Raw genomic sequence first — 126,962 nt, forward strand, 5'->3', positions numbered from 1 at the left:
GAATAGGGGCTATCACCAGTGCCGTAGCCAGCCGGAGGGCAGTTGCTCCCCTGGATTTTTTATAGAAAGCATTTTTCCTTGTGAAAGTTAACTTGAATAAGAAATGAATAATCTTATTTGCCCCCCTGTCCAAAAAAGTCAACTACGGCCTTGATCACTCAATATGAATAATGTTTGAATTTATCTTCTCGCACACTATGGATCTCTCTTTCTTCTTCGATCCTAAATGGAAAATGTACTAATACAAAGGTTTCCAGTTTCTACATAAAAACAATTCGCCTGAACACCCCTTGCATCACTTCCCAACAATCTGGGTCACGTATATTCTGCATACTCTGTAAGCATGTTGACCTATACAAGCTAGCCACATGATTTCCCAAGCCAACTCATTCTCTTTCTTATCACCACGGTGTGATGACTTACAGAGTTGAGACTTATATATTCTTTACCTGAGGATAATTTTTAAGCCCTTGATTGTTTTCTCTCATGGTCTAGTCAAGGATGATCAAGAAGTGCGACTTCCCACTTGCAGGAGTTTTTTCACCCTCAGATCCCCACCCTCAGATCTGATTTTAATGAGATTGGAAAACATGCATTGTGTAGTCTTTTTAACTTGAATTCTTTCAACACGGTATTGCCTTTTAGACAGTTTAAAGTGATGGTTTTGGCATTATCTGCCCTCAAATTGTCTTGATTACAGTTTCTGAGGGAACATTTTCATCAAATGTTTGCTTTATTTTCTTTCAGGTCTCTCCAAGTCCTTGTTATCATACATCTGATTGGCTGCTGTTGGCTGTGTATAAAACATATCATGTGAGAGAGATGGTTAGCCAGATAGTGAACATTCTCAGCTGGAGCTCTGTTCAAAGGGAGATAACTCACACCACCACTCATACCACCACCTGATGTCCACTGACACAAGAGACATCAAGTTATATCTTCATATCCTCACACTGACTTACAGATATTTTAATTACACATTTCCAATATGTATTCCTTAGTACTGGAAACATTCCGTCTGAATTGAAATATATATGTTAAATGGCAGTTTGAAATCATTACGGAACCAACTTTGTAAATGATGAATATTTATTGACAGCTTTGGTGTTCAATCCCTTCAAACATTGTCATTATATGTTTGTTTTTTTAGATTTGTCTTTTCACTAAATATTGTTTACAAACTGTTATTCATTGACTTTGTTTATCATCAGGAACATTTGTTGAATATCTTGGTACATATTTCGATACTAAACATATCTCCACATTAAATTTAAACCACTTCGCTGTGCATTTTGATCAACTGAATGCATCTTAAAAGTATATCTATGTCAGTTTTGTAAGAACTTGTATCTTTACAATATAAATATATTTGGAAAATGCTTGGCACATTATTGAATATTATCTTGATTACCTTTAGGAGATAGTTCTTAAGTTGTGGCTTGTTAAAATATGTTAATATGCAACAGTTGACTTTTGAGTTCTCAGTCTTTTGGGTATTATGTTTGATGTAGATAAATGGTGAATAAATGCATATCGTTACTAATTTCTTCTTGTTTGATTGTTTCTTCACATCAACAAGTAGATTGTCCTGGAGATGCCCAAACAATACCTACAACATATCTCTTTCTTGTGTTTTCATGGGGTTTAACGTTGCGTTCAAAATTATTGCGTTGTGCATGCATGTGTGTGTGGCTGCTTGTCCAGACTGATGCCGATTTTTATAGTGGTAGCCCACCGAGATACCAGTTTAACATGAATACCCCACTCAGACACAGTTTACTGACTCTGAGCCGACCAGTTCTTGTTTAAGCCCTTTAATGCTGAGCACCAGCAGGGTAGTAACAGGTACCGGGGATCGAACCCCTGACCTTCTTCTCTCTGGGTGGATGCTCTACCTCAAGACCACAGGGCAGTCTCACATGCTTGTGAAGACTGGTGATATAGGAAATAGGTTTTCAGATGTATTGCTGCCCTTGTTGTTTCCAGTGCAAAGTAGGTGCCCAGTATCAATGTGCATCCTGGTTGATGGGGCACTGGTGGCCGAGTCGTCTATGGTGCCGCCATTGCCAGTGCAGAGTTGTGTCCCCTGGTCACACCTGTAATCGTGGGTTCGAATCCTGGTTCACCCCGATTATGTATCCCTATTCCCAGGTTCATGGGTTTCACAAAAGTGGTAAACATCTGAGACATGCAGCACTGCTCACTCCCCTATTGAAGCTGAGTGGGGTGATAGAACTGGAATACTATTGCTAGATGGACATTCATCATAATTTGTTATTTGGCAGATGAATTTTCTTAAAGGGATTTAAAATAAACTTCCTAGAACTGCCATTTTGCCTCAGCCAGGCTCCTTTAATGTATTTTAACCCTAATACATGCTAAGAGCCATTTCATGGATGTTAGAGATGACAGGGATTATTCGTCCCAATGACCACCTACGTGGTCAGTTGGGTAGAGCGCCTGCCCAGAGAGCGGAAGGTCGGTGGTTTCACGCCCATCCGCGTCAAACCAAAAGATGTTAAAAGATAGTACTTGTTTTTAACCTGCATGGCGCTAGGCTAGTTAAAACTGCATCATTGGGTCTCGGTCGGATGGCACCTTTATAAACTGCATTACTGCTGACTATCACTGTAATATTAAGTCTTTTGTAAGTGTATGAGATGTTTTACAGTTGTAGTTGTTCGTGTGATTAGCGAGAAAACCATGAATGTTTCTTCAGCCTCCGAAAACGGGGATATATGTTGTATATTTGCACTGTTGTTGTTTTGGGGTTTTTTCAACAAAAGGTAAGTACAAGGTAAGATTTTTCAATATGCTTCTAAATGGGAAAGGGTCAGACATTGCACGCTTGTGACAGTTGTCCTTGTGTCTGGGGGGTGGGGTGAAGTTTATGGCAGTATTGCACCCAGACACGGCGGGTAGTGGGTGCGAGGAAGCTATGCCCGAAATTTTAAAAGAACTGATTTTAACTATAAAATTTTAATTATAGAACATTGAGATGGTGTGAATGTTGTCCAAACTGCACGAAATTGCTTAAATTCAATCAAATGTATAAAAAAAGTTTTCCTGCTCACATCCCTGATTACACGCAGACACACACCAGAGAGCATATATACACACACCATCACACATTAGAAGACAACATCACACCTCGATAAACAGATACGATACTCTTGAACGCAACGTTTCACCCCATTTCACCTCCACTGCATGTGAGTGAGTTTGGTTTAACGTCGCTTTGAACTGTCTTCCAGTTATATCACGGCGTGTCATCCTACTGCAAAGTGGTCCAGATCTCAGACATTTAACACTTTAGTGAAACCCACGCGCGTACGGGTATACGGACAAACCAAGAAACAATCGGGGGAATCAGAATTCGAACCCACGATCATAGGTTTTGGGGAGTGCCCAAGGGACGCAACTCTGCACAGCCAAAATCGGCGCCTCTAACGACAGGGAGTCCCTCAAGAAGTCCCAGGATGATAGTGTGACGTCATATCCAGATAACACACTTGCGCATTGGACTATCTGGACCAGAGTGAATTATTAATAGCAGTGATGTATAACTGGAAAACGAATGCCCATGTGATATGGGGTATTCCAGAGACGGCTGCATTTCGTCGTCACGGTGAAGGCTTGGTTTACCTAGGATCGGCTGGAATAATGTGTCTCATGGTGCTAATGTGCAGGGCCCACTTGCACAAAACGATCTTAGCACTACGACTGTGTTAGAGTATGGGCGTAACCACAGGGCCACGGATAAAATGTAATCAGTACAGTTAGTATAGTATGGCTATCCGTGGCCCTGTGGGCGTAACGATCCTAGCTATAAGATCGCTTTGCTCAAGTGGGCCCAGTGTCCTAGTATTGAATGGGTAACCCCTTCGCTGAGGTGGCCACATCTTTCTAAAACCACACACACACACACACACACACACACACACACACACACACACACACACACACAAAGCTCTTTATTTCTTGTTACCACATGGGTATGAATGAATTTCCAGACAGAGGTTGGATGTGTAGGAACAGATCGTATCTGTATGGGGACAAGGTGGTCTAGTCTTCAAAGACATTAGCTTAGTGGATTTGCGTTCCTTAGCCATGCCAGGATCCGCAGAACGTGGGTTCGAATCCACGATTCATCAGGACCATATCCGAGTTTCACCAGTTGGGCAACCTTCATCACTTTGGACATTCCTTCGACTTTACTTCGACCAGGCAGTGATAAAACAGAAAAACTTGTCAATGCAGCATTACGCTTGCTCGCTCGCTCACTCACTCACTCACTCACTCATACCTATGTAAATGCAGGAATAGTAGAATGCAATAAAGGGTCCTGGGAAAATGCATCTTCACACAGACGTGATTAACTTGCACCGAGATATGGCTGCAAATACATTTCTATTGATGAAAATATTTTTTTCAATTAGGGCACAAACAACATGAATTTCCCATAGGGACACTATTACCAATATTTGCAATGGCGAAATACATTGTGTAGATGCTTTGATATTCTTTCCTTTGCAGAAGTCGATAGAATTTATTTTACTTTAAGCGTTACTTTATTGAACCAGCAGAGAGCTAATTCCATTTCCTTTGCGTCTATCGTCAGGTGGGAATCCGGAAAAATTACATTTTTGACGTTCAGCATCGTCACCCGTTTGGCAATCTACAGTGTGACATACACCGGCAGCCCAGCTGCTTCATGCATAATGCCTGTAAATACATGGCGTTACATATGTACATACACCACAATGGAGTGCTATGCGGGTCACCATCTGGCGCTGCATACGCGGTCGCTTCACCCCGAGGGTTACACACGCCTCACTTGACGTGATACACGTTACCATCCAGCGTTACCTACCATTATTTGCGTTACACATTGTCACCTGGTGCTATACACAGTTCAATTGACGTTATAACGTCATCATTTTGTTGCTACAAACGCTGCCACCTGACGTTGTATAGATCACTCTATCTGGTGTTACACGCCCTCGCCTGACGTTTTACAGAACACTCTCTGGTGCTACACGCCCTCGCCAGACGTTATACAGTTCACTAGCTGGTGCTACACGCCCACGCCTGACGTTATACAGTTCACTATCTGGTGTTACACGCCCTCGCCTGTCGATATACAGATCCCTGTCTGGTGCTACACGCCCTCGCCTGACGTTTTACAGATCACTATCTGGTGTTACACGCTGTCACCTGACGTAATACAGATCATTATCTGGTTCTACACGCCTTCACCTGACGTTTTACAGATCATTATCTGGTGCTACACGCCCTCGCCTGACGTAATACAGATCATTATCTGGTGCTACACGCCCTCGCCTGACGTTATACAGATCACTATCTGGTGCTACACGCCCTCGCCTGACGTAATACAGATCATTATCTGGTGCTACACGCCTTCACCTGACGTAATACAGATCATTATTTGGTGCTACACGCCCTCGCCTGACGTAATACAGATCATTATCTGGCCCTGCACGCCCTCGCCTGACGTTATACAGATCATTATCTGGTGTTACACTCCCTCGTCTGACGTTATACACGCCACCATCTGGTGCTGCACACGTCGTCACCTGACGTAAACACGCCATCATCTTGTGCCACTTACGGCGCTGCCTGACACTATACACGCCTTCATCTGGCGCTACTCGCGCCGTCACTGACGTTATACACGCCATCATCTGGTGCTGCACACGTCGTCACCTGACGTAAACACGCCATCATCTTGTGCCACTTACGGCGCTGCCTGACACTATACACGCCTTCATCTGGCGCTACTCGCGCCGTCACTGACGTTATACACGCCATCATCTGGTGCTGCACACGTCGTCACCTGACGTAAACACGCCATCATCTTGTGCCACTTACGGCGCTGCCTGACACTATACACGCCACAATCCTGCGTTGAACACGCAATCACCTGATGTTTTACACGACATCACTTGGCGTATGTTATACGCGCCATAACTAAAAAGCGGCGTTAAACCCAACACACTCACTCACGCAATCATCTGTATCAACACGCCATCGTTTTGCTACGTATCACGCCATCACACAACGTCATGCACGACATCATCCGCAATCATACACACGTACACCATCGTAAGTAGGCTACCAGCTGGGCCCTCAGACTAAAAACATGTTAGAAATACAACAAAAAACAAACGCAAATAAAAAACGCTGTCATCTCGCCTATCGATTTGCACAGACACGTACCCTTCCATGGTAACAGCGAACCCATATATGAAAAGCTTGTTGATCTTTCTCATCACATATTTAATTTTAAATTGTTTTTCGGTCACAGGCATAAGCAGGACCCACTCTTGATCGCCTCCCTTGACACCACTCCCAAGTCTCTTTAGAAACGACTACTAAATTATTCACTGCATATAGTCCAAACTTGAAGGAAGGTCTTTCTTCACAGTAGAAAATGGCAGTGTGTTTATTGTTGCAGTACAGTGCCAGAATCAATACCAACCACAATACCATCTCGCGGTGCTCCGGTTAAGCAGAGCGTGGTATTCAACCGGCCCGAACACACTGAAACACATGTTCCTTGTTTACCAAGTAGGATCGATACCGTTTATTTGTCTTTATGTTTCCGCTGTCATAACTCTATCCAACTGCATGGAATGCGCTAATACGTTAGGCTGCCCAAAGCATTCTTCTATTCACATTTTAAAAACTGGTCACTGCTGCGTCCTGGAGCCATTTGTTCATGTTGTTGTGTGGTAATTCGGGAGTATTGATACAGAGCGTCATAAATATATTTCAATACTCGGGCTACAAAGACAGCTATAACGCTTTGTAACATTTGCATGGCGAAACAGCTTTGTAATGGCGTGGTATCTTCATAAACTAGAGGTCCAGACTATGGGGCATTGTTGGTCTTGTAATGTGCGGAACGTCTTAAAACGTCAGCTGTTGAACAACACCAGTCCTCTATTCAATAGGACCGGGTGGGTGGAGGTTTTCAAATCTCTTTCAACAGTGTTTCAGTTGATCCGACAGGTTTGATCAATATTTCACCTTACGTTGATCCTGGTATTGTTCAAACCTGTTAATAAAACTATTTATCTTCTCCCAATTCTAACTTTCATCTCGGACCTCCACCGTATATAGTATTAGATTAGACTATATAGTATACTGTGCTTGAGTGGGGTATCAATGTTAAACTGCGGCATTGTATCTCAGTTGGCTAGCACTAGAAAACCGTCGTAAGTCTGACTAGTACATGCAGCCACACACGCACGCACTCAAGTTCATGCACGTGGCTATGTAAGTGCGTTAAGCCCCATTTCACTGTTCGAGGTGGATCGCACCTAAGCATGACAACTACACTCGAGCAAAAATGAATGACAGTTCCAGCAAAGTTAATGTACGTCATTCAAAATCCATAGTTTATATTTAAACTCAGTTTAATGATGTACATTGATCTAGTACTTACTGATTACCCTGGTAAAAGAGAGGCACTGTCTTTAAACAAATTAGTCATAACCATGACACAAACGGCACCAACTGCGTCAAGATCAGGACAGGAAATCGGCTCAATACGACAGAACACAGTGGTCTTTTAAATAGGGTTCATGTTTCGTCAACGTATGATACAATATCCTTGAGTGATATTTAGAAGCTGTAACGTCTGTGAAGTTAGCATTGACTTATTGATCACAACTTCTTGTATATGTTCTATCAATACTGATAATGATATAATTCATGACGTTTGCGAACAAATGTGAGTACCGTTATCGACCACTTTCTTGAAAAGATACTAGCTTGTGTACCGACAGGTCGCATTGAAAGAATATTATAAAAAAGAATCAAGAATGCATGTTTTTAATCCATATGAGAGAATAGAGTCTTTGTAAGCTGATCGCTTGATTGTATTCTGTAGATAAAAGCGACATAAGCATTTCCATCTTTCTAAGAAATATCTGCTAAAAGCGGAGTCGATTGTACAAATCCAACTATATTATGAGGAGGTGTTTATGAATCACTATCAAATAGTGATGATACCAGGAGTTCGCGAATAGGTTTGCGTATGCTGCTCTACCGGTGACACCCTTCACAAACACATGCAAAGGTACGTCAATTATTCACCACAAAAGTACGGGAACATACATGGTGCAAGTCAAAATAGGGAATTGCATCAGACATCACTTTTGTTACTGATGGTCAAATTTGGAAATGTCCTCCACATGTCTACCATAACACTTTTGGAAAGCTTTACTGAAGCCTTGAATGTTGCAACCCTGATTGAACAAGTTTTGAGCAAGGTTCGTAGATGGAACTCCGTTCATCCGGACATGAAACTTGAATCTCACACCATGAACTGTTGTTAGGACTGGGGTGAGTGAGTGAGTGAATATAGTTTTACGCGTACAACAATATTACAGCTAGAACACGGCACCTGATATCCATGTAGGGTTTCGAACTCGAGTCGCCTTGTAACAAGCAAACGCCACAACCACCAGGGCCTACTTGCACAAAGCGATCTTAGCGCTAAGATGATTGTAACTCCCTTACGTTAACATAGGCTTACGATAGTCTTAGCGCTAAGATCGCTTTGTGCAAGTGGGCCCAGGTTAAAGTTCCTACTGAGGTAAATATACGACCACACAAAAAGCGTCAGATGATCATGAAAAGATTTATTCAGAAAACAAAGACTGCTGAAAGTACACACTTGAGTATTAAAAAATGACAAGCGTCATGATCCGTTTGTTGGTTGTACCTGCTGATATAAGTCAGCATCCATGTTTGGCGTAAAGAACCATAGTCCTAAAACTGAAGACCAGATTGTCCCTCTACTGGAGAGACCACACCCAAATGTGGCCCGGGGGAACGACAGATCATACTGGTCAAGAAAAAGTCTTACTGGTCAGCTGATGAACTTCCTATTTCGAACTCTACATTCAGCTGATACTACTAAAAAACGGAAACCCATTTACCAGGATTTTTCTGCGGTACATACTTTCACCGGACAAAGGTAATATATCGCCCAGAATATATAACTTCGATACAAGACGTTTTAAGTTTCGCACATAGAACCGAAAACACGACAAATTCTCAAAAAGGTCACAACAAATTGATTTTTTGATTGTAGTAATGGCTCCCTGTTTTTTTAAAAAAGAACTCCTGCTGCAGTTTTTTGGATAAGGGACATAAACATTCTCTCGACCAAGGTGTTTAAAATAGCGAAATTATTATTTTTTATCTTTACATAGAGTCAACCCTTAATTTAACACATTCAGGGATGTAGTTTCAGATGCATATGTTAAGCAAACGAAATTTTGACTTCTGATTCATAGTTACACCAAAACTGAAAGAGTACAATTTGTCATCTATTCCTTCCATTAGGCCAAAAGGAACAGAAAGAACTTTTAAATGGTGTACATAAATTCAAACTGATACCCCTTATTTCTGTAGCAAGGTGTGTGGGTCGTAAGTTCTCATACCTACACTTAGCTGTTCCCTATTAAATAACTTCCGAACCTTGGTCCGCGTTGTGTGACTTCGATGTAAATGGAGCGAAGTGAAATATTTAGAAAAAGTAATAAATAGCGTTGCTGTGGTCCTTGCCGACGTCTATGTCATCATTTGCACAAATTCTGAAAAATAAAGTGGATAGTTTAGTAATATGAATCGTTTAGCGTATTATACGTTCAGTGAATTGTCAATAGCCCGGAAACACGTCTTATAATATATATGTTTTCTCAAACAAATGCCACAACGCGACCGCTTCATTTATTTATTGCTGTGTTTCTTCGAATACCGATTCCAAAGTAAGGATATCTACTTCGTCATTGAAATAGTTGAATCTGATTGGAAGTCAAATTCTGATAAAACGGGGAAATAATATGTCGATAAATATTGACAATCAGAAATCACCATCGAAATTTTCGTTGTTGTAAAGTAAAGATATGATATTAATCAATACGAGTGAATAATGATGATAATAATAATAATAATAATAATAATAATAATAATAATAATAATAATAATATTGCATGAGTGCTCTGTGCGCTGCAAATGAAACTTATAGTCAGTGATATTGTTAAAACACGTTTAGAAGCAGGATACTTGTAGAAGTGCTCGAGTGAGTGAGTGAGTGAGTTGAAAATGCGGCAATATTTCGGCCATATCGTGACGAGAGCATTGCTTAAATCATTTACTCCTGGTGAACACAAACCAGCACAGAACCCGTTTTCGGGGCTCATAACCGTGCATAAGAATGAGTGAACCAGTGGTTGAAAGCATGAGCACCGACACATGCTGTAGGGGAACATTGACACACAATCAGCCCGGCTATATATTGTTACCACCAGTTTTAAATCGGCGTTTATGATAAGAATTCCTATTCTGACCCAAATCCCCGCAGTTTCTCCCACATAAATCTATCTGCGGATACCACGTCAAATACGTCATTTCCGCGCGTACAGTTTGACAATATGTGTGCAAATACTTCTAAGTCGACCCTTTGCACGCAGGTCCTGCACGTTTTCCATTTGGTGCCGCCATACCAAGGAGACTATTTAATCCGAAACTTGGATTCGAACACAGGGGTGTTTCCATGGGCTTGTCAATAGTACAAAAAACAAGAGAGCACGTTATTGACCCGCTCGTTCAGTGTTGAAGACTGAATCCCTGCAATGATCCGAAGAGAATCCATCGCTAATAGCATTATTGTCAAATCCTCAAAGACCGTATTTCAACGATGTCAGAAGCCTGTGAAGACATGAAATATGACTAACACTCTATTTGACGGTTGAAATGTATCGTGTAAAGTTATAAAGTATCTTGTAGATTTGCAACCGAAATCGGTTTGATCGGTCTGCTGTGCCCTAGTTTGTGGTCGGTTATGGTGGTGGACTAAGCACTTCCTTCCACCTGGGAGAGATCTGGCACCATCTATCATTGCTATCAATTCTCCCCGGATTTCCGAAACCCCAATTCCATATTGTTGTCAGAGCTATGATATGATATTAATGATAGTACTCTGGTAAGAGACTCCGAAAGTGATCATAATGCAATATGCGATTACTCGCGTGCCACGCTTCTTTTACACTGCAGAATGCCATGGATACACTGCCAGGCAAACGATTGTATACACCCAGGGTGGCTAAAAATGAAACAAACAAAAAATGTTTTTTCGATGCTGATGTATTTGATGCGGGGATTAAGTTTGTGGTTTGGAGCTTAAGTGTGCAGTATTTAGGCGACTGTTTTCAGGCAGGTTTTGTGACGTTTGAAATTGTGTAGTCAAATCCTAAGTGTATACTTTCTTTTGCCCTATAGTTTACCCACATACACTGCACGTGGCGAGGACCTAATTAAAAGCAAATATATAACATGAATGGAAATCCCGATATGATGTATCAAATCAAGGTATTTCACCTAAGGACAACGCAGCTGATCGAATTAAAAATCGGCTGCAAAAAGTTTGATAGAAAATCTCGCAGGGCGTTTCTCATTTAGCGTTACGTATAAGATTAAATGATGGTGAGGTGAAATGGGGTTTAACGTCCCGTTCAAAATTATTGCACTCTATTCGATGGTGCATCACAGTTGTGTTTTTGACCTTACGTTTGCAGTGTTTTCAGCCAAGTAACCTTTTGATAACCTTTGTATTTTATTGGTCACATCCAGTTTTCAAGTGTATACTTTCTTTTGCCTGGGAGTTTATATGACCACACTGGCATTCTCCGACAAACGAAACAAGACCCCAGAGAAACTCCCATACTTTATCATAGGCTTACGATCAACGTGGCACTGAGATCGCTTTGTGGGACGGGGCCCAGATATCGACCGACAGTGAAATGCGAACGTTTCCAATAACAATGAGAACGTCCCGAGACCTGCTCCAGATCCGGATTAACAAGTTTCTAAAGTTTGAGTGAGTGGTTATGGTTTACCTCGCTTTTAGCAAAATTCGGGCAATGGTACGCCGGGGGACTCCATAAATGACTTCACATATTGTACCCACGTGATGAATTGAACCGGGTCTTTTGTGTGACGAGCGAACGTTTTAACCACTGGGCTACCCAATCACCCCCGAATTTAGTGAGTGGGTATGGTTTTACGCCGCTTTTAGCAATATTCCAGCAATATCACGGCGGGGGGACACCAGAAATGGGCTTCACACATTGTTCCCAATTGGGGGAATTTAACCTGGGCCTTCGGCGTGACGAGCGAACACTTTAACCACTGGGCTACCCCATCGCCGCCGGATCCACGCAATTGGGTTACGATGGCATGCGTCAACCAAGTTAGCGAGTCTCACCACCCGATCCCGTTAGTCGCCTTTTACGACAAGCACAGTCGCCTGTTACAGCAAGCATGGGTTGCTGAAGACCTATTCTACCCCAGATCTTTACGAGTAGAAGAAACCATTGATATCAAGAAACAGAAATCGCCCGGAAATAGGGTGTTCCGGTATTGGGAGGTCCGCCTGACGGGGTTTCAATGTTCTAGTAACAGTAACGCATATTGCTTATTTTCCTCACCATTATAGTCGATCTTGCCATCCCCATCCAGATCAGCCTGTTTGACCATTTGTTTCACCTGGGATTCGGTGATGTCGGGGCAGGTCCCCGTCAAGACTGACTTGAGTTCTGCGGCGGTGATTTTGCCGTCACCGTTCTTGTCGAATTGTTCAAACATCCTCTTCATCCTGTCATCCTTCTTGAATTGTGAGTCCATCTTCAGCATTATGCTCATGAACGCAATGAACTCATTGATCTCGATGGTACCATTCCCTACAAACGAGGGGATTTATATGTATGTGACAAACGACAGTGAGAGTGAGAGTGAATGAGTATGGTTTTACACCGCTTTTAGCGGTATTCCTGTTCTATCACATTGGTAGGGGTTGGGGGCGCCGGAAAGGAGTTTCACAAATGTGGGGAATCGAGCCGGGCCTTCGGCGCGACGAACTAATGCTTTAACCACTCACCTACCCCTCACCACTGTGAGGACACATGTATGCAAATGTATACAGAATATAAAAGTAAGGGGACACTTTAAAATTAAAATTAAAATTAAAATTAAAATTAAAATTAAAATTATTTAGCTGTGCTGCTATATAAAAGCAAATTAGTCACTGAAAAAAATATCTAGTGTGTTCTGTATGTATCTAGTGCATGGTCGGTTGCACATCTTGACTGAACAAATATCAAATACCTCAAGTGCCTCGTGTTTTTGATACACAAAGCCCACGCTCTAGCCATTTGTGAAAAGGCCGCTTAAGAGCGACCGTCAAGGACTGAGCAAAGGGAAAGTTATAAACCTGAACACTCACTGTTGGTGTCGTTGTCATCTATAATCCTGGAAGCTCTTTCCCGAGAAATGGTTGTTTTCGAAAATGTTGACAACGCCGACGCCAATTCATCGGCGTCTATTTGGCCATCACCGTCACGGTCGAATTTCTTAAAGATTGCCGTGTATTCTGGAACAGGTAAGTCAAAATAAAACCCTGAACAAGTATTCTGCACAAGCCAAAGGGTTATATGTTATAGGGCGTCATGATATCAAGAACTTAGACACCAAGATATCACTAAAATTATAGCTGAAAGCCCCCAGACACCCCCTCATTAGTCAAAGTTACTCTTGACTGACAGTAGCTGATGCAACGTACCTGCTTCCTGCTGTGAAGTAAGTCCGTTTGCCTGAAAAGAACAAAAAATATTTATTGCTGGACCAGAATCAATCAACACGAAGCAACCGAATCACAGAAACAATTGTAAACAAAAGGATTAAGAAAGAAAAACAATACAAGTGGAACAAGGTCAAAAGGTCAATGGTGTCTAGTGGAACAAGGTCAAAAGGTCAATAATGTTTAGTGGAACAAGGTCAGAGTGTCAAAGACGTTTAGTTCAGTAAGGTCAGATTAATAGTGCCGTTTAGTTGAACAAGGTCAGTGTCAGTGTCAATTACGTATACAGTCAAACTCATACAGAAATGATTCCTAATATGTCGCGTTTCTTATAGAAGTGAGTATATGGGAAGTGTTCAGCCTGTTTAGCGTAATGGAGGTCGGGCGTGTATAGTAGGTGTACATGATGTGCACCTCATTGTATCGATTAAAGGCAGTCATCAGAGATTGCCACTTGGCTGAAAGTAAAACGTTTCGTACCACCAGGGACAGTCGCGCTCAACCCATCACTTGGCCGTGGTCACTAATCCAATTGATGGACGAACACTGGTTCTAACGCTGCTGCAGCTTTTGAGTTGCAACTATATAGTATAACAGTGAAATTTAAAATTGCCTTTCATAAATGCATAGGTTATTTCCCATGATACGCACATGTGCACATCTGGTCTTAATAGTGAGCATCGAGGCGGAAACAAAGCTTAGTAAGTGCTGAGAAATCGATTGGAAATATCAGGGTGTAAGACTAGAACACAGTCATCATTTCCGTATACAGCGAACTCCGAAATACTACTACTAATACTACTACTACTACTAATAATAATAATGATAGATAGATAGATAGATAGATAGATAGATAGATAGATAGATAGATAGATAGATAGGATTTATTCTCCTGAACCCAGTTAGGGCTAAACCCCCCCCCCGAGGCAAGAGAGTTAACTGACTTTAAAAGGAAACTGGACTTTTATAGTCAGTTAACGCACTTGCCTCGGGAAGATGGGGTGGGTTCGACTAGGCAGCGCTTCCTGGGAGAAGTCTCATTCCTTGTCTGGGCTGCGTGTAGAGGGGGCAAGGGCCCTGAGCTGAGCAAACTCTCTTTGCGGCATTGTTTATTTTAATCTGAACATAACAACACATACAAATGTGAATACCGAACAGCGTTTTATCAAAGAACTTTAAAGATCACTAAGAGTTAGTTGTGCACCTACTTGATCTAGTTCCCTATCATTTCAAATCAAGCTGATAATTACTCCAGTAAAGGTTGGTCTAACTGAGTAATTGTGTTACTTATGTATACAACTTTATATTATGATAAAAAACAACTTTCTAATTGAATTTGTTTGTCAACCGATGCTTTCAAGGGGAAATAACTGCGATTGACGTTAAATCAAAAACAGAAGAAAGTGCTTTTGCTGTTCGATTACATGAATATAGATGAGAATCAATCAATACCTCGTATTGAAATGTTTACTCAAAGTGCATAATATATGGTGCGCGGCCGTGCTTGGTTAACCAGCGGTTGCTTGGTGACTGCAAGTCATCTGTATGGAAACGGCCTTGGGTATAATTATACACTGGATCCATTGACCAGATATAATGCGTGTTGTTATATATATGTGGTAAGGGCGATCGGCTGTGTATCAACAGCCCATACTCGGCTTAACTACTATCGCTTACAAAATGATGCTCTGCATGTTATTGTCCGAATGTATTATTTCCTGTCTCGGTCTGTGTGGTATATAGATTTGGTTGATTGCCGTTGTATGCACAAAACTCATGATCGTGTAAATATCTGATGATATCGACCCTGTGATGAGGCCACGGTAGGTGATACAATTGTTTAACGAAGCGTGACATACAATTAATCAACTAACACGCACGCACACACGCACACACGCACGCACGCACGCACGCACGCATACTCACATTCAACTATTATAAACAGAGAGAATGAGTGGCTGGTCATTTGGGTCAAGTCTGGATTTGGCACACCGGCTGTCGATTGGTTGATCCATGCCATCGATAGCACACAGCTAGTCTGACCAAAGATGAAAACCTCTCGCTGTCAATTTAGTTCGCTCGCACAAGTGAGGGTCTATTTCTTTCTGACCCGAGGTCACCTTCCAGAGGCAAGGGAGTTAACTGACTCTAAAAGACCAGTTTCTACATTTTTACAGTCAGTTAACTCCCTTGTATCGGGAAGATATACCCGAGGTGTGCATGTCAGCCTAAAGCGTTCCGACTCCGACTGTGATTCAGCGATCCAAAGAGCAAAGTCCTACCTACGTTCATAAATACCAACGGTGTGGGATAAGCTACACAACTGTAACTCGAACTCTCGATCTAATGTTTAAGACGATGTCACGTTGTGATCCCTGAAGGATATTGGCTAGCACGTATCGGAGGTCTCTCTTTCTCTCTATAATAATAATAATAATAATAATAATAATAATAATAATAATAATAATAATAATAATAGCAGTAGTAGAGGTAGTAATAATAATAAAAATAATAAAAATAATTCATTTGTATCGCGCTTTTCCCGTGCTATAAATCATGCCCAAAGCGCACAATTATTACCCCGGGCGATGGGGAAGCCTAGTGGGTAAAGCGTGCGTTCGTCACGCCGAAGGCACGCGTTCGATTCAATGTGTGAAGCCCATTTCTGATGCCCTCTGCCGTCGTGTTGCTGGAAATGTTGCTAAAAGTGGCGTAAAACCATACCCCCACACTCACAGTCAATGGATACACTCGAATTTTATTCTCGACTCCCTTGGGAGTGTACAACCCAAGCCGCTAAGTTTACCAGACAAATTACGAATTCATCCTGCCGTGTACATATTCGCGACTGGGCGAACAGAGGTATTTTCCGAACAAAGTCAGTTGCCTGAGAAAACACCATATATAACATGTGCATCAGTGTGGGTCAGGACCGAAGCCCAAGAAACTCGAACATGTTTACCCATCGGCCCACTCCCCGTGACCAACGTTGCCTGATTTGTCACCTGTGGACCACGTATATCGATGCCCAATGATCTGACGGGATTCAAATTAACAAAAATTCACTTTATAAATACCGAAAACTGTTTTCTTAATATACGTTTTCTAGAAGAATCGTGTCTGTGATCAGATAAGAACAGCGAGTCTTGGTCGGCGGAGGGATGGCCCAGTGGATAAAGCGTTCGTCCAAGCACTAAGTATGATTTCCCAATATGGTGACAATCCATGAAATCCATTTCTGGTTGCCTTCTTGAAGTTTTGGACTATAGCTTAACCTTTGCGTAAGCCCCAACATACTCACTCGAAGTCCCGGAGAACTTTGAAATTGCATTGAATTATCTATAGTGCAGTTAATGACTCTACGGGACTATACATCGACTTAATGAGATATCAGGTTACATGAATCGAGTTGAAGAGAATACAGTTTATGTAAAGTGTAGTTTACGAATATTGCAACAGTTTTATTGAACTAAATGTAAATCTCGCTGTCCGTTCCACGTTTGATTGCAAACATGCCATACAATACATTGATGGAGTAGCACCATATTGTCAGCTACTAGTAGCTGTACTTAGTTGCAGCTAGTAGTCAGTAGCTCATTACTACTATCACTGCCGGGACTATGTGGCGACGACACGCGACGACACGTTCGCTAACTCTCCCAATGACCACTGTAGTATTTTCAGTCCATTTCTAAATCTATGATTCACTATAAATAATAATATATTTTAAGAAAACACGTTTCATCACTACCTTAATAACGTAACCAAAACACATACATTATTTTATCAAAATAAAATTCGATTCGGCGTAAAAGGCAAAGTAGCCGTGGAAATTAAATGACGGGATCAGTGGAAATCAAATGACCCCAGGGAGTATCCGCGAAAGCGGTAGCATGCCCTGTCCCACCGGTAGCACCTCCACTTACAGAAAAGTAAGGATTCAAAACAACCGCTTTGGGGAATACGATGATTTCGTTTTGGATCTGAAATTCTAATTCAAATTTCTTCAGAAGCAGTTCCAGGGTGTACGGAACCAACAAGGATGACTTCGCATCATTACAATGTACATCTACATCCTCGTCTGGTGCCCATTGCGCTTAGTACTTAATAAGCATATGGACCAGCGGATTATAATGAGAAACGAATGGGGGGAGCGACCGCAGTCGTATCTACCATATATTGACTATATGTCGTAGTGATATGTTAAACACTCATTGAATACCCCCTAAGGAATGACAGAAGGCGTTTAGAGAATCGAATGCTAGCTTAGTAATGACGAAAACCATATCCCTTAAACTGTTTGTGATTCTGAATGGAATGCAGTATTAATATCTTAGCTATACGAATTAGCGATAATATGCCTGTTTAAGCAACATGACAAAGGCAATTTGTACTAATTACGCATAATGTATCAACGGGAGGCAATACATTCCGTAGTCAAGGACCAAGTGTTCGTCATATCATATCGCTGGAACCAAAGTATTCAGGCGTGGACCGTTTGGAAGTAATTAGGGCTGACTTAAGTATGTCTGTAATTATAAGCTATTTTCTCAATTGACTCATGAGTTCAAATTGCAACTATTGAACTGAAAGGAATATGCAGCTGTACTAAATAATCTCAAACCTCTAAAACGATGTATACCCTGTTTTGTATCAGTGTTAAAACAACTTTGTCAAAATGTAAAATGCGAAAAAATGTTTCAAGTTGATATTTTAACATTGCAATTGAACTTTTAACATCAAAGTATGAAAAGATAAATTGTTAAACGAAAAAGTAGGATAAATATGGATGAAAGTTATGATGTAGATTTTAGATCGAAAAGCCAACTCACCATGTTGCTTGAGTTGTGCGCGCGGCGTGCAGTAGGGTGACTGAAGCTAGACTGGTTGAATTCTGCTCACACCGACACTGACGCGCCTCTCAGCAATACACATCCATTATGGATGCTCGGTGTCAATACATCGCCGCAATGCGACATGCGCAGTAGAGAATTAATTGCTCCTACTTTCATAGAGGGTGGAAACCTAAATGGTTTATGTTATTTCAATGCAAGAGAATTGGAGTCATATTTCTCATATTGATTATTTGGATGTTCTCGTATTCATTTTGCTGTAACATTTTAATGGTAACATTGACGTAATAGTAGGATGTATCGCGGGGCACCTATTGAATTAAGTGTATTAAAAAAATCAAACAAACGCTTCGTTACAGTGCTGAAAATGTATAGTGTTTGACATAAATCAATAGGGGTCTTCTGATAACATTCCCCATAACTTGTGGTAGATAAAAATTGACGAAGAAAAAAACGGATGAATGATTCAGCTTCTCTGAGCTAAATGGCGCTCTAATATACAATGGAATATTCAGGAGCCATAAATGATCCCATCTAATGCTATTGTTCTTTTGACATTCATGTGCAGGCGAATATACAAACATTATCACAATGGCACTCATCTCTACAACTGAATATGATATTTTCAGAATGAAGTCAAATATCTGTATTTAGCAAATGAACAATTGTACATTGTACGCCTCATTTTATCCCGATATCAAACATAGCGGCACTGATACTAGACCCTCGGCGCGTCACTTCTTACTTCTCAAACAACAAACTGCATTGTAGCGTAAAACAATACAAGGCATGAAATAAACTCGTTAATGGAAAAAGATAGTTGAATTTGTTTTCTCATTGTTTGTCGAAACAGGGTATGTAGAAATCGATACTGTCCCGCCCTCTGGCTGTCTTGCTTGGTCTTGTCAAACATGGTACATGATCCGCTGGGATGGGGATGATGGGTCCGACCAAACTGTTCGGTTCAGATGCTGCTGCGTTATCTTGTTACCAGCAAACGACTTCAACCAATGCCGTGCTTGTAACTAACGTACGAGTTATAACTTGTAAGTGTGATATGAACTTTGTAAGTTGAAGCTTCTTTAATGGCCATGAATGTTTCAGTAATGATGGGTAGACACGACGGATGAAGGAGATGAGGAGATGCACCAGCCACGCGATCAATACAGTTTACAGTACACTTGAGTATTTGAGGTAGCGAGGGAGGACGCCTGCTAGGCATAAGTGTCTGAACGAGAGCTTCAACATCATTGCGTATTATATACTGTGTAAATGAAGCGTATTAAACTACAGGCATGGGAATGCAGGACACACGCGGGCCGAACAGTCATAGGTCCTGGGTTCAGATACGTACACCGCCTCAGTTTAGAGTTATCTCCCCCTGCAGTCATAATCCCATCTATGTCAAGTTATGCAAGTCAGGGGAGGATGAAAGGTTGCAGGCTGGAATGATCGTTTGCAAGCGTATATAGGTAAATCATATGCAAACCAATTAATTTGGAAATTCTATTTTTCTGACTGAGTGATTCAGCCTCCGTTATATTCTCATCACAATTGAAATATGTAATTGTAATTATACCACTTTAAAGAGTTGTGAGATAAAGAGAGACATATGAATATCATGTTATCATGTGTGATACGTTTACATAGATAAAGGCTTTGTCTCAATATATGATGTTCGTTGTTGGTAAAGCCGGCAAGTAGTTTTGTTGGGAGAATACCGATTCATGTTTATGATTCAGTTAAGTGATTGTGTAAGTTTCCGATTAAGTCATGTTTATAGTCCACTAAAGTCACAGTGTTGGTCCAGTAAGTCATGGTGTTGGTCCACTTAAGTCACAGTGTTGGTCCAGTAAGTCACGGTGTTGGTCTAGTAAGTCATGGTGTTGGTCTAGTAAGTCATGGTGTTGGGTGTTTGTCCAGTAAGTCACGGTGTTGGTCCACTAAAGTCACAGTGTTGGTCCAGTAAGTCATGGTGTTGGGTGTTTGTCCAGTAAGTCGTGGTGTTGGTCCACTAAAGTCACAGGATGGGTCCAGTAAGTCATGGTGTTGGTCCACTAAAGTCACAGTATGGGTCCAGTAAGTCATGGTGTTGGTCCAGTAAGTCATGGTGTTGGTCCACTAAAGTCACAGTGTTGGTCCAGTAAGTCACGGTGTTGATCCAGTAAGTCATGGTGTTGCTCTAGTGAGTCATGGTATTGGTCCAGTAAGTCATGGTGTTGGTCCAGTGAGTCGTGATATTGGTCCAGTAAGTCACAGTGTTGGTCCAGTAAGTCACGGTGTTGGTCCAGTAAGTCATGGTATTAATCCAGTAAGTCACGGTGTTGGTCTAGTAAGTCATGGTGTTGGTCCAGTAAGTCATGGTGTTGGTCCAGTTAGTCACGGTGTTGGTCTAGTAAGTCATGGTGTTGGTCCAGTAAGTCGTGGTGTTGGTCCAGTAAGTCACGGTGTTGGTCTAGTAAGTCGTGGTGTTGGTCCACTAAAGTCATAGTGTTGGTCCAGTAAGTCATGGTGTTGGTCCACTAAAATCACAGTGTTGGTCCAGTAAGTCACGGTGTTGGTCCAGTAAGTCATGGTGTTGGTCTAGTAAGTCGTGGTGTTTGTCCAGTAAGTCATGATGTTGGTCCATTAAGTCACGGTGTTGGTCTAGTAAGTCATGGTGTTGGTCCAGTAAGTCATGGTGTTGGTCTAGTAAGTCATGGTATTGGTCCATTAAGTCATGGTGTTGGTCCAGTGAGTCGTGGTATTGGTCCAGTAAGTCATGGTGTTGGTCCAGCAAGTCACAGTGTTGGTCCAGTGAGTCGTGGTATTGGTCCAGTAAGTCATGGTGTTTGTCCAGTAAGTCACGGTGTTGGTCTAGTAAGTCATGGTGTTGGTCCAGTAAGTCACGGTGTTGGTCTAGTAAGTCATGGTGTTGGTCCAGTAAGTCGTGGTGTTGGTCCAGTAAGTCACGGTGTTGGTCTAGCAAGTCGTGGTGTTGGTCCACTAAAGTCAAATTGTTGGTCCAGGAAGTCATGGTGTTGGTCCACTAAAGTCACAGTGTTGGTCCAGTAAGTCGTGGTGTTGGTCCAGTTAGTCGTGGTGTTGGTCTAGTAACTCATGGTGTTGGTCCAGTGAGTCGTGGTATTGGTCCAGTAAGTCATGGTGTTGGTCTAGTAAGTCACGGTGTTGGTCCAGTGAGTCGTGGTATTGGTCCAGTGAGTCATGGTGTTGGTCCAGTAAGTCACGGTGTTGGTCCAGTGAGTCGTGGTATTGGTCCAGTGAGTCGTGGTATTGGTCCAGTAAGTCATGGTGTTGGTCCAGTAAGTCACGGTGTTGGTCCAGTGAGTCGTGGTGTTGGTCCAGTAAGTCACGGTGTTGGTCTAGTAAGTCATGGTGTTGGTCCAGTAAGTCACGGTGTTGGTCTAGTAAGTCGTGGTGTTGGTCCACTTAAGTCATAGTGTTGGTCCAGTAAGTCATGGTGTTGGTCCAGTAAGTCACGGTGTTGGTCTAGTAGGTCGTGGTGTTGGTCCACTAAAGTCACAGTGTTGGTCCAGTAAGTCGTGGTGTTGGTCTAGTAAGTCATGGTGTTGGTCGTTGGTCAAGTAAGTCATGGTGTTGGTCCAGTAAGTCATGGTGTTTGTCCAGTAAGTCACGGTGTTGGTCCAGTAAGTCATGGTGTTGGTCCAGTAAGTCACGGTGTTGGTCTAGTAAGTCATGGTGTTGGTCCAGTAAGTCGTGGTGTTGGTCCAGTAAGTCACGGTGTTGGTCTAGTAAGTCGTGGTGTTGGTCCACTAAAGTCATAGTGTTGGTCCAGTAAGTCATGGTGTTGGTCCAGTAAGTCACGGTGTTGGTCTAGTAAGTCGTGGTGTTGGTCCACTAAAGTCACAGTGTTGGTCCAGTAAGTCGTGGTGTTGGTCTAGTAAGTCATGGTGTTGGTCGTTGGTCAAGTAAGTCATAGTGTAGGTCCAGTAAGTCATCGTGTTTGTCCAGTAAGTCACGGTGTTGGTCCAGTAAGTCATGGTGTTCGTCCATTGAGTCGTGGTATTGGTCCAGTAAGTCATGGTGTTGGTCCAGTAAGTCACGGTGTTGGTCCAGTAAGTCGTGGTGTTGGTCCAGTAAGTCATGGTGTTGGTCTAGTAAGTCGTGGTGTTGGTCCACTTAAGTCACAGTGTTGGTCCAGTAAGTCGTGGTGTTGGTCCAGTAAGTCGTGGTGTTGGTCTAGTAAGTCATGGTGTTGGTCGTTGGTCAAGTAAGTCATGGTGTTGGTCCAGTAAGTCGTGGTGTTGGTCCAGTAAGTAATGGTGTTGGTCCAGCAAATAATGGTGTTGGTCCAGGAAGTCACAGTGTTGGTCGTTGGTCAAGTAAGTCATGGTGTTGGTCCAGTAAGTCATGGTGTTGGTCCAGTAAATCACGGTGTTGGTCGTTGGTCAAGTAAGTCATGGTGTTGGTCCAGTAAGTCAAGGTGTTGGTCGTTGGTCAAGTAAGTCATGGTGTTGGTGCAGTAAGTCACGGTGTTGGTCGTTGGTCAAATAAGTCATGGTGTTTGTCCAGTTAGTCATGATTTTGGTCCAGTAAGTCGTGGTGTTGGTCAAGTAAGTCACGGTGTTGGGTGTTGGTCAAGTAAGTCATGGTGTTGGTCAAGTAAGTATTGGTGTTGATACAGTTAGTCATGGTGTTGGTCCAGTTAGTCATGGTGTTGGTCCAGTAAGTCACGGTGTTGGGTGTTGGTCCAGTAAGTCATGGTGTTGGTCGAGTAAGTCATGGTGTTAGTCCAGTTAGTCATGGTGTTGGTCCACTAAGTCATGGTGTTGGTCCAGTAAGTCATGGTGTTAGTCCAGTAAGTCATGGTGTTGGTCCAGTAAGTAATGGTGTTGGGTGTTGGTCCAGTAAGTCACGGTGTTGGGTGTTGGTCCAGTAAGTCATGGTGTTGGTCGAGTAAGTCATGGTGTTGGGTGTTGGTCCAGTTAGTCATGGTGTTGGTCGAGTAAGTCATGGTGTTAGTCCAGTTAGTCATGGTGTTGGTCCAGTAAGTCATGGTGTTGGTCCAGTAAGTCATGGTGTTAGTCCAGTTAGTCATGGTGTTGGTCCAGTAAGTCACAGTGTTGGTCCAGTAAGTCATGTTGTTGGTCATGTCACCATTTTGTTCTTTCTTTTCGTCGTCTTAGTGCGTGAATGGTTTTACACCGCTTTCAGCAATATTTCAGCAATATCACGATGGGGGACACCAGAAACGAAACGAACGAATGTCCCTCTCGTCGTCTTCTCTCTGAAATACTCTAACTGTTGCTAACCAAAGCTCACTGTAGACGGTAGTGAGTGGGATAAGTGTTGTTTTAAGGCGCAGCCACCGATGTTTCAGCCATATCACCCTCGGAGCCCGATGAAGCACTATCAGACATGTTTCTCACATCCGGTATGTAGTGTAGACACTGACGTGAAGTCGTGCCAAAGAATTGACACATTGCAGCCCCGGAATGCCTACATGTGATGATAACTAGCTGTGAGGAATACATTATTGCAGTAGCCTGGCACAATGGATTCCACTGGATTGTCTGGTCCATACTCGATTATTTACAGACCGCCGTCATACAGCTGGATTATTGCTTAAACAACAACAAACAACAACTACAAAAGATCCAACTACACCAACTTATAATCAGTTGTTCGGGCAGCCCCTTTCGGAAAGTAGACAGTGGACATTCGTCACCACTCGCCTCTTTCCGTAACCTGCAAGAAGACTCGTACCCCTATCGATGAATGTTATGTGCGAAAATACGACAAACCCATCAGAATGCGCGTATGATTTCAAGTTCATCGTCAAAGAATCCCTCAGAAACAATTTTTGATTTTACATATGTCTTGCATCTAAAAATATACCCAAGACACAGTTAAAAGTGTTCAATCATACTGTATAATTCCGCATGTCGCGATGTGCTTTAAATTGCATCAGAAATATATATAATATATAGGGAAATATATGTAAACCATAACGCAGCGAGTCAACAATTGAAGATGTTTTTTAAATATGCACCCACTCAGAAATTATAATTGGCCATTTAGTTTCAATAAAAAGAACTGTCATTTTTCAAAATGACAACTGATGCTGAACGTAACCACGAATATTTTCAAGCAGGTGATATTTGGTGCGGAACGTGGGATGGCGTGTTTAGTTTCATGTTCCCAGCAGCTGCAAGAACGTGTTGTGCGTATTTTTTTATGTAATTGATGTTGAATTCCTAGTAATTAAAACATTTACCATAAAAATCTATTGGAAAAAAATTGGTTTTGTGCAACCTGTTGTATTCATATTTCTAATGCCTGAATGATCAGCTGATACCCGACACACGTGTCGGGCCCATTTCGTCTTATACAACAAGATCGCAACACCCAATTCGTTAACACAGACATTTAATACTAAACCCTTTTGTTGACTCGGGCCCGCTAGGTTCAATGTGATCCATACATTTCTGGTGTACGAATGTTCACAATCATCAATATGAAACTACACGTGCATCGCGTCGATAGTGTCGAGGGACATATGTTACCGTCGTAAGGAGGGGGGCGTGACGAGGCCGAGGATGTAACGTATAATCGAAGTATCGATGCATCGCAATTGTCCATGGCCCGATCGCATTCAACTGGAAACATTATTGCGTTACACTATCGATAGTAACGATAGACGTCATAAATAAAAACGCGTTTAATGATTTCGTTACCTTTGACCCAAAATACACACAATTTACAGAGACACACGGGTATTTGTAAATATTGTTATGTCAAAAATAAGTATCTCCCCCCCCCCCCACACACACACACACCCCCACCCCATCCCCAAGAATTCTTGTGAATTGTTGAGTTTTGTAAGGCCATGACGCATAACAAAAGGCCAACGTCGGTGTAAGAGGGGCGGGTGGGTTGCCTAGGGGTTTAAAAGGGTTAAAACGTTCACCGTCACGACGAAGCACCGAGTTCGATTCCCCACATTGGTACAATGTGTGCAGCCCATATTTGTGTCCCACGCCGTCATATTTTGATGGAAAATTTCTAAAAACGACTTAAAACCATTTTCACTCACTCGGTGTAGGAAAGTAAGGTGATTATTACTATATTATCGGAAACGTGTTTATAACTATAAATAATTATGCACTTGCACTAATTATGATGCTCTCGATTGTCCCTGGTACGTGCCCTGTATATACCACGTTTCAATGGGAATATTCAAAACTTCTCATTATCGTCCTTTACTTATTTTTGAGTTAAATATTGTTTACTCACTCACTCACCCCCACTCACTCACCCACCTATCCAACACCCCAATCTAATCCCACCTCCCTCCATTCCACTCACTCACTCGCTCATTCACTCCCACCCATCCATCCAACAACCCCAACTAAGCCCTTCCACTCACTCACTCATTCAGACCGCCTCCGTGGTCTTGTGGTAGAGCGTCCGCCCGGAGAGCGGAAGGTCCAGGTTCGATCCCGGGCCGCGTCATACAAAAAGACGTTAAAATATTGTACTTGTTGTTACCCTGTCTGGCGCTCGGCATTAAGGGGCTAAAACAAGGACTGGTCGGCTCGGAGTCAGTATACTGTGTCTGAGTGGGGTATTCATGTTAAACTGCGGCATGGTATCTCAGTGAGCTAGCACTATAAATCGGCATCAGTCCGGACTAGTACAAGCAGCCACGCACACACATACACATGCATGCACCTCGCTATATAAGTGCAATAATCTTGGACGCGACGTTAAACCCAATTTCACCTCACCTCACTCACTCATTCATCTATATAGTTTATGCATCTATATAGAGAATCTCACCCGAGTGTCTTTTGATAGCAAATATATCAACACGAGTTGATAAAAGTGGAAAAATTCCGAGGCTTGCCAAGGATTTTTGCCACTTTTATCAACAAGTGTTGATATATTTGATATCAAAAGACACGAGGTTGAGATTTTATTTATCATCCAACATCATTCTTCCAACTTTTTAATTAGCAGTGTCTTCAGTGTAAAAAGTACTGCTAACAGCTTCAGTAGCAGAGCCATTAGTGATGTCATTTGATTGTGACGTCACAATGGTCTCCAAAGCATTGTGATGCAATTTCATTGCAGCGATATCTACACTGTAGATATCGCTTGATATCATCCAAGCGATATCTCCTGTGGGAGCCAGTTTTGGATGATAAAACACCTTTACATACTAATTATGTACAGCAGCGGCCTGTTTGAAACTTTATCTTAGCAGACGAACCCGTGGTTGATACTTCCCACCGCCAAGGAATTACATATTCCTATTTTTGCACTGCCAGTTGAAACACTGACAAACCTTTTTTCCTGCAGGTCGTATATGTACGGGTTCCAAAGCAACACGTATGAAGAAAATACAATGCACACCGCATCATGGGAACATCAAGAGTCAAAGGCGTTATGCTTAAACAGTGATAAATGTTTACAATCACTTAACGAAACCGCTTTGCGTCTGTAGTATTGTTGACAAAAGTTCAAACAAAATACTGAATGAAACAGAAAGAAAGGTGAGAAATAAAGATTTTCTGCGATGAAGACGTGTGTAAAAGATGTAGACACAGCTCTGTTTGTTTCTTTGGAGTTCAACGCCGCACCTAGCTATATATTCCAGCTATATGATGGCGGTCTGTAAATAATCGAGTCCGGACCAGACAACCCAGTGATGCATCAACCCATTCAGCGTGTCTGACCATCCGATCCCGTTAGTCGCCTCTTACGACTGAATAGGTGGCATTAGATTGACATGGCAATGCCCCAACACTGCCTGTAGAACTAGGTGTACGCCTGCAACTAAATAGGGCCATGTATAGATCTGTTTAGTTGTCTCTTTATTCATTCTTGGAAATCATTCTTTTTATGCAAGAATTGTATATTTTACTACAAAAACTCCGGAAAAAAGAAAGTATAGACTTGGAAATTGGATTAAATCAAACTATTACATACGTTATTATTATTATTATTATTATTAAAAGGTTACTAGGTTGAAAACAGTCGCTGAAACACTTGAAAACCTAAGGTCCAAAAAACAACTACGATACCCGTATCAAATTCATCACCATCAAATAATTATTTCTTGTTTGGTTCATTTTTAGCCACCATGAAACACGTTGGTGTACACTTTCTTTTGCCCGGCAGTATATTTCCACAATTGATTGATCTTATCGGCTGTCGCACGCTGATGACGTGGTATCGACCTGCCGCCATCTGTGTAAACTGACTTCCAATACAGTTGAACAGATGTCGATACTTTTACAGATAGTTCGGATAAAACTACAGAATTTGGTATCGTTGTAAACCCGATAGACTGGGTTTGTACTGAAGGTGTCTCAATATCAAACCTATAAATTATATCTAGGCAATGGTAATAATTTGACCCGTGCGAGAAACAATTAAATATGTTTATCTCTTTGTTGTGACTTCAACACGTCCACGTTATAAACCTTACAACGTGTTCCCCATGAATTAGCTGAACTAGAAAGTTGAAATATCTGTAGCGAGTTGGAACAATTCCACCGGTGACCTACGTATAGTAGCTTTGAATTCGAACATTTAAATGTTCGATGTCCAATACAGTGAAACCTCGAAAGTACGGAAAATCCCACATTCTGGGCTATTACTGCAGGGAATATCTACATAAATGCACGCACGCACATAGGGACATTACTAAGTACCCGTGATTCGTTAATCCGGAAATTTGTTAATATCCGGAAATTTTCACTAAGAGGCTGTTGGTAGCGTTTCCACCGTGGTTCACCATACGGGTTTTGGGGATGAATAGGGGTCCAGCCAGTGCCTTCAGGTTGTCTCAGAGGCCGACTACTGTTGCGATCGGATGGTCAGACTCCGTGACACAATTCCCTTCCACTGATTTACCCACCTGAACTAGAAATAAAGGAGACGAGTGAGACCGCCTCATCTTTTTTCATGTTTACATCAATCCATAAAAATTCAGAGAGACAAAAATCTATCCTCAAGACTGTGAGTGAGTGAATGGTTTTATGCCGCTTTCAGCAATATCCCAGCAATATTACGGCGGGGAACACCTGTTTGTTCAGGTGAGCACTTGACTTGACTTAACATGTGTTTGTAACGAGTGCCACCGGTTGAGATATTTTATGATTATGGAAAATGTTTTGTCGCTATAATTAATTGGCTGGTAGCGTGTCATCGTGTCCTGATGTCGTGTATCGGTGCTCATACTTTCAGTCACTGTTTTTTCCTGTTCCAGTTCCAGGGGCGGTCACGCCGAAGACCCGGGTTCGATTCCCGACATGGGTACAATGTGTGAAGCCCATTTCTGGTGTCCCCCGCCGTGATATTGCTGGAATATTGCTAAAAGCGGCGTAAAACCATACTCACTCACTCACTCGATACTTTACACCGCCCTGGTAGAGCTGGGCCATTGTTGACTGCGGCGTAAAACAATATTAATTCTCCCACTTCACTTGCCCTTCTTTATGAAAGAAAGGGGCGGTCGGGCAGCCTAGTGGTTAAAGCGTTCGCTCGTCACAGTGAAGACCCGGTTTCCATTCCCCAGATGGGTACAATGTGTGAAGCCCATTCCTGATGTCCCCGCCGTGATATTGCTGGAATATTGCTAAAAGCGGCGTAAAGCCACATTCACTCACTATGACAGAAAAGCTAAATACAACATATCCATGTATTAGAATTATTTTATTGGTGTATCACATTCTCTCTGAAGAAATAAACAAACGACAAACTACAAGAAAATGAAGAGTGTCATGGACTCATGTTAATCTAGCCACTGAATGATATTTATATTCTTCAACTTTCCGTCATTTACATGTCCCGTTATCCAAAGGATGTTCTATTCGAAGAGACATCACGTGATGGAGTGCACGCGTGTGTAGAGTTTCGAGAAAACAAACACATTTAAACAAGTCTTCAAAATGATTCAGTCACGCGTTCATCGTCGTAAATAATTCAATGGCTAGTTGCTGTAGTCAGTGCATACAAGCGCGTCGAGTATTGACGGTGCGAGTTTCTTTTCTCGTTGACACTATGATATTTCGAAAATGGCACGACACTTTTTGTTGGTTGGGGCGAAAAAACTTAAATAAATAATGACAAAAACTATAAATATGGTTAGCCGCATAACACCTCGTGCAGTAACGGAGTAGTGATATTGCCTGATTTCACTGTATACCGCATACCGCCCGATCCCTCCGCAAATAGTTCGTACAACAGGGCGTCGTATTTTGAGAAAAGCATACTTTATTGTCAATAGAAATTAGGTAAACGATTTCATATCGAGCAAAATCTATAGGAGGGTACCGACTGCCGTCAGATTGTGATGTGTAATTTGATAGTCACGTGAAATAGTAAAACTAGTGAATCCATTTCCAATATGGATTCCTTCCAATACTGGCCGAGGTGACATATGCGAGTGAGGTGAGCCGAGTGGAGCGGTAACGGACCGGTCTGTCGCCCAGACCCTTGAGAATAAATTTAAAAAAAATGAATCCAACTCAAGTCTAGATTGCCTTAGGTCTAAAATTAAGCATTGGTCAGGGTTCCATTTGGATTCTATTTGCTTCATTTTTTGTGTAGATATGTATATTTAAATTTATTTCTGGGACTAAATGTCAGTTTTGATATCGAATGCTGAATGTAAGTTAATTCAAACAATATTAAATACGGGCATTGAGAAATTAGGTGGGACATATTACTCAACTTTTGATAAGGATTGCTATTACTCCGTGATACACCAAACGCATTACTTCCCTGCCTTGCTATCAGCTGTTGAGTAGTATTATGATATCCCACGCAGGCACGTATACCATCATTCAGACATACATCCCTATATATGAACACCATTTAATAACAATGCAATGCTGGACCATATCAAGCATTCAGTGATCCATCCATAACGTTCAAATCTGGAACATAATTTCGCAGACGGAAACTACCGATGACTTCTGATTGTCAAAGTTGTTTGCGAGTCACTAGGCAACCATCACCTTCACAAATTCTGAAACACAATATAAACACATGAAGTAACGAGTGTTATGATTTTATATATATTCATGAAGGCAGATAAATATGATTTCTTCTGTTATGATTTTGTTTGTTTGTTTGTTTTTTGACGCCGCACTCAGCAATATTCAAGCTATATGACGGCGGTCTGTAAATAATCGAGTCTGGGCCGGGCAATCCAACGATTGATGTCATGAGCACCGATCTACGCAATTTGGATACGATGACATACATCAACCACGTCAGCGAGCCTGACCACCCGATCCCGTTAGTCGCCTCTTACGACAAGTTTGGGTTGCTGAAGACCTATTCTCCCCTGGAACTTCACGGGTCCTTGCTTTATAAACAGTCTGTTGATCTGGCCTGTCGCTTGACGTGCTATGTGGAAGTGAAAAATAGTCAACGTTGATTTGCGATTCATTAAAACATAATTCAAGTCAAAAGACGTTTAAACTTTTCATATTTTCAATTCAAAAATCTATTTACAAATTTAAGATCACCCGTAAACACAAAAAATGAATTGATCTGGCGTGATTCCGAATATCAGCATCCAGTTTGAAAATGTTAATACCCCAAACTAATATTTCAAAACAGTTTGGGGCAATTTGTCTTGATGAAAACTGCCGGGCACAAGAAAGAATACACTTGAAAATTGGATTGAACCAAAACATTACAAACGTTATCAAAACATTACTAGACTGAAAACAGTCGCCGAAACACTGAAAACTTGAGGTTCAAAACATAACTATGACACCCGTATGAAATACATCACCATCGAATAATAGTTTTTGTTTGTTACATTTTAAGCCACCATCAAAAAGTGTGTATACGTTTGTTTCTCAGGTAGATTGTATTGTGATTCTTCTTTAATAGCGACAAACATTCATACATAACAAGTAAAGCCTTAAAAAAACCCGAACGGTTTCTCTTAAGGACAGATGGATCATAAGTGATTCGACATTTTATGTTAAACTGTTTGATTTTCATAGTTTGTCCAACACAGTTTTGCTGGCCATATTTAGAATCCCACAAGCAGTGAATGGGTACCCGTTAGGATGAGATGGTTATGTGACTGTTAATAGCCCAACAAGTAGCTTGCACACTGAACCACTGAACGGGGTAATAAAATGCGTTAGCGCATGTGTCATAATTATCATCATCATCACCATCATCATCGTCGTCGTCGTCGTCGTCATCATCATCACACATCATTATTATTTATTTTTTCATTATTAGTATTAGTATTAGTATTGGTGTTGTCATGTAAACGCTGTTACAGTCACCTTCATAATTAACCTTCCCGTCTTGATTGAGGTCGACAGTCTGCATCATGGCGTCCACCTCAGCGTTAGAGAGACGCTCCCCCCGGACTCTGATCACCTCCCTCAATTCGTTGGGGCTAATGAAACCGTCGCCGTTCAAGTCGTACTTCTTGAAATCGGTAATAATCTCTTTAGAAAATTTAGCGTCTTCAACTTTCTTGAGCATCATATTCTGGAACTCCTCAAAGTCCATTGTCTTGTTGCCTGGAGAAAATATTGGAATTGAAATTCGAGTTAACCAGCTGCTTCAGCATCTGAATGTTTCTATGTAATTTATATTGGATTCATTTGTACGTTCATTTTATTCCGATGTAGTTGAAGGCCACGTAAACAAACCTTGTTTAGCATAAGCAACTGACCCTAATAATCAACTGGAATCTAAATTGTTTCCTATATCATATCTTGCTAACGGTATAGGAATCTACGTCGCTATATGCAATAAACAAAGTTGTTATCCATAAAGGTGCACGTTTTCTTATGTTAAAGTTATATGCTCAACTCCGTACTGTCCACGAGTTCCTCAAACTCCCATACTTTAATATAGGCTTACGACAGTCGTAACGCTATGATCGCTTTGTGAAACGGATCACTCCAAGGCTTCGAGATTTCGAAGTGTTGATAGGCAGTTGCCCTTCCCATACATTGTTATATATCTTTTTTCAAAATGAGAAAACAAGAAAATACTCATTTGGCCGAATAAACAATTCAAAGATCATTTCTGTAATACGAACATATACAACTGACACAGGGATATCTGAGTAAAGGTTGTCTACTACAAGATAGAAAATGTAATGACTTATTTGCTAGCGTTTTTAGCGATTTGCAAATATAACACTAACATGTTGATATAAGTGTTTTCTTATACATAAACGTTTCTTCATCTGTGGTTCAAATGTTTTAAAACGATAAATACTATTAACAATACCTTAATACGAAACTGTTTAGATTTGATTGGTTAACAGAGGCCTCTATTTAAAAAGGGTCACGACCCAGTTGTCTAACGCGCCGCAATTCGCTGTGCAGAGTTCTGTCCCTTGGGCATGCCAGAAAACTATGATTGTGGGTTCGAATCCCGGTTCGCCCCGATTATGTTTCTAGTTTTGTCAGCACGATACCCGTGCTCGTGGGTTTCACCGAGGTGGTAAACGTCTGAGACCTGCATCACTTCGGGATTTCCTCCCGCATAAAGCTAACACGCCGTAATACAGCTGGTTTTACTGGAATACTGTTACTCGTTAAGTGTGAGTTTCGTGCGGGACTAAATGTCAGTTTTGATATCGAATGCTGAATGTAAGTTAATTCAAACAATATTAAATACGGGCATTGAGAAATTAGGTGGGACATATTACTCAACTTTTGATAAGGATTGCTATTACTCCGTGATACACCAAACGCATTACTTCCCTGCCTTGCTATCAGCTGTTGAGTAGTATTATGATATCCCACGCAGGCACGTATACCATCATTCAGACATACATCCCTATATATGAACACCATTTAATAACAATGCAATGCTGGACCATATCAAGCATTCAGTGATCCATCCATAACGTTCAAATCTGGAACATAATTTCGCAGACGGAAACTACCGATGACTTCTGATTGTCAAAGTTGTTTGCGAGTCACTAGGCAACCATCACCTTCACAAATTCTGAAACACAATATAAACACATGAAGTAACGAGTGTTATGATTTTATATATATTCATGAAGGCAGATAAATATGATTTCTTCTGTTATGATTTTGTTTGTTTGTTTGTTTTTTGACGCCGCACTCAGCAATATTCAAGCTATATGACGGCGGTCTGTAAATAATCGAGTCTGGGCCGGGCAATCCAACGATTGATGTCATGAGCACCGATCTACGCAATTTGGATACGATGACATACATCAACCACGTCAGCGAGCCTGACCACCCGATCCCGTTAGTCGCCTCTTACGACAAGTTTGGGTTGCTGAAGACCTATTCTCCCCTGGAACTTCACGGGTCCTTGCTTTATAAACAGTCTGTTGATCTGGCCTGTCGCTTGACGTGCTATGTGGAAGTGAAAAATAGTCAACGTTGATTTGCGATTCATTAAAACATAATTCAAGTCAAAAGACGTTTAAACTTTTCATATTTTCAATTCAAAAATCTATTTACAAATTTAAGATCACCCGTAAACACAAAAAATGAATTGATCTGGCGTGATTCCGAATATCAGCATCCAGTTTGAAAATGTTAATACCCCAAACTAATATTTCAAAACAGTTTGGGGCAATTTGTCTTGATGAAAACTGCCGGGCACAAGAAAGAATACACTTGAAAATTGGATTGAACCAAAACATTACAAACGTTATCAAAACATTACTAGACTGAAAACAGTCGCCGAAACACTGAAAACTTGAGGTTCAAAACATAACTATGACACCCGTATGAAATACATCACCATCGAATAATAGTTTTTGTTTGTTACATTTTAAGCCACCATCAAAAAGTGTGTATACGTTTGTTTCTCAGGTAGATTGTATTGTGATTCTTCTTTAATAGCGACAAACATTCATACATAACAAGTAAAGCCTTAAAAAAACCCGAACGGTTTCTCTTAAGGACAGATGGATCATAAGTGATTCGACATTTTATGTTAAACTGTTTGATTTTCATAGTTTGTCCAACACAGTTTTGCTGGCCATATTTAGAATCCCACAAGCAGTGAATGGGTACCCGTTAGGATGAGATGGTTATGTGACTGTTAATAGCCCAACAAGTAGCTTGCACACTGAACCACTGAACGGGGTAATAAAATGCGTTAGCGCATGTGTCATAATTATCATCATCATCACCATCATCATCGTCGTCGTCGTCGTCGTCATCATCATCACACATCATTATTATTTATTTTTTCATTATTAGTATTAGTATTAGTATTGGTGTTGTCATGTAAACGCTGTTACAGTCACCTTCATAATTAACCTTCCCGTCTTGATTGAGGTCGACAGTCTGCATCATGGCGTCCACCTCAGCGTTAGAGAGACGCTCCCCCCGGACTCTGATCACCTCCCTCAATTCGTTGGGGCTAATGAAACCGTCGCCGTTCAAGTCGTACTTCTTGAAATCGGTAATAATCTCTTTAGAAAATTTAGCGTCTTCAACTTTCTTGAGCATCATATTCTGGAACTCCTCAAAGTCCATTGTCTTGTTGCCTGGAGAAAATATTGGAATTGAAATTCGAGTTAACCAGCTGCTTCAGCATCTGAATGTTTCTATGTAATTTATATTGGATTCATTTGTACGTTCATTTTATTCCGATGTAGTTGAAGGCCACGTAAACAAACCTTGTTTAGCATAAGCAACTGACCCTAATAATCAACTGGAATCTAAATTGTTTCCTATATCATATCTTGCTAACGGTATAGGAATCTACGTCGCTATATGCAATAAACAAAGTTGTTATCCATAAAGGTGCACGTTTTCTTATGTTAAAGTTATATGCTCAACTCCGTACTGTCCACGAGTTCCTCAAACTCCCATACTTTAATATAGGCTTACGACAGTCGTAACGCTATGATCGCTTTGTGAAACGGATCACTCCAAGGCTTCGAGATTTCGAAGTGTTGATAGGCAGTTGCCCTTCCCATACATTGTTATATATCTTTTTTCAAAATGAGAAAACAAGAGAGTTTCGTGCGTTGGAGTGAGTGAGTATGGTTTTACGCCGCATCTTGCAATATCCTAGCAATATCACGGCGGAGGACAGCAGAAATGGGCTTCAAACACCCAACTCTCATTTTGGTGACGAGCGAACCTTTTAACCACCAGGCAACCATACCGCCCCCCTTTAGAGAACCTAGGGTATAAAATGCACACATGCGCCCCCGTGTTTACATGGATAGTTAGATTAATACAAAGATACGTTAGAAATGTCTACATTAGAAAAAGTTAAACACTCTTAATACAGGCCGACGGACATCCTCAATAAGATTTCACTTAATATCTCAAGAATAGTGGTGGTAGTAGTAGTAGTAGTAGTAGTAGTAGTAGTAGTAGTAGTAGTAGTTATAGTGCATCGGTGGGGTAGCCTAGTGGTCAAAGCGTTCGCTCGTCACGCCGAACTCCTGGGTTCGATTCCCCACATGGGTACAATGTGTGAAGCTTAGTTCTGTTGGCCCCCTCTGATATTGTTCGAATATTTCTAGAAGCGTCGTAAAACCATACTCACTCACTAGCGGTAGTGGTGGTAGTAGTAGTAGTAGTAGTAGTAGTAGTAGTAGTAGTAGTAGTAGTAGTTAGAACCATATAGATGGGACCATGTATTAGAACCATGTGAAGATCAAGGACAATTCAGAAAGTTCCTTCTAACAAATGCCAAAGTCAAAAGATTACTCTCGGTAAAAACATATTTTAGAAATTAAGGTATCAACATGCTTCGTCTAATTTTTTAAAAACAGGTAAACAGTAGCAATTAGACAACCCAGGAACAGCGATTGTGTTAACAGGGGTGCAAACAATTAAAGCAAAAAGACATTTATATTTTATTGCATCATTTTTTTATCCATCTTAGCACTGACATGTGAGTAAAAGAGTCGTCAAATATTAGGCACCACTTATCATCTCAAAATTAGTGAGTGAGTGAGTAAGTTGGGTTTAACGCCGCTTTTAACAGTATTCCAGTTATATCACGGCGTGTCAGCTTAATGTGGGAGGAAAGCCCGAAGTGATGCAGGTCTCAGACGTTTACCACTTCGGTGAAACCCACGAGCACGGGTATGGTGCTGACAAACCTAGAAACATAATTGGGCGAACCGGGATTCGAACCCACAATCATAGGTTTCTGGCGTGCCCAAGGGACGCAACTCTGCACAGCGAATCGCGGCGCCTTAGACAACTGGGCCACCCGTGCCCCTCTCAAAATTAGACGACCAGGGTTGTAATCGAGAATTTAATTGAATATAATCATATGGGAGATTTTTTTAAGGGCAGGTGAAATCTACAAATTAGTTCACACAAGACTCCCGTATTAATGGCGAGTTTGGAAACCGTGCTTGTGAATACGTCTTGGCCAACAATTACATGAATGTAATAGTTACAAGGTAGGGAGGGAAGATGTTTTGTTGAGGCGTTCACAGCGTAGAGGCTTGGAAGCGAACGTAAAATATCAAACACTTGCCATGTACAATGTAAAGGGTTGGTTTGAACTCCGTCATTGTATCACACTGTTATAGCCAAAGGCTCTTTACAATGAGAGTGTTGGGTTTTACGCCGCTTTTAACAGTAATCCAGTTATACCACGGCGTGTCGGCTTGATGTGGGAAGAAAGCTCGAAGTGATGCAGGTCTCAGACGTTTACCCCATCGGTGAAACGAGTGAGGATGTGGTGCTTGGATCATAATGGTGGCCAATCATGGACTCTAAACTCACGACCAGCGGATCCAGGCAAGGTTATGGACGCAACCTTTTCACATCTCTTGATAACTGATATACTATTTGAATCAGCGTTAACTCCAACTCACTCTTTCACCGACCAATCTACTCACCCACCCGCCCACTCACTCACTCACTCACTCACCGTCTTTGTCAAACTGGTTGATGATCTCCTCAACCTCCTCCAGGGTCATCTCGTGACCTAGTGACGTCAGCATAGCCCCCAACTCCGATGTGGTGATTTTGCCGCCCTTGTCCCGGTCATACTTGTCAAAAAGCTTCTTTAACTCTGAAAATGACAGAGTCAAAATGAAAAAGAAAAACAAAAAACGAAATAGAAAAAAAAACTGCCCCTGGATTCAACCCGAAAAAGAATTAGTCGTTGGACATGCTGGAAGCCCTGAAAAAAATGTGTTGAAAATATAATTGTTCGTCTCGCCCTTTCAGCAGAAAATAACATGGTCGGTCCCAAACGCATAAAAAAATCTCTATACAGTGAGGTCTCGTTTATCCGGACTGCTGTGTTCTGTCGACTAACGATTAATCTTTTCGGAGCAATACCGATCGTCATTCCTGTCAGAAGCCGTCCGCAAAACGTGGTTCCAGCACTGAGACTTACTCGTAATTCGCACAACCACTGATTTCTGATGCGTTGCATACCTACTCCGTGGTCTAGTGGTAGAGTGTCCGCCCGGGTTGTAGAAAGTCGGGGGTTCGATTCCCGGCTGCATCACACCAAAAGGCGTTAAAAAGATTGCACTTGTTGTTACCTTGCCTAGTGCTCGGCATTAAGGGGCTAAAACCGCTTGACTGTTTCGGAGTCATTATACTGTGTCTGAACGGGATATTCATATTCAACCTCGGTATGGTATCTCAATTGGCTAGCTCTATAAACTCGGCATAAGTCCGCACTAGTACAAGCAATAACACACATACGTGCATGCAATAATCTTGAACGGGACGTTAAACGCCATTTCACCTCACCATCATCTAATCTTATACGTAACGCTAACAGAGAATTTTCTGTCAAACATTTTGCAGCCGACGTTTCAATTTATTTCGATCAGATACGTTGTCCTCAAGTGAAATGCCTGGGGTCTGGGGTCTTGTTTCGTTTGTCGGAGAATGCCAGTGTGGTCATATAAACTCCCAGGCAAAAGAAAGTATACACTTGAAAACTGGATGTGACCAATAAAATACAAAGGTTATCAAAAGGTTACTTGGCTGAAAACACTGCAAACGTAAGGTCAAAAACACAACTGTGATGCACCATCGAATAGAGTGCAAAAATTTTGAACGGGACGTTAAACCCAATTTAACCTCACCATCATCTAATCTTATACGTAACGCTACGAGAATTTTCTATCAAACATTTTGCAGCCGATTTTTAATTTGACCAGCTGCGTTGTCCTTGATTTGATACATCATATCGGGAATTCCATTCATGTTATATTTTTGCTTTTAATTAGGTCCTCACCACGTGCAGTGTATGTGGGTAAACTATAGGGCAAAAGAAAGTATACACTTAGAATTTGACTACACAATTTCAAACGTCACAAAACCTGCCTGAAAACAGTCGCCTAAATACTGCACACTTAAGCTCCAAACCACAACCTGGATACCCGTATCAAATACATCAGCATCGAAAAAATATTTTTTGTTTGTTTCATTTTTAGCCATCATTGAACATAGATGTATACTTTCTTTTTCCCGGCAGCATATGTTGTTTTTTGAGTATCTATGCATCCATATATATATTCATGAACCGTAGACATTTTTTACCAGTTTTGGATTATATGTGTGGTATATCTTTTCTTCATGTATTAAGTATGTTTTCAAGTATTTTTTTATGTTTATTTATAATATAATAATACAAGATCTTTTTCTTTTTTGGCCATAATATTGTATTTGTTGCCGTGTGTATTTCTTGATGTCTAAGACATCGAATTTAGTGAGGGAGTGAGTTGGGTTTAACGCCGCTTTTAACAGTATTCCAGTTATATCACGGCGTGTCAGCTTAGTGTTGGGGGAAATCCCGAAGTGATGCAGGTCCCAGACGTTTACCACTTCGGTGAAACCCACGAGCACGGGTATGGTGCTGACAAACCTAGAAACATAATCGGGGCGAACCCACAATCATAGGTTTCTGGCTTGTCCAAGGGACGCAACTCTGCACAGCGAATCGCGGCGCCTTAGACAACTTGGCCACCCGTGCCTCCTCGAATATAGTGCTGACTATTAACGGCGAGCCCTGTAGGATTGCGTTACAACGGGAGTTCATTCTACATAATATAATAGTTTCGTATATCCATATTTTTTTACAAACATCCGAACAAGACACTATCAGTTTTGGGGAAACCTAAACTTATACTGACTTAATCTATGTTATTTTAGAGTTACAAAGGGTGATATCACTGGAGTGATTAAGTATGGAGAGATATATGAATGAGTGAGTTGGATTTAACGCCGCTTTAAACAGTATTCCAGTTATATGGCGGCGGCAGTTTAATGTGGGAGGAAATGCCGAAGTGATGCAGGTCATAAGTTTACCACTTTGGTGAAACTCGCGGTGCTGACAAACCTACAAACGGGCACAGAGAAATATAAAAACGCATGTAGAAATAAATTCTTTTATAATATTTCATTTTCCTTTTGATTAGAAAGTCTTCGAGCTACACACATTCTCATAAGTATGACATATTTAACACAATACAAGAGAAGTAGTAATTGATGAAAGATACAAGGTTAGTAAGTGAGTGAGTGAGTGAGTGAGTGAAGTGGGTTTAAGTCCGTTTTGAACAGTATTTCAGTATTTCGCCATGGTAGTTTGATGTGGGAGGAGAGCCTGGCCTAATGCAGGTACTAGATTTTCCATCTTGTTCGTGAACCCACGAGTGCAGGTATGGTGTGACAAACCAAAACTTATAATCATGTTGAATCTGGGATGCTAAACTACGGCCATGGGATTCTGCCATGACAAACGGACAACCTTATATGGTTGCGCCACCCGCCCCCATGCGAGATTAGATCTGCGTTAAGTAAAGAAGCATATGCAAATGTGTTTCTCGGATATGTGGTACGGTTATCTACGGTTATAACGAACTCAAAGGGACCACAAAATTTAGTTCGTTATAACCATAGTTCGTTATAAGCATATATACAGCATATATACAGCAAATGGCCGCGACCAAAAAAACAGTTCGTTATATCCACCAGTTCGTTATAAGCGTGTTCGTTATAAACGTAGTTTACTGTAATTGCATGTCTTGATAAGGAAATATTTCTTTTTTGAAAACTAAGACTGATTTAACGTCTATATCATTTCTTCACAGAGAGCACGCGCTGATCGTGACGTCACTGATTTGTGTGCACGCTGAATTTCACAAACTCTGCACAGAGTATACTTTTCCGAGAGCACGTCGAATATTTCACGCGCTTTAGACTGGTTTTCGGCTCTACGTGTGCTGCGACAGCTTCTTTATATTACAGACGGATTTATATGTACAAACTTCTGTATTTGAAATTTATTGAAAACGAGTATGATTGGAACTGATTAAATCATTAAAATAATTCGAAAATCTGATCTTGTAATAAGTTATGAATATTGTTTACCTTGAATCTGCGACTCTGAGAGTGTGTCCGCCTGAGAAAAAATAAAAATCAATTGTCAACATCATCGTAGATTACGCAGTGTAAATATATGAAATCGACCATAATGTCATAAAAGGGCAAACTATTCTGTAAATATATATATTCTGCAACAGTTTGAAACATATACATGGATCTGTTAGGGTGAGACTTAATTGAGACATCAGTTTGTAAATTCAGCATAAATCCTAAACTAGACACTGATGCATTTTGATCGAAGCAATCAATTCAACCAGGCGTCTATGATACCTCATTATTGATGCCAGTCGTTTCACCTGTTCAGACATGCTAACATCTAGTCAGGTGCAATGGTGATGCGAGTACCAACATATCCCCTTTGTAGCACACGTGGAGGGCATGCATCATTTATAGGGTTAATCAATGAAGACTGCACAGCATGGAACCACATTGTTATGCATCGTTGAATTCAATATAATAATAAGGTAATATTATTTAAGTCGACCACAATGTTTTAATGGCGTCCGCATCATCAATCGCATCTGATTATCGTGGATGTAGATTGTTGTTGTTTTTTGGTTGGTAAAATGAGTTATCGAAGAGCAATCAAGCAGGTGATTACGCTTGTTTAGAAGAACAGTCATCCAGTAACACAAGATATTAGAAAGATACAGTGACTAGATGATTAAGCCTCGATCACTCATGTCCTAATACTTGCCAGAATCCTTGACACAGCGTGTATATGAGGATATTCTTTCATCTACAGCACCACAACACATTTTACAAATATTCTTTTCAAATAAACTACATGGCGACGATATTGCATTGAGATGATATACTTTCATAAATACAGGAATTTCTGTTTATTTGGTTTAATATGGCCCCTACCGCCATTTTACGGGCGAGTTTAAATGAATCCAGCGATGCCATGTACATGTTAGCTGTGCTATTTATCCATAATTATTAAGGATTTATTATCATCAGCTCACGTGCTCATTATTAAGATTCCTGTCAATAGTACTGATGATGTCACTGATATAGATTGAAGTGATATCCTAATATTTTGAAATTCATATTTCAAACTTTCTTCTTCATTGAGTTCGCAATCAATGATCAAGAAATCACAAATATCGATTTTGCAGCTAAACAGTGGTAAATATCCGTGAAGATATAAATTAACTTCCATTCCTACATTCTTACCTGCACAGGTATGATGAATAGTTTCAGGAACAAATAAATAAAACATAATTACTCACCATATCGTATAAACAAGGGACTGTAAATGTGAATATATGGTGTATCGAAAGCTGGCTGAAGGAGATCTCGACGATTCTCGGTTGACAACGCGACTGGTGCAGAGCGACATCACAGTAATCAATATCGCAGACTACCCCGGGTGAAGAAGAGAGATGCGTGAGGCGGCGAGGACATCAATAATGATATACATAGGAACGAGAGACATATTATCAATCTGTTGGCAATAACAGTTGTGGTTGGTGTTGGTCGTACACCGGGGGTGACGGTAGGAGGGCAATGTGTGTCGCCGTTGATGCTGCTACTATAGCTAATGCCTGTCTGACGGAAGGAGGATGGTGAATGTCGTCGTTGATGCTGCTACAATAGCTAATGCCTGTCTGATTGTAGGAGTATGGCGAATGTCGTCTTTGATACTGCTACTATAGCTAATGCCTGTCTGACGGAAGGAGGATGGTGAATGTCGTCGTTGATGCTGCTACAATAGCTAATGCCAGTCGGATTGTAGGAGTATGGTGAATGTCGTCTTTGATGCTGCTACTATAGCTAATGCCTGTCTGACAGAAGGAGGATGGTGAATGTCGTCGTTGATGCTGCTACAATAGCTAATGCCAGTCGGATTGTAGGAGTATGGTGAATGTCGTCGTTGATGCTGCTACAATAGCTAATGCCAGTCGGATTGTAGGAGTATGGCGAATGTCGTCTTTGATACTGCTACTATAGCTAATGCCTGTCTGACAGAAGGAGGATGGTGAATGTCGTCGTTGATGCTGCTACTGTAGGTAATGCCGGTCCGATTGTTGGATTATGGTGAATGTCGTCGTTGATGCTGCTACAATAGCTAATGCCTGTCTGATGTAGGAGTATGGTGAATGTTGTCTTTGATATTGCTACTATAGCTAAATCCCGTCTGATGGTAGGAGGGCAATGTTTGTCGTCGTTGATGCTGCTACTATAACTAAAACCTGTCTGATTGTAGGAGGGCAGTGTTTGTCGTTGTTGATGCTGCTACAATAGCTAATGCCTGTCTGATGGTAGAAGGGCAATGTTTGTCGTCGTTGATGCTGCTACTATAACTAAAACCTGTCTGATTGTAGGAGGGCACTGTTTTTCGTCGTTGATGCTGCTACCATAGCTAATGCCTGTCTGATGTTAGGAGGGCAATGTTTGTCGTCGTTGATGCTGCTACTATAACTAAAACCTGTCTGATTGTAGGAGGGCAATGTTTTTCGTCGTTGATGCTGCTACCATAGCTAATGCCTGTCTGATGTTAGGAGGGCAATGTTTGTCGTCGTTGATGCTGCTACCATAGCTAATGCCTGTCTGATTGTAGGAGGGGCAATGTTTCTCGTCGTTGATGCTGCTACAACAGCTAACGTCTGTCTGGTGGTAAAAGGGCAATGTTTGTCATCGTTGATGCTGCTACTATAACTAAAACCTGTCTGATTGTAGGAGGGCAATGTTTGTCATCGTTGATGCTGCTACTATAGCGGACCGCCTCCGTGGTCTAGTGGGAGAGCGTCCGCCTGGAGAGATTGTCGTGGGTGGTGCTGTTACTTTTGCTAGAACCACGTCTGATGGGGGTAGTACACTGCATATTGTGGCTGATGCTGCCGTACTTCAGCTAGTCAGGGTGGGGTGGGGTTGGGTGTCTAGTTTTATCATGGTCAGTCCGGAAGTGTCCATCTAATTAAGATGCGTGGTCTTGATGTTATGTGGTGTGCGAATGGCAACGAGGCGATTGAGTGCATTGGCTTATACTTGGTGTTACGAATGACTGGAAACGGTTGATTACAAGTGAGTGAGTGAGTGAGTGTGGTTTTACGCCGCTTCTAGCAATATTCCAGCAATATCACGGCGGGTTTGATTACAAAGTAGTGTGCGACAGTAATTATCGTGTAGTTGTCTCATTGAGGTGAGTTGAAATGGGGTTTAACGTCGCGTTCAAAATTATTGCACTTATATAGCGGTGGGGTAGCCTACTGGTTAAAACGTTCGCTCGTCACGCCGAAAACCCGGTTCATTTCCCGACATGGGTTCAATTTGTGAAGCCCGTTTATGGCGTTCCCCGCCATGATATTGCTGGAATATTGCTGAAAACGGCGCAAAACTATACCCACTCTCACCATGCCGCAGTCAAAGACGGATAGATACCCCACTCAAACTTAGCATACCGACCCCGAACCGTCCACACCTTGTTTTATCCCCTTGATGCACCAGGCAGGGTTACACATGCCATATTGTGACGTCTATTGACGCAGCCAGGGGATCCACCAACCAACCTTCCGCTCTCCGTGCAGGCGCTTCATCCATCTGCTATATAGAACACGGAAGCAGTCTACCTGATCGTGAAGTCACGGCTGTCGTTGCTGACACTGCTTGCATACAAGAGTGATCGATGCAGTTCCTATATACCACTCAACTGTTGATGATGTTGAACCATGAAAACCTTTGTGTGACAGTAACGTTTGAGATACACGCGAGTGAATCACGAGTTTGATTTAACGCCGCTTTGAACAATATTCCAGTTACATCAGGGCGTCATCTTGATGTGGGAGTAGTTCTTAATTTGTATGTAATTAGGACAGTGCTTCATGGTATGTATAATATATCCTATTAATAAGTGCACGGACTAACATTATGGAGAAAATATGCAATATGAATTTCATAATCTTTCAAAAGGAGTTGGGTTTAACAGTATTCCAGTTAAATCACGGCGTCAGCTTAATGTGGGTGGAAGGCCTTAGTGATGCAGGTCTCAGACGTCTACCACTTTGATGAAACCCACGACAATCTGCAATGGTGTCGACAAACCTAAAAGCAATGGGGCGAACCGGGATTCAAACCCACTTTCATATGGTTCTGGTGCGCATAAGGGACGCAACTCTGCAATGCGAATTGTGGCGCCTTAGCCACCCATGCCCGTCCGTTTGTACATGCATACTGCAGGAGACACACACACACCAGAACAGACAACACCACGAATTATTATGCCCGGGTGCAGTGCGCGATGATTATCGTGTTTAATTAATGCGATGTTTAAGTGTAGTTATTTTTTGTCTTCAAGTTGTTCAAAAGAACATCAAGAAATCAATAATTAATATAGATCATTGAGAGAGGCGGACGAGCGAGCCTAAACATTGTATTGATCAGTCTACCGTCAGCTCTGCCAACATATGGTAGCCACACAAAGGTTGCAATGACACTGGAGCCACATTGCCAAGGACGCCGTCATGAGCAAGAATAAGAAACTGTGGCTGGACGGTCCGCTTTGTTGAACTCTCGCCCACCTCGTCCGATACATTATTTATGAGACAGGTGTGTTTACTGTCTCAATGATTAAACATGTAAAACATTTATTATTGCTACACGTCTGACAAAGAAATATTTCGTTAAACTAAATTTTTGGTTACCACATTAAATCGCTGAGGTAAACCAAGTAATAAGCGTCGCATCTTACAATCTTTTCGTAACACTTTGAACGGTCTTCTGCAAAACATGCTTCTATAAGAAGCGACATACGGAAACGGGTGGTTGATGCATGTCATTGTATCCTTTCCAAAATTCGTAGATAAATGTAGATGGTTTAAACTCTGGTTTGTCTGGTCCATTCAAGTATTTACAGACCGGTTTAAAACATTATCATCCTTCCATGTCAGAATGGTTGGTTGTTTAACGCCGCACTCAGCTATATTACAGCTATATGACGGCAGTCTGTAAATAATCGAGTCTGGACCAGACAATCCAGTCATTAATATCATGAGCATCGATCCATGCCATCGGGGACGATGACATGTATCAACCAAGTTAACGAGCCTGATCCCCCGATCACGTTGGTCGCCTTTTACGGCAAGCATGGGCTACGCCAGATCTTCACGGGTCCCATGTCAGAATGAGATCCGATTGGTACACGTGATCTTGATAAAATACTGTGTAACCCGCCTTGGAATGTAATACATTTCTCAGCGGGTGAATAAATCTCTTGTACCCCGCCACGGGCACTACATGCTGCACGTGCATTCCTGAGACGAATAAATCCGTTATACCCAGTTTCAAAGCAAAACCCAGCACGCTTTTTCCCATTCGTGTTATTCCGGGACAAGCCGAATAGCGACTCGTGACCCGCTCATGGCCATTTTTGAGACCGGGTTCCGTCTTAGCGCAAACTGGCATACCTAAAACAATTGTCAACTCGTTGCGTTATATTTCCCGATATTTTACATATATTTCAGATGCAATTTAAAGCACATCGGGACATGCGGAATTATACAGTATGATTAAACACATTTAACTGTGTCTTTGGTATATTTTTCGATGGAAGACATATGTAAAATAAACAAATATTTCTGAGGGATTCTTTGACGAAGAACTTGAAATCATATACGCGCATGTTGATTGGTTTTTCGTATTTTCGCATATAACATTCATCGAAAGGGGGACGAGTGGTTACGGAAAGGGGCGAGTGGTGACGAATGGCTCCCCCCGTACATGGGGTTTTATGCGTACCTCGTTAGGTTTTATACAACCCGCCTCCACATCGTGGCATAAAACCCCACATGTACCCCGAATCATCCTGCAACAACTTATAATGTAACTCAGTGAGCAGCGATGCTGAACCAGATCCAGCAGCTTTCAACAGTACTGTAATTACGGACCTGAAAGTTTTGCGAAACTTAGGCGTAGATCGGGGGCGTTTACCACTTACAGAGAAACCCAGGAGCACTGTGCCGGTGTCACGAAATATATTCGCCCCCAGAATAAAATCTCCCCCCGGCGAATTTATACCGGTACAGTTCCGCCCCTCTCGAAATAAACTCTCCCCCACCCTACGAAATAAAATCTCCCCCCAGAATATTTCCTCCCCCGGTCGTTTTATAAATACTTGCCATGCAGTTCAATAGTTGATATTATTTTGGGTTAGGTAATGTTGTAATCTATTTTTAGCCATTGATTCCATTACTTTGCATAAGTTTGAAGTTAGGGATATTGGTCTATATGAGTTAGCTTATATGAGTTGATTAGCTGGTTTATTAGGTTTAGGGATTTGTATGACTAGGGCCTGTTTCCAGGGAGTAGGAACCTGTCCGTTTAGGTAGCTGAGATTGTATAGTTTGAGTAGTGCCTGGAGTAGTTTTAGCGGGAGATTTTTAATTATTTGGTAAGAAGTTAGGTCTAATCCTGGGGCTGTGCCCTTTTTCCTGTTTTGGATTACGTAGAGGAGCTCCTCCTTTATTTCTAGATTGTTATTGTTTGGTTCTTTTGTGGGTTTGTTTTTTTGTTTTAAGTTTATCTTGGAATTTTTGGCTGAAGTTGGTGTTACTGCTAACGGCCGAAAAGTGGTTGGCGAGATTATTTGCTTTTTGGGCGGGGTTGGTTGAGTTGTTAATGTTAGGTTTTTTTTATGTCGTTTTAAGCCTCTAACGGCGTGGATTTTGCGCCAGACCGTTCTGGCATCTGTACGGTTATTTATACCTTCGCAGAATTTTTTCCAGTCTCTACTTTTGGCTAGTTGGACTAGTTTTTGAACCTGGTGGTTTAGTTCGTGGGCTATGTTTAGATGTTTGTAGTCGCGTTTTGCTTTATTGAAGGCTGATTTACATTTTCGTCTAGTCTGTTCTATTTCCTCATTCCACCATGGTACCGTGGGTTTGCCTAGCCTGTCTTAGGTGTTTTGAAGGGGATAGAGGTTTTGGCTGCGTTTATTATATAGTCTGTTAGGTTTCTACAATAGGTTTCTGGATCATTATTTTCTATTTCGTTTAAGTTAGCTTCGTTGCAGATATCTTGGAATTGGTCCCAGTTAGCTTTATTGCAATGGAATTTTGGTTCTTGGTTTTCTGTTTGGATTGGTACGTTCGTATTTCCTATGGTTATGTTTATGGGGAAGTGGTCACTACCTAGCGGGACGTCGTGCACTTCCCATTGAGTACTTTGAGCTAGATCTGCGGTGCATATGGTTAGGTCGATAGCCGACATTTTTTGGTTTATCTTATCGTTCCTCGTGGGTTGGTTGTTATTTAGGAGTACTAGGTCGTTTGTTTCTATCCATTCGGAAATTAATTTGCCATGATTATCTATTTTATCATCTATGCTCCATGTAGGATGGTGAGCGTTAAAGTCTCCTAGGAATATAGTAGATGTATCACTTATTTTGAATAGTTGGTTTAGATCCTCAGGTTGGACTTTTTGTTCCGCCCAGTGGTATATATTTATGATGTTTATTTTTCGGTTATATAATGTGATTTTAATGCCGTTGGTTTCTAGGTTTGGCGTGTCTATTTTTATTTCTTCGTAATTTATATCTTCCCTGATAAATATGATTAGTCCTCCTGCGGCTCTTCTTGTTTTGGGGTCACGATATGGCTGAAATATTGCCGATGTGACGTAAAGCTTTAACTCACTCACTCTTGTTTTTGGTTTAGCTCTGTCAGTTCTAACTGAGTTGTAGTTAGGTAGTGTGAATTTGGATTTTTTTTGAGAATTTGGTTTCCTGGATACAAGCAATGTGAGGGCCTTTATTTAGTTTAAATTTAGTTTTTAGTTCATGGCCGTGGGAGGTGAGTCCGTTGGCGTTCCACTGAAAAATATTTAGTCCTTCCATTATTGGGTTCGGGTGATTGGTGATTTAGTTTTTAGTTTTTATTTTATTCGGTGACTTCTTTTAGATGGAGGTTAAAGAGGAAGAAGGGAAGATGGGTTAATTTTAGATTGAAAGCTACTTTGTGGAAGGATTTCATGCTAGCTTATGGTGAGTTTTGACTATGCATGTATACTAGGAGTAAGGTGAGGTTATTTAGGTTTTGGGTGTTAGCTGGTTGGGGAGTTTTGCGGTTTAGTTTTTTCTTCCTTTTTGGGGCTGAGAGGGAAGTTTGGTTTGTTTTAGTTGGAGTAGTGTCTATTGTTCTCTCAGTAGTGGAGGAAATCTTCGTCATCGGTTAGATTAGGTTTAGCTGTTTGAGTTTCCATAGGGGAGGCATGTGATGTGGAGGGTTGTGTAGGTATTTGCGGGATGGGTGTAGCTGTGGATTTCTTAGTGTTTGTGTTTTGTTGTTGTGCTTGCTTGTGGGAGAGTGTTGTTGCCATGTGGGCTGTAGGGTGCTTGGATGAGGGTCGTGTTGTGGCGGTCGTTTTGTGGTTTGTTTTGCATGCGGGGGTTGATGTTTTGGCTATGTTGAGATGTGGGAGGGTTCGTGGTTGGTTGAGTGGCTGCTTGTGTGTGTGAGGTGGGTGCGGTTTTTCGGTAGGGGGCCCAGACAGAGCTGTCGGTTATGGGTGTGGTGTTTGTTTGTGGGATGGTGTTTGGGTGTGGTGTAGGGAGGAGTGGTTTTGATGCGGGTGTAGCAAATTTTTTGTTTGGATTTTGGCCGTGTCTATGTTTATGTGTTTGTTGGCCTGCTGGGTGAGTGTGTGTCTGTGTGGGCATTGGTTTGAAAGTGAAGTGTGTTGGATGGATTTGCAGTGGATGCACCAGGGTGTGCATGTGCCTGGGCAGTCTGTTTGTGCGCATTTTTTACATTTAGTTTTAGGGTATGTGCATTGGGAGGCAGTGTGATTGTATTTGAGGCACTAAACCCAGATCAAAGCGGTTTCACTCCTGGCCGCTCAACCCTAGATAACCTCGCCCGACTAGAGCAAGATATTAAGAGAGGTCAACTAAATAAACAATATACCACAGGCATCTTCTTAGACTTCTCTAAAGCTTTCGACATGGTATTGCACGACGGGCTAATACAAAAACTTTAAAAAATAGGACTCAAAGGTCAGATAATAAACTACATCCAGGACTTCCTAAACAATCGTAAAATAACCGTGGGTATAGACCAAACACTATCGGACCAATGTCCCCTAGAAAATGGCACTCCCCAGGGCAGTATCCTCAGCCCCACCCTCTTCAATATAATGATAAACGATCTATTCGATGGCCTATCCCCTAAACTAAACACATCAAAATTCGCGGATGATCCGCACTAAAAGCATTAAAAGCATTAAAATGGCCCAAAATTTACTCCAAAAATCTCTAAATAAAATACAACAATGGGCTGAAAAATTCGGCTTCTCCCTTAACTCAGAAAACAACAACAGGAATAGTATTCAAACTCCCCAGTTAGAGCCAGTTAGGCATCTTAGGGTGTTTAGGTCTTTACTGCATTAAGTTGTTAGGTTTTGGATGTGAGCATCCCAGGTGAGATGTTCATCGAAAATAAGTCCTAAGAATTTGGTTTGTTTTTGAAATTTGATTGTTTGGTTGTTTAGCTGGCTTCTGATAGAGACGATGTTTAGTTTATATGCTAGTCGTTAGGTATAAAGATTGTATAGTAACTTTAGAAGTTCTAGGACAGTTATTAACACGTGTCATGTCAGCCCTATGGCATTCGCGATTGTCCACTTCCAGAAAACATCCTGTGTTGGTTTAACATGAATTAGTAAAGGTTAATTAGGGATGTCCAACACGTTAATTAATGTCAAAACACTGTCATTTCCTGCCCAGGATATCACACACCTACACGCTAAGGTCGGTGAGAAACATTCTCATCAAAGAAAACACACAGTCTAGCTACAAATCCTGTGATGTATTAAAGGTTGAAGAATTTTGAACTGAACAGTCCGAAAGTTTATATCTAAAATTTTGGAATTGGATACAGTGATAAAGTCTTATATCAATATGTAGGCTCATAAATATTGGTTATATGTTTTAACGGAGATATGATGTTTTCTTATGAAATATCGTGTATTAGTGTAATTTGCATGCTTTACCCTTCATTGTACCGTTCTAAACCATGTGAATGTTGTAATATCAATCAATCGGGTGGGAAAACAGCCCAATCCTCGCTCTATCATGGGGGGAATGTCAATCATTTTGCAAGTTTAAATGACCCCTGATACTTGTTGAATACTTTGAGACACTTTATGGAGTCAAAATCGATGCTGATTATTCATAAACTTAATGCTTCGTACTATAGGCCTGTGGCCTCTTCAGTGCTGAATAAAGATTGAAAATACATCAGTCAATCAAAGATGAAGGTAACTTTATACATCAGAGTTCTTGAGAATAAGTTCATGTTTTGTTCTTAGACTTACATTTCAACCATCGATTGTGTTCACATGTAGACTCAAACTGGTATATTAAAAAAATGTATACAGACAACAAAAACTGTATTAGAAACAACAAACTCTGTAAACTTTTAAGCATAGTTTTTGTATAGCATTTCAAAAGCCTGGTTTGTTTGCATTAAAATCAAAACAAAGGAATCTGTAATTAAAATGTGTACGGTGAAAAAGCTTTTACATAAAAGAGCAAAATACATGGGGGAGAGTAAATATATAATTCTATATAACTTTTCTTGAATGGAGCACACTTGAAAAAACATTGTAATGTTGGTACAGTTTATCGTGTCTTCGTGCTTTAGCATTACACATTTTCATATTCCTCTAGGTTTTAATGTTTATTTGTATATGTATTTTTTATTTTATTTATCTCTCCTTTATTTTTTCTGCGTGATATATTTATCTAAATATACATTTAGTTACTTGTGTGTGTGTGGTTGTTTGTTTTTATTTGTTGATTTTTAATTTTATTGATTTTGCGGGTTTTTATTCTTTTCGGTTGTGGGAGGAGGGGTGGGGTGGGGTGTGTGTGTGTGTGTGTGTGGGGGGGGGTGGGGGGGGGGTGGGGGGGGGGGTGGCGGCACTTTTCCTTTCGTTTTTCATAATCATACTTTTTTTAAGTTGTATATAACGTATGAATCCCTTCTCAGATTCACCACCAGCCCGATTGTAACAATTACATGATCACTTTGCTTTGTCGATGCCGGTTGATGTTGTTCAATACAGGCTGATAGTGGGTGTTTTTGAATCTATTCTACATGCTAATCATTTCGGGAAGATGATACACATTTCTCTATATTTTGGGTTACTTTGCTTATATAATTTCCGATTATCATTCTTAGTTTTACTTTTTCTCTTATGCTGCGGTGATATCCATCCGAATCCATGACCTTTGCATAGTCCAGATTTAAAGATTATATATCTAAACGTACGCAGTCTTAAAGACAAAGTAGATTTTATCAGTGCTGAATTAGATAGTTATGATGTTGTATGTTTAACAGAAACCTGCTTGCACCATGATATTCTAGCCACTGATATTACACTGATACCATTTTCATATCGTAGCCTGTATTAAGGAATATATTTTAGATCTAAAATCAGAGTATAACGGACAGCCTGAGCTGGAGGCGAGGATGTTTGCGAGGATTAATAAGATTTCTGAATTCAGTTACAACAGTAACCGTACATGTATTTGTTACATTAAGTCATTTCCTTCAAATTTGTTTGTTATGATATATGTCTTATAATTATTTTAGGATGGAAGGTACAGTTACCAAATAAAATATGCTGAAATATCAACTCATAATGACCACATTTCATAATCTATTTTTTAAAGTAACCCTCCTTACATTAAAGATAACTATTTAAAGAATATAGTACTTAAAGACATTGCAACAAACCGAATAATCAGGGGTGAGACTTTATACTGAGGGGGGCGCGAAACATATCCGCCCGGGGGAGATTTTATTTCAGAACAGATTCTCCGGGGGAGAATCTGTACCGGTATAAAATCTCCGGGGGGAGAATTTGTACGGGGGAGAGTTTATACCGGGACACCGGCAGATAATGATAATGATCATAATTGGGGCGAACCAACAACAATCAGCGGATCATTACAGGGCTAGTGTTTGCAACACTACACAGCATTTGGTGTGGAGGAGAGAATAGCTCGTCTAGCCACCATTAGATTCATGCAAAACACCTACCCAAAGTACATCACGGGCACTAAAATAATAATAAAAAAAAATGAATATTAAAAAATCTGATGTAATGTTTCTATCTATGTAAACGCGTCATAAAAATATATAAAGGAACTATATCTGATGGGCACAGCTAGAAACTCACGATGTATCAGACGTTTATAAATTGTTTCAAGATATGTTCTGGCACTATCGTGTACTGGAGTGTGATCTGTAAAATTAGTAGTAATCCCCGAGTTACCTCCCTTGGACTAAACTGTTGCCATGTTTCGTAAGTTAAAACCCTTGCGCGAGTTTGCTTGTTCCGTAAAAGCATGATCAAGCTGAAATTTTGCTGAGGTGTAATACCTTCACACACTTGTGTGAAAAGGCTTGCTGGTTTGGAGGTATATTTTTTTAATGTCATGTTATAATGGTCAATAACACATTTGACAAGAAAAAGTGGATTTTCAATAAAATAACTCTTTAATCATTTCATTAACAACTCCATTTCCCATCAGAGTGACAAGATTGCAGGAACATTGCAGCCGGAACAGTTTGGGAGGTGTTTGTTCAGATCCAGGACACTCATCTCTGCCCCCGAGAGGATGGGGAGATCCTCCACCTCGTTCCAGCACCAACACTGACAGGGTTCTCTCTCAATGGGCAACAGATTCAGAAGAAAGATGCTTATATAAAAATTTGCTTTCCTTATGATGGAATCTCATAAAACAATGATTGTTGGTCCATTTTCACAACAAAAACGATGGAATGTATTGAAGAGACAATATGTTGACAGACGAGGATGACAGAAAGGCAGCTGGATGAACGGAAGACTTGAAGAAACAACGTTGTCTACTTGGATGTCATCATTTTAACAAATTCTGAAAAGGAAAAGAATAATTATTTTCCACTTCAAACAGAAATAGACTTGAGGGATAAAGGAAAATTTATAAGTACAGTTATAAACCACTTATCTGATTAGCCCCAAACTCAATAAAATCTGCTGAAATCAAACAAATTAATGTTCACTTCTTTTTGGAACAACAAGATGGTTCTACAAAATTCATCACTTCAAAAGCCATATTATCCCCAATTATCTTATATTTGGCCAAAATATTCCTTGACCATGCAGGCTGAAAGTGACAAGCTGAATGTAGGCGCAACAACAGAACTTCTGCCACAAGATTATCTCCCTTTGATAAACGCTGCCCATTACAGATTTCTTCATGGGTGGTATAATAATAACCTGAACATTTTCTGAGGCAGAAACAACTTACCTTCATAATTTACTTGTCCATCACCATCAATATCTGCTTCCCTGATCATTTCATCTACTTCCTCGTCTGTCAACTTCTCGCCCAAGTTTGTCATGACATGCCTCAACTCAGCTGCACTGATGAAACCGTTGCCGTCCTTGTCGAACACTCGGAATGCCTCTCTAATTTCCTCCTCTGAGTCAGTATCCTTCATCTTTCTGGCCATCATTGTCAGGAATTCAGGGAAATCAATTGTTCCATTACCTGCAGAAAGTAGACATCACTTTGTATATTCTGAAGGAAATTATGTAAACCTAACAAGGAGTACTTGTTTGCTCAGAATTTTGTTTCTTTTGAGAAAGTCTGTCTAGTCCAATTATCATAAAACAGAGTCTGCTAAGCATTGTTTAGTTTAAGTTTCTCACTCAAACATGTCCATGTTTTCCAAATGGGGGTTCCTCCAAGGATTAACAATGAAATATAGTTTCTATTTTTTTAGGCGTCATGCTTATTTGATAATATTAGAAATTAACATCAGTTTGAAAGCCCTTTTATTGTTTAATCTCACAGAAACACAAATGGCATGACATTCACATTAATATGTTTATGTTTGATTAGACCTTTTTTATCATTACCAGTAGGAAAAAGGCTTTAGGATATTTTGGGTTATATTTTACACCCAAGTTGTCATAAGCGAAGACTAATGGCACAAATGAATACGTTTGTAGGATGGCATTTTCAGCAGTCTTTATGCTTTTTCAACATTTTGGTGCATATTCTAGCACATATCAAACTTGTTTCTCACAAAGGTGAAAGTATTTACCTGTCGACATAGTAAGTGAAGTTAATCCCATTGTAATTAATTCCAGGGGCACTATTTTGACCATATGACTCAATAGTGTTAGAAATTAAGAGGATCCTTAGATCCTTGAGGTTTGCTCCTGTAGTATTTGAATCTAGGGGCCCCCTAATTCTTTAATTTTTAGCATGATGGCAATGACAAAAAACACTTTGCTTTCGTGCTTAATTTCTGACACTTTATAAGCTTGTACACAAACTGAGACATGTAACAGTCATTGCATTGACTTTGGTGAAAAAGTCCTTGGACAAATGTTTCAATTTTCACCGTACTTACCATCAGCATCTACTTCGTTGATCATGTCTTGCAACTCTGCCTCTGTTGGGTTCTGACCTAGTGACCTCATGACGGTTCCCAACTCCTTGGTTGTGATGGTGCCATCGCCATCTTTGTCGAAAAGGCTGAAAGCCTCTTTGAATTCTACAATGACAGAGAAATTTTATGAGACACTGACAAATAGTGAAATACTTATGAAGATGTCATTTTAACTGTTGGAAGTTTCTATAATCTATTTGGCATTTAGGAGACAAAGCCTGATGAAGTTTTTCATTCTTACCAAATTAATTATTGGTATGGAATTAAACTGCCCACAAAGCATGCAAAGGTCAGGACATCGTGCGACAGGGATGTTTAATCAGGCTTCGGTATGATTTGTTTTGTTTATTATCATGGTGTAATTGATACATATTAAAACATTTTTTAAAATATAAATGTCTTTTAGTGAGTTCAGATTTAACGTCACATATTCAGCCAGCTGCCATAATGTGTCAAGAACTTTCTTTAAAGCCTTCAGGAGGGGAAAAGTATTACTCACCAGCAATCTGTTCTTCGGTCAGCTGATCTGCCTGTAAAAAAAAAGTAACTGTTTAAACTATATTCCAAATTTTACTTGAAATTATTTTGGACATGTCAATACCTAAACTTGATTTTAGCTAGTTTTCTTTTTTTCTTAACAGATTTCATAACCATATAAAACCAAAGAAGCAGAAATAGTCAATTTGCAGTAACTACTTGACATTTGACATTCTGCCATACTATGAAACCATAACAATCACAACACTGAACCAGGTTAGACATAGCTACTAGTCATTTAGTCCGAGACAAGTGAAAATATAGTATGACATGTTGCGTTTTACTAATTTAAATATATCACTCATTTTACATTAACCACCAATTAGATATGTTTGTCTGTAGTTCAACGCCACACTCATCAATATTCAAGCCATATTATGGCGGCCTGTAAATAATTGCGTCTGAGTCAGGACTAGGGCTGCAATGAATACACTATGAGGCGAATTCAATACATATCACGTATACTTATATTTATTCACGAATACAACAAGTCAGCAGTTGATGTATTCTTTATTATCTTCAGTGGAACAATAACAAAATATAATATTTGACATGCAGTGTTCACTTCAAAAAATGGAAAAGTGGGTCCCAATGACCCCTACCTTTCTAAGTTAAAATTGGGGACATTTGGTGAAACCAGGGAGACAAATATGTTTTAAACATGACACATAATTTACAGAATGTTAGCTTATTTACTGTCCATCACTATGTGTTCATGTATTCACATTTTTATTTTCCAAATTATATTTATTTAATGCACATGACTGCATATTTATGGTTTGAAAAAAATTACAGTGATTGCTCGCTGCAATGCTACCTTTGTAATCCAAAAAAATCAGCCATTTAACCAATGTGGGAGTTGTAGATGACCAACACAACAGTACATGCTCAGCCTAACTAACACGATCAAAGCCGCTGTAGCCTCACCCCTGCCTCAGAGTTTGAAAAAGGATTAAAATATTGGAGTGCAAGGCATAGTGTTAAATAAAAGTTATCAAGTATTATGTGCAGTTAAAAACTACATCATCTCTTCAGTGAATTCGGGTGAAGGAACAGGTGATAACAAACTTGGTCAATAAATATTTGAAATTTGAGGTAAAACATCACTAGACGTGATGATTAACCATTTATATTGCATTTCCTGTTCTGCTAGGCATTGTTTATTTGGTAGACTCAAAAGTATCTGGCATAGATTGAGACACTGAATATCAAAAGCAATTTGTTTGTTGTTTAACGCCACACATAGCAATATTCCAGCAGTCTGTAAATAATCGAGTCTGGACCAGACAATCCAGTGATTGCCATGAGCATCGATCCATGCAATTGGGATATGATAACAGGCATCAACTAAGTCAGCGAGTCTGACCACCCGATCCCGTTAGTCGCGATCTGAATTGTCCTTATTCATTTGAACCTTGGGCTAATGAAAGCAAGCTGTCATGCACTAATTATTCAAAAGCAATAGCATAGAAAGCCGAACATCATTCCTTCATTATTTTTTTACTCCCTGGGGTCTTTTGGATATTTTAAAACAAACCAGGCCTTTAAACCAACTAAGCTTATTGCCTTATTTTCATGTGATGCCCCAAGTGAGTCACGCCTTGCATAACCTCACAATATGTCAAATCTACAATAACTTGAATAAGCGACGCAAAGCGCTTTTGGCAATATTATAAATGCACACCATGAAGATCCGGGTTAGAATAGGTCTGAAACAACACATGCTGGCCACAAAAGGCAACTATGCTCGTTGGAAGAGGCGACTAATGGGTTCAGGTGTTCACGCTGACTGTTGATGTATGTCATCATATCCAAATTGCATACTTATGATTTCTGTCACAGGATTGTCTGACCACACAATTTATAGAATGCTGTCCTATAGCTGGAATATTGCTGAGTGCGGTGTTAAACAACCAACCAGCCTACCAACAAACAAACATTATTCACTACAGTCAAGTCCATGTAGGACATGATGCCTGTTTGATCAGTGACATAGATCTCAAATAAAATAAAACAGTTTCATACTGACTCTTAAAACATCCACACATAATTGTTGGCAAGCAACTCTAGATGATGGAGATATATTTTGCTTATTTTATGCTAATATGCAGCTCATCTTGTGCTCTCTTATGGTTAAAACTGTCTCACAGCGCATATTATTTATATCCATTCTTAAGTTGTATGTGTAATATTTTGAACCTTGTAAAACCCTGGAATGAGGAAGCTTATATAATCTATTGACAAAACGTACACGCATGCACATGCACATACACATACTGCAAACTGGATATGTCTTTCACTATTGACATATTCATTTAAGAAATGACTTGTCACTTACAATATTTTTTTTGCATTTAAGGAGGTATAAATGTAAAAAGTGGTGCGCACACTGAATCTTTATGGTGAATTTAAGCAAAGTGTGCGCACAGGGTTTGTTTTCTTTAGAATTCTTATAAATAAATATGTGAACAATAATAACTTCACAAACTACTTATGTATATAATAACAAGCAAAAAAGCACCTATAGACAAAACAAAATCAGCTACATCGTTTAGTGCTATAATCAGCCTTAGAAATCTGCACTACTCCTACAGTCCTTGCCAACTCCCGAATAATTAAGGTATGAAAAGGATTAGTAGAAATTTGACATTTTAAGGGTTTTGCTAGTTTAAGTTGTAAAAAGGACAAGTGGACTAAAAATGTTAGTTTCTACTGCTGCTAATGTAACAAGTCCTGCCCATTCTATTATCAGCCAATCAGAAAACAGTGGTCCAATGTGTTTTTGGCTTGGATATCCAATCATCTGCCACAGATTCACATGCAATTTATTAATATAGATTATATCAGACTATATCAAGATAACACTTGTACCTGGTAGTTTTGAAAATATTCATGTAAATGAAAGTGCCAAAATTCACATTCAATATTAATAATTCTTGCACATTCAATATAAATAATTCTGTTACTTATTGGAAATTTCAGAACTAAAGAAATAATAATATTACAATTTATCAATGTATCACTGATTTATAAGACAATAAAATTCAGGCTTGCAATTTAAGTTGCTGAAGATTAACATTGCTGCATTGTTATCAGTGTTTATCAAATTTCTCAACTTTGTGTCTACTTTCTAATAGTATCAATGTTAACAGTACTTTGAATGTAAGCTCATCTATGTTCAACAATATCAGGTGTTATAAATATTTTCCATAACATTTTTATTTATTGCATTGATCCAGTATTGGGAAACAGATTTTATTGATGTTTCGCCTAATATACGAAGCTCTAGTAAAGATAGATTCCCAAACAAGCCTCAAACACCATCCCCGAATGTTTGACAAATGCTTAATCAAGTGAACAGTTGGCTGACCAAATTGCCTTCAACAAGTTCTTTTGTACAGCAACCAGCCACATGTGGAAATGTGACTAATCCCAACAATAAATCTTATCGACTGAACGACCATGTGTGTAATTGGGTCACAGCAGTCACATTCTCTCTTAGTTATGGTCCACTGCACAGTGATGGCTAATTTCAGTCCAACAATCACTCTTCCATATCTCAATCTCGGCTAGTAACTGCTTGAGTGCTTAATTTGAGACAGACCTGTTGTTCAGTTTAATCCGTACTTATGAGTTTATGAATATGGACATAAACATTCCTGCACACGATGCAGAAAATTGCAACTGTATTTAATAATTTTATTAGGAGGTATGTGTTCAGATACAAATTCAATTCAACGTGGTTAAATCTACAGGTAAACTAGCTCTACATTGAAAACACAGTATGTTTATCTCCCTTCTGCAATGACTAAATACACTGCATACCAACATTATGACATCACATCGCTCATTGTGACACACAGATTTAGCACAAAATTCCAAACTCTGTTGTCCTCAAAACTTAAAATATATTCCTTTTGTAGATTTCTATCGTGTGTTCTGCACGAAAATGTCTTGCCACATCCTTTGAAATTTGTAGAAACCGCAATTTTGCATATCGTAACCTATAATTGCAATCTAACAAATTCAGAACTGCTGTTGCCATGGTTATTTATGATTTGGATGTAGATTTAGTTACAGGATTTGGAAGGGTGGAAACTGGACTTTTAAAGTCAGTTAAATCCCTTGCCTCGGGAAGACATACAGGGCCTTCTGCTTTGTGCCCCTAAAAAAAAAGGCCCACATTTTCAAATACAATGGTGTATTTTAACATTGTGCTATATAGGCGTACTTCTGGAATGTTTGAAGTTTTCACATAAAGGGCCCATGTCACAAAATTCCTAGAGTGAACCCTGCTACTGTTGATGTCTGCTGACAGAAACTTGGTAAAATTACTCTACTAAAATAGGATTAACCAAACCCTCATTCATTCAAACAAGTCATGGGTGACAAGAAAACCTGTTTGAAAAAGTACTAAAATAACACCTTGGGGATCTCTGAACCCAACAACTGATAGCAGTTTCTCAAACGCAAGTTGTATTTATACAGTTTTAAAATGGAAACTACACATTAGACTTAAAACGTTAAATCTATATCGAGAACAAGCAGGAATGTAGCACTTTAGGCCTCTATCGTCCTACTCAAGAATTCCCGAACTGGTGGGGCGTCAACCGAAAATAATACTAGCCTAACTTATATGGCTGAATCATTTCCTACGACTGGTTAAAAGAAACTATTTTTTCAGTAGGTCTTAAATCGAAGTTTCTTTATCATTTGGCGGTGTTATCCATGCATTAGGATAGCGACCTTTGGCAATACTTCTTATTTCTTCAAGGAAGACTTTCCTATAGGCCTATATGACAGATCAACGGTCGGTGTTTGTCGGTTTCACAACCATGACTACCTACCTAACTGTTCACAAAATATAACGTCAAAAAAGAGAAGTCTGGACTAATATGTGCATAAATGCATAAAAGCAATGAAATCAGAGGAAATCAGTGATCTGAAATTGCACGCATTGTGACAAAATGTCTCTGCATGAATCATTGATCGAAATGATCAACTTGAGAACAGCCTTCAACAGGTGAGCGTCGGGACCGGTGAATCTAAAGTTTCTTCGAACTAGTTTCAACTTGATCGGATAATTCCTGAATGACAATGTACCATTACTACTTTCAAAAAGAGTTATACGAGGATAATAATGCCATACAATGTCATAGAAAAGAAAGCCCATACAGCGAACGCCTTAGGTGTGATAAAAGTTGACCCGCCTTTCTAAACTTTCTATTCATTTAGTTGTATCGGCTGTCAAGCCGTTCAAAGGAAGTAGAAGGAAAAATATTCACCCCGATATATTCTACAATACTTACAAAACATATTTCATATGTACAATTATCCCGATGGCAACAAAACAAGTACTTACCATCTTGGATTGTAATCGTCAACGTATGATACACCTAGCCTTCCCGGGTTTGATCTTTCAAATTTCCGCTACCTTACTGAACACGACGTCCAATAACATTCAAGGCTATATATAGACAGGGAGCATTCATAACTTTAAATGGCCAGCTGACCCTAACAATCTGTCGCAATGCGACAAATTAAATAACAGAAAAAAATCTATTGAACCTAACGAATGTATTGTTTGTGGGAGGCTTTAACAGCTATGTGATACTTAATGATGTAATTATTGCAGAATAGCATTAATGAAATTCAATACAAACGCCATCCGTGGGAATGTATGAACTGATTTCAACAATACCCTGTAATTAATACGACCGAGACATGCATAGAAAATGGGACTATAATAATCACCCATAGTGCACCTTTGAAGAATTATCTTTAATTAATGTATGTTAATCCATGGGGATAATTCACAGACATGTTCTGATAGGACAGAGCGATTTATTTACAATTTGTAGTATTGATATATAGTTCCATTATAGAACACGGCAATATGTTGACAAGACTGGAATGAATCTGTTTATTTATTTCATTATTTACATTGTCACTAATGTAATGTAAGCGGATGCAACAAGTTGTGATGTATATTTAATAATATTGTTTCATTTGATTGCTAAATTTGCATTTTTTATTTCTTTATCGGTTAATATACTACCGCATTTGAAATTATGATTTAAATTATATCTGGGATACGCCAGTTAAACTTGTATTTTTTCATTTTATGTCGTAATATTAGAATTATTGAAAACAACTTGTATCTATGGACCGCAATATTCTCTCGATAACGACAAGCGAAATATATTAAAAAAAAGGTGACCGCATTCATATAATTATTCCTTCGAATAACTGGACCTAAAAAAATAATATAATAATGAGGATGGCATTTTTCTGTTCAATAGTTCAAATTTCACTTTCAATTTCGACTCTTTACGGTCTTCCTTTGTTTTAAAACTGTAAATCGTACCAGGTCAGATATTATGGAGAGGGACAGAGCGGAAAATTTAACATGAATAATTTTGTTTATTCACATTAGATCGTGTTATTTATTACATTAAAAATGTATATTTTGTGTATTGTGATTGGCGAACATGCCGTGTAGGGCTGTCAAACACGATAATCTCTTTTTATAACGGAACAACTTTATTCAAAAGAGACGCAATATTCATGCGCCAACTACCTGTTGCATTCGCCGTCAATGACTTCTCCCCGTAGGTGTGCTTCAAAAACGAAGCAGGAAATGTGACAAACAGCAGCCGTGTTCCGCAATGCGACATATCGCCATAACGACACGCGCTGAGAGCAAACAAATTTTGTCTGCAAGTGGGTGGGACTAACACTGTTATGGTTTGTCAACACCTCAAGTATGTTTTATTTCGATGGTTGTAAATTTAAACGTGTCTATCGACCAACAGTTGACAAAGTTACCAAAGTACGAATAGTCACGTGACTTGTGTTGATAAAGATGGCCTCGGCTATCGAAAGCCGTAGTGGACCTTATGCACAGTACTTGAGTTTGAGATTGTGTATTGAGCAATCGTGTACGACTGTGTGTATCTGTACGTGTCACTACTACCGCATTGAAAAGAAAATCAATAGTAATGGAACAGAAACTTAAATGTTTAAATATATATAGTAAACTTGTTTAAGTCAAGACTCCATGCAACTAAAGTCCATTATAGCCTAGGTCACACACACACACACACACACACACACACACACATATATATATATACCATGCCTAGATTTACTTGAAACAAAACTCGTGACTCCTGCTACCTAAAACCATAATGAATACATTATCAAGACATACGCGCACGCACTCACAAAAATTCATAATTAATGTTTGTCTGGAATTGTTTCTATTCAATATCTGGAGTTTATGTTTATAATGATGATCATGATGATATAGCGACTTATCGTTAACATTCCTGATCGTTTCTTTTATGGATAATAACTGAAAACATATTAAGACCTACCATAAACATAAGGATAGATCAAACTATAGTTTATAAAGGAAGTCGTTTATTACCGCTACTCTCCCATGCTTTTAAAAAGCCAATATCCCGTGTTTCGGTTTTTTATTCACTTGTTATTCGCCCGTCTAAAGGCCAAAGTTTCCGTGACGAAATGTCTGGGAAAACATTTGCTTGTTTCCCATGAAGCAACGTCCCCTTGTTATAAATGTGTAGATAAAGATTATTAGTTATCAGTTTCTGGCAATTCGAGGATGAATATTTCAGTCCCATTGACATTTTTAGCTAACATTACCCGGAAACACAACAAAACTAGGCGCCATGTTCCCCCGGCTACTGTCACTCTGATTCGTAATAACAGGGCCCGGGTATTGACAAGAGTTATCGCCCCTCCTTTGTTATTCAGCGACGATGGATTTCGCGCGTTTATTTCATGTTTATACAATATATATTATATTATTCTACAAAGGCAGGTCCAATGTTTTCATTAAAAGAATGTGTATAGTACGCAAAATTATCAAAAGCATCAACTAGATAGTGACGTAGGTTGATACAATGCAATGTGTCCAGCTGTTCAATCCGTGTTCTCTGTGTGTGTGTGTGTGTGTGTGTGTGTGTGTGTGTATATATATATACGGCAATACACAAACATATCGATTATATGAAAATACTATTCGAGCTTTGAATAATATTATTTACAGGGTTTATCGTATTCGTAACGTTTAGCTAAACCCAAACACAACGTCGTCGCGCTGGTGGGATAGGCCACTATCGTTGATGCATGCACATTCTTTTGTTTACATGCTCGCCCAGACATGACGTCAATAAATCGGATATCGCATGTCTGATCACACAGGGTGTTTCTATCATTATTGATAAGAAAACAATAAATTTAAACCTTCATTGTATATATGACGAAGCAAATTTCAGGCCACAGCAACTTGATTAGCTGTTCTTCGGATGAATTATATTTCAGTGAATGACAAGAAAATGCTCACGAAAAGAGATCATAAAGTATAAGATTGTTTATTGCCCTAGACTAAAAACATAGGTTTTCTATGTGAAGACATCGAGGTTGTTTGTTTTGTTTTGACAGAAACGGGGGTACAGGTGGACCAGTCGTCCACGATTCGCTTTGCAGAGTTGCGTCAGTTGGGCACGCCAGAAACCTATGATGTGGGTTCGAATCCCGGTTCGCCCCGATTTTGTTACTAGGTTTGTCGGCACCGTGCACGTTGGTTTCACCGAAGTGGTAAACGTCAGAGACCTGTATCACTTCGGGCTTTCCTCCCACAATAAGCTGGCACGCCGTGATATAACTGGAATACTGTTAAAAGCGGCGTTAAACCCAACTGACTCACTCACTCACTCATTTGACAGAAACCTTTCAGATTACCAAGTGAGATAATTCTACAGTCTAGAATATTGTCCTCCTTATCATTATTCGCCACCAAAGTTATAACAAAATATATAAACAATTTATTCATATCCATATTGCCTGAGATCTATATCCAAAGGATTTGGTTTGGTTTGGTTTGTTGTTTAACGCCGCACTCAGCAATATTCCCGCTATATGACGGTGGTCTGTAAATAATCGAGTCTGGACCAGACAATCCAGTGATTGATATCATGAGCATCGATCCACGCAATTGGGGTCGATGAAATGCATCAACCAGGTCAGCGATCCTGACCACCCGATCCCGTTAGTCGCCTCTTACGACAATCAGAGTCGCCTTTTATGGCAGGCCTGGGTTGCTGAAGACCTATTCTACCCCGGCTCTTCACGGGTCATATACAAGGGAGTAAACCCCTATTCGCATCAGGAAAGCCTTATAACTTTTGTATATTTAGGATTTTTCACTTTCTGGTACCATTGCACCGCAGATGCTGTGGGATTCGACTCGGTGTAGTTCAATCCATACATACTGTAGACGTCAGTCGTCAAGGGTATTGGGTGGTCAAGATGACTGCCGAGGATGGATAACATGTAACCACGAGGATCCACGAAAAATCAACTCACATTGCCTTACATAGCTGTTCACTCTATCAACCACCGACCCGTAAAGGATCCGGGTTAGAATAGGTCTTCAGCAACCCATGCTTGCCGTAACAGGCGACTATGCTTGTCGTAAAAGGCAACTAACGGGATCGGGTGGTCAGGCTCGCTGACTTTGTTGATGCATGTCATCGTATCCCAATTGCGTAGATCGATGCTCATGATATCAATCACTGGGTTGTCTGGCCCGGGCTCGATTATTTACAGCTAGCTATTACATATAGCTAGAATATTGCCGAGAACGGCGTTAAACAACAAACAAACAAACAAATCTATCAACCATAAGTTTGCCTGTCCGGTGACCGATTACAAACACGTAGTTCAGCAACTACAAGGCTAAACACAGCGGAATTCCCACTGACATCTCAGCATGGGGGTTGGTTGTTAAGCCAGCGTGTTATATAACCACTGCCTGCCGCTGATACCGCTGCTAACAACATGACTTCCTTGTCTAGGCTTTGGTCATATAACATAAAGGGTTTATAGATTTAACCTCACACCTGCACACGATAACGCAGTAAGCTTGATTAGCGTTGGCATGGAGTTGGACAGATAAACACCGGCAAAGTTCTACATTCGCGTGACTCCGTAATGGGTCACATTGCTATCCATGGACCGTCACTTTCATAGTCAGGTATCCAGGAAGTTGCATTCTAAAGCCTCGCTATGACAATCTATCCTCACAACAGGGAATCCATTGATAGCTCGTTGTACAGGTGCACCTATAGCTCGACTTGTTACCGTATTACTCCACACGCAACTGGAAAATGTCTCCGGCTTGTTTGTATGTAAAAAACGTATTTTCACAAACTAAGATTATTATAGAAAATGTTTTGTTTGTTTGTTGTTTTACGACGCACTTAGCAATATTCCAGCTATATGACGCTTGTATGTAAATAATCGAGTCTGGACCAGACAATCCAGTGATTGATATCATGGGCACATATCCACGCAATTGGGATACGATGACATGCATCAACCAAGTCAGCGAGCCTGACCACCCGATCACATTAGTCTCCTCTTACGACATAGTCGCCTTTTACGACAAGCATGGGTTGCTGAAGACCAATTCTAATCCCGAATCTTCACGGGTCTAAAGAACATGTAACCGTTCGGGTGACAGGGACACGACGACCTGTGAAATATGCTGAAACATCCAGCAATATCACGTCAAGAGACACGTACATTGCATCCATTTGGGGAATCGAACCCGGGCCTTCTGTGTGACGAGCAAACACTTTGACCACTAGGCTTCCACACCGCCCCATGTACGAAGAATTTGGAACCATATGTCGGTTATCATCATTCAAACAAACTTTTTAATCCCAATCTAAAATCGTGTTAATATTTATTGTATCACCCTAAGGCGTTTCGTTTTGTTTTTGTTTGGGTGGATCTGCCGACCTATTATTTCCCAAATTTCCACATTACAGTAAACAATTAAATCAAAAGTCCATCAATATGAGAAGATCATCCAGAGTTCATATTCTTTTCACTTAATTTTTTTTCATTTCACCGACCAATTTCTTAAGATGTAACGGGGGCACGTGTGGCCCAGTCGCCTAAGGCGCCGCAATTCGCTGTGCAGAGTTGCGTCCCTTGGGCACGCCCAAATCCTATGATTGTTGGTTCGAATCCCCGTTACTCCGATTATGTTTCTAGCTTTGCCAGTACCATACCCCTGCTCGTGGGTTTCACCGAAGTGGTAAAGGTTTAAGACCTGCATCACTTCGGGCTTTCCTCCGAAATTAAGCTGACACGCCGTGATATAACTGGAATGCTATTAAAAGAGTTGTTAAGCACAACTCACCCACTCACTTAAGACATGGTATATTGATTATCACATTAGTCGAATCAACGATCACGAGTGGGACCGTATCTTCAACTCACCCTATACGCCCATTTGTTGATGCAAAGACATATAGACAATTCGTTATTTAAACCGTACAAACCACTGTTATGCGCTTCCTCCTTTTTCGATTATACGTCCAAGAGAAACTAAACTCCCGCAAAAATACGATTTCAGATCACTTCTGATAGAATAACGGTACAGTACCGTGCGAAACAACCGTCAACTTCTAATAGAATTGACTTAAACATGTGTTCAATTGATCACTGTCATTTCGTATTGGTAATTTCCAAGCAATTGTTCAATAGTCCTTGTCTCTGTGTAGTAAGTTGGTTGGGTCTAACGCCGGTTCGCACAGTACAGGAATACATATAACTTTTATAACGGAGTGTCAGCTTAATGTGCGAGCAAAGTCCAAATTGACATTTACCACTATAGAACCCATAATAACGAATAAGAAGCAGAAATAAAATGATCATACTTGAGCAATATATGGGGTTCGAACCGAGAACCAGCGGGCCCAGTGTAGAGTGAGTGAGTGAGTGAGTGAGTGAGTGAGTTGGGTTTAACGCCGCTTTTAACAGTATTCCAGTTATATCACGGCGTGTCAGCTTAATGTGGGAGGAAAGTCCGAAGTGGTGCAGGTCTCAGACGTTTACCACTTGGGTGAAACCCACGAGCACGGGTATGGTGCTGACAAACCTAGAAACATAGTCGGGGCGAACCGGGATTCGAACCCACAAGCATAGGTTTCTGGCGTGCCCAAGGGGCGCAACTCTGCACAGCGAATCGTGGCGCCTTAGACGACTGGGCCACTCGTGCCCACCCATCCCCCAGTAGAGGCATGGCAAACATTCAGTCGAAGATGTGGTGAAGATCCCGGTTAGAATTCATCTTCAGGAACCTATGCTTGTCGTGAGACGACTAACGGAATCGGGTGGTCAGGCTCGCTGGCTTAGTTGATGCATGTCATCGTATCCCAATTGCGTAGATCGATGCTCATGATTTGAATCACTAGACAGTCTGGTCCAGATTCGACTTTTTCAGACCGCCGTCGTGAAGCTGGAATATTTCTATGTGCGGCGTTAAACAACAAACAAACAAAAAGCTGAAAGAAAAACAAACACTTTCATATTTCTATGTTTTTATTTGGTAACTGTTTGCAATGATCATGACCATACACTGTCAAACAGCAAAAGTAATGACGTAGTTCACACGAAGGTAAACTGGTGCTCTAATGAGTTGCGCTATACGCTAATCAGCGCCTGGGTATCTAAATGTATGCTGATTTCTCCACTGGAGAATGACCGTTGTTTTAGACACGCATGTGTAAAAAAGTGAAAAAAATGAATGAGGACGTGGTATAATTACGGGATTGTCACGCTGAATGTGCTCACATTAGACGGTGTAGTTTGCTAGAACATTGAAGTGTGTAAACGAAAACTGACATGGAGAGCTTGTGTTGGTCGAATACAAGAACATTGCATGAACACTCGTGTCATTCCGGGACAACTCGTGTCATTCAAAACAGCGACTCTTGTCCCTCTGTGTCGATTCAGTTGACATGATTCCGTTAACACAATGGGGCATATGGAACCGAGTTGTTGCTCTTCGCGACATGGCTGCTTCATATTACGATACTATGTTGTTAATAGAAAGACACTACAACCGTTTGGAACATTTTGGTAAGGGACTGGTCATTTATTATGGGGGCGAAGGGGTTTTACGTATCATGTTTTCATGACGACCCCCCCCCCCCCCCTTAAATAAATTACCAGTCCCTAAACAATGATCAAACGTAGAAACACGGAAGTCTGTCATTGTGAAACCCCCATTCCCCACTTCGATATAGTTGTAATCAATTTTGGCGTTTTCCTTTGCTGTTTCATTTTCATGAACACACACACAACCTCGGAAGATTTATAGGTAAACAGGTTACCAATAAAGAAATACTAATGATGGATTCGTTATCGTAGTCATTTTAAATGATTACTTGCATCTTTTTACACCAGAGGGACTGGTCTTGTTTCAGGTTACGGAAAGCCGAGTGCTGCCGAATGACTTACGAAGAACATACGTCAATGCAAATATTATTTACGGAATTAAATTGGAAGGAAAGAAGCCGGGTCTAGTGTAAATGTGATGTTTCCCGTTAGAAGACAAAATAGACATCAGTCCTCCAATGAAGTCGGTCATTATAATGTCCTAAAAATACGCCCCAAGGGCGTTTATTAGAAGAAATACGGTATACCACAGAACTACTTCTAATGTAAAGGGTGAATAAGCTCAGGGCACTTATTAGTCGTAGCAATTTTGTATTCAAAAGTCATTGAAGACTCATTTTATCTGTATACTGAAAATTTATTATTTATTTAGAGGTTGATTCCCGAGGCTATAAAAAGACAATGTGTCACGTTACACTAATTGAACTGTCTCGACCTAGACTGTAAACGGGCTTCATAATATTGTTATCTTAATGTCAGCACAAACTCCAAATGTGCTCATGGACACGAACAAGCTAAATGTGTCCATATTCACTTCGGACAAGATATATAAAAAATGATGCTTGAAATCCACAATGACGTCACGATATTTTGTGGATGCGTCGGCGAAGATGAGTATGCTGCACCACTGTCATGTGATAGATCAAAATGTCTTTGAAATCGAGATGCCTTATGGAATGACACACGTTCAAGTTTAGATCATCTTCATGAGAGTGACGAATTCTGAAACAGGAACACAAACACAAAACGTTTAAAGTGGATGGATCGATGCTCATGATGTCAGTCACCGGATTGTCTGATCCAGATTCGATTATTTACAGGCTGCCGCCATATAGCTTGAATATTGATGAGTGCGGCTTTATAAAACAAGCAAATAAACAAACCTTCAAAGTTGATGTGGCCATCACAGTCAGCGTCCGCTTCTCTGATGATGTTGTCAACGTCCTCATCTGACACAGTCTCCCCAAGGCTGGTGAAGACGTCCCTCAACTCCGCCGCGCCTATCCTGCCGTCCCCGTCCTTGTCGAACATCCTGAAGGATTCCATCAGCTGCTCCTCGTCCGGTTCCCCTCGCTTCTTCTCCATCAGCTTGACAAACTCAAGGAACGTCACGCTGCCATCACCTGTGACAGAACGTGACCGGTATGTCAGACAACGTGACACACACGGCATTCTTCGATAAAACCAACTACTTAACGTGAGGGTCAAGGTGACCCATGGATACCCCTGCCTTTAACGAAACACAGTTCTGATTAAATCATCTCGTTTTATTTTCGTCATAAGCCGAAGTCAGACAACGTGACACACACACAGCAATTTCCGCCGGAAAAATGTGTTTGATTAGCTTATCTACCAAACTTCCGCTGTATTTTTTTCATGTATTTTTTTTCATTAGTATGGTTTTAAAAAGACAGACTAGTCAAAGGATTTTTTTTTCAATTTCATATTTATTCCCCCTGTAAGGACTTTTGGAAGTCCTGTAAAAGTCATATTCTTCTAAACCTGTCATTTAAATAATCCACATTTTAGTATATATTTTATAGTAAAATTCTTGATAAAAAAACCTTCTTAATGTGAGGGTCATGGTCAAGGTGATCATACGCCTTTAAGGAAACACTGATCTGATGAAGTCATCTCGTTTTTTTCCGTCCTGAGCCAAAGTTGACAAGAAGAAATCATTAAAGATCTCATTTGTCTTTAATCTTGACAAGCCTTAATGCGAACGCTTGTCAAGAAAGGCACCGACTGATTACTTGAATGGATCTGATGGCACCAAGAGATGTGTGAAGTGGGTCAAGGCCGAATAGAGAATGAGCCAGGGTGGGATCCATGCCACTCTTCGCTGCAATACGCAGATTAAAAGTATGGACGCCGTTACATGAGACCAATGAATCGTGTAACGGCAACGTTTGAAGGTCTTTGAAGGAAACTCGAAGCAGGTTTCTGCATCGCACGCAAGACGGCGGAGAATTAATTGTTTAACTCGTTCGTGAAAGGTTAAACGGACTCTTCGTATGCTGATAGAACAACAGAAAGAGTTTCTAGAATTACTGCTTATCTGGTGTCAGTTAACATAAAAACAAACATTATTCAGATCCTCTTCCCACAATGCGATCTTAGCGATATGACAGGCGTAAGCTTTATGCTTTCAAAGAGCACTACCGAACTGCACCTAAGGTGGTGGTGCTTCTATGGCCTTTCTGCTGATCAATATTATATATGTATTCAAGAAATGTTTTTTATATATTTTTTTTTTAACATTGGATGGATTTCTATTCACCCTCATTTAGAACGCAGCAAATTTCCTATCGCTGTACTTTTGGCATAACAGCCATCCTTACATAGACTGGTTCCCTCCTGTAGCTTATGCGTTATGTATACATGCTTTCTAAATGTATTGCAATGGATCTTTTTCAGCTGATACCTATTACGTACGGAAGCCTTTCAGGGCTACTTTTATTTTTATTTTTTAATTTGAAATTTCAAGATATTAACTTGAAATTTCAACTTATTATCTTGATATTTCAACTCAGTATGTATCTTGAAATTTCAGCTTTATATCTTGAAATTTCAACATAACATCTGACAATCATCATAACAACTCAGTATGTATCTTGAAATTTCAACTTAGTATTTGAAATTTCAAGAAAATAAATTAAAAAAAGAATGGCCCTAAAAGGCTTCCATAGTGGCAACGCATTTATTTTTTCTTACCCATTATATCATCGCTCATTCTCGGTGATACGAGTTTTTCTTTTTGTGTGTGGATTTCATTTACAATAAAGAGATCTGAGAAAGGAAAATGTTGTTGATACTACCACCGTGCAATTTTCATACATATTGTTTCTAGTCGTATTCCAACGAGAACGTATGGTAACAGACCCATGTACCATCATTTAAAAGTCTTCTTGACCTGGAAGTGATATACGGCTTCAAGAAATGGAATGATTGATTGTTTGTTTGTTGGTTTGGTTGTTTGTTGTTTAACGAACCACAAACCAGTAATTGATAACTTTAGCATGGATCTACGCAATTGGGATACAATGGCATGCATCAACCAAGTCAGCGAGTCTGACCACCCGATCCCGTTAGTCGCCTCTTACGACAACTATATACACCTTTTGAAATGAAGTAAACTTAACAATGTGAATTAGGGACTGACCACTGGAAGTTTAAACAATTCCATATCCTGGAAAAAGCTGCAAACATTTTGTCTGGAACCATTGACAGACAAATATCATATCTCCAACAAATACCACCCATCCCCCCACGTATGTTTTGTGTGTTTGTTAATATAAGGACGCTATAATACAGCGATGAGACGGCAGTCTGGTAATATTCGAGTCTTTACGAGACAACCCTGTGATTGGCACCATGAGCATCGATCTACGCAAATAGGATATGATGACTTGGATCAACCAAGCGAGCGAGCCTGACCCCCCGATCCCGTTAGTCGCCTCTTATCACAAGCATGGGTTGCTGAAGACCAGTTTTAATCCAGATCTTCACAGGTTCCCGTATGTTTCTTAAACATGTATATGTCGCGTTATTAATTGTGACTATACCATCCTCGTCCACCTCTCTCATCATGTCCCTCAGCTCGTCGTCGGTGGGGTCCTGGTCCAGCAACTTCATCACCGACCGCAGCTCCAGCAACGTCAACACGCCATCGCCGTTCTTGTCAATCAACTGGAACGCCTCTTTGTACTCTGTTTGGTGAAAAAGGAAAATGATTCGTGAAAAAGTGTTGTAGTTCTGGTGTTATGTTACACCTCGTTGTATCGATCTCATGGGGTCCTGGGAAAAGTCTTCGAGCTATCCGGGGTTCGAGACATCAGGGGAATTTAATGCTTAAGTTGGATACTTGGGACTCCCAAATTATTTCGAGACATGGAGGTTCAACTGTATTCATTACACGAGGCAAATTACTCTGTACGAGCTCATCACTGAATGCTGGGTACTCTGGTAGTACGGGTGTTCGCCTGTCAAGGATAATTCAAGGTTCGATTTCCTATGGACAAAGGTTGAGTGCAGTGATGGTTTCATCCCGCCGTTTATTACTGTTAAAAGTTCCATACATTATCTAAGACAAAATAATACTAGCAGAAGAAGTCTAATGGATGGGGCGTTCGCTCGCGTTCGAAGGCCAGGTTCGAACCCAGTTGAAATTGCATGGACATCATTAACAGTTTAATTCCCCCGTCAAATGACTGAAATGGCGACAAGAGCCAGCTGAAACGTCCTCATTCAATGCTTATGCCAAACCAATAATACATGGACAGTATTTTGTTCTAAGAGATTATTAATAATCGGATCTTACCGTTCAGTTTCTCTGCCGGAACGTTATCTACCTGCAAGATAGATAGAACCTTGTTCATTATTCCTGTAAGTCTTGTGCCTCACTTCCAAGAACATACCCCAGTCAACACAATGCAGGCATGACAACAGAAACCTAAACAACCGCTTCCTCAAATGCGGCTGACGTGAGCCGCAGTGTTGCATGAAAATGAGACCCCTAGAGTTTAAATCTACTGCAAAACTAATACGTTACCGATACCCTAATCTATTCATACCTCCTGATCAATAGGCAATAATAATACCAAACACGAATTATTAATATAAATACGTTATAAATTCCAAAACGTGAGCCTTTATACACCGTCGAAATAGAACAACAATTTGTTTACATTATATGATAATATGATAACATGATGATATGATGAGAGGACACTTACCATCTTAGCCACGGGTACTCACTGTGGTGACGTCATTAACCGTTACACGGGTAGAAGGAGGCGAAGATTGTCCGTATCACCTCATGCACGTGTACCGTTATGCACAAATTACACGCAGTACTTTCCGATATCCCTTCCAAACCTGAAGTCAACGGGATTCCATGTAGAAAACACTATCTTCCTTTCGAGTGCGTTGAACTGTGGTACGGTCTTCTCTTCATACATTAAATATTGATGCGTGTTCATTGTTACGCATAGTACTGCGCGCCACGTCTTAAAATTATCTGTAGTAGAAACTGTTCTGTGGAAAGAGCTTTTTGCGGCAGAGCAGCTGCTTGTCAATCACCCAGGCAGGACTAACGGACATTCTGTTTATTATTTGACTTGTGTATTATTTGACATTCGGGACGTTTTATAGGAATGCTGTTTTGGTCCATCATATATTATTAACAATAAGTAAACGAAACTTATATCAATATCATATATCCCCCGTAAAAACGACGCTTGTGTATATAGGCCATCCGTGTACTCGATACAGTGTACATACTTTGTGTTTTCAGGCAGCGCTGATGAAGGATGCGAAGCTGGTTGAGTAATCGATAGCGCTGAGCGATATGTTTGCGTTCATTGCATGATTGGGAAAAACGGTAATTTAAATATGTAAACAGTTCCATTGATGGCGCTCATGTTTCTATACAGCCGGTTATGTTCTGAGTATATGCCGATGTCGTGAGAAAATGTTATCAGTCAGCTCCTGCAACAAGGCTGTCAGAAATGGTGAGGTTCATTGAGGAAGTTGATTTCTAGACAAGCGAGACGTAAAATATGTATGATGGGTTCCTGCTTCTATCGATATAAAATCATTGTTTTACTTTTCATCCACTTTCGGAAATTGACAATGGGCCATTATCATTGTAGATTTCTGGACAAGCAAGAAGTAGATCATATATCAAGGGTTCTTGCCTCTATCGACATAACATCGATGTTATATCTTCCACCCATGTTTGCAAATTGATAATTAAAAAGAAAACTGGCTGTTATAATTTTATTTTAAATATATATATATATATATATTTGACCGATGTTTTTATTGTCCTGTTTTCAAACACAACTAATCTCTTAAATCGTATTTCAATGTCAGAATACATATCGCAATTACACAGTAATAGAGTTACCGTATGAATAAATATTTCGTATCATTTACCTGAACAAAGGTATGAATATGATCTGAAAAATTCATTTATTAGGACAGATAATCCGTGTATGATATCAACCCTACACAGAAACTTCACTAAGTCAAACAATTGTTCAGATGACGCAATTGTATTAATTTGTGACGTCATGTTCTCAACAACGAAACAATATGACGCCATATTCCTTCAACTGACCAATCATCATTGAGTACTGCTTAATGACGGAACTTTAGTTACACTCTCTTTCTCTACCCTAATGGATAATATGCATATATTTTAAAGATTATTTTTACGTCGCTATCAAACAGGGAAAGCGGCATTCTTTTTCATTCAGTTACTATTAACGTGCTTGCCCTAAAAGGCGACTATGCTTGTCGTAAGAGGCGACTAACGGGATCGGGTGGTCAGGCTCGCTGACTTGGTTGAAGCATGTCATCGATCCCAATTGCGTGGATCGATGCTCTTGATATCAATCACTGGACTGTCTGGTCAAGACTCGATTATTTACAGACCGCTGTCATATAGCTGGACTAATGCTGAGTGCGGCGTAAAACAGCAAACAAACAAATACTATTAACATCCCCGCTAATACATCAAGAAATGATGTCAGTGTATGATGTACCGTGTATTGTGTATTGGGTGGAACGAAGATAAAAACTACGATGCCTCACGAGTGCCATTAAAGTTCTTCCCTAAAGATCCAAATATGAACATTAAAGAAAGATCGACAGGTTGATGCAAATAAATAAATTGCAAAGCAATCAAAACAAACTATGCATTCTCAATTATATTTTTTATTATCACGAATAGCTTCAATAGTATGATTATAATGTTGACCTTACATGCATTTAGATACAAATGAATCTCATGGTTCAAACTGCAATAGCAGTAGTCATGAATTATTAACATAAATGACCCATGCAACCTACTCGGGTAACAAACTGACATTTTAACCTCCTATTATCAGAAACAATCGATGATATCAATTAAATATATCTTATCTTAATTGCCTTTATCGTTATATACCAATTAGCAGTCAGTCAAACCACGAATAATCTTAGGTATCCCTATCTGCGCATTAACCTGAACGTATTCGTTCATCGTGCTAATGGAACCATACACTATGGGACAAAGTTATCTTCCCCTTGAAACTGACTTATATTACACATAAGAGCATTATAACAATTGTTACTTTGTTTTCATTCTTTACGAAGAAGTACATAGCCACGTAACGTCACATGAACGCAATCTCGAAAATAATAATATTGAATGACGTCATTCATTGTTCAGGACGTAATGGCGATTTTATGTGACGTCGTTCCTTCAATAGAGTAATAGTGCTGATGTCTCCACTTGATATCAGGAAACACACATTTTTCTACATTTTCTCAGACAAAAGACCTGGGTTAATAGAAATAATAACCTTCTCGCAACTCCGTATTTCGGATTATCTGTTCCTCGTGAATTAATATTGACAGTTCTTTGCTAAGGCATCAAATAGTGATATTTAATAATTAGATATGGAGTTGCACTTTCAGGGGTTGCACTGGGGTTGCCGTAAATGACGTTCTGCTAAAAAACCGACATTGTTACAACCAGAATTGGCACAAGTTCAGCCCTCGTGATGGCGTCTGACACCAGGATCCTGATGGGCGCTTGTCTCATCGAGGTAACAGGCATAATTACAGGTGAAATCGACGAAGAGGTCAGAAGAGGCCACGAGACTTCAGATAAGATTATTATGAGAATACAGGGGAGACTACCAGAACATCAGTAGGAACCAGGAGCTGTAAGATGAGATGATGAGAATACAGGTGAGACCATCATGGCATCAGGAGAGACGAAGGAAAGAATATCTGTGATCATGATCAAGATCGTGTGTTGTTGATTAATCTTTCTTGGTCATCATGTCGGCGAATTCTGTATGAAATGAGAAAAGAATACGATTTTAACAATTGGCAAATGACAAATATATAATGGCAAATACCATTTATTAAAAATTCAATATGGCATGCAAATTTACAGGTTTAGAAAAAGGATAAATGCCACCTTCAACGTTATAAATGCATAACATGAATTCTTATGATGTTTTTATTGATAGATATGGAATAACAACAAAGTTCCTAACATATCAGGGCATATTTCAATCAATAGTGCAACTTGCCAGAAAAAAAACCCCAAACAATTGTAACTTTAAGAGTATGCCTAGAGTTTCTTTTCAACCTATTTTGCCTAATGTTTCACTACTCACAAGGGGTAATAAAGGCAGTAAACTTTTCTATAACACACTCTTACACTACTCTTTTATAAAATGTCATGGAATGCTTAAATGGGAAGAAACTTTACAGAAAGTATTTACCGATGAACAGTGGGTGGGATTTAATTTGATGGCTACAAGGTGTATCCAGAGTGTAGATCTGATATGGTTTCAGTTTAGGATTATCCACTACATATTACCTTTTAACACTGCAAACACGAAAACGTCGTTTTTTTCCGTATATGGTCATTGGACGGAAAAACGACGTTATTTGGACGTTTTCAAACCATCGTTTTTCCGTCCAAATAACGTCGTTATTTGACATCGGAATTTACTGGGAGAGAACGATAGCGTTAAGCTCCTCCCTTTCTTGATTGACATTGTCAATCAAGCAACAGCGTCTGCCGGTATTTCTACTTCTCAGATTTCATTGGTCAGTCCCCGCGTGTTAGATTACAGGCCCGCGTTTGACGCTGCACTCGAAGCGCTTGGCGGAAGTACTGAAATCAATCGTTCTGCGCATGCGGATTACTTAATGCCTTGACCAAATTTTCCGTTCTGTGCATGCGCGATTTCGCGTATTGTTTCCTAGATTTATGTCACCACTATTTGACAATGGTTCATAAACACAGTCACGTGAAGGTTCGGAATCGTAACGAGTAACTCCATTTAAATTGAAGAGGATCCCCGGTGATATGGGAGATTCCAAGATGAAACTATTCTATGGCTATCTAGCCTGCCACCCAAACCGATCTAAACGGGACCCGATAGCTTATTGTATGCTATATAGTCATATGGAAGTGGACAAGAACTATACATTGTATTCCGGCCGATTGTTCTTGCATTTACTTATAAGTCAGGAAAATGGACTTAAAAGGGGAATTGTTGAATGTAATTATTTTAATTATTAAATGTTGCCTATACACTAATCTGGACGAACTTCTCATTGTTCTGTTTATGTCATCCTATATACTATTAGTATGTTACCGTTCTAAAGTCAACCTCTCACATAACATTATATTGTTCATAGTATCAAAGTTAAATCAACAAAATCAAGAGCAGCGATTTAAACCACTGAAACACCCAAACACTAGGCTGTTATCAAGCGCTAGTGCAGACGTGATGCATCGTAAAAACTGTATCGTGATGTCTTCAGAAATACAATTATACTACGAGATAGTAGGGCTAACGCTGACTCACCGGTGGAACAAAGACAATATCGCTAATACAGATATAACGTATTTGAATGTTAATACTAAAGACAAACAATCATTATTTTTGCAGTGACGATATAACGCGTATACACGTTTATGGTTAACTTTCATCAGTTTTGCTCTTCATTTTAATAACCTTGTTTTCACATATATATGTAGCAATACCCGACAAGCATGTCATACATACCTATGGGGCAGTTTTCAATCTTGTACTGACTTACTCTGGTGTTAATGAGCGAAGTTTATTGGCTTGTGTGTAAAACCCCGTTTTTCTGGTAATCCTATTATTACTTAGTTTATTTCTATCTAATGACACCCTGCTCTCTGGATCATGGCTCCGTGACTATCCATAACAATTAAGATAAACATTCAGTTCAAGTAAATGACGCTACAGTCAGTCAAAAAAACAATGCTGTGAGGTTTGATAACACACTTCTACCAAGTCGAACATCGTGGATCCTCATTTTCTGCCTAAAGAGAATCATAGTTCATATGCTAATCCATCTGCGAATACCCTCCCACTCAAGATGACCTTACTTGTTGCTAAATCTATCATCTGTCCCCCCAATCTCACCTCCCACGCCCTACCCCCGCCCCCACCCCCCACACGCACGCACGCAAACACGCTCACACGTGCACGCACACACACACACACACACACACACACACACACACACACACACACACACACACACACACAAACAACTGACCTAAATAACCTGGACAGGAAATACTGCTGATAGCCTCTGGTCAACTCAGCCGCGCCACCGCAGAATGTTCGTCCAACTCTGCAGGGGGCATTCTCAGTGGCTTCAAACGCGCTGAAATGTTTTCGCCTTGCATCCAAGATGGTGGACAAGTGAAATCGTATGAAATTTGGCTATTTTAGGTCCTATCTCTTTTTTGATTACCCAATAAAGTCAATTCATAGTTACACGGTTGTGAAGTAGCTTACAACTTTATAAGACTTATTCATCTCATTCCAAAAAAGCTACTCGCGCTCACATAAAGTTGTAGTTATTATGTCACTGTTTTATTTCTTTAAAAATATATTACATGTTCAACAATAACAATTAAGATGAACATTCAATTTCCGATATAAGTAAATGAATAAGTGTGTTTTACGCCACAATCAGTCAAAGACCAACGTTGTCCGGTCTGATGACACACAATCTACCAGGTAGCACATTGTGTACACCCTATCCCCATTGAAGTCTCCACTGTGGGTATTCCTGGGGACGAAAAGGCCCCATGTACCTAGGAATTTCATCAATACATTCATGCGCGGCATTCTATGCCTAAAGAAGATCATATAGTTAACATGCTAATCCAACTCGAACTACCACAAGATGAATGTTTTATGTAACATCCAACAGGCCCACATTTACGCACGCACGCACGCACGCACGCAGGCACGCACACACTCATATTTGGATTTACCAATCCCTGAATTGAGAAGACGTGCGTTACGAAGCTCCTCCAAGTCATCATCAATATCCGTATATGTCTGTGATATCATTATCCATCCAAAGCCGAATATACATTTATTGTGTTTTCTTGACAACAAATGTTATAATTGGGATAACACGTTCTGAGTAAAGTACAGATGCTCGTACTTTCTTGGGTTGAGTCCCGTCCGGGATTTGAACTCACACTGTGAGTGAGGCACCCAATCGCCAGAACACAAAGTTGGCGATCTAACCCAGCCACCGAACCAAAAATGTTAGTCCAGATGACGTATACTTTGTGTACTCCTCTGACAAGAGAAAAATGGCACGGCTTCTATGACCGAAAGCTTTGAACCAACAATGCCTTTAAGAAAGTGGATAACAGTAACACACATTATATATTGGATACCACTTTATCAGTAAACTTCATATTTTTAGGGTGGAGATAATAGACGTTGATGGTTGATTATCAATGGACAAATTAAAGCCAAAACTTAACTTAGGAATGATTGGTAATGGGAAATGGACAATGGGCAAACGGGAGGCGGGGTAATCAGCGCCATGCCAGTTATCTGTTGGCTTCCCTTGTTGCGTTCCCTTCTTTGCTATCTTTTTACTTTTGTTGTTCTTACAGGTACAAATATATGTTCTCTACCTCATATCATTTAATAATATGCACCTGATGAAGGAGAAAGTATATATTCCGAAACGCAGTGTTCCTCCGTTGACATACATAAATATTTTTCCTGGTGTGTATCAGTTCTTAATGCCCTTCAAAGACTCAATCTAGCTTTGTTTTTAAATGTGGTGATATTTGCGTAGAATATAATATGGTCATGCCAAAGACGTATATACGTCCGTGGTCATGCCTATACACATTTGGGTCTTTGTCTACATAAGCGTTTAGACATACAATTTAGAGCTAAGGACATTGCTAATTCTGCAGGCATGAAGTACACGTCATAGCAAGCTGTGATCTTTATTCATACTTTAGATATTCGTAATGGAGATCTGTAACTGAAGTTTACCGTAATCTTCCGCAACTCTCACCTCCTGACCAGTTGAACGTCTTAGTGCATTCAGATGCCATTGTAAAATTCCAGGCTGCCCCTCTTTCTGTGATGTTTTGACGGATGAAATATATTGCGTTATAATAATCTCTGTGTGTGTGTGTGTGTGTGTGTGTGTGTGTGTGTGTGTGTGTGTGTGTGTGTGTGTGTGTGTGTGTGTGTGTGTGTGTGTGTGTGTGTGTGCGTGTGTGTGCGTGCATGCGTTGTGATACGAGGGTTGGCGAACATGTTGTCAGATGATTGTGTGAGTAAGTTAAGTGGTTGAGGATGTGGCAGGTATGAGTATTGATACATGCAGACTTGGGGTTGGGGGACTGGGTGTGCCTGTACTGAGGTCTTTTGTTTCACTCACTTATAGTGTTTTCTTTCACTCAAATACGCATTTTAATGACTGAAACTGTAGTGACTCAAAGGTCATACTGGCCGGGCATTCAACATATCTACCCCAACTACATACGTAGCCATTTTTATGGTGTACAATTCTTCTTCTACCTCGCACACACACACACACACACACACACACACATACACACACACATACACACACACACACACACACACACACACACACACACACACACACACACACACACACACACACACACACACACACACACACACACACACACACGCGCGCGCGCGCGCACGCACGCACGCACGCGCGCGCGCATTAATTGTTTTATTAAATGTATCTTCGAGAGTCAGTAAGAAACTAGAAATAACTGCCTTTGTTTTGTAAACCTCACCAAGTTTCAGCTTTCGCCTCTTCCTTTGTGGACTGAGGTTTCACATTTGTAAAATGATCTCTCTTATCTGTCTGTACCATCAACTTAACTGCCCTCACCCCCTGCAGTTTTCCCGTCCCATATTGCCAAGCAGGTGACCTACAAGGAGGAATACCGCCCTCCCTCAGTCCAGTGATACTGTGCCTAGCACAATATGTTGGGGATACGTAGCCTTGCTGTGGGCAAACATTTTGAAACAATTTGGCAAACTTTGATATGTAAACAGCAAATATTATTCAGTTTTATTTCAACAAAAACGGAAAAAATCGGATCCTACTTATTTTGTGGATACCATAACAATAAATCAAGCCAATAGATCGTTTGAGCTGGCATGAATATAAAAAATAATTAGCAAGTCGATAGTCATAATTCCCTCTGTTGGTCCCACGTGAAATGTTCTTCATGAATAGAATAGATGGCTGATAGACGTTCGACCGAATAATATCATTTGCTAACTTCAACTGTTCATCTAATTTCCATGAATGTATGTTACATAGTTCATATGTTCATGGGCTTCTTCACTGAATGTATAGTGTGGAGGACTACTTCACTTGAGGATAAGTTACATAAATAATGATGATAATTATGACAATATTGCCATTATTATTCCTTCAGATTATTAAAAAAAAGTTATTATGTTTTCATAGAGAGAAAGAGGTATGGAGATTGTGAGATTATTTTTATCATCGGAATTGTTAACATAATTCTTAAAGATATTATGTTTTGTTTTTTTGTTGTTAAATGCTGCACTCAGCAACGTAAGGATATTAAAACATTACATTTAGGTTCAGTTGTATTTTTATATTTGTATCATTTTGCAAATGTTACAGAGACCTGATAAGGGATATATAATAATGTATAGTCGCTATTCTTAAAGTAAGAACATGTTAGATTTATCAACCAGAAATATTGCACACAAGAGGATAATCATATTGCATGACACTATTCAACGTCGAAGTCAACGAAATTTGTGTATGTTATTGCTACATGACACGGATACGTCATGATAAAGCAATTAGAAATTGGCATTTGATGATATAAGATAGCTACGCGATAGATCACAAAGAACAAAGAAGGAAGCGATATTTATTTCACGATAAAACATTGTTCTATCATGACGTCATTTATTGAGATTCGAACATTCACTCGCAACTTGAAAAGTAAAATTTGTAAATTTGACCTTATTTTTGAGAGGTATGTGTCTAGTGAGTTGTTCCCAATAAATGTTGCTGGAGAAAGTAGATAAACGCAGTGCCCGAACAATCGAATCCAAAAGTGAGAGTGATATGACAATCGGTTTTGGGAGAAAAGGTACAGATGATTGACGAGAAAATTGTGAGAATATGCGGGACCAAACTCAAATCCTAAAATGGATTTATCTAGCATGGCCGCTGTCGGATTCTATTCAAGGAATCATCATTATTTAAGTACGGGTAAATATTGTAAAGCGTGTATTTTTTCCTAATTTAACACCCTAACAGAGGCTGTACGTAATGTTGATATCTCATATAGAAATAAACGAGTCTCGGTCGTTGTTTATCGTACAATAAACAACTCCCACTCGTCGTTTGTTTCTTAATTACATGACCATATACAATAACATTAAATCTTTTCATGTGTATCGGTCAACAAAAGCGACATAAGCATTTCCATTATCATGAGAAACCCTTGCCAAAAGTAGCGCCAACTGCACCATTGCGACAACATCAGGAGCATGTTTCATGATTCATCATAATAAATGATGACATTTGATGCTCGCAAAAACGCGAGCTCATTCCGATCCACAAGTGGCACCCGCCACAAACACATCCAAAGGCAAGCCAATTGTTCACCCGAAAAGGCAGAGAATTGCATCTGACATCATTTTTGTCATTGATACGTCAAACCTGGAAATGCCGTCTACACGTCCAACACAAAGCCCAAGCCAGGACCCAAATCCTTCAAACCCGGCCAAAGTTCTGTTAATTACATACATTTCCCCCTAACCTTAAATAATCTATACTAGTTCTGAAGTAAATCGTATTTACCCGTATGAATCGTCTTATGTTATTTATTGCCGATAAACAGAATATGCACACTTTCTGAAAGTACTGTGTGATAAGTCACGCACCAAACCTATACTCTCGATATACATGCTGCTCTTACTTAAAAAAGAATATTGGGTTAACAAGATACGTATATTAAAGTACCATGCTTTCCTGATGTGCTCTCATTCTAATTTGAAATAATGGCATAAATACTTACCACTCATCTTTCAATATTTTTCAAGGTTGGGTTAATCACGAACATATTTGAATATGTACAACATCTATACTTACTTATCTTTATACTTAAAGGCATCAGGTTCGTCTGTCATAAGACCCCGAAACAAATATGTCCAACACAGCCCAATATTTGGCTCTTGGCTCCTTGTTTAAACAACTTTTTTTTCTGTAAAATATGTTCATTTCAGAAATTAGATGTTATTCTAGCATTAGGTCTGTGGTACGTTTACTGCATCAGCATTACATTAAAACGATATTACATTATATAAATACATACAGAGGAAATGCTTAACATTTATCTTTTAAGGAAGAGCGCAGGACGACTTGCTTTATACATATAAATGTGAACATATATGTATGGACATTTGGATGATACAGATATACCTCCTTAAAGATAGTGTTCGTAGATGACTGTAGAAAATGGAATAATTATGTGAGTAATCGGGTTAATACCACGTTCAGCAATATTTAGCCATATTGCGATATTGGTTTCCAACATACAAGACGGACCATGAAATTATGACTTGAATTTGGACCTGGTTTTCTGGTGTGATGTAACACCCCAGAATCTCCGGTAGAAAAAAGGACTCAAATCACGAATTAAGATCACGAGATGATACTGATGTATGCATCTGGACATATATTTGCGTAGTATTACTACCTTAATTCATCAGTATATATGTATTTTGCATAAAAGGATATTATAGGATCGACGCTGACATGCGCATATAACCTATTCACCAGTGCTGTAATATTTCATTTCTTCTGACACATATGGACACGAGAAATTATATTTAAATTTAAAAGGAGCCCAAGTGGGATAGAAATTTGAGTCTGAACCTGTTGAACAAGGCTTGTTTCATTTTGGGCTATAGCATTGCCGCAAGGCCTGGGCGGAAGGGAACACCTGTTTGCACCCATCAGATACCAATCACAACTTCTCGCTCCAAATGATAACAAAATACGAAAAATGTCGGAAGTGTATCCTTCTAATTTTCTATTTAGATACATGTTTTAACTTTAAAGTAATTATATGTATCTCATGTATTATTGGTATCTGTGATGCTGGTACCGCTTTGTTGCCATTGTGTAGCTTTTGTGGAGTTATTATGAATATCATATACATGCCTTGAAATATGGACTTGTGAAAGAACTTATCATTGAATCATTTGCATTTAAATTAATGCATATACCATTTACTTGGCGTGTATGGACATATTATCCATCTACTTATACACACTTATTATGGACATATACAGAATTTCATTGTACCTTATTATTTAAAAAAATACCCGTGAAGATCCGGGTTAGAATAGGCATTCAACAACCCATGCTTGTACGAAGGCGACTTGGCTCGCTGACTTGGTTGATGCATGTCATCGTATCCCAAATGCGTAGATCGGTGCTCTTGATGATAATGACTAAATTGTTTGGTCCAGACTGGATTATTTACGAACCACCGTCATATAGCTGGTATATTGCTGAGTGCGGCGTTAAACAACAAACAATCAAACACAATCTATATAATTATTAAACACCTTCCAACAATGAGAAATTAAACTTATATTTTCTAAATATTCTGTTATATTTATAAGATAATTTGATTCATAATTTAATTATTGCGTTGCTTTCTTCCCTGTCATTCAATGTGCATGTTTAAACCCCTAAACTTTTAATATTTCATTTTTCATAAATGGCTACGTTAGTGCGTTACCTATAGCTAGATCTCTCGTTACCTACTCACAAGAATAGATTAAAATAATTTGTTTTACTATCATATTTCTGTTTATCTCATTCATAATACGAAATTGATAATTCATTTATAATAGTATAGATCATATTCGTGTATATCACTATCTGATGCTAAGGTTTTATTTCAGAATATATAATTAATTCAAAATGTGGAAAGATACACAATTTGCCATTATTTGACTTTTAAACTGTACAAAGTATGATATAATGATCAGAATGCCTGTAACGGGTAGTATTTAAGAAAGAAATATTTGTCGAGAAGTCCCATTTTTCAGATATGCCCTTCAGTAGTATTAGTGCATATCTCCAGAGAGAGGTTTACATTGTAGTTCTCATTATTTGTGGATAATTCAAAAAGCGACATAGAAAATATATATGCTACCATGACGAAAGAATACAGAGTATACATAACTCGCAATTCTATATATTCAGCAAACAGCCCAAAACCGAAACTCCACAACATATCCGATTACACTGATTAAGGCTGTCCCAGTTCTCCATGCGATACTGACGCCCGTTCGTCTCCCAGACCATACAGAATAAATTTAAAAGGAATCCAGCTCAAGTCTAGAACGATTTGGCAAGCCTAGATTGCCTTAATTCTATCCATGAAAGTAAGCATTAATAAAAAAAATATTGTTCTTGTCTACTTCAGATTATATTTTGTAGATACTTATTTTAACTAGGAAAATTGTACTGACACCGGCGCTGTCCCTATTGAAGCTATCCATAAGAATTTCGAATTGCCGTCCATTGTTCGATGTCAAGACATCGATGACAAGTGAGGATATCATAAAGTAATCGTTGATGCCGCGCTACACTTTGATAAAAATTATAATCAAGTTGACTGGTGTGTACATTACTACAGTGAACATGTACATGATCATGCCCTAATAATCAAATGCCGTAATGTCAAATCCATGTCTACAAAATGAAAATAATACAATTAAAATGGAGCATAGAACAATTCTTAATTTCAGGCTAGAGCTGTGGAAATCTAGACTTTCCCAATCATTATAGACTTGAGTTGGTCTCATGTTTTACATTATCAACGTCACAGCTCATACAATACACTAACAAGACCAGCTTGCCCCCCGCCGGAGCTCCCGGATTTTGGTTATATCATCTAACATGGCCAACTCTGCTCTTAAGTAAACAAGAACCTAATCAGCGAGGGGTCCTTTATCATCCCTATGTGGCTGCTTATACAAATCTGATATCTTTTCCCAAAGACCTGGTTAATAATATATTTTCTGCTGAATATTCGAAACAAATAGAGTGAGTTGGTACTACATGTACATATGTATACGGTTCTATTTTAAATGACTGCAGCGCTCCATTATGAAAACAATTTGTTTTAACGCCGCTCTCAGCAGTATTCCAGTGATATATGACGGCGGTTTGTTGTATATGAAATATATGCAAATTGAATCTTGAATCTTGAAAGTTGTAATATTTCCGCAAATAAGTATCACATGCAGTATACAGTATATCAACTGCAATATACTGTATACATCAGTATACAGTGTGTCGTGAGCTCTGCGCTGGGCTGGAGCACACATTTCCTACACCTCTCCCTTCGGCAAACACATCACGAGGGTTGCAACGAGGTCACAGGTCAGGCGTGCACTCGTCAGTTGTCTAATACGGTCAAGAGTAAGATCTTCCGGAAGACCACTGCACTGGAGGTATGTGGATTATTGAGGAGGTACTACGTGTTTGGAACTGGGAGTTGAACACTAAGCACTTTTAGAGAAGAGCTCACAATAAAACGTTATGGACTCGCGGACGGACTTGTGTTTTCATTTCAAGACGTACATTTATCAGGTTGAACTTCCTTACTGTAACAATAACTGAACTTTACGCCTTTTATACACATTTGTGATGGGGCGACAATGCGACAATGCGACAACGAGACATATTTTGACCTTGAAAATGTCGCGTTACGGCATCGTCGCCCTTTTGTAAAATAAAGAAAAGGATTATCAAAGAGCGACAATGCGAACACGCGACAATGCGACAAATTTTGACGCGTGTTGCTTGTTTTTGTGAAGGCGTCAATGCGACAATGCGACAACGAGACAATGTCCCTTCCATAGTAATCCGTGCAAATAAAACTCAGTAATGAAATAGAAGTCTGACATGCCAGTTAAAAGATAGATTGTTGCAGCTTCTGATTTCATAGATCTTCAAGAAGGGTTATCAATAATGGAATGGGTGATGAGTTCAACTGCATACGCTGTGATTAACAATAATGCTCCGAGTCAATACATTTTGTCAAATGTATGACATGTATTACGTGAATGAACATATTGTTTATACTCGTCCATGTTTTTGACGGACAAAATAATTTACATGCTCGGTAAAACTGAGGACGGGCATCATTGTGTGTTTCCGTGCTTTGTTCAGGTGAACAATTGACTTGTCCTTGCATGTGTTTGTGACGGGTGCAGGATACGCTCACCTTTTCCCGAACACCCATTGGATGACCTGAACCACTTCGGATTTTTTTTCCCACATCAGTCTGATACACCATGATATAACTGAAATACTGAAATACTGTACAGTTGAAAATGATGTTTAATGCGATTACCGTAGTGTGTTACTGCAACTGTTCATATTTTGTGCAGTGATGTTATGTAATATGTAAAAGAAAGCATATTCAATTATCCAATTGATTTGAATAGAATATACTTGCGTCAGTGTATTTTATTAACGCCCCAAATCGTAATTTAAACACATAAAATAACAGATCACGCATGGTGCCTTGACTTACTACCAGATTTAATGGGCCACCCCGGAATAAAATAGTTCCCCCCAAAGCGAGTAACATATGTCTTAGTATGTTTACAAGAAATATATTCCAAACAATATCCTCATTAGATGAGAAGATCTTTTACAGAATTACCTCAGTAAGTCAATTACAATGACAGAGCGTCGTAATACATTTACATCAAGTACAATACGTCAAAATGGCCGACACGATAAACGTGACGGGAGATATTTTCGAAGTTGTTAATTAACCTGTGGCTATTTCAAGCCTTTGGCATCACTGATCAATTGGCCGATCATTGAAAGGTGATTGTGAAGATGTGTCAAAAAGATACTAAGGTAAATTCATAGATTTCTGTAAATTGTCATTGCGACAGTTTGGATTTGTTTTCGTGTTTTTTCTCTCTGGGATGGGTTGTGGCGAGGGTATCCTTAAATGGGCTTGCAACCACGCTTCTGTATGAATTCGTACCAGGGAATTCCAAGGGTTTTCCCCAGGAATGTGGAAGTAGTCAGTGTTTACGCCTTTTCAAGAATACAGTCACGTGAAGAACGTCATGTGACCGACCTCGCGTCCAAGTCGTATATCTTGTAAACTTCACATTAAAAAATTAGTTATTGTTATAACCAAATGAAACACAACCCATTATCCGATAGGGGTAACTGTACATAGCCGTTTGACTTCTTGGCGCGTGTCTGAATTCCATTAACATGTAACATATCCTAAAACTAGCTTATCAGCAAATCTCGCTGCACTGCGCGCGACAGATACTAGAGCAAGGCATGCCAGAAATACGAAACCTAAAGCTTCCGAAAGGAAGCCTTGGACATCACGTGCGTCGGGGGACCAGCGCCATCTGATTGGCCGTTAACAGTTGTACAAGGCGGAGCAAAAAGCATCGTTTTTCCGTCCATTTTACGCTTGAAAAACTCGACCCTTTTCTGGACACTTTCTAGACGCTGACCAATTAATCAATTTTAATGAATTTTTAGTCGTTTTTCCGTCCAATGACCATATACGGAAAAAAACGACGTTTTCGTGTTTGCAGTGTAATAAGTACTTATATAGTGTTTGTTATAAACATTCACCAAGTTGCAACTTCTGTGGGAAATTTAGTGAAACTATTGTACATGCATTTCATGATTGTGAATATGTTGCTCAGAAGTGGGAGCTTTTTTAAGGGGAAGAATAACCACTCTCTCAATGTAAATAAATTACTTATCGAATTTATTGTATTTAAACAATCACGAAAGAGTTTTCAGCTAAAGTTATATATTCAACGTGAAGTTATTAGACAATACAATATGGTCAAATTAATTGCATTCTCAAATTGCAATTATACAGCTTTCATTCCGTTCTGGTCTTCCCTCTACAGACTCTTAAATCCTAGCAAAGAATATTAGTATGATATCATATTTTATGATTGTCTATATATACAATGTGTAAAACAAAATAATTTGCTTTTTTTCCGAAAACAACATTACATTAGGAATGATTGGTTGGTTGGTTGTTTGGTTGGTTGCTTAACGCCGCACTCAGCAATATCCAAGCTATATGACGGCGGTCTGCAAATAATCGAGTCTGGACCAGACAATCCAATGATTGACATCATGAACATCGATCCACACAATTGGGACATGGTGACATGCATGAACCAAGTCAGCGTGCCTGACCGCTCGATCCAGTTAGTCGCCTCTTACGTCAATCATAGTCGCCTTCTGCGGCAAGCATGGGTTGCTGAAGACCTATTCTACCCCTGATCTTCACGGGTCTGGAAACACAAATAAACTTCCGTGGCATCGTCGTCGACAGTTGTACCATAGTACAACATATACACTAATCGTGTCTTTAGCACCTGGTATCATCAATATTTGATAGTGAGTCATATGTGAACACCTACTCGTGATGTAGCCGGAATCGTACAGTGGACTCTGCTAACAGTAGATACTTCTTATGATTATGACTTTTGTTGTTATTACTCGATTTAAACTACAATAAACAAGGCGATGCCAAGCACAAAAAACTGAGCAGGTGTAGAAATACTCCACAGGACAATGCTTCCTGGAAATTCAATAATATATATGATTTCATTGGATTTATCAAAAAGGACAAGATCAGCTTTGTTGGCGTGGATACGTCTGAGCTGTATGGTGGCCTATTCCAAAGAATTTGGTATTTATCATTTTCCACGACGCCTTCTGCATATTCTGGGTCGTACCATTGATGGACCTCTGTGTCAAAACTACAATCATTGCGAAGACGGTAATATTTGTTTGTTTGTTTGTTTGTTTAACGCCGCACTCAGCAATATTCCAGCTATATGACGGCGGTCTGTAAATAATCGAGTGTGGACCAGACAATCCAATGATTGACATCATGAGCATCGATCCACGCAATTGGGATCGATGACATGCATCAACCAAGTCAGCGAGCCTGACCACCCGATCCCGTTAGTCGACTCTTACGACACGTATAGTCGCCTTTTACGGCAAGCCTGGGTTGCTGAAGACCTATTCTACCCCGGATCTTCACGGGTCGAAAACGGTAATAAAATGATCGAGCCACCCCATCATGCCATCATGCCAAAACTGGGCATCCACTGACAGTGTGTTGGACAGTCTCATTAAATTTATTGCATATTCTACATTTCATATTTACATTTTGATTCAAAATCAGACATTGACGGTTTCGAGTGGGAAGAAAGTTTTCTGTTTCACTTTTCAGGCCAGCCGACCTCATCCGAGCGAAGGACAGCGGGGTTGGTGATCTTGTCATGTCTAGGCCGATTTGTTTTGGCACTTCGCTTTCTTGACACTCATATCTGTACCGTCTTGGCTATTAGTACTAGTGTCAGTATTAGTATTAGTATTATACACCTCCTTGTATACTGCGAATAGGAAGTTATTGCCCTATATACAGTCGTCTTAGGATACTGGACACTAGGTATCATTGTCCGGAACTACTGACACAAAGCTACAATGTCCGGCGCGACAACGGGTTCCAGAGTCATGCGATTCACCTCACCTTCATAGTCAATCACTCCGTTCCGGTCTTTGTCCGCCTCGCGTATCATCTCATCCACCTCCGGTTTTGTCAGCGGCTCTCCGAGCTCCGTCATGATCTTGAACAACTCGTCCCTGTCTATTGTCCCGTCGCCGTTCTTGTCAAACACCTTGAAGGCGTCCTTCAGAGCATTGGGGTTTTCCGGCTCCTGGCTCTTCTTGTGCATCATCAAGGCAAATTCCTCAAAACGTAAATTTCCGCTACCTGGAACACATTGAGATGAGTTAGATTGAATGATGTTTAGAGCCGCATTCAGTATTATTCACGCTATATCATGGCGCCCCGATGATCATGTCTGGACCAGACAAACCCGTGACAAAACACGAGCTATTCATGCATCTGGGTAGGATGTCTAACATTCAGGCAAGTCAGAGCCAAAACGTCAAGTGGGGCCTTGATGTATTGGTAATTCTCTCTCGGAATACCAAAAGAATGAGTGAATTCGTCAATTAAAAAATATGTAAGATGATCCACATTGTCATCATATAGTTTCATATACAGTTAAAGAGAGGGTAGGCCCTCTCCTATTTCAGTCTGAGCAAATTGTATTTATTCAATTTGATTGTATGATTTCGAATCTTATACGTTCTGGTGTATGTATAGGCCATGTCACACACTAAGATCAAACCGACAAAGATAGATTTCCACAAGATGATGTCCAACCTCACGCAAAGAACTGTCTGGAGTACGCTGAAACCTGGTACTAAATCTTGGATACTAGTCCGTCTTATACGACTATCCATTGGTTATGATTCAAGGTACAAAATTCTTATTCTGTATTGTTAACATCGGAATCAGTGATTCCAGACATCGCCAGTCTCATTCGTGACCAACTCATGTTATCCCGGGACAAGCCGAATAGCGACTCGTGCCCCTCTCGTGGCTATTTTTGCAACCGGGTTCCGTCTTAGCGCAAACGGGCATACCTAAAACAATTGTCAACTCGTTGCGCAATGGTTCACATATATTTCCCCATATATCATTTATATTTCAGATGCATTTAAAAGCACATCAGGACATGCGAAATTATACAGTATGATTGAACACATTTAACTGTGTCTTGGGTATATTTTTAGATGCAAGACATATGTAAAAACAGAAATTATTTCTGAGGGATTCTTTGACAAAGAACTTGAAATCATACGCGCATTCTGATTGGTTTGTCGTATTTTCGCACATAACATTCATCGATAGGGGGACGAGTCTCCTTGCAGGTTACGGAAAGGGGCGAGTGGTGACGAATGCGCCAGTCTCTGAGTTACGTCCAGTAGTCATGCCAGGACAATAGGTTCAGGTGCCAGATTCGACATTATGGGCATTGGTTTGTGAGCAATATGATCAGGGGTCCCACAAAAGGGGTAAGGGTTCATGTCCTGAAAACTCCAATTTCTAGCTGACATCCGTCATGTAATTTAAACATTCTTCAAAGCATCATTTTAAACTTAAGTACTAACTGTTGTAACTACACTAAAGAAGCTAAATAAAGCGACAAATCCCTGTCCATAGCTAATAGAAATCTCTGCACAAAGCAGAGTCGACTGTACGATTCCGACTATACCATGCGCATGTGTTTATGAATCACTATCAAATGGTGATAGTATCAGGTGTTCGCGAAAAGGTGAGCGTATCCTGCCCCACCTGTGGCACCCGTCACAAACACATGCAGAGACAAGTCAATTGTTCACCTGACAAAACACGGGAACCCATGGTACAGGTCAGAAGAGGGAATTGCATTTTTTTTACTTTTGAGCAAGCGTCGTATGACGCTCTTTGAAATCTTGGTAGAAAGAGCATGCTCGATTGTATCGCAAAAGTTGTGAAATGTAAACACCAAAGAACATCCAACCGTTTTTTTGCCATGGCATGTCATATTTACTACAATCATATAATGAGAATTTTCATATTTCTTTAACATATTTTGAGTAGTATATGTTGTGTATCAGTGTGCATGTTCATACCAATATTTATTAAGCAATACGGTTTCCAGGTGACACAGACTTACCATCCGTGTCTGCCTGTCTGATGACGTCACGCAGGTAGGCGTTGGTGGGGTTTTGTCCCAGCGACCTCATCACCGTACCCAGTTCCTCCTCGGCGATGAAGCCGCTGCCATCCTTGTCGTACATCGAGAACGCTTCCCGGTACACTGACACGCGTACAAACAACAATATTGACTCAGTTACACAACAAAGGAACACATCGATAACTATTGACTGCTACAATAAACAAATTACTTCAGGTAGATAGGGATGAGACAGATGATGGAGACAGGTCTCCGGATTGTTGCATCACTTTGCATACCTCACGTTTTCGCAGATTTAAATTACTAAAACTTTAGCCATAATTACAGCGTTATTCATTCAGATGTCGCTGGCTGGCAGATGTACTAAACGTCACACACACCTACATTCACCTGACTGGCAGAGTACGTCACACATAGAGACATCTCCCTGACTAGCAGATGTACATGTACGTCACATACAGGCATGTCCATGACTGGCAAATGCACAAGTACGTCAAACACAGACATATCCCTGACTTACTGATGTACTAGTACGTCATACACAGACATATCAATGACTTGCTGATGTACCAGTACGTCAAATACACTGTCATATCCATGACTTGCTGATGTACCAGTACGTCACACACAGTCATATCCATGACTTGCTGATGTACCAATACGTCACATACAGACATATCCATGACAGGCTGATGTACCAGTACGTCACACAGTCATATCCATGACTTGCTGATGTACCAATACGTCACATACAGACATATCCATGACTTGCTGATGTACCAGTACATCATACACAGTCATATCATTGACAGGCTGATGTACCAGTACGTCACATACTGTCATATCCATGACTTGCTGATGTACCAGTACGTCACACACAGACATATCCATGACAGGCTGATGTACCAGTACGTCACACACAGTCATATCCATGACAGGCTGATGTACCAGTACGTCACACACAGACATATCCATGACTTGCTGATGTACCAGTACGTCACACACAGTCATATCCATGACAGGCTGATGTACCAGTACGTCACACAGTCATATCAATGACTTGCTGATGTACCAGTACGTCACACACAGACATATCCATGACTTGCTGATGTACCAGTACGTCACACACACAGATATATCCATGACTGGCAGAGTACGTCACACACAGACGTATCCCTGACTGTCTCACCAGTAAGTCACACACACAAACATAAACCTGACTGGCTGATGTATAATACGTCACACACACAGACATATCCCTGACGGGCAGAGTACGCCACACGCAGAGATATCCCTGACTGGCAGATGTACGTCACACACACAGACATATCCCTGACTGGCAGATGAACAGGTACGTCACACACACAGACATATACCTGACTGACAGAGTACGCCACACGCAGACATATCCCTGACTTGCAGATGTACGTCACACACACAGACGTATCCCTGACTGGCAGATGTACGTCACACACACAGAGACATATCGCTGACTGACAGAGTACGTCACACACAGACATATCCCTGACTGACAGAGTACGTCACACAGAGACATATCCCTGACTGACAGAGTACGTCACACAGAGACATATCCCTGACTGACAGAGTACGTCACACAGAGACATATCCCTGACTGACAGAGTACGTCACACGAGACATATCCCTGACTGACAGAGTACGTCACACAGAGACATATCCCTGACTGACAGAGTACGTCACACACAGACATATCCCTGACTGGCAGATGTACGTCACACACACAGACATATCCCTGACTGGCAGATGTACGTCACACACACACACAGACATATCCCTGACTGACAGAGTACGTCACACAGAGACATATCCCTGACTGACAGAGTACGTCACACAGAGACATATCCCTGACTGGCAGATGAACAAGGACGTCACACAGAGACATATCCCTGAACGCAGATGTACCATGCCTGTACGTCACACTGACAGATAGTATAGTGTGACAACTGTCATACACATACATATACTTGACAGGTAAAACTGTGCTGTCACACACACTAACATATACCTGACAGATAAGAGTATCTTGTCACACACTAACATATACCTGACAGGTAGGTGTACATTGTCACACACTAACATATACCTGACAGGTAGGTGTATAGTGTCACACCCATAAAATACCTGACAGGTAGGTGTATATTGTCACACACAAACATAAAAACCTGGTAGAGGGGTGTATATTGTCACACACTAACATATACCTGACAGGTAGGTGTATAATGTCACACACTAACATATACCTGACAGGTAGGTGTATATTGTCACACACTAACATATACCTGACAGGTAGGTGTATATTGTCACACACTAACATATACCTGACAGGTAGGTGTATAATGTCACACACTAACATATACCTGACAGGTAGGTGTATATTGTCACACACTAACATATACCTGACAGGTAGCAACTTCCCGAGTTAAGGGTGTTAACTGACAACAACAGTCCATTTTCCACCCTTGCCGAACTGCGCTGGGAGTGGCCATAACGAGTTATGTCCATATATTGACCAATCAGATTCCACCCCTCACATCACTGGCATTTGCTTCAGACAACATGGTCGGGCCAAGTCAAGACTGTCTTATCGATGATCAAGTTCTATATTTTGTAAATAAAACTGGCCCTTACCTCCCGAAGTGCATTGCATCATTTGAGCACCTTGAATAAAAACATGAAAAGATTTGGAAAATATCTGTCGACGCCCAGTTGACTGTACACATGCTGTGCAAATCCTGCAGACGTTTGAAATCCGAATGTTGAAATCCATGTTGTTAACGAACCAGATGTCTAGTTCTCTACGCGATTTTGATTAGACTATGCATATACTTGTTAGTCCAGCCAAAATGTAACTTCATAATTCCAGCCTATTTCGGCAAGGGTGAAAACTGGGCGTTTACAGTCAGTTAACTCCCTTGCCTCGGGGAGGTGAACAGGTGCATACTGTCACATATCGGCATATACCTGATAGGTGGGTGTATATTGACACACACTGACATATACCTGACAGGTAGGTTTATATTTGTCACATACTAATATATATCTTTCAGGTAGGCAGGAACTGTCACACTCTAACATATACCGGGTTTCCGGACTAGCGGGGTTCCATTGTATATATTAACAATGTGCAGTTGACACTATGAGACTATGCCACACGAACACACCAAAGGGTCCACTGATTGCACGTCATAAAGTTTTCGAGGTGACGCTACGGGAGCACGTGACGGACACACTAATCTCACCTTGGAGGTCCTTCTGGGAGATCCGATCCATCTGCAAATATAGCTCTCTGTCAGAACATACCACCCTGGTTGGCCACGTGTCGTCACACTATGACTACAAGGTTGACACATAAGCATACATAATGTCTACATGCTCCAACACCTATTTCCATAAAAACAATAGTCTGCATGTCTGCATCTGTTGCCAAACACGACACATTCTGTTTGATCATTTATATATTCAATGTAACAGATCTGTTACACCTCACTGCACCAAATGAAGAAATATTGGTGATATGATAATGAAATCATAAGACATGTTTTGAAGATTAGTGTTTCGTTTGTTACATTTAAATGATACTTTGTTCAAGACAATCACCCACCTTGTGATGAACGACTAAGAATTATGTGGCGAGCGAGATGAGGCAACAGACCGCTGGGAAAGATGATAATTTGTTTTGGAAACTCGCTTCACTCCGCGCATGATTGCCAGTGAACATGACGATGAGGCTAACGGTCGATACCGCCTCACCGCAGCGACGGGTAGACAAGGCCTTAAGCAGAATTAAAGTTTCACGAGTTCCTACTGTCATAGGTTCCGTCCATTTCGCAAACCAATTAATGCTGTCGACAGTTGTTAATTGTGTTGACATGGCCGCACAGCAAGAGAGATTCACTGAATGGACGTCTGGTAGAGTCATCAGAAATTTCAAGATTTCTTGGCATGCTGTTATTTTTGCCTTTATCGGACTTGACAGTGTCACGAACCATCCTCCGTTATGTAAAGTCAACTCAAACTATTCTTAGGACAGGTGTTACGCAGGTCTCGTGGCCAGATTGTGTTTCTAGGTTTGTCAGAACCATTGCAGAATATCGTGGGTTTTACAAAAGTGGTTAACGTCTGAGACCTACATCGAACATCACGTTGACACGCCGTGATATAACTGAAATACTGTTCAAAGCTTTAGATCCAGCTCACTCGATTTTAGAGTCCTCTAGATTTACTTCTACAGTACTTTAATCTAAGGACCCCTTAAATCATTAATCTTTAACGTTAATCCGTGAACCTTTAATTTCATGCTCAACTTCAGACACTAAAGAATTCAGAAGAATTGTAATTTCATTTGATCCGCAGGGATACATGTTGAAATTATCGATCTGTCCCATAGGATGATCATCCTTCTTAACAAACCCTATAAAATATTTCCTGAAAAAAGAAAATCTGAATCTGGACGCATTCAAAAGCACACCGATCGATTTGATTAACAAGCATCTTTTGTAAATATTAAGGCAATATTTAATCTCCTTTGCCGGAATTCACTGCAGAAAATAATTCAAAAGACTTCGTTTCTCATCCATTTCAATGGCCGAAGGAACTATCGTTTCGTGTCACTGAGCAGATCGATCCCTACCAGGCGACTTCATGGACGACAACACCCGCTTGTTGAGAGACTCCACATTATCACCACTTGCTGAGCTGATCGATCACTCAGCTCTTTTCAAATGACAGTTCGTTACGATAACAAAGCCTATCTCTTGTTAACGCCAGGTTTGTATTCTTTTCATTGCCTGAGTCTAAGAGAATAATCTATGTGTAATGTAATGACTGCATAGTGGCGTGACAATAGAGATTATTGTCATGTCATACAAAATTTGCATTTGGTTTTCGTTGCGTAAACTCAAGTGTTCACTACTGCCGAATATTGGGATATTAATCCGAACTATTTGGCATTAAAACATTTAACCAGGCGAGGAAAAACCGGTGTCTCATGCACCTACTCCCCTTACTTAAAAACGTACCCACCAAGGGTTATGTCCCTTGATGGCATTTACATGGCGTCATACTTGTTGTAATAGGTAAACGTTGCTATAGTAACAATGAAACTGTATTCATGACTATTTCTCTTTACCCTCATCTACAATAAAGGGACCATCGATTAGATGAACCGTAGCAGATGAGGATTGCACGTGTCTCCCCAGCTATTGTTCGTTAATTTCCAGACCATAATAGGTTAGCATGTTGTTTATTTGATCTTGATGATGAAGTCGACTACTGAGTCAGTAGATGGAGTGGATGCAGATGGAGACAGTTATAGCAGAGACAGGACAACGTATTGGTGCGTGATGTCTGTATCAAGAGCTTCATGGCCTGTAGTTATATGATTCCGTGACGTAAATGTCTTTCTCAGCTGAAAATCAATATAATCAAGTGAGTGTGGAGCTGATGAATGAAAACTGGAAATATCACTCTTATGACAGACTTGAAATGTCCTGTTTGAACTCTGTTAGTCTAGACCAAAGCTCAAAAGATTTCTTTTTTATATAACGCCGTACTCATCAATATTTCAGCTCTATGACGGCGGTCTGGAAAAAGGCCAGTGAGTGACATCATGAGCAATTGGGTTACAATGACATGCATCAACAAATTCAGCGAGCCTGACCATCTGATCCCGTTATTCGCCTAGTACGACAAGCATGGGCTGCCAAAAGCTAATTCTAACGCGGATCTTCAAACTCAAAAAATAAAAATGCAAAATAAGGCTGCATCTTCGAATTCAAGTTATGAGAACATAACTTTACTTCGTTCAGACAATGATTCTATATAAGGTATAAATGAATATGCAAGTGTATGATTCACAGACATTGGCTAGCCGGAAGAGTTAACAGTTTCAAAATTGCACAGCATTTGCAGAATTTCTTTAAAACACTTTTAAAACTTAAAAAGGCAAAAGGGGTTCGATATTTCTCTTAATTGAGCTCTGTTTTTAATGCGTAATGTTTATATATAACAGCATTTGGGAATATCCATTTGCGATATCCTATAGTTGAAACGCATATAACGCACTACGGATATAACGAACAAAATTTATTAGTCCCTTTGAGTTTGTTATAACAAGTTTACTGAATACGGGAACTATCCACCAGCATCTCTCAGGTTACACAAATTTCAAATCCTTGGCTCACGGGTGTAGTTTTCATCTTCTGGCTTCAGTTCCTAATTGACGGGATTATGTTCTGAAATAAGAGTAATTAATTGCCCTTGATCCCGTTGCACAAAGTTAGCGTTATGAGTCTATTTTAAAGTGTGGTTGTTAGGATTGTTATATCGCTGAGATCGTTTTTTTAACTATGCCAAGGGGGAAGGTACATATAATGATTAGTTTTTAAAATTAAAATCATTTTCAAAAACGCAAAATATCCTACCATTTAAGGAACATGAAATTTTTATCATACATGTCATTTTATGTATGGGAAAAGGTAATATGTAAATGTTATATAACAAAACTCTTCTGAGTTGGTGACGCTGACTGGTGTGATGCTGCCTGGTCCAAACAAACACGAAGCTAGCTTTGAAATCCATTCATCAGATGATCCCGACACAGCCAAGGGACGCAACTCTACACAGCCAGATAGCATGTAAAAAAACCGCGTTGACAGCTTATGTTGTCTTGAGACGTTTGGTATATATGTAGGTGTAAATAGCCATTGTTTTGTAATTTCTTTTTTGACGTGTACGACATAACTGACCTATATACAAAACCATTTTATTTTACGCTAGATACAAAGGTAGGGATATATGCCTGTGTTATTCCATATCATAATGTCATCCGCCATCTTGAGAAGTCCAGAATCCTTCTTACTTTCCAGTCATCATCTTCACAAACTCTGGAAGAGAAAGTAACGAGTGAGTGAGTGGTTGAGTGAGTGAGTGAATGAGTTGCTCTATACAGAGTGAATAAAAAATCATGCACTGAACATAAAGCATCCATATGGTGAACAGAAAAAGCTAGCACTGCACACACATCCCTGACCGAAATATTCATTATAGTTCACATATCCACACTATACATAGATTCCCATCACATCGCTAACCTCAAACATGTATGTACAAATCCGAAGTAATAACTTGTAAGTATTGTGACAAAGTATTATTTTCTAACTGTATTGGAAAGGGGTTATTGTCTTCATCACGATCACCGTCACTTTGTTTCATAAACACAATAAAGAATTTGCTGTTCAAATATAAAACAGTCAGTATCAACAGCAAACAATCGCCATTATTACATATGGGCGGTTCTTTGGTATTAAAAGTTGTGTACCCTCAACCATGACAGCTACACGAGCCACATGCCTTCATAACATGCCTGTTCATCATAAGCTACCACCTCAACAGAATCAACAATGATGGCCACACCAGCCACATGCCTTCATAACATGTCTGCTCATCATAAGCTACCACCCCAACAGAATCAACAATGATCGCCACACCAGCCACATGCCTTCATAACATGTCTGCTCATCATAAGCTACCACCCCAACAGAATCAACAATGATCGCCACACGAGCCACATGCCTTCATAACATGTCTGCTCATCATAAGCTACCACCCCAACAGAATCAACAATGATCGCCACACGAGCCACATGCCTTCATAACATGTCTGCTCATCATAAGCTACCACCTCAACAGAATCAACAATGATCGCCACACCAGCCACATGCCTTCATAACATGGCTGTTCATCATAAGCTACCACCCCAACAGAATCAACAATGATCGCCACACGAGCCACATGCCTTCATAACATGGCTGTCCATCATAAGCTACCACCCAAACAGAATCAACAATGGCAGCTACACGAGCCACATGCCTTCATAACATGGCTGTCCATCATAAGCTACCACCCCAACAGAACCAACAATGATCGCCACACGAGCCACATGCCTTCATAACATGGCTGTTCATCATAAGCTACCACCCCAACAGAATCAACAATGATCGCCACACGAGCCACATGCCTTCATAACATGCCTGTTCATCATAAGCTACCACCCCAACAGAATCAACAATGATCGCCACACGAGCCACATGCCTTCATAACATGGCTGTCCATCATAAGCTACCACCCAAACAGAATCAACAATGGCAGCTACACCAGCCACATGCCTTCATAACATGCCTGTTCATCATAAGCTACCACCCCAACAGAATCAACAATGATCGCCACACGAGCCACATGCCTTCATAACATGGCTGTTCATCATAAGCTACCACCCCAACAGAATCAACAATGATCGCCACACGAGCCACATGCCTTCATAACATGCCTGTTCATCATAAGCTACCACCCCAACAGAATCAACAATGATCGCCACACGAGCCACATGCCTTCATAACATGCCTGTTCATCATAAGCTACCACCCCAACAGAATCAACAATGATCGCCACACGAGCCACATGCCTTCATAACATGGCTGTCCATCATAAGCTACCACCCAAACAGAATCAACAATGGCAGCTACACCAGCCACATGCCTTCATAACATGGCTGTTCATCATAAGCTACCACCCCAACAGAATCAACAATGATAGCCACACGAGCCACATGCCTTCATAACATGCCTGTTCATCATAAGCTACCACCCCAACAGAATCAACAATGGCAGCTACACCAGCCACATGCCTTCATAACATGTCTGCTCATCATAAGCTACCACCCCAACAGAATCAACAATGATAGCCACACGAGCCACATGCCTTCATAACATGCCTGTTCATCATAAGCTACCACCCCAACAGAATCAACAATGGCAGCTACACCAACCACATGCCTTCATAACATGACTGTCCATCATAAGCTACCACCCCAACAGAATCAACAATGGCAGCTACACCAGCCACATGCCTTCATAACATGGCTGTTCATCATAAGCTACCACACCAACAGAATCAACAATGATAGCCACACGAGCCACATGCCTTCATTAAATGGCTTCTCATCATAGGCTACCATTCAAACGGAATCAACCACGAAACGTACACCAGCCACATGCCTTCATAACATGGCTGTTCATCATAAGCTGCCACCCCAACAGAATCAACAACGATAGCTACACCAACCACATGCCTTCATAACATGGCTGTTCATCATAAGCTACCACCCCAACAGAATCAACAACGATAGCTACACCAACCACATGCCTTCATAACATGGCTGTTCATCATAAGCTACCACCCCAACAGAATCAACAATGGTCGCCACACCAGCCACATGCCTTCATAACATGGCTGTCCATCATAAGCTACCACCCCAACAGAATCAACAATGGTCGCCACACCAGCCACATGCCTTCATAACATGCCTGTTCATCATAAGCTACCACCCAAACAGAATCAACAATGGCAGCTACACCAACCACATGCCTTCATAACATGGCTGCTCATCATAGGCTACTATCCAAACGGAATCAACCACGAAACCTACACCAGCCACATGCCTTCATAACAAGCCTGTTCATCATAAGCTACCACCACACCAGAATCAACCATGACAGCTACACCAGCCACATACCTCGACAACTGACCTGTCCATCATAAGCTGCAATCCAAACAGTATAAACCATGACAGCTAGACCAGCCACATACCTCGACAACTGACTTGTCCATCATAAGCTACAATCCAGACAGTATAAACCATGACAGCTAGACCAGCCACATACCTCGACAACTGACCTGTCCATCATAAGCTACAATCCAAACAGTATAAACCATGACAGCTAGACCAGCCACATACCTCGACAACTGACCTGTCCATCACACGCTACAATCCAAACAGTATAAACATTGACAGCTAGACCAGCCACAAGCCTTCATAACATGCCGGATCTTCATAAGCTACCATTGAAATATTATTGACCATGACAGCTACACCAGCTACATGCCTCCACAAAAGACGTGTCCATCATAAGCTACCATCCAAACAGTATCAACCATGTGTACTGCTACCGCCACCCACATGCCTCCATAACTTGCCTGTCCATCATTAGCTACCATCCAAACATTATCAACCACGTGTTCTGCTGCAGCCACCCACCATCATAATCGACCTGCCCATCTCCATCTCCATCCGCTTCTCTGATCATCTCATCCACCTCCTCATCTGTCAACTTCTCCCCCAGATTTGTCATGACATGCCTCAACTCCGTAGCGCTGATGAACCCATCCCCATTCTTGTCAAACACATGGAAGGCCTCTCGCAACTCGTCTGAACTGTCGGCACCCTGAAGCTTCTTCGCCATCATTGTTAAGAATTCAGGGAAGTCGATGATGCCGTTACCTGATATGACATTAAAACGACACTTCAAACACTATTTCAAAATATTGTTTTAATTCTATTATTAATTCAGATAGTATTCTCTTAAGATTTGCTGTGTTTGAAGAGTGTTTTTTTCATATTCCCAGAATATATTTAAGATAAGTGGAAAAAGTGCGGATTCTCAAAACCTCAAAGGATTTGCTTGTGTTTGTGCAATTTCAGAAGGAACCAATATCATTTTGTCAAAACAATTGATTTTCAAGTTTGGACATCAACATCCCACACGACAACCTCTATTGATATGTCAGAGTTAAGCCAGTGCATTCATCCATGGCCTATGTTGTTTTGTACGTTTATCTGTGCCACATATGAACTTTGCTGCGAAAACAATAAGTGATGTGCCACAAAACTCCTCATATATAAGATCTATGTGAAATGTTGAGGGAGGACATTTAGATAAAAAGTAGGCGTGCCCATGTGCATAATTGTTCATCTTTTTACTGCAATGGACTGGAATTTCGGCTCGGATTGGCAAAATCAAAACACAGGAATATAGCCAAGGGGTTTACCTTCTGCATCAGGTATATCGATGATTTGGTACCGTACAATAATGGTAAAATAGCAAACTACGTTCCACTGATTTTCCCATTTGAAATAGAAATAATAGAGACCAGTTATAATCGCCTTATATGTTTCATATTTAGATCTATGCGTAAAAACTGTATGACAAGAGGGATGACTTCAACTTTTATCCATTTATTACTTGCAATATTCCAGCAGCTCCAGCCTTTGGTGCCTACATTTGCGGCACAGACATGCTCTTTCTGAGAAGACTTCTAAGAGTGCAATGCTAAAAAGTTGCTTAATCAAGGTTACAACATTCATTGCCCTAGTACAGCTTTCAAATGGTTTTATGGTAAACAGTTTATAAATTTGACGTCCAATGCAATCCCTATGTTGACTTATGTTTTTTTTCAAGTGAACAAATTACTTAACTTGGTGTGTTTGTGATATGTGTCACCGGTGGGGCAGAATACGACACCGGTGGTGCAGGATACCTTATCGCGAACACCTCGTATTTTCACTATTTGATAGTGATTCATATACATATGTTTATGACATAGTCGGAATCTAACAATACACTATGCTCCAAGAACATGAAATAACACGGTCATGTATTACTTACCATCAGCATCTACTTCGTTGATCATGTCTTGCAACTCTGCCTCTGTTGGGTTCTGACCTAGTGACCTCATGACGGTTCCCAACTCCTTGGTTGTGATGGTGCCATCGCCGTCTTTGTCGAAAAGGTTAAATGCCTCTTTGAATTCTAAAAATGAAAATGCAGTTATGAATAATGTGCGTTTGTTTGAATGTAGGTGTGTGTCTGTATGCGTGAATGGATCTGTGTGAATGTATGTGTGTGTATGTGTGTGTATCTGTGTGTGAATGCAAGACACTGTGTGTGTGAATGTATGTGTGTGAATGTATGTGTTTGTGTGAATGTATGTGTGTGTGTGAATGCATGACATTGTGTCTGTGTGAATGTATGTGTCTGCGTGTATTGTGCCTTTGTGTGCATCTGTGGCTGTAGGTGTGTTTGTCTGTTTGTATGTATGCGTGTGTCGATGTATGTGTACGTCTGTGTGTATATATGTGTCTGTCTGTGAATGTATATGTCTGTGTGTCTGTGTGTCTGTGTGTAAGTTTAAAGTGGCATTTTAGAAGCTGTACATGTTATCAATGAAGACAGGGTTGACTTGTAGTACCACTTCTTTATTCTTTCAAGGCATTAATGGAATAAAAAAACGTCGAAGACGATTCGTCAACCCCGTCTTCGTGGATGAATAACCGAACTTAAATATGTGTGATGCAATTTCATTACATGTCATTTCATTTCAACGAATTAGTCAAGAATGATCTGTTATATAACACCAAATTCAGGAACATATTTCTATTGCGTTGAAACAGGGATTCAATGTGTAAACTTTTACAAGACTGCTATTACCCTCGTCCCATAACTGCATATTATCCAGATCCACCTGAATTAAGTACCGAAGTCTCAATTTAGCATTCTGAATAATGTAAAAAAATCATTTACGTAAACTGAAGTCGACTAAGTGTAGATGACTGTACAGAGAGATCAGAAATCTCAGAATGTGTCAGCTGTCAGACATCAACAATAGAGGGATGCTCACATGACCAAACGCAATCACATCACGATAAACAATGCCAAGAAACTGAATGTCAAACCCTTTGCAATAACATCGTTTACAGAATATGTTAGTATGTTACCCTGTTGGTCTATCAGCTGACGGGACATACCCTGGTACAAGCAGTGGGTACAGCTCGTGTTCCACGCCCTCATCTCTAGGTGGCAACTCATGGTGATGTGCTTAGACCTGAATGGACCTTTTGACTGGACGAAGGCTAATGCGTGTTACATAGTTCTAGTCGAAACAGCCGGACGTGATTGAAATTCATATATGTGTTTAATTTAGTCCCTGTCCCTGAACCAGTTTTATAAATAACTCCTTCTGTGTCACACAGAAATGTATGGTCATGTATAAATAATCTTGTCAGAGATAGTGTGTGCCAGGGGCATGAGTATGGCACACCGTAAAGGCTCCGCAACTCGCTGTGCATGGCGGTAGTAGCCTATGGTCAGGGTTGAATCCCAGATTCGCTGATGATTATGATACTTGTTTTGTCCGCTTTTCTCAGACCTGCATTGCATAAACTGACACGTCATTACAAAGGTGAAAGGGGCGGTCGGGTAGACTAGTGGTTAAAGCGTTCGCTCGTCACGCCGAAGACCCGGGTTCGATTCCCGACATGGGTACAATATGTGAAGCCCATTTCTGGTGTCCCCCGCCGTGATATTGCTGGAATATTGCTAAAAGCGGCGTAAAACCATACTCACTCACTCACAAAAGTGAAATACTGTTCAATAAGGTGTTCACCCCAACTCACTCCAATGAGGCGTTAACCCCAACTCACTCACTCACTCACTCACTCACTCACTCACTCACTCACTCACTCACTCACTCACTCACTCACTCACTCACTCACTCACTCACTCACTCACTCACTCACTCACTCACTCACTCACTCACTCACTCACTCACTCACTCAGACACAAACACAAACACAATTGTATTTTCGTGACTAATAAAAACAAGCATTTTGTATGAAGCATTAACTCATCAACGTTCCAAAACCTCACACATGAGCACACTTGTCATATCACGGTGATATACAATTTACAAAGAAAATAATAAATCAATGAATTACAAAGAAATTGTCCCCGAACTCAACATCTCCCTTACTGCAGACTGCATTGTGTCCACTCTATTGTGAATTGTTGTACCAAGCCCGTGGGTGTATCACATTTCCAATACATGTATAATCCCATGTGTACTACATTCCTAGGCTTGTATGCGGCATTGTGAGTAGCTCCAGCGGACATATCACGTTCCTGTGACTTATGACGCGAGTCTCGTGAACACACGTGTAACCGATAGGATGAATTTTAACAACTGTAAGCTTACATGACAACCAATTACCAAAAAATATTCATAAGAAATCGATTGTTCGATTCCGACTATATCTTGAACATGTGCTTATGAATCACTATCAAATAGTGATGATACCAGGTGTTCGCAAAAAAGGTGAGCGTATCCCGCCCAACATGTGGCATTCGTCACAAACACATGCAAAGTCAAGTCAATTGTTCACCAGTAAAAACACGAGAACATATGGTACATGTCAAAATAGGGACTTGCATCGGACTTAATGTTTGCCACTGATGCGTCAAATTTCGAAATGTCCTCTACATGTATACCAGAAAACTTTTTGAAAACTTTGGGGAGGCCTTGAAAGCTGTGACCTTGATCAAACAACTTCTGGGCAACAGTCGTATGACGCTCTTTGAAATATCAAAAGTTGTGAAATGTTAACACCAAAGGCTGGAGCTGCTGGAATACTGCTCGACATGAAGGGAAAGTTGACTATTGGAAAGTGGAAGACATCCCTCCTGTCATACAGTCATGTGGAGAGTGTTTTATCACTCTGAATCTCTATTCATAGATCCACATATGAAACAGATGAAGCGGTCTCACTGATCTCCTTTATTTCTAGTTCAGGTGGGTAAATCAGTGGAAGTGAATTGGCTGTTTGATGGTTATTGAACGATATCAGATCATCGATGTACCTGAAGCTCAAGTTAAACTTCTTGGCCAAATTACTTTGTTTTGACTTTGGCAATCCGAGCAGAAATTCCTATTCATAGGCATAAAGCAACAGATCCGCAAGATGGGGAGCACAATTGGGGCCCAAAGGGGACACATACTTCGTGCCTCAATGTCTTACCCCAAAATTTTACACAGATGTAAAACCACTAACGTCCTTCATGTTTTACCTCATTTATCTGCTTAGATCGTATATAGCTACTATCAGATCGTATATACTTACTATTAGATCATATGTACCTTCAATCAGATCGTATATACCTGCTATTGGATCGTATATATCAACTATCAGATTGTATATACCTACTATCATATCGTATATACCTACTATCAACTCTTGTATACCTACTATCAGATCGTATATACTTACTATCAGATCGTATATACCTACTATCAGATCGTATATACCTACTATCAGATCGTATATACCTACTATCAGATCGTATATACCTACTATCAGATCGTATATACCTACTATCAACTCTCTTCCCACTAGCAGCTCTCGTATAGTTTCAGGTCATATATAGGTACTATCATACCCTTTACATCTACTATCAGGTCCAGGGCGGTGGGATAGCCTTGTGGTTACAGTGTTCTCTCCCTAACGATATGGCTTCCCACATGGGTACAATGCTGATGTCGTGAATTTGCTGAAATATTTTAAAAAAAACGGCGTAAAACCATACCCATTCACTACTAATAGTCATATATACCCACTCTGCCCTGTCTTAATCTTCTGCTCAAAGTTCCAAATATCTACCTGCTACTTGATCTTCTGTGAGGTTGCATCCTTCAGGCGCAATTTGCTGTTCTGCCTGCAAAACAAATGGAATCACGTTGTATATTTGCTGTGCTTGGCTGGTAAAGAAGAAAGCTGTCAGATGTGGGTTTAAAAAAAAATTCTTTTCAGATTTTATAAATTCAAAATAATTATTCTTTAAAGGAAGAAATCATAGATCAATTGTTTCTCTCTCTCTCATCACCCTGTTTGTCTTCTTATTGGTCGTACAATGCATAGAATGTGTTCAATGTATTTGGTATGTGCACGCTTCAAGACTATTTTTAATTATTACATGTAACTGACATGATCTTTCTGAATCATTGAAAAAATGCCACTTGCCACCTTGTGAACATATCACCATGAAGCAATATCGTTAGTTATCACGTTTTAATATGACAGAACTGAACATCTAACAAAATGCAATAAAACCTTCTTTTAGAGATATTATCCTCAAAATGTAATATTGCTGAGTGCTTCGTTAAACAACAAACAAACAATGTTACCAACAAATGGGTTAATCATATCCATCGGATATACACTCATATACACTCTCTTATTATTGATACCTCCTCGATTTCCGTGAATTCCCCACACGGTTGAGCACAGTAATATCTTGATAATGACTTCACTTCTTCTTAACTCATCTAACATATCCTTTGTACTGCTTTGTTTAATGAGGCAACATTATCGCCTCATTAAACCCCTAACATTGATAAGAAGGAACTGTTGGTCATGACGAGGAAGCCATAATGGAAACAGGAACCGAATTAATGATGATTCTCAATTCCCAACCAGAATCGTTCCAGAAACTATGAACGATTCTATTCCCTATTTTGACTCGAACCCTAAGTTCCCGTGTTTGTTCAGGTCAACATTTGACTTGCCTTTGCGTGTGTTTATGGTGCACCCCACCCACCCGATGGGTCAGGATACCTTTTCGCTTACACCTGTATCATCACTACGTGATTCATAAACACATGTTCACTATGTAGTCGGAATTGTCGAAATGGGTTTTGTGAAGATGAACCAAATGTAGACCATTTGGAAACTCAACATTGTCTAATCATACCTGCTTCTAGTTAAATTGAACTCTGTATAGCAATTTTATGACAAGCCTCTGTTAACATTCCTTTGTCTATTCATTCATTTCAATTCAATGTTAAGAGGACAAAACCTCAAGATCCTTAAGCCAAGCAAGTACGTTACACAAATATGATTACCTACAATTCATGTTCAGTTTCTTTACATGTTGGAAACTTTACTTTTAAAAAGTCACACAAAGTTGTAATTGTTAAAAAGCATAGAACATGCATAGAACCATAACAATGTACTTAGAGGAATAGCTTGAAAGCGGCCATCCTTCCATGATGCAAATAATAGAAGCTCACACAAAAGAACATAAGATTCATACTCACCATTTTAAGTACACTCTGAAACGATTATCCTAATGAGAAAACGATTACCCTCGCTGGGCTTTTCCAGAAGGCACGTCTACTGAATGGCAATAGACAGGATCATAAAGCTAGTACAGGGTTGTTTGGGCATTGTCATAGGTGCATTTACATTGCTTGACAACTCGCCGCACTGCGGAAAGTCATGAAAGCAAGTCGAGAAAAGCTTTCATCAATAGCGGTAGAAATTGTTAGGGCCTACTGGGTGTCTATAGGCATGCAAATCTGACATATTGCCCGGATTAATAGAGAAGGGATATACAATGGCGTTCTCAGATTGGTGTCGAGTTAAGAAATATCTACCCTCCAAGAGCTCCAGTGGCACAAAGACAGGAATGAAAAGTCTGTATAGTTAGTTAAATTACTTACTTGATATACTTGTTATTATGAATAAACATACTAGAGGTATGGGGTGTGCTGGGTGTCATGTCAGCGTGGGTAGAGAACATATGTTTTTGGCAGAAAGTCAGCTTGGTGAGCTGTTTTCATGTCTGTAAGAAACAGAAAAGAAATAGAATACTATTGGTACAGCAAAATTTGAATGCGATTTGAACGACAAATGCACACGTGGTTCGAACTCAATGTCATCTTTCCCAATGGCTAAAAACATTGAAACAAACAAAATCGAGATCCTCTGGTTCTTCTTCGGCGATACATTGACAATAAGATACTAAAGTCGTCTCTGATGCAAAGGAAGCATCATTAGGTAAACATCTAGTTTATTGGTTGGTATAACGTTTATCAACGTACGGCGTAAGGCAACAAATAACAATTTCTTTTTTAATGACAATTGTGTGAGTTGCGGGTGCTACAGGTAGAGCAGGACATGCTTATCTTTCAGTGAACACCAGGTGTCAGTGACCCATTCATACGAGGGGCGTTCAGTAAGTTTTGCAACTTGGGCATTTGTGTTTACACAAACAATGTCAACTTGTGGCAGGTGTGACACTTGTCATAACATCAGGTTTACAAGTTTCATAACAAGTTCCAGACACAACAATAAGTTAGATGTGCTGGCTTCATTCACCTGAGGGTGGTCACAATCATGGATTCTCTCAAACATGATCAACGTGCTGTAATAAAGTTCCTTACCAAGGAGTGATGCAAAGCAAAAGAAATCCATGATCGCATGTGTAAAGTGATGGGTAAGGATGCTCCTGACTATTCCACAGTTTGCCGTTGGTCTCTACAGTTTAAAAGGGGTAGGGAGTCCAAAGACGATGACCCAAGGTCAGGCAGGACTTCAGATGCCACCCAACCAGAAACCATTGCTACCATTGAAAGAATAATTTTGTCTGACCGACGAGTGAAAGTATCTGAACTTTCTAGGGGATTCCGAATATCAGGTGGAACTGTTGGAACCATTATTCATGAGCATGTTGGTATGTCCAAGGTATCTGCAAGATGGGTACCTGGAAACCTCAGAGCTCAAGATCGCCATCAAAGACCTGAAAGTTGTCGAGACCTCCTGAATCTCTATACTGCTGATGAAGCCGGAATTCTTTCTCGTCTAGTGACAGGTGATGAAACATGGATCCACCAGTGGGACCCAGAAACTAAATTGAAATCCATGCATTGGAAGCACCCCAATTCTCCGCCTCCGAGGAAGTTTCGCGCTCAACCATCTGTTGGCAAGGAATGGCCACCACATTTTGGGATGCAAGGGGCATATTACTGATTGATTACATGTCACCAAAAACTACAATCAATGGACAGTATTATGCTAATGTAATGAAAGAATTGCGAAAATATATTCGCCAGAAACACCGTGGGATGTTAACACGTGATATTCTACTTTTGCATGACAACGCTCAGGTTCACAAGTCGAGAATAGCACAGGCCGCCGTATGTGAATGTGGATTCGAACAGTTAAATCACCCACCCTACAGCCCAGACTTAGCCCCCAGTGACTATTTCCTGTTCCGGCAAATGAAATCTACCCTACGTGGAAGACGCTTCCAGGATGATGAGGACATAAAGGCTGCCACAGAGGCGTGGTTAGAGGGCCAATCTGCGGATTTCTATAAAAGTGGTATTAAAAGCTTGAAGGATAAATGGAATAAGTGTATTGGGGTGAATGGAGATTATATTGAAAAGTAAAAGTGCAAAAGATATTCTGCGACTTGGTCTTATATTTAAGTTGCAAAACTTATTGAACGCCCCTCGTATAATTTCCACTACTATTTTGCATTTTACGCACAAAGGAATCTGTTTCGTCAGATATTAAATACTGATTGTTCTCTGGCGTTGACCCTTTGAATTTGTGTTGTCTGAGTCGGAGAGTCTGAGTCTGAGAATGCAAAATAGATACCAAGGGAGTCTCTCGGAGTTTACTAGTCAATATGAAACGCATCAAGATAAAAAACAGAAATACTCAACGATTGTTTATTGAATAAAGCGATGATCGATATTGATAATCACACACAATGAAACAATTTCACAAATGCAGATATCCCTTATTTTGAATTTGTTTTTGAACACTAGATCGAAGCTATTTGTTCAAAGACTGCGTGAACTAGTTAGTCTTTGTGCTATAACAATTTTACATATATACTGGAATGTCAAGGATAAATATTTCATTCATAAAACCAATCCAAACACATTAACAAATCTCCAGCAAGAAAATTAATGTCAGTATAAAAAGAGATGAACTCCTTTCAATACGGATAAATTGGGTAAAACTGATACATAAACATTATGGCACATAAATGTATGGACATACAATAATTTACATATTCAACATTAAACATTTATCAAGAACAACATGTTGGACAGCGGATGCGAAATGATGGCTCGTAATGAGATGACTTAATTATCAACAGTCTGACATGTGACATCTCCTTGACTAAGTGTTGGCGATTGAGAGTGGTCTCCCCTTGTGTCCATCCAGCCAGTCACAAGGATGGAGCTTGCCATGGGCCCAGTATCAGCAGCATAATGACACGTTCGGACGCACACTCCATTGCGCACATACGTAACACTAATGTGTCTAATCGTTTGTTTTATCACAGATGATGACGAGTACACAGCCATAACTTCAAATAGGCACAAACTGGTATTGGGAAACAGATAGTTCCACGTCTATGTAATGTCGACTAGGGCTGCAAAAGGGACTGGGCTTGCTGCTCACATCCGGATGCCAACATCTTGCTGAACTCTGTGCACAAATTATACAACATGAAGTATTATAACGTTTATATAAAAGAAGTTTCATCAAACGTTTCGTGTAACCTTTCAAATAATTACATTAATAATCGTATCGATTGTGCATATTTAGCCATCTGAAAAAAAGAAATGGCTAAAATTGGCATTCATTTTGTGAATTTTACTCAAAGGTGAACAACCGCAAATTTGGAAGTTTTATCATAAGGTATCTCTTTATTAAAAACACTGCCGTGGGAAAAAAATATACACTAAAATTTGATTTGATGAACAAACATTATGAAAATGTTACTAGGATGATTAAGCTCCAAAACACAACTGTGATACCCGTATCAAATACTTCACCATGTATCATTTCCCAATTGCACGGATCGATGCTTATGATATCAATCACTGGATTGTCTGGTCCAGACTCGATTATTTACAGACCACCGTCATATAGCTGGAATATTGCTGAGAGCAACAAACAGACAAACACAACATAACCATGTCTGTTTTGTGTCATTTTAGCCGCCATCAAACCTTTGGAGTATACTTTCATTTGCCCGGCAGTTTGTATTTGCTCCGTTAATTTGAATACCCTTATATACACCTCTTGACATAACTCTCCAAAACACTCTTCTCTCATTGATACCCGAGAAACAACTCTCCCATACACGCTTCTCTTATTGATACCCATGACATAACTCTCCTAAACACGCTTCTCTCATTGATACCAAAGACATAACTCACCCATACACGCTTCGCTCATTGATACCCAGACATAACCCTCCCATACACGCTTCTCTCATTGATACCCAAGACATAACCTACATACACGCCTTTCTCATTGATACCCATGACATAACTCTCCCGTACTCGCATCTCTCATTGATACCCAAGACATAACCCTCCCATACACGCATCTCTAATTGATACCCAGACATAACCCTCCCATACACGCCTATCGCATCGATACCCATGCCATAACTCTCCAATACACGCTTCTCTCATTGATACCCAAGACATAACTCTCCCATACACGCATCTCTCACTGATACCCAAGTTATAATTATCCCATACAAGCTTCTCTCATTGACACCAAAGACATAACTCTCCCATACACGCTTCTCTCATTGATACCCAAGACATAACTCTCCCATACACGCATCTCTCACTGATACCCAGGTTATAACTCTCCCATACACGCTTCTCTTATTGATACTCAGACATAACCCTCCCATACACGCCTTTCACATTGATACCCATGACATAACTCTCCCGTACACGCATCTCTCATTGATACCCAAGACATAACCTTCCACGCATCTCTAATTGATACCCAAGACATAACCCTCCCATACTCGCATATCGCATTGATACCCATGCCATAACTCTCCAATACACGCTTCTCTCACTGATACCCAAGACATTACTCTCCCATACACGCAGCTCTCATTGATACCCAAGACATAACTCTCCCATACACGCATATCTCACTGATACCCAAGACATAACTCTCCCATACACGCATATCTCACTGATACCAAGACATAACTCTCGCATACACGCATCTCTCATTGATACCCAAGACATAACTCTCCCATACACGCATCTCTCATTGATACCCAAGACATAACTCTCCCATACACGCATATCGCATTGATACCCAAGACATAACTCTCCCATACACGCATATCGCATTGATACCCAAGTTATAACTCTCCCATACACGCTTCTCTAACTGATACCCACTCCATCACTCTCCAACGCACGCATCTCTAAATGATTACCACTCCATAGCTCTCCCATACACGCTTTGTTTTAGCTGATACCAGCTCCATAACTCTCTCATATCGCTCACTCAAGTTGTTCTCATGACTATCCGAACAATATTATGTATAGTTTATCTCATGCACTCTTCACATCCGACAGCTCAATCAAAACACCACATCATACATCTTTCTGCACTATTCGACCAATCCGTCGGCAGACTTCACACTCCCTCTCCGCTCTCGAACCGGATGCCCTGTCCACTCACCAAGGTAATCAATCTTTCCGTCCCCATCCAGATCCGCCTCTCTGATCATGTCGTCGACATCCTCATGCGTCAGCTTCTCCCCCATGGTAGTCATGATATGACGCAGCTCATCCGAGGTTAGGTACCCTTTGCTTTCCTTGTCAAACACCTTAAACGCCTCCTTTATCTCTTCCTCCGAGTCCCGAGACTGCATCTTCTTCGCCATCATCCCAAGGAACTCTTCGAAGTCGATGTACCCGTTGCCTGGATGATATAACACCAAACATGTACATCCACGACAACAAATCGCTGTTGATAACTGAAAAATGAATGGGATTCACGCTCGTCAGCAACGCTTTGATCAATTTCAGTACTGTCTAGAGCATGCTCACAGTTGATACCGTGATGAGCAGTCCGTCTCTATTCTTTGGGTGTCCCTTTCAATCATTGACATACACACCCGATTCCCCGTGTGTTATACCTTACGGCCACCGTTAGACATTGAGCATCTCTTCTGACTCTGACTCAGGTAGACGTAAGTTGGTTGTGATCTAGGAATTACATACACCCATGACTGTCATCCATTCGAATATCTATTTTACACATTGTTGGATGCTTATTCTGACCCCTTCCATCAGAAGAGGATGTCCCGGCATACACCCACCTCCCATTCTCTTTTTTTCACATTTTCATGGACACTGGGCGTGTATTTTAACCACACAGGGATTTATTTCAAGAGATATTTCTCATCATACTGCTATGACAGCCACCTCCCGATTCGCTTTGTTTCACTTTTAAAATTCTTGTGGACTTATTCTACCCGACAGCGATGGATTGCAAGAGATGTTTTCCCAGCAAACTCCAATGACACCCACCGTCGGCATCAACCTCCTCCAGGATCTCCTGGAGCTCATCATCATTCGGGTTCTGGCCAAGGGATCTCATCACGGTGCCCAGTTCCTTGGCGTCAATGGTACCGTCGCCATCTTTGTCGAAAAGACGAAACGCGCGGCTGTAGTCTGCAAAACAAGAATATGATCAGCATATCAGCTCTCTAACCTGTCCACACCCTCCATGTGTCAAGCCCCTTGTTATTGATGTTCTTGGAATATTGTCAAAAGCCGTATAAAAGCCTACTCACTAGACAACACAAATTCCCGTTATGCATTCGCCGTTCACCTTTTCACTAGCACCTGGTGTCATCACTGATTTTCAGTGATCCATTCATATCATTTTCACCTCTATTTTGCCTTTTACGCCCAATGGAATCCGTCTCGTTTGATAATCTGTGTTTTTGTATTCTCTGGTGTTGACGTTTATATGTCCACATGTGTAAGTGCATAATGTGTTAAAAACCATCACTCATTTTCGTTATATCTATTAGTTTCACATAAATGCATCTAATTGAAATGCTTAGAAGGGATTAAATGGGTTCACTTCACATATGTCATCGACGAAACCGGAGCTGGGATATTTCCCCTTATGACGTTTGAGGATTTTTAATTAGCATTGTTTGCGAAACTGTGCAGCATAAGCACAACACACATTGTTCTCGTTGCTATATGATAATATTCTAAAACAACGTGCTTATTGATTTTGAACATAAAAACCCTTTGTTTATTTCCAGTTCATTTAATTACTTATACGTAACATGGTGATAAAGTGTGCCTGAGCAATATTTGTGTATGGACAGATTACAATATTACTATGACAAACATAACGGAAGGGATCAGAGGCTTTGAACAACAGGCCTCATCCGCATCCTTTCGTAGGAATCAATAACCAATATGATAGTAAACTTATTTATTGATTCAGGGTATGCCCTTTTCGAAACCTGATCGGAACAGGATATCACGATTGTTTGAAATCAATGATGACATACATTGATAAATTAACGACTTGTCATGCAATGGCCCTGGAAATATTGGAACTGTCATATGAGAATTGCTTCCAGCAGTGTACAATGCATTACTGACAGTGACAAATGACGATAGTCGTGTCTACGATGATTCATCAAACCGAAGCGCATGCAAAAATAGTACTGTTGCATAAAGCAGACCCGACATCAAAACAGTCCTTGTCTTATTCTTAAAATTTTAATTAATATGTATAGTATTGACTCACGATGAATGGCTGTTGCCACTCAAATTGATCTCTCCCGAGTCAAGCTGAGAATCACTTGTTAATTAGAGGAAAGCATAGCTTCAAATCCATCACGAATTACCTAAAAAGCAAATACTGGATGTCTATGGCCGTAGATGAAACAGACCACGAACTTTATCATATGTGGTAATAGTTTGCAATTAAAACTGGCAGAATACGTTCATGCAAACTGCTGGGTAAAGGAAAGCATACATCCATAGCTGATGGAGGCTTAAAATGAAACAAATAAGAAATGGTTATTCGATAACAATGTTTTTTAATACGGGTATCATAGGTGTGTTTTGGATCTTAAGTTACGGGACTGTTTTCAGCCTAGAAACGTTTTGATAACGTTTTGGCTAAATCCAATTTTGAAGTGTAAACTTTCTTTTGCTTGATAAAAAAATGATAAAAAATGTATGAGTTTAATGAATCAAACATTGTAATAAAGCAGGTTTTTTATGATGGTTAAAGTTGCTGGGATTTTGTATTTTTCAGTTATACTACAAAACCAGATATGTTTAACTGAAACGGAATTTCGATAGAAAATAATTAAAAACACCTTGTAACAATGTATTTTTTGTGCCAGAGAATTTCTTTTCAACAGTCTGAAACATTAAAAACATTTCTGTGACAAGATATTTTTATGTTTTTATTAATACGTTTGAGTAATGAGATTTGCCAGTGATTATTTATTGTATATCCACTTGATAGAAAAATAGTAGGACAGAGGATCAGTTTATATAAATCTCATGTTGTTTAATCTGGATAACATACTGTAATCAGGATTACCTTTGTTGCACGTTTGTGCAAGGGTCTTAACCTTACCTTCTATTTGTTCTTGCGTCAATTCATCCAGGATCGACTGCAATAAAGATTGGCAACGCTAAGAGATCATATTATATTAAACAATATACCTCGATGTGATTGGCAGTCAAGATGACGCCTGACTAAACAGACTGTTTGGTATTAATGAACCGTACATGCAACTCAGTAGACTGTGTATTATTTGTACTCAGCATGTACAGGTAAGTAGATTATCTTTACATGACCCAACTGTAGTGATAATTGGAGTCCCGTGACCATTTGAAATGGAAACAACATGTCCTTCACGATGACGTAAGACAAACATTGGTGAGTTCAAAATATAGAGCCACAAGTCAATAAATACAATGTACAATTACAAATACAACTGTAATATAAACAAATCGGGCTTTGATTCCCTATCTTTATGATAAGATGTTTACGTAAATAGATAAACACATTGTCTTACCATTTTGTTGATGTGAGCAAGTAAACAATCAGAGCGAGGTATGGTTCTGCGTCGCAACTTCGAAGGCTTAGCTGATTCGATTGTCTACCTTGAATACTGCACGGGAATTCCTTGAATCTGAGGCCACTGCTTTGGCAGAATGTCTACCCGCTATACAAGAGGTAGCTTGAGAAAACGTTGAGTGCGAGTTGTCCTTTGTTGTGATGAATAAACCCCACACTCATTTATAACCAGGCCCTGTGTGCGCCAGAATGCATTAAGTGTCCACGGCCCAGTATGTACTTCTCCGCTTGTAGTACTAAGAACAATAACAGGGAGTTATGGTAGATCGCTTCACAGACTGGAACCGTTACACTAAATGTCAAGCCTTGTGGTAATTATCTCGAGATGGTCTCTGGATCAAGACAATGGTTGTCTGCGGTGACTTTCTGACGACTGAACGATTCTCGTTTGATTTTCGTCTGGAAGATGTCCGGGCGTTGTCGGGCTGTTTGTTGTTATTGAACGGATACCATTCGTGATGAAAAAGAAACCATCACGCTGAGATACATACAGAGATAAAATACCTGTTCATTGTCATACCTTCATTATCCTTGTTGACATATCGATTACTTATTGATTTATAGCCCGCGTTACATTAATATTGTATATGTCAACAGTGATGGGAAGCAGAATTCTTTCTTCAAAATTTCAATGTCATACCATCCAAAACAATACTACAGTTCCAGAGACAAGATGTATACTGTCATTTCAAGTACGTAGTAATACGACAGTTCTAGAGAGGAGGCGTATACTGTTATTTCATCAAGTCAATAATACAACTTTAGAGAGAAGATACATACTGTCATGTCATCCAAGAGAGTGCTACAACTCTAGAGAGAAGGTATATACTGTCATACCATCAAGGTAAAAATACCAGTCTAAAAATAAGATATATACTGTCATACCATCATACTGTACTACAGCTCTAGATCGAAAATATATACTGTCATACCATCAAGGAATTATTACAAGTCTAATGAGGTGATATAAACTGTCATACCATCAAGGAATTAATACACGTCTGAAGAGGAGATATATACTGTCATACCATCAAGGGATTATTATAAGTCTAAAGAGGAGATATATACTGTCATACCATCAAGGAATTATTACACGTCTGAAGGGGAGATATATACTGTCATACCATTAGAAAATACTACAGGCCCAGAGAGACGAGAAATACTGTCATGTCATCCAAGACACTACTACTACGGGCCATCTCAAAAGAAGAGCCAAACGGCTGTACAATCCAAGACAATACTACAGGTCTAGATACACACTGTATAATGTCATACCATCAGACAATACTCTGGTCTAGGGTGAAGATACATTCAATTATACAATCAGATGTTCCTTCAGGTCCAGTCAGGCGATAAATTCTGCCATGTCATCTTAGGTACTACCACAGGTCATCGAGAAAGAAGAAACATATTGTCATACCACCCAAGACACTACCACAGGTCATCGTGAGAGAAATATACCTAGAGATGAGATCAATATCCGCCTTCCTTAGGGAAATGTAGATCTACAACATCCTGCATCTTTATCACATTAAATCAGGTAAATATCACATATGCCGACTAACCTGGCATCAGGAACAGGCTTCCAGTCTTCTGGCTTACTGGATCAGCATGTTGTTGTAGTCCCGTCCATATACCTGCATACATAATATCAGATTGTCCTAGCCGATGACCTTGCGGATAATGTCGTATAACCATTGTAAATAATACCTATTGGACAGAGATAAGCGCCCTTTTGCAACTACTACTATAAGACTATTACCGGACTCGTTACGAAAATATGAATAATTCTGGTAAGTTTCATTTATCTATAATCTTTGAATGCACACATTCCGATAAATTTTAAATAAATCTAAAATTGTATATAGTTTTCATTTTTTAAATTTTTTTTTGATGGTGGAAGGACTAACTCCTTGCATGTCCTGAGAGAGTGAGGGGTTGGTTTTTAACGCCTCTCTTAATGTTATTTCAGTCAAGAAATATTTTTTTTATAGATAACAAATTCATTATTATTTGATGACGGGGCAAGAAGCAGCCCCGAAGCGTCGTTACATATAATGAAGAAGTTCTTATGAACAATGGTTTCATATATCGTGACCTTCCATGCTCCTGTGAAAGACGTGAGTATTTCTGCAATATCAACTGAGGTTCATTGATGAAACACCAAGTAAACAGATGTCGTAATGATTACCACTTTGTTCAATTATTCGTGTTTATATAATATATGCTAAAGTAAACACAATTTATGGATAACAACTTCTTTAATGGTGTAATAAGCGACGTTTCGGTATACATCCTTATACTGTTGTCAAGCAAGACTGAATGAGGGACATTGTACGGAAAATATATAGTAGGTGGAGGATTAACAGTAGAGGATTAACAGTAACAACAATTGCATACATGAGTGGGATAACATGAGTAAGTGTTGACAACAGGAGGATAATACTGTCACAACAAGATGGACAGAACACATAGGTGGAAGCCAATGGGACATGAAGCCAATTAAACAGGACAAGTTATCATTGCTTGATGAGTACATAGTAGGCAGATAGGATGAAACAGCCATGATCTCTGTTGATTGATGGCTTTTGGTGGCGAATGTGGACTGCTTCTGTTAGTTTTCTTTTAGTGAAATCATGGAGGTTGTTGGAGAGGATTTTGATGTTGTCACAGTTGATGTTGTGATTAGGACAGTTGCTGATATGGTCACAACATTAACTGGGACAACGTCAAAAAACTTATTTACAGTATTGAAGAAATTGTTATCCATAAATTGTGCCTACGTTGTCATCCGTTCAACTTCTAAGTAATGCCTATCAAACAATTCAGTATATATGCTGACATACCAAATTATCCTAACCAGAACGAATCTGAGGTACGAACCCACAATAACATGGGTTTAACGTCGTGTCCAAGATTATTGCACTTATATAGCCCCTTAATTCCGAGCGCCAGGCAGGTGACAACAAGTACCATCTTCTTACATCTTTTAGTATGACGCGGACGGGGATCGAACCCCGGACCTTCCGCTCTCAGGACGAACGCTTTACCACTTGACCACGGAGGCGGTCCGAACCCCCAATAAGCAAATCCTGACACTGCCAATTGTGGCACCTTACCTCACATGAGCACCCATGCCCTTTGTATTTGTTATCTATAAATTTGGAAACTGGGTGATAGAACCCTGTGATCCTTGTGTCGAATTACAAATTCGACCTGATTAGTTTGTCAGTTTGTCAGCCTCAAGCTTCGTTTCCGTGCCCCTTTTCGCGAACACCCGGATTTCCAATTATCCATACATAAAATTTTCACCGCTATTTTTAACCCCATGGAATCTGTTTCGTCTGATAATCGAGACTTGTTCTTCACAGGCTTTGACGTTATATTTTTACTTGAACTGGATCGATGTTTCTGCTGGTCCGCTGAACTCCAAGAGCTTCGCCATAAGCTCAGGAGCACCAATAAATCATGCTGAGTCAGCTACAAAAAAAATGTTTGGACACACACATTAAAACCGCCACCCACTGTGTTGTAAACCGAACAAATTAAAAAACAAATTTGCTTTACTTATATGCTGCAGAATCTCTGTACTTGTACACAGAAGGCGTTATTCAAAATTAATATATCGTTTTCAAACTCAAAAGTCAGTATCGTGTGACTGTATTTCTTGTCCATCAGTTGCGTCCCTTGGGCACGTCAGAAACCTATGATTGTGGGTTCGAATCCCGGTTCGCACCGATTATGTTTCTAGGTTTGTCAGCACCATACCCGTGCTCGTGGGTTTCACCGAAGTGGTAAACGTCTGAGGCCTGCATCACTTCGGGCTTTCCTCTCACATCAAGCTGACACGCCGCGAATACTGGAGTACTGTTAAAAGCGGCGTTAAACCCAACTCACTCACTCTGGTCCATCATTTGATGACATGCCGCCGTCGCATTGCTGTGCGGTGACAGGCAGCATACACATACTTTTGCCTTTACGCACAATTGAATCTGTTTCGTCAGATACTCGAGACTGGTTACTGTCTGGCGTTGACGTTTGATATTTCTCCAAAGTGGTAAACGCCTGAGATTTCAGCACTGCCGTCTCTTCTCCAACATCAAGCTGATGTTTCATAACTCAATTATTGTTTAAAGTGGCGTTAAACCAAAACTTACTCACCTACTCATTCATTAATATAATCCATACTAAGACTTCTTTACCCGTATCCATTCACCAGTTAGAAAATCAGCTAACTGATGCATGTATGTCCATTCAAATTCTGTGTCGTCGATATGAAGGTCGACTGGCTGCACATTTTTGTCCCAAGTAATGTTGACAAGGAGTGATTTTAGTGGAAATTATATGTACGTATACTCCCTCACTCACTCCTTCTCTCCCTCTCTCCCTCCCTCCCTCCCTCACACACTCACTCCTCTCCCTCCCTCACTTCCTCCCTCGGTCACTCACTCCCTCACTCACTCACTCGCTCCCGTACTCACTCGCCCCTTCCTCCCCCACTCACTCACTGTATCACGGTTTATCATGTGTTTTTTAAATGTCTTTTTTTTAAAAAGTTTTTCCTGAACCTCGTTTCGAGGCTGAGGATAGGCCCTAATTACCGCAAGTGTAACTAGCACATTTGACCTGGCCCAGTCTCGGTCCTTTTCGCTGACTGCGGCGTTAAATAACTTCAACTTTTTTAACGTAATCCAAGGTATGACAAATATATACAGGAAAGCAGTGTTCAATGTTATGTTGTGAGATTTCTTTTATTAGGATTCAATAAATACACATATTCATCAGTTGATACAGATGCTGGGAGCACGGGGTAAGATGAGATGAGGCTAAGCAAGGACGCCAGTCACCAGGATGGGTGTTTCTGTTTTTTTAGGATTAGTTTCCACTTCACTTTGTCATCATTCGGGCCACGAAATCTATTGAAAGAAAAAGTATAAACGTGTTGGTTTCCATATTTTACCTACCAGTAGTATACATGCAGATATTGTTGATAAAAGCAGCAAAACCCTTTCCATAATCTTGAATATAAAACTTCAACGCAAGAAAATAACCAGTCGCAATTATGCCATCAATAGGCGTAAAAGGCAAATTTGCGGTAAAAATTATATGGATGGATCAATGAAAATAAGTGATGACGTTAGGTGTTTGCGAATAAGAAACCTCTGCATTTTACCGCGTATAAATACGGGGGTAAGGGTGGCTCAGTACTCGAGCGCGCTGCAATCCTCTGTGCAGAGTTACGTCCCTTATGCGTGCTAGAATCCTGTGATCGATGGTTCGATTCCCAGATTGGTCCTGAATATTATTCTTGGTTTATCAGCACCATGCCCTTGCTCGTGGCTTTCATAAAGTGCTAGACGTTTACAACCTTCATCACCTCAGGCTTTTAAGCTGATACTGCTATTTATGAAATAATTTTCAAAGTGTCGTCAATCACTCACTCACTACCCATACATACCAGTAAACATATCAGGCAAGACCTTAGTAGGGACATTGACACGTGCCTTTATGGCGTTAATCCGGTAATTTGTTATTCAAAACGATGTCACTGAGAAAGGTACCATCCGGATTTACAGGATTATTCTATTCAGAGGAACAACAAATGCATTCACCTGAGTCATGTGTTGTTTAATCTGTTTATGTATGTCCTATCTGAAGTTTACTGAGAAAACAATATGTGAAATGATGGACTTCTTCAAAGATAACATACACGGGAAATCTGGGGACAGGACATTTAGGCAAGAAGTAGAATGGGCACTAACTTCTTGCTGTTGTTGTTTTCTGCTCACATTGGCAAAAACACAACACGGAAATTTTAAGTTTAACTTAAGTGAGTGAGTGAGTACGGTTTTTATGCCGCTTTTAGCAATATTCCAACAATATCACGGCGGGGGACACCAGAAATGGGCTTCACACATTGTACCCATGTCGGGGTTTAACTTAAGAATCAAAGTGTAATCAGTGTATCGATGATATGATATATTGTTGATATATTCAAAAATAACCATATCCCTTTCATTGATTTACCCACCTGAACAAATAAATATAAGAAACCAGTGACACTGCCTCATCTGTTTCATATATATCATATATATATCATATAGATCAATGAATAAAAACCTTTCCAATTATCAACTTTCCCTTAATGTCGACTACTATTCAAAGAGCCCAGGCCTTTGATCGGAATCGTGCAACGAAGTCTGCTTTCAGCAGAACCTTCTTATGATATGAGAAAGGGTTTTGCCGCCTATATTTTATCCGTAGAACATTGTTTCTATCCGAAGGTTCTGTCGCTTTTAATTAAGTTGTGTAACAAATTGGACGACACCAAGCAATGTCCGTGTGACGTATCTACGAACCTTCAAACATCTATTTTCCCGGAGCCATCAATGTCCGTCCAACGTATTAACGTACCATCATAATCTGCCATCCAGATCTAATGTCCGCCTGTCATATCAACATATCTTCATTGTCTATCATGTCATGACCGAGCCATTAAAGGACCTTTTTAAGCTACCGTTTCGGAACCACCAATGTCCACCTAAAGTAGCAATGGACTTTCATAAGCTATGATTACCGAGCTATCAATGTCAACCTGAAGCATCAACGTACCTTCATAATTAATCATTCCAGAGCCATCAATGTCCGCTTGACGTACGAGTTCGTCCGCCTCCTCGTCAGTGAGGCATTCCCCGACAGTTGTCATCAAGTGACGTAGCTGTGCCGAACTAATGAAGCCGTTGTGGTCCTCGTCCAGCGACCTGAGGATCTGGACAATGTCCTGTTCAGTGTCCACAACCTTCGGCCTCTTCGCCATGGCGTTCAGGAAGGACGGGAAAGTAACCTGGTTTTTACCTGTGGAGAAGAAGAAGAAGGCAATGAGTGTACGTTGTTCAACTCAAACTTCTGCAATATTCTTCCAGTATCACTGTGCCCTCAGACCCGTGAAGATCCGGGTTAGAATAGGTCTTCAGCAACCCATGCTTGCCTTAAAAGGGGACTATGCTTGTCGTAAGAGGCGACCAACGGGATCGGGTGGTCAGGCTCGCTTACTGGGTTGGTGTATGTCATCGTATCCCAATTAGGTTGATCGATGCTCATGATGTCAATCACTGGATTGCCTGGTCCAGACTCGATTATTAACAGACCTCCGTCATATAGCTGGAATATTGTTGACTGCGGCATTAAACAACAAACAAACACTTAGGCCTGAAAATTATTGAGTCTCGGCTAGACACACCAATAAGTGAAATCATAGGCAATGATCTACATAGCATTGACGTACCGATATTGCAATGGTATTGCCATAGTATAAAGTAGAAGGCAACACAATATCTATAATTCCAAACAAAGTGCCCTTGGCCCCTGGGAAAATCATTATTTAAGTCCTTATTGTCTTAAATCGAGAAATATTTTATATGGCACTAATGCAATAATACACAACTAAGCAGAATGCCACATCCTCTTTATTGGCCCTGTTATCAGTAAACTACAAGTCGCCTCTGTTAAGCCGGGAGCGGTCGGTTAGCCTAGTGTCTTAAGCGTTCGCGTGTCACGCCGAAGACCCGGGTTCGATTCCCGACATGGGTACAATGTGTGAAGCCCATTTCTGGGGTCCCCCGCCGTGATATTGATGGAATATTGCTAAAAGCGGCGAAAAACCATACTCACTTACTCACTCACTCACTCTATTAAGCCGTAAGATTAAGATTAATAAAATAAATGGAACTTGGAAATTTGAAAATTTCCATTTG

General features: G+C 40.3%; 7 protein-coding genes across 9 annotated transcripts in view; 1 reads left to right on the forward strand and 6 right to left on the reverse strand.

The window, feature by feature from the left end:
- Nucleotides 1-1,543, forward strand: part of LOC124118543 (calmodulin-2/4-like) — a 14,492-nt gene extending 12,949 nt beyond the window's left edge. Inside the window, exon 5 of the mRNA XM_046480708.2 lies at nucleotides 748-1,543. Coding sequence (XP_046336664.1) covers nucleotides 748-779 — 32 coding nt within the window. The 3' untranslated portion in view covers nucleotides 780-1,543. The remainder of the gene's footprint in view (nucleotides 1-747) is intronic.
- A 7,112-nt stretch (nucleotides 1,544-8,655) lies between these two features.
- LOC124118501 (calmodulin-like) lies at nucleotides 8,656-18,657 on the reverse strand. The gene is made up of 5 exons (XM_046480621.2): nucleotides 18,508-18,657; nucleotides 13,658-13,688; nucleotides 13,322-13,468; nucleotides 12,528-12,779; nucleotides 8,656-9,632 (listed from the first exon to the last, which is right to left on the reverse strand). The coding sequence occupies exons 1-5, from the start codon at nucleotides 18,508-18,510 to the stop codon at nucleotides 9,610-9,612; spliced, it is 456 nt and encodes a 151-aa protein (XP_046336577.1). The 5' UTR covers nucleotides 18,511-18,657; the 3' UTR covers nucleotides 8,656-9,609.
- Nucleotides 18,658-29,195: 10,538 nt separating this feature from the next.
- Nucleotides 29,196-32,058, reverse strand: LOC125384254 (calmodulin-like). The gene is made up of 2 exons (XM_048402938.1): nucleotides 31,821-32,058; nucleotides 29,196-30,532 (listed from the first exon to the last, which is right to left on the reverse strand). Exons 1-2 carry the CDS (start codon nucleotides 32,050-32,052, stop codon nucleotides 30,507-30,509), a joined length of 258 nt encoding a protein of 85 aa, XP_048258895.1. The 5' UTR covers nucleotides 32,053-32,058; the 3' UTR covers nucleotides 29,196-30,506.
- A 1,065-nt stretch (nucleotides 32,059-33,123) lies between these two features.
- Nucleotides 33,124-42,382, reverse strand: LOC124118456 (calmodulin-like). 2 transcript variants are annotated; one of them, XM_048402937.1, is made up of 6 exons: nucleotides 42,122-42,382; nucleotides 40,872-40,902; nucleotides 37,405-37,548; nucleotides 34,799-35,041; nucleotides 33,455-33,510; nucleotides 33,124-33,219 (listed from the first exon to the last, which is right to left on the reverse strand). In XM_048402937.1, the coding sequence occupies exons 1-5, from the start codon at nucleotides 42,122-42,124 to the stop codon at nucleotides 33,485-33,487; spliced, it is 447 nt and encodes a 148-aa protein (XP_048258894.1). In that variant the 5' UTR covers nucleotides 42,125-42,382; the 3' UTR covers nucleotides 33,124-33,219; nucleotides 33,455-33,484. The 2 variants fall into 2 exon arrangements, with proteins under 2 accessions (XP_048258894.1, XP_048258892.1); XM_048402935.1 differs by having other exon boundaries at nucleotides 33,124-33,510; nucleotides 42,122-42,377.
- A 10,986-nt stretch (nucleotides 42,383-53,368) lies between these two features.
- LOC124118520 (calmodulin) lies at nucleotides 53,369-61,378 on the reverse strand. The gene is made up of 5 exons (XM_046480656.2): nucleotides 61,236-61,378; nucleotides 55,836-55,866; nucleotides 55,298-55,441; nucleotides 54,184-54,426; nucleotides 53,369-53,787 (listed from the first exon to the last, which is right to left on the reverse strand). Exons 1-5 carry the CDS (start codon nucleotides 61,236-61,238, stop codon nucleotides 53,759-53,761), a joined length of 450 nt encoding a protein of 149 aa, XP_046336612.1. The 5' UTR covers nucleotides 61,239-61,378; the 3' UTR covers nucleotides 53,369-53,758.
- Nucleotides 61,379-68,281: 6,903 nt separating this feature from the next.
- On the reverse strand, nucleotides 68,282-119,678 carry LOC124120295 (EF-hand calcium-binding domain-containing protein 6-like). The gene is made up of 14 exons (XM_048403408.1): nucleotides 119,147-119,678; nucleotides 118,702-118,738; nucleotides 116,607-116,750; nucleotides 115,753-115,995; nucleotides 105,275-105,418; nucleotides 103,867-104,109; nucleotides 100,634-100,658; nucleotides 95,593-95,693; nucleotides 93,715-93,858; nucleotides 91,674-91,916; nucleotides 73,479-73,556; nucleotides 72,724-72,867; nucleotides 70,042-70,281; nucleotides 68,282-69,880 (listed from the first exon to the last, which is right to left on the reverse strand). The coding sequence occupies exons 1-14, from the start codon at nucleotides 119,147-119,149 to the stop codon at nucleotides 69,852-69,854; spliced, it is 1,818 nt and encodes a 605-aa protein (XP_048259365.1). The 5' UTR covers nucleotides 119,150-119,678; the 3' UTR covers nucleotides 68,282-69,851.
- On the reverse strand, nucleotides 75,865-97,523 carry LOC125384253 (calmodulin-beta-like). 2 transcript variants are annotated; one of them, XM_048402933.1, is made up of 5 exons: nucleotides 97,376-97,523; nucleotides 97,014-97,044; nucleotides 93,715-93,858; nucleotides 91,674-91,916; nucleotides 75,865-77,006 (listed from the first exon to the last, which is right to left on the reverse strand). In XM_048402933.1, the coding sequence occupies exons 2-5, from the start codon at nucleotides 97,042-97,044 to the stop codon at nucleotides 76,975-76,977; spliced, it is 450 nt and encodes a 149-aa protein (XP_048258890.1). In that variant the 5' UTR covers nucleotides 97,376-97,523; the 3' UTR covers nucleotides 75,865-76,974. The 2 variants fall into 2 exon arrangements, with proteins under 2 accessions (XP_048258890.1, XP_048258891.1); XM_048402934.1 differs by having other exon boundaries at nucleotides 97,014-97,107; nucleotides 97,376-97,499.
- Nucleotides 119,679-126,962: the final 7,284 nt, after the last annotated feature.

This window comes from Haliotis rufescens, unplaced genomic scaffold, assembly GCF_023055435.1.
Source record: "Haliotis rufescens isolate VD_foot unplaced genomic scaffold, xgHalRufe1.0.p SCAF_3, whole genome shotgun sequence".
Classification (NCBI taxonomy): domain Eukaryota; kingdom Metazoa; phylum Mollusca; class Gastropoda; order Lepetellida; family Haliotidae; genus Haliotis; species Haliotis rufescens.

Excerpts from the sequence above, each read along its gene's own strand:
- LOC125384253 (XM_048402933.1), bottom strand. The coding sequence starts at position 97,044 with ATGGATCGGATCTCCCAGAAGGACCTCCAAG. Across the intron at positions 93,859-97,013 it reads CTCCCAGAAGGACCTCCAAG|TGTACCGGGAAGCGTTCTCG; the intron begins GTGAGATTAGTG and ends TACGCGTGTCAG. Across the intron at positions 77,007-91,673 it reads CGGAGTGATTGACTATGAAG|AATTCGCCGACATGATGACC; the intron begins GTGAGGTGAATC and ends CATTTCATACAG.
- LOC124120295 (XM_048403408.1), bottom strand. Across the intron at positions 115,996-116,606 it reads GGAGGAGGTTGATGCCGACG|GCAACGGGTACATCGACTTC; the intron begins GTGGGTGTCATT and ends TATATCATCCAG. Across the intron at positions 104,110-105,274 it reads CAACGAAGTAGATGCTGATG|GTAACGGCATCATCGACTTC; the intron begins GTAAGTAATACA and ends ATGTCATATCAG.
- LOC125384254 (XM_048402938.1), bottom strand. The coding sequence starts at position 32,052 with ATGGACTTTGAGGAGTTCCAGAATATGATGCTCAAGAAAGTTGAAGAC. Across the intron at positions 30,533-31,820 it reads CGGGAAGGTTAATTATGAAG|AATTTGTGAAGGTGATGGTT; the intron begins GTGACTGTAACA and ends ATTGTGTTTCAG.
- LOC124118520 (XM_046480656.2), bottom strand. Across the intron at positions 55,442-55,835 it reads GACCGAAGAACAGATTGCTG|AATTCAAAGAGGCTTTCAGC; the intron begins GTGAGTAATACT and ends CTGTCATTGTAG. Across the intron at positions 53,788-54,183 it reads TGGACAAGTAAATTATGAAG|AATTTGTTAAAATGATGACA; the intron begins GTAAGTTGTTTC and ends TTTCCTTTTCAG.
- LOC124118501 (XM_046480621.2), bottom strand. Across the intron at positions 13,469-13,657 it reads TACTTCACAGCAGGAAGCAG|AATACACGGCAATCTTTAAG; the intron begins GTACGTTGCATC and ends TACCTGTTCCAG. Across the intron at positions 9,633-12,527 it reads TGGCAAGATCGACTATAATG|AATTTGTGCAAATGATGACA; the intron begins GTGAGGAAAATA and ends TTTATTTTTCAG.
- LOC124118456 (XM_048402937.1), bottom strand. Across the intron at positions 35,042-37,404 it reads CAACCAGTTTGACAAAGACG|GCAACAAGACAATGGACTTT; the intron begins GTGAGTGAGTGA and ends TATTTTCTCCAG. Across the intron at positions 33,511-34,798 it reads CGGGAAGGTTAATTATGAAG|AATTTGTGAAGGTGATGGTT; the intron begins GTGACTGTAACA and ends ATTGTGTTTCAG.